Here is a 139,305-nt window from a genome sequence, read left to right as displayed (position 1 = left end):
TAAAGCTGTATATATATGACGTATTCCCAGTTCCGTTAGAAAAGCATTAAACTCATTAGATTTGAACTGTTTTCCATTATCGCTTACTATGGTCTCTGGAACGCCGAAACTGTGGAATATATGCTTTAATAGAAACTCTTGAATAACAGATGACGTCAATTTTTTTAAAGGCCAAAGCCAATGAAATTTACTGAAATGGTCCAATACTATTAATAGTCCTACATGTCCACTTTTGCTCCTGGGATATGGCCCTAATAAATCTATATACAGCCTCTGAAAAGGTCGATAAGTCGGACTTTGAGCTCCCATTGGAGGACGGAGAGTATAATTCGGGGCTTTGGATTGTTTGCATACCGAACAATTTTTAATATAATCGCGAACATCCTTTGCTAACCCAGGCCAAAAAAGATTTCTTCGCAATTTCTCGATTGTTTTTTGTATACCTGAATGTGCTGACGTCACACTATCATGGGCTTGCTTTAATACCTCGCCTTTAAGTGGCTCTGGCACCCATAGTTTCCACAAAAACTTATCTTGAACTTCATCTCCGGTCGAGTGTTCAGTCCGGATATAGATTTTATGATCCACAATTTTGAGATCGGGAAAACGTGAACTATTTTGCTCTAGATTAGATTTCAATTGATTGTAATCGTCAGACTGAAATGCGTCTGATTCTAAATTTATGATGGGACTCATGTCTAACGAAGCTATTTCATTGCAATCGTGCAATCGCGATAAAGCGTCGGGCACAATGTGATCTTTGCCCTTACGGTGCGACATAGTGAATTTATACTGTTGCAAACGAAAAATCCATCTAGCTAATCGTCCAGAAACGTTCTGTTGTCTCATCAGCCACAAGAGGCTGGAGTGGTCAGTAATGACTTCGAATTCTTGAAGCTCTAAATAGCAACGAAACTTTTCTATAGCTAGAATAACTGCAAGACATTCACGCTCTGTAACACTATAGTTACGCTGAGATCGACTGAGTTTTTTAGACATAAATGCTACGGGTTTTTCTTCATTATCTTCAGAAAGTTGTACTAACACTGCCCCAATTCCAAAATCACTAGCGTCACAATGCAAAAAGAATTTCTGATCAAACTTTGGATTTTGCAAAACTGGAGACGTAGTTAACACAGCTTTTAGTTTTTCCATAGCAGTTTGGGCTTCTGGAGTCCAGTTAAACTTCTTTTTAGAAGATAAGACTTCCGTTATGGGACAGGCTAGGTCTGAAAAGTTTTTTATAAAACGGCGATACCACCCACATACACCTAAAAAGCCTCTCACTTGCTTTAAGTTTTTCGGAGGTGGCCAGTTTTGTATGCAAGAGATTTTATCAGGGTCTGTGCATATGCCTGTCCTGTCAATTACGTACCCAAGATAGTTAACTTTTGTGACTGCAAAATGACTTTTCTCAATATTTAAGGTGACATTGGCTTTCCGGAATTGCTCTGCAATTCGTACTAGCACGGAGATGTGAGAATTGAAATCTTCAGATACAATGCATAAATCATCTAAATATCCAAAGACACAATTACGTAAATCAGGGGGAATGATTTCATCTATTAGCCTACACATCGTTGATGGCGCATTGCACAGACCAAACGGCATAACCTTGAATTGATATAGTGGTCTACCTGGTACTGTGAAAGCTGTCAGTGGCTTTGAGTCGTCCGTCAGTTCTATTTGCCAATAGGCGTCTTTTAAATCAAGTTTGGAGATAATGTTAGCTTTTGGTAATCTCGAAAAGATTCCATCTATACTAGGCAATGGATATGCGTCCTTTCTGGTCACCGCGTTAAGCTTTCGGGCATCTAAGCAAAGACGAACTTTGTTTGGTTTTACAACTAATCTCATAGGGGAACTCCATGCACTGGTTGAGGGCTCTATCACACCTAGGCTAATCATCCGATCGATTTCTTTATATAGCAACTGCTCGACTGCAGGACTAACAGGATAAAAACGTTGCTTTACTGGCATTGCTTCTCCCACGTCAATGTGATGTTTGATAAGTGAAGTGCGACCTAACTTTTCTGCAGCATTGGGAAACAACTGCTTAACTGCATTGAGCTGTTGTAACTGAAGGCTTGTTAGTGGATATTTACCTTCAACATCATCGCCAACAACATCGAGGTCTGCTTCTACAGCACTGATAATATCTGGAGCAAGGGCAAATGTTTTCCAAAAGTCATGGCCGAGAATTAAATTCTGTTTAATGTTTGGGATAACGTACAGTTTCATGGGCTTTGATATTGTTTTATATTGCATGACAACACTCAAAACTCCTATGACTGCTTGATTTTCACCACCTGCAGTTTTTACAAAAGATTTGAGCGACTTGAAACAAGGACTCTTTGAAAAGTCATTTTTCGCTAGAGTAGCGCCAATGCAACTGATATTTGCGCCAGTATCTAGTAAGCCTGATTCTTGAAAATTCAAAAAGATACTTTCGCATAACTGCGCATATCTTTTTGATTGCTAAATATGTTTGAGATTACTAATCTACGACTACTTTTTATTTCATTATAATAGTTTCTCAACCTTGCACTACGCTTACTCGTAACCGAATTTGGTTCATTAAAAATTCTTCTTCGTATTTCAAGATATTTAGATAGCTTGTCCTTGTATGGGAGAAAACGGAGATCAAGCACCCGTGCATCAATTTCATTTGAAGATTGTAATGATGACGCGAGATTGTTGCTGATTGGGTCTATTAATTCGGGGGCATCCGATTTTTGGGGGATGTCCCCTTCTGCTGGTTTTCCGCTAACCTACGGATACAAATTTTACATTGTGGCTTGTATACCTGTGGTGTGCCACAACCATAACAAAAGACTCTACGATCCCTCAGGCAATTTTCCCAGACATGTCCCTTTTCTTCACAGTTCCAGCATGTCAAGTTGGAATGGGCTTTTTGCATCGCTGCAATTTCTAACTCTGCTGAATCTGTCTCTTCTTCCACCTCAATTCCGAGACCAGTATTCTCGATTTCATTAATTTGACGACGAAACGCAACAGTTTTTGGTCGAGAGAAATTGTCGGATTGACTTATAAGGTCATTTGTTAAATTTTCGCTCATTTGCACTAACCTACGCAAATGGCCAACGGAACTGATAGATTGGTACAGTAACTTGTGCCGCATCTCAGGCAACAGGTTATTTTGCAGAATTTCTAATAATTCTTCTTCGCCTATTTTGAGGCCAAATTTATCAATTAATGCAGCCACCGAATCGTGAAAAGCGACAAAAGATTCACCGACCTTTTGCTTTCTAGCTCTCACTAACTCTTTACTCATAAATTCTGAGCGATAATCTTTATATTGCTGTCGAAGTGCTGCACAAAAATCATTCCATACAATTCTATCTACCTGTTTATGGTGCCTCCAGAACCAATCTCTAGCTTTCCCAGAGAAAAGAATGTGCAAATGTTTGCAAAGCCCCATAAAATCACTATCGAGAGTTTCGTCAGTAAGGACTCTCACACGATAAATAAATTCTTCCACTCCTAGTCCTTCAGATGACCCATCAAAATGGAGATTCCATTTCTGCATAATGTCAGCTGTTCTTCTGCTTTGGACAGACGAACCTCCTGGCGAGTATGCCATAGGAGTCGGAATAGACGGCAGCTGCTCGCTTGAGCTGGGCCGTGAATCAATACGGAGCGCCGACATCACACGAGTGACTGACTGCTCGATCATTTGCTGAATTATATTATAATCAACGCCTGCCGATTCTTGACGAGTATGGCCGGCTCGATTGGGTCGGCCTCGTCGGCGGGTACTAATGCCTCTTGGAGGAGGAACTACGTTTCGGTCAGAATTATGGCTTGCATCTAAACCGGATATAATTACCTCACTGCCTTCGAGCGATCGCTCTTGGGGATGCTCTAGAGACTCAGGCGGAACTTCACCTAATGCTTTGGCTAAATTACGCGTTACCATACGCGAACTACCTGGAATTGCTGATGTTGAAGCTGGTTTCGGGTCAGGTGAACAGTTACCAATAACCAGCTTAATTGACCTTGGGTCCAATGTGGACTGACATTCCGGACATTCTTGCTTATTTTCCAGCCACTGTTCTAGACATAACTTGTGAAAATTGTGCTTACAAGGGGTACAATAACATTGCTGGGTATTGCTCATCCCTTGGCTACAAAGACTACACAAACTAACAGTTTTCTCTACTGTGCGCATATCTTGAGGACTTCTTGAAATAGGCATTTTGTATCTAAATATTTTTAATTTGCTAATGAATGTAACAAGTTTGGGTTGATATAATGGGGAAGGTAGCTAGGTTTTGTGCTGTTGTGTGCTGTTCTTGCTATATTATACAATTAGGGGAAATAATGGATTTTGGGCTATTGCTACTAAAACTGGTTATAGAGTATTGCTATGCAAAAGTTAACTAAAGTGTGAGTGTTCGGCAAGGATACGCCAATGCAGCATATACACAAGTTCCAGACAACACTCTCAACATTTAGCAACTTCTGTCATAACAACATCTACTGGCCAGACGGGTATGAGTTTATATTGCACCCAGATTCATCTCATTTGGCCCTGCAACAACTACCAGAGAACAATCAGTATTGATATCCGAGCTGGGCCCAATATACAATATTCTGGAATCGTATCTGATAATTTTACAAAACACAATTAAAATAATATCTAAATGAAATAACAACTATACGAAGACAAACGAGCAAACATGGTGATACAGGTGTTATTATAAGTTGAATTTATCTTATTCGGGTTTCTCGGTCTGAGATTCAGCTCGAATCTTTCAGCTTCGTAGTCCCTATTAAGAATTGATTTGACTCATCTGTCACAGTTGCGATAGGCCGACCAAGCAAGTCCAATCTATTTCAGCACTCTGGACACTGAGTTTTCAACCATCACCAAAATGGGTGTTTCAAACAGCCAACTCTTTTTCTGCGATTAGAGAAAAGACCGTGTTGATTATTTGAACATTAAAAATGGGACTCTGAAAGCGTGATGCCTATAAAGCTGCATACTTTCATGCCCCACGTTGGGCGCCAAAAATTTATGTAAACAAAAGTGTTCATTCAGCAGAGAGACTCTCTCTACAAAGCACTGACTTGGCTTTGTTTTTCGGTCGCAAGACAGATAAGCGGGACCTTCTTGTGCCGTCGCTCGTCGGGAGTGTGGGGGGGTTCTTTTCTGCCTTGCGATCAGAGTTCATAAATTTTAATTTGTAAGATCCCTTAAACTCGAGGTGGAGCTATACTCCACGAAAAAAAAAAATTATACTGAGGAATTAGGGGAAGAACGGGCACAAATTTACATCAAGAACACCGACACAACTAAGCGTGGCCATAGATGGCATTCGGCACACGCGCTCTTTACCCACCCAACCATGGTTTTTCACAAACAATTTTACCAGAAAAACCCCAAAGAAGCTCCAACACTAACTAGCCTACCCCATTATTTCAACCCTTCTTCCAGATTAATGACTCATATTGTTCTTGGTTTCATTCCTATTATTCATAATATTCATTTCCATTCATTTAAATAATATCTAGACATTGGGATACTAAGATTACAATCGATTATTTTTCTTATACAAACAATGTTGTTATTATTCTACATTATTATTTTACATTATTATTAGTTTTTTTTTTTTTTTTTTTTTTTTTTTTTTTTTTTTTTTATGCTATTCTTTAAATTGTTCTATTTTCTATCGTAAATCTTTCTTGCTATTCAATCCTATTTATTTGTTATTTATTTATTTCATATTTATATTCTCATTTTTTTTTTCCTCATTTCATGCTAAGTTTGTTTTATTTATTTCATTAATTTATTTAATTGTTCATTTTATTTAATATGATTATTATTATTATTATTATTTTTTTTTTATATATTTATATATAGATATATATTTATATAGATTTAACTTATTAAATTTGGTTTATTTATCTACTTTATTTATTTATTTATTTATTTCTCTGTTTATTTTACCTCTTTTTTTTCATAATTTAGGTGAAATCATTTAGTTTAATTCACTTGGCAAACAAATAGATATAAATATAAAGAAAAATGGTCTTAATAATTTTATTTAAAAATGTGGTTGCAAAACAAATTATTTTAATTTAAAAAAAAAAATATGCTTTGCTTCATTCTTGCATGCAATTATTTCCAAACATTATATTATTACTTGTTTTTTTTTTTTTTTTTTTGTATATATTAATTCATGTAAAAAAATATATAATGGTTTGGGGTTGGGGGGAGTGGGAGTACAGGGTATCTTCCAGCACTTACATGATCTTTAGATTTTTTCACTCCAGCGATGAAAGGCCTTTCCTCGTGGTAGCTGTAGCGTGGCGTTGAGGTTACAAAAAGAATATAGGGGCGGACAAACACACAGTTTTTGTTGTTTTTTTTTTTTTTTTTTACCTTTACATTTTTATACTTCTTTTTATATTTATATCTATTCAAATTATTATTATTTTTTCTTTCTTACTTTTTCGATTTTTTATTTATTTATTTTTTTTTTTTTAAACAAAAATAATTTTTTCTTTTATTTATTTATTTTTTTTTTTTGTTCTACATTTATATATAATTTCTTTTATTATTTCTTTTACTTCATGTTTTTTTTTTTTTTTTTTTTTTTTTGATATTGTTCTACTTTTATATGTGCATATATGTATCTATATATATATATATATATGCATATATATGATAAAGTTTATTATTTCATTATTATGTTATTGATGTTTTTTTTTTTTTTTTTTTTTTTTTTTTTTACGTCATCGTATTATTTTTTCTATTTTCATGCTAGTTTTAAGTCGTGGGTTTTAATTTTACATTTTTCTTCTTTTAATTTGGTGAACTATTTTAGTTGCTAGTAGCAAAATTTTTACAGTGTACGTCACATATGTAATTGAAGTGTGGTTTTTGTTCTTTTTTTTTTTTTCGTTTAGTTGATTATGGTAGAACTAGAGTTTTTGTTCTTGACTGTGTGTAGTTTTTTTTTTTTCCACTTTTAGATTTTCGCGGCTTAGAGTTTTTGGGGTTAAAAGTTTTATAGGTTTAATTGTCACTATGCAATTTATGAGCCACGATTCACGTTTGTGTTTCCCCCGCCTGCTGTTGAAGTTCCTCCAGCCTTTCGATAAAGTTGCTGCGATCGATCTTGATGGGCCAAAAAAATTAAAACAGAGCCCGTGTCTAGGGCAGGCTTTTCTATATTGCCGTGCCCAAATTTGACACGGGCGTCAAGAAAAATTTGTTGCTGCGCTAGAGAAAAAAGTTGCTTTATTTAGCTAATATGCCACAATATGCCAATCTTCGTACCTTTATTAATTATTGCAGCGCACGAGTTCCTCACCATATATGTATATATATTATATACATATATATATATGGATTTAGTGTAAAGTCGCAACGTGGAGTTCTAGAAAAAGGGCTCAATTTTGCACTTTTTCGGCTTATATAGCTTTGGGTAGATAAAAGCTTACAGGTTTTATTGCCCCTAAAGTTGGCTGCACTAATATTTGTCGCTGCAGAATTCGCACAGCGCGACAAGATCAGCTGTTGCGCGTGCGCGACAACTTTTCGGCACCCACCGAAAGCTCTCAATGCAGCGCTGCAAGCACTGAAAAAGGTTCGCTGTACCTTTTCAAAGCTTTTGCAAGCGCGCGTACTTTTTGAACTATTTCTTTCGTTATTTTTATTTACCCTTATTTTTTTTGTTTGGCTTGCGACCATTACAGTCTCTCTCTGTCTCCCTCTGTCCCTCTCTATCTCCCTCCAGCTACACTGTTTGCCAAAAATTTAATTTGCGCTGAGAGAGTTTCGGAAATGCTGTTGGCATCTGCCAAAAAGTAAACTCGCAAATGCTGTCAATCGACGAAAAATAATTTTATTAGGCTTTCAGTCCTTTCCAAGTAACTCAGTCAATCGAGCAAGTGCATCAGGCGTAACTGGCTTCGTATGGCAGATTGCGAATACCTTAAAGGGATTTTCTGCAAAGTTTAGTTCAATGTTTTATATTTCATGCAGACTCGTATTGAATGAATTGAATTGATGTCAAGAAGAGAATAATTTACTTAACTTACAATAAATATGTAATAAATTTAATATTTTTTAATATATATTTTGATAAGAAATATTTCTCCTATTTTATTTCTTTTGTATTGTCTCTCATTATTAATCTTATTCCTCTATTTATTTGCTTTGCAAATATTAGCCTACAATTTTAGCTGGTTTTAATTTTCTCATTGAAGCAAAATGAATTTGTTTGACATTATTTGCATGCAAAACTTTAATTTAAATATTTGCAAATGCATAAATATATTGAAATTCAGTCAGGGTTTTATATCTCGCTGGGCAGAGCCGAGCAGAGCAGAGCTGAGCTGAGCTGAGCTGAGAGGGCAACGGCTGTTTGTTGTTCGAAAATTCAGTTTATTTGCACATATTAAAAATGCCCTTTGTGCAGATCAAATAGCACAACAAATACGGAAAATACGTTTATATGGAAATACTTGTTAAATAAATATTTTTGCAATAGAAAGAGTGAGAGAGAGAGGGAGAGAGTGAGGGAGAGTGCCTCGTTATTTGCCAATGCAATTGAAGCAGTTGCTCGATGCTCGTTGGCCAGTTATTCACGAGTGAGTATCTAGGCAACCGATGCAAGCGGTTCTAACTGAAGATACTTTTGTAGCTCGGTGATTTATATATTTATGTTTATTTTTGTCTTTTCTTTTTATTTGATATTTCTTCCTCTTTTTTTTGTGTCTCTGTTTGTCTCGTTGACTAGCAAACCGTAAATAAATCAATTTCCATTGAAAAGTATATTTTATTTGCATTTGCTCAAGTGCAAATATTGAATGTATGTATGCTATACAAAATATATACATATGTTTGTATATGTAGGACTTAGCTGTCACTGCACCTGATGCAACGTTTGAGCTTAGAGTTTGCAATTTTTCTCTGGGAATATTCTATTGAAAAGGCGCTTTGAGTTTTGGTTACTTTAATAAACATAAGCTGAGCATGGTTGGAACTAAGAAGTGCTCAATTTTGAATGGCAATAGTTTTATGGAATATAGCTAGAAACCTGAGCGTTGCTTGAGTATTTTTATACCAGTCATATTTCTTAATAGATTTTGAAAATTTTGGAAATAATATCTTGGTTTCCAATCTGTGCTTAAGAAGTATTGGCAATTTCAAATTTGCGCAGGCTGAATATATTCGCTCTTCGATTTTAGTTTTGATTTCCTTTTATTTTTTATTTTTATTTTATTTTTTTTTTTTTTTTCTCGTAGAAAAAATTTTATACACGGCTAGAACTAAATAAATTTAATTCAAATACTGACTGAGCCCGACTAAGATCCTCAATATTTGATTATCCCTCATTGTTTACTTTATAAACAAAACGAGTTTCAGATTTGAATGGTTTTTAATTTGTCTATGCATATATTTAGTATTTATCGGCAATTAAATTTTAGCTTTAATCAATTGATGCCCCAATTCCAATGGGGCCTGATTTTTGCTAATTCAATTTATATAACACGAAGAAATCACATTAATGCATCTATTGCCCCTGATGTAGTAGCCAGTAATTTACCACAAAACATAAAAACCGGCTTATAATTATTTTGAGAATTATTTAGAAGCCCCTAGATATGCATTGAGTAAAAAATCAACTGAAATATTGAGCACAGCCCAAAAACTTCAGCTTTATCTGTATCTAAGTCATCTCAATTGCCTTTAGCTTTATCTGTATTTACAGACAGCCCCCTTTTTGGGTTATCTTTGGGTACCGTTAAAACGGGCTAACGGGCCGTGTCTCAAGTGCTCTTTTATGGAGCTATCAGCACTTTAAGCCAGCTAAAAGCAACTGGCTAACCAGCTAACCTACAAATGCGCCGAGTGAATGCCTTCTGCTGTAGGGCGAAAAGTCGTTACCTGGCCGCATCTTGGCTTTCAGGCAAGCCTAAAATCTAATCAGCACACGCCTTGTAGCCCCACCTGTGCCCGCTGCTTGCCAGGCCACATATACATATTCACATCCATATGCGCCACATGCCCACATGCCACATGCATACATGCATGTATACATACATACCTATATATGTATGTGGAGAGATATGCTGTCTATATACAGGCAGCATTCACATATGAAAACAGTTTGCCCTGGCACATGCCAGAAAAGGAAAACTTTGCCTGCCACACACACACACACACACACATAGACACATATGGACGGGAAAAGTTGTAGTTATAGGGAAAGGGTGCCAAAAAGTGCCTCAAAATGTGGCCGCTGTGGCGAAACGTTGGAACTGTAACCTGCCTGTCAGGATGTTGCTGCAAAGGATCCATCGATCCATTAAAACCAAAAGTCTGCGCCAGAAAAACTGTACAAAGGCGGCCGAAGCCGAAAGCTGAAAGCCGAAGCCGTTACCAAAAAAAAAAACACACACACAAAAACGAAAAAATAAAATCTAAAGCGAAAAATGGCCGCAACATGTAGCAAGGACTCCGAAGGTGGCAGCTGCGGCCACCAGCGACTGACGTGGCAGCTGGCCCTGGCTAAGCTGGCGGGGCATGAGCACAGGTAGTCAAGGTTGCCATGGCAATATCTGGGAGAGCACGCTACGCACTCCTCTACATACACAAATTTAAATATATGTACATATCTGTGTGTGTGTGTGTGTGTGTATCGTATCTATTCGTATACATTGCTCATACGCCATGTTGTGCGCAGCTAAAAGCCAACGCCATTGAGCTTGTGGCCCGCCTATAAAAGCCGTTGCCAAGCATAGCTCGGCGCACAGATGCGTTGCCAGGTGGCAGCCACAAGGCCAACAGCTCCGCAGCTCCATAGCTCCATGGTTGCCTGTTAGCTCCCCATTGCCTGGCTGCGTATCTTGAGTGGCTCCTGGGCAGGATTTTGTTTGTCATGTTTGCTTGCAACCTGCACGACCAAAGTACGTGTAACTTGTTGTCCTACCAGGGGATGGTTATATGGGTGTATGTGTGTATTAGTGTGGGGTTTCCTTCTATGTGTGTTTGTGTGTATGGGGTAGCATCACTAATGCGGTTAGCAGTAATGACTGAATTTCCAATGCATAAAGGAACTGCAGCACTTAGCAATGGGGCAACTGGGTGCGGCTTGGTATATCTTGAAATTTTATTTTTTCATTGCTTGTAATGGGTATACCAAAATATTTATGTATTTTTATGTTCACTTGAAGTAAAGTAAAGAGAGATCTCTGAAGTGTTTGAAGAAAGTTGTAGTCATTATCTAAATATAGGGCTCTTGCAAGTTATACTTCCTATTTTATTTTAATTTACAGGGATCGTTAGATTATAATTTAAATAATTTAATTTAAATATAATTTAAAATTAAAAAATAAGATATTTTATATATAGTCTGTTGGTTTATATGAAGTAAATATCTTCTTTTTTTAAATTATTATATATTTAATTACAAAGCTCATTAATATTTTTATATCTTTTATGTGTATAAACCTAAATTGAATTATAGGTTTATTATTAATTTTAACTATGATTCATTCATGAAGGAAAAAATGTATATTCTAAAGGCCAGAAGTTTTTTATTAACCAAAAAAAATCTATAAATAAATAAAAATATTTTAGGAAAACGTTAAAAGTGATAGAAATATATGTTTTTCATATCATCGAATCTATTAATGAAGCCAAACTCATCTATCCATAAAAAATTAAGAAGCATAGTTAGAAACATTGAAGTTATAGATGCTTTTTTTTTTTTTTGATGCAGGACTTCTTGAATACCCACAGAAAAAATAATTTTTGATCTATTTTGTTTTACGCAAATTATCGAAAGGTCATTTGAAAATATTTGGAAAAGATACATATTTATTTTCTTAATTCACATATAAAAAATATATATTTTTGCATAGAACATTACTTTTTCTAGTATTTCTTAGTATTTCCTATTGAAAAAAAAAATATTAAATAGTTCAAATTGAAAGAGTTTTAAATAAAGTTTTAAGCTTTTATTCATATCACATGTTGCATTTTTAGCTATCTCTCCATACTTATCCTCATAAAATTTCGTTCAGTGTACGCTATGGCGCTTGCGCGTTGAAGCTCGCTGAAAAAAAACATGGCTGCGCTCACCGCCAGAACCCACTCACGCACACACACGCACACACACGCACCCACACATCCATACACACACACACACACACACACATATATATTTATATATAGTGACCGAGACAGACAAAGGCCATTTCCCCTCAACAAATGAGCAAGCACTGAGATACACGCACACATACACACACACATACACATGCTGTTGGTTGCTCACAGTTGTGCAAACGATTTTCAACACATTTACAATTATTGTAAATGTGTGCAAAATTTCAAACATTATGCGCGTGTGTGTGTGCGTGGGAGTCTATCTGACAAAGAGAGAGAATTCTCCGCGTGCGAGTGTGTGTGTGTGTGTGGGCCAAGTGAACATTCGATTTTACCGGTTGCTGCTTTTTGCCGGTCTTTTGCGACCAAGCATCAGAGGTGGGGGAAACGATGGCACGAACTCCTCTGAGTGCCGCTGTTTTGGATATTTTATGCATTGTGGATGGGTTGGAGATGGAGTCGATGGCGCTGCTGTTGCTGGAGACCGGAGCCTAGAGCCTGAACTGGCAACAGAAGCTCTTGCTCTCTCCCTCTTTCTCTCTTTCTCTGTCTCTCTCTCTCTCTCTCTCTCTCTCTCTCTCGCTTTCTCTCACTCTCTCTTTCTCTCTCTCTCTCTTTGTATATCCCTTGTGTGCGGCGCTGTTGAGTGCTGCCGCCATATTTGATGTTTGCCTGTTGGCCTGTTGTTATTTTCGATTTGTCGTTAAGCAACAGCAACAACAACAACAACAACACCAACAGCGGCAGCAGCAACAACAACAACGACAACATCATTGAAACTTGGCCAAATGCTGTTTGTTGTCTTGGCTACAGTTCAGAGCACGTTCTCCCAAGCGTACAACAACCATCTATCTATCTATCTATCTATCTATCTATCTATCTATCCACCTTTTGACCAGGTCTAGGCCAAAAACCCACTAAACACGTTTAGCTGCCTTCTCGACGTACGTGCGGTTGCGCGATCAGGTCATTGTAACTTTGACATGCGGTTTGATATGAACATAGGGAAAGAACTCCTGATGGCTGACTTTTGCCGCAACTTATTTAAATATAAAGTATCGTAATAGGTTCTTATATAGATAAAAATATATAATATAAAGTATAAAAATATGTTTATCTTCATGGCAACTTTAACATGAGGCTATTTGTTGCCGGTAAATGATCTTCCTACACAACTTCTTGCTTTATAGCTTGACATTTGTGTATTTCTTACTGAAAACTTGTCACGTAAACCCAGTTCATATAATGCATATTTATCTTCATGGCAAATTTAACGGCATGTTGGTGAAAATATTCGACATCAAAAGATACATTCGTCGTTTTTGGAAACATTTGCAAGATTTTAGACATTTAGAGGCAACGAATACAAAAGAATAACTTTTTATCAGCAATGTTAACCTAATGTTAGCTAACATGAAGGCATTGGATTAAAAGAAGTATAACTGTCTGACGGGTTTCCACATTTTTTTTTTTTTCTTACAAAGTAGTTTTCTGAATTTATATGGATATTTTAAATCTAATAATCGTGGCTTGAGCTTCCCACTCTAGAAATTTGACGCCAATCTCATTACGTCTTGATCAATTTCCTAGAAATTTCTTGTTTACTTGTGGCGAACCTATGCAATCAAAACTTTGGCTTTTTCTACAGTTTTTTGTTCTGTTCATCTATTTAGTAGTCCCTTTGTTATCTCTGGTAAAGAATAATTGGTACATCAAAGCTTAATCCGCGCTGTCAGCTCAGCTTATAGAGTATATTTAATAGCTACTTGATGCGAATGTTGTTTGTATCTTTTGCTTCTGCGACTTGTCTGTGTTGTTGTGGTTGTTATTGCAGTTGTTGTTGTTGCTGTGCTATACTAATGGCCAGCCAGACGCCATTGGAAAACGCGATGGCGGCCATTGCACGAAATGTTTTCGCGTTGGCGTAGCCAGGCAACAGTCACGCACACACACACACACACACAGAGGCAATCACACACACAGAAATACACACACGCACACGAGCCACAAATAGACAAAGACAAAATGAAAATTTCACAACAACAAGAAATGTTCGACTGGCTGCTAAATGAAATGAAATCAACATGGCTGCCCGGGATCCGCAGCTGAATCCGTGTCCATGTCTATGTCCGTGTTCATGTCCGTGTCCGTGTCCGTGTCCGGGTCCGGGTCCGGGTCTGGGTCCAGCTCTGAACTGCAACGTTGGCAATTTTTAGTCGGGCTACGCTTTCATTTGCTTTCGTTACGTTTCGTTTCGTCTCTCTATTATTGCTACGGCACGCCCTCCTCTTCGCCAGCCCCCAACTCCCACTTTTTATCGAGTGTAAAAACAAGAGCAGCTCCTGGCCAAAGGCGTTTGTAATGCGCTATCGGGCTCATTATGCCGAAATTTAATTGAGTCAATTTAAATTTCCTTTGTATTTTTAGCAAAATTCAAAAATCTGAAAACTAAAATGAAACAAATTTAAAATTACGTTAGTTTCACTTGTTTTTGTTTCGATTACATTTCAGTTATATTAAATAATTTTCACAATGTTTTTGCGTGTGTTTTCGAAAGCCAATTAATATAATTGAAATTTGTGTTGTATTTTGCTGTCAAACGCATTTACTATAAAGCAAAACATTAAAATATTTTTAAGCCCGTTTTTGTTTTGCTTGTTGTTTTTGCCTGTTGTGTTGGCCTTTTGTTAGTTTTCATTTTAGTTGTAATTTGTTGCAGTTGTTGTTGCTCCTGTTGTTGCTTTTGTTTCAGCTGCCAGGCTAAAAAAGTTTTGCAATGCAATTTTGCAATACTTCAGCTCGTCAAATTGATTGGAAAATATGCGCACAAATCGCAAATGGATGAAAGTTGTAAAAACAATAACAGCATAACTTGCTTATAACTTTTCAATTAATCTCTCAAGTGTAAACTTTGCTTAAATATAAATTGGGTTAGGATAACCATGTCTGTTTCGAATAATCGAGGTATACATATATTTTTATTAGACGAAAATCAATAGAAGCTGAATGAAGAGTATTCTTTTGTTGCTTAAAATCTTCTTCATTAAGAAAGATTTATAGCAAAAACCATTGCAAGATGTCAAGTAATAATAATAATTATAGCAAAATAAGAATAGCAAGACATCAACTGATATCTAGTAGGATTTTATAGCAAGATGTATGCCAAAAACTATAGCAAGAAGCATATCAAGTGTATTTTTAAAACAATATCAAATAGCACCTCATAAGCGAATATTGAAAATACTCAACTATGCATTAGCCGTTAAGCTAGTATTCCTAAAAAATAGCACAGCTAATGAATCTAAAATGTTTTGGGCAACATATGAAAAAAAAAAAATTATTTTAATTAAGTAATTAAAACAGGAAAATGTATAATAAAGCTCATAGCAAAAGACAGCTTACTCTATACATTTTATTTCATATATTCTTATTTACCCATAAAATGATCTTTTAAGGAACAAATATTTTGCAGCCCCAAGCACTTAAATTATATTCAATAAATCCCGAAATATATATTCCTGCTATTTAAGCCAACTGCAGTTTATAGCCACATAGTTTCACGCGCTCAACTTTAAGTCGCCGTAAAATGTTTTCTCTTATATTTCAAATCTATATATATTATATATATAATAAATTTTGTGCGAACTTTTGCCCACATGCCACACGTGGTATGGAGACGGCGACAACACTTTAATTTATGGCGCAGCGACGAATTTTCCATGCCCTTTTCATATTTTTTGTCGCCTTTTGGAGGCTGGGCTGGGCTGGGCTGGGCCGGGAAGGGCAGGTCTTGGCTGGTCTGGTCGGTTTGGTGGCGTTGGCAACGTTTTTCTAGCTGCGAGAAACCACTTTTCATGCACATCAGTTGCAGCTGTTGCGAACAGCGACCGACAGTCGGGGCAATTGCGAAAGCGAGCAAATCTCCGGCACCAACAAACCAAACGAAATTTTTTCCACCAACAACATTTGATAACATTCTCACTAGAGACTCCAAAGTTGAAGAAGAAGAAGACACAGAAAGAGGAAGCAGCTGCAGCTGTAGCAGCAGAGCTTGTTATCATTCGGTGTCCACATCTGTCACCTTCTATAAATCAGCAAATGCTCCTCGTAGACCCGCACATCTACTTACTTACAGTCTTGCTTATAAGTGTACGTACACTCGCTTCGTTTTGCTCTTTGTTGTTGTTTTGCCGCGTCTTCTTCCCCTTCAACTAATTCCCTTAATGGAAAATTGCACAAGCATGTTAAGAGAGAATGTGTAACAGTATTCAAGATGACGGCGAACCATAAGATATGTTAAACTAGCCCGTTACGTTGCCTAAGTGTCAGGGCACAATGCATTCGCGCGAGACTTAATCTGGCTAAAATTATTTGCAATGGAGTTTTGTGCACTTAGCGATCTCAATGCTGATGTTTTGTGGAGCTAAGAGAGTTGTAGATGTTATATGGGACGAGTATTTATTTGCGTAATATTTTTTCGAGTGCGTGCGTCTTCTAATTTAACTGCTCAGTATTTTTGAGAACAACGTTCGAGCATATATATGTATTGTATATCTCTCATTTAATACTATCTCCAACCCTACATATACATATACCGATATAACTATTGAAATCTATCCGAATAATAATATTATCTCTCATATATAAGAGCTAAGGTCTATCCCAATTGTAATATTGACTCCTATAAATAAGAACTATGTTAACTATAGATATTTAAGTTTTTTTTTATACTTTTTATTTTATACATATATATCTTATCTCCGCAACCCTGAACAGTCGCACTAGCTATTCAGCTAATTTCACATTCAATTGCATTCAGTTGTTGCATGCATATTTCATGTCTTTTCCGCTGCTTTCAACTTTTTTAATATTCACACACAACTCATTGTACGGCCCTCGCTGCTGTGTTGTCCTTACGCATAAAATATTAGTTGCCGCATTGCAATTGTTCTTGTTCCGTGTTGCGGGCGTTGCATTGTCTCAATTGTATGTACGTTTGTCCCTGCCCCCGCCTCTCTCTCGCTGTCCCTCTCTCACTCTCTTTCTGCTTCTTTCACTCTATCTGACTCTATATCGTTCTCTGTCAGCCTATATATATTTTTTTTTTTTGCCATTGTAATGCACCCGCCTTGGCATCTGTAGCCAGCAGTCCCCCTCCTCAGTTCTCTTCTGTCTGTTGTTCGTGCTGTCGCATTATTCTTCCGCATTTGCTGCCACTTTTCTTTATCACACACCAAACAGTGGCCTGGTTTGGCCTAACCCCGATACCGTGCCGCGTGCCCCGTGCTCCGTGCTCCGTGCCCCTCTGCCACGCGGTTCGTGGCTTGCTCGTGGCCCCATGGTCTCTGCTACATCCTCGAATTCAATATCTCGTGTTACATTTCATTGCATGCTCCGATTTATTATGCCGCAAGTGGAAAATGGGAAATGGCGCTAACAAAATTCGGTGGGATTTATGTTCGTGTTTATTCTTAATGCCATCCGAGTCTTTTTTGCTTTGCTCAGCATTTCAGCCAATCTTCGTCTTATCGCTTAAAAAGATTGCTCACGCACTTTCGCACAGATTTCCATTGAGTACATTAAATTGGGCAGCACTGAGAACTTTAATGTGGATGAGGATTAGATTAAAACAGAAGCGGAGATATCAGTGGATATATATGTATATAATTCTATCTGTATATCCTTATCTCAATTCATATGCGTTTCAAGCATAGAACTATTAATGTTCAAATATGAAACTAAATATTTTGAGCAACTGTATCATCATATTAACTTAAATTATCTTTGAGTGTGAGTAATAAAAAGATTATTTATTTATATATATTAATGTTTTTTTTTTTTTTTTTGCTTTTATTTCTTAACGTATTTTTAATTAACTTTGAGAGTAGATGTTTCTTTTTCCACAAACCAAAATAAAAAAAAAAAACTGTGACTAAATATAGCATTGATTTAAATTCTCTTCACTGTTCACTATTCTCCATCGTTTTCCGTCTCCTTCCCACTCCTCATGTTCATATTTGTTCTTTTTCAATCAAAAACAAACAAGCAAGGCAAGAACAAAAACTTTCAATTCCAACCACAAATTCATAATAATTAATTATTCTCGAGCTGCCTGGGGCATTCGGAATTTATATAAATATTTTGCTTCAAACTTAATGTAATTTCGTTGTATGTTATGGATAGTGCTTTCAGAATAGAATACTAATTGATTGACATGTTTGATTATGTTGCAGTGCATAATGAAAAATATTATTGTTTTTTGTTTTTTTTTTTAGATTGGCTGGTTTTCCATGCTCTGATGTCCTGCAATTGTCAGCAGCAACTCAAAATGCAATATCCTATTGCCAGTTGAATGCGTATGTGTGTATGTGTGATTATGTTTGTATAAGATTTATATAGTTTCAATTTCCGCTCTTATGAGGGCAATGCGAACATTTTCATGCATGAGCAAATCGAATGACCTCGCCAGAATAACGAGCGCATTCATAATGGCAATAGCTATATAAACGGCACCAGCTCTATGAATATAGCCATCTCTATATAACTGTGTACATATGTGTCTATATAACTGTGTATGTGTGTGTGTACACATATGCTTGGATGGGAGTCTGTTTGGGTTATATTTATCCACTACTGCTAAAGTATGTTGAAAGGCAGGCGAAACCACATGCAATTGCATTGAACTGCTTATGCAAATGGCAATCAAAATGTTGTTGCTGCCTGACAGTAACCACACCCACACTCACAAACACACACACACACACACACACATACATAAGTATACAAAGGATGTGGCAACCACAAGCACTTCAAAGCAAGAGGCAGAATGAGTGGAAGTTGAAATTGAAATTTGCATAAGGAAAAGGCAAACAATGTTGGCAAACGCAAGGCTCAACGCCTGCCCACAAGCTTTTACCCAGTAATCTGCATTGAGTTGTTATTAAGTTTTTGTGCTTATTGCTGCCAAAATACAAAGTGAGTCACCCTGTAGCACAATCTATATATGTGTATGTGTATGTGTATGTGTGTTTGCCTTGAGGCAAAAGAAGAAGAGAAATCTCCTCAAGCAGTAATTTTTATAGCTATGCAAAACGCCACGCATACGCTACAATGCTTCATGTATGTGCATATGTACACATATATACTTATGTGTGTGCGTGTGCATGCATATATGTATATATTTGCATGTATGTATACAAAAAGGTACGAGTCACTGTGTGTGCCCTGCCTGGGCAACTGCCTTCATTTTCATGCAAACAAATTTGCATGCCAAAGCAGTCCCAGCCTCGAGCGATATGAGAAGCGCGTAGAAAAGCGCAAAAAAAATATATAAAAAAATCCAAACGAAACGAAACAGAAGTGAACAAATTTCCATGGCTGTGCACACACTTGCATGCACACACACACACATGCACACACACATATGCATATAAGTATGTTCAGCTGCAATGATGTTTTGTTAGAGTTTGGCTAAACTAGAGCTGACGCCTGGATGCGCCCACACTTTGGGGCACGCCTCTGTTGGGCTCATGTGTCGCATCTAAATCCCAGCACTTCTCACTAAAATACATGCACATTATTTTTTGCACTTAACGATACCCTGGAGGCACCAGCTTTGGGTATGATGAGCAAGCTAGATGCTCATTAAATTGTTCATTATTTTAATTATTATTATCAAAAATTTGTTAAAGATGCTAATTGTTATTCATATTAGCAGAAATATAAAAATTAAACTTTATATGATTTTTTTCTAGTATTCTTAGTTAAGATTTCCTTGATTTCTTTTTCATCATATATAAGGTTATTTATGTTTATTTATTTACTTTGTTTTTATTTCAGTTTTTTTAGTTTAAAATTTTCATTTTTAGAATTCCCTTAAATATGTGTTAAATACAGGGTATCTTCTAGTATAAATTCCATATTTTTTATATCAATGTCAACCTCTGTTTTTCATGCTGCATATTTAGATGCATTTTGTTAGCTCGGAGATCTTTGAGATTTTGTGCATACATTCTGCCTCCGTCAGCCTTGTTCAAATATTTTAATATTAAATTCTCGGCGAATGCCTTCTCCTTCTCTCAACTCTCCAGTTCTCTTTTTTGCTTGCCTAACTGCACTCAAATGTCAAAAAAGCCGTTTATTGCAATTTTTCTAGAGTGCTGAGCCGCGCTGCCTTCATTTTCTTTTAAACGAGCATACAAAATTTGCCTTTGTCAACTTGTCTAGCTCTCTCCCTCTCTCACTATCTCTCTCTCCCTCCCTCACTCTATAAGGTGGCGCATTTCCGCTTCCGCTGGCCTCGCACACATCCTTATCCGCCATCTTATGTCCTCACCAGGCAGCTGCACTAAGCTCCAGCTAATGCATATTTGCGCAAAAGCTTTCCTTCTAGCTGACGTTAAATTAATTTCCGCTAAAAGAAATTATAATCTTCTTCTTTTTCCTCTCAGATCATAGCTTGTTAGAGCTTATTGGCATATTTCAGATACTTTATATATATATATATATATATATATATATATATATATATATATATACATTTTCTTTTCATTTTTTGTTTTACCTGATTTACTGCTTGGTAAATGGGATTTTTCAGTGAATTAGTTCCGTAACTTAATGCAAGCGACGGTGGAAAATGGGAGAAGAAAGTTTTAGATTCTTGACTATATCCTGCAGTCTGCAGTACAATCTGTTTGCATTATAAATTTTCAATTTATGTTTATTGATTTGTAGGTAAACGACTAAATTACAAATGTTTGCTGGCCTAGAGGACTCAAACTCCTTAAAAAAGTTAGAAAAGAGCGAATTTCTTTTGGTATTTTTACATAAACGATATTGTTTGTATCCATAGATGGACATCAATAACATCTGTAGAGACAGAATAATTTTATTGCATAGCTGTAGTTGTTGGTCAACATGGTATCTATATAAATTTATCTGAATATTTGCAGATGTGTATTTACAGCATCTACACACATCATCAAAATTAAGCCTAGTTGTTATTAATGTTTTTATTGTATCTACCAATATTTATCTATCTATTTTTCTGTTTATCGATTGTGGTAATCAGCTCTCGATTCAAAAATATAATCTTTTACATTTTCCCATCATGCATTTGTATATGTATTAATGGTTTCAATTTCATACTTCTCAATCTTATTTTTGGTTTGTTTCTCCGTCATCTATCTAAATCTCACTCTCTCTCCCTCTCTCCTCTCACTCTTTAGCTTTTTTTCTCTCTCTCTCTCTCTCTCTCTTTCTCTCTCTTTGTCTCTTTCTGTCTTTTTGTCTCTGACGCATAACTTCGATTATTTTCGTTTTTGGTGCCTTTAATTAACTATCGATTTCTGCTTTATATATATAAATTTTATTATCATTTCCATTTCTCCACCTTTATTACCTTATTGGATTATAAAAATATTTAAATAATATTTGTCATTTATTACATTTTTGCATATGAGTAATATATTTTGGGACCACAACTAAATATTCCTTATATTTTAGATAATCTATTATTCGATTGCCGATACACGCTTCTCATATTAAATAAATTATAAAATAAATCACAAGCACAAGATTTCGTTATTCCAAAATCAAAATTGTTACGCAATACCCATAGGAATTATTTCACTTTTTTTAGAGGTCGCTTGTTGGATTTTGTAGAGTTTCGTTCGCTCTTGGCATTCACCGCGTGCCTTATGGTCAAAATTCATAGAGGCCTACAGTGGATACCAGGAGAAAAACGTACCAAACGACGTCACTCACGGCGAGTCCCGCACGCTGAGCGCAGGGCAATTGTCGATTGACGCACAAACCGGAACTTGCGTAATGAGATGCAAAGCACAGCTGACGATCGGGAACGGGATCCGAGTCGGTACGCGCACACAAAACACGCAAAAGGCGTATGTCCTTCGCAATTAGAGAAAACCTTTTGGCCACTACGAGCCCAGCGGAGCCGTTGACCCAGGCCACAACCGGTTTGCGGCACTTGGAAACTTTTTCTTTTCTTTTCTTTTTTTTTTTTTTTTTTTTTTGGCACAATTGACGCACTTGGGAGCCGAACTGTGATCCTTGTTAGCTGCTCGCTGGGAGCTCTGATCCTTGCCAATGTCGCGATCGTACTGCTCGAGTTGTTGAACGCGCAGCGCTACAAAACTCTCGATCCGGGCAGAGCCTTAAGTAGTCGCGATCCCACCTTTTAAGGGTTGCTAACAGCGCACGGTAACAGGATCAGCAGCAGCAGCAACAACAACAACAACAAGAACAACAACAACCACAGCTCTCCCTCGCTCTGAGCGAAATCCGAAATCCGGTTTTTGGTACATTGGCTTTGGCTGTGGGTTATCCTGCCCGGCAGCTGCCTGACTGCCTGCCTGCCAATAAAGAAAAAAAAGAAGAGAAGAGAAGAGAATTTCATTCAAACGTGCATTAGCTTAGGACATACGCAACGAGAGCGCCCGCTGCTCCTTGTTATTGTTATCCTTGCTGATTTTATGATTGTGTGCATGTGTGTGTGTGTGTCCCTTTATTGTTGCTGGCGTTTACGGCGTTGCAAATGCATTTTTATATCCTGTTTATGCGCGCGCGTTTTTATCAATGGAACTCTGATTTATCCCTCGACACCCCCTTTTCGTCCTGCCCGACGAGCAGCAGCCGCAGCCGCAGCAGCTGAACTGCACTAACGGTAAGTCAACAACAAAGCATTAAAAGGTGCATGTCATCCGCAGGACTAAAGATCCTGATGGTTTCGTCAACTTTTGCAGTCATCATATATTTTATTCTGTTTTATATGGCTTTTCTGTTTCTTTTGTATAGCTATGGTGCAGGTAAGCATAATTGTTATATAAGGTTTCAAAAAAGGGCTAACCTTTGTTAGCACGTGGTTAATAAGTGTATTTCTTAATAATTTCGATATTTGCAAATAAAATATATATATCAGCAAAATATGTTAGTTATGTGCTTGACCTATATTGTGAGATTAATTATAAATAACATTAAAATATTTTTTAAATTTACAATAAAAATTTTAACAGGAATTTATAATATTCATTCCGGATGTTATTTTGATATCTTCTTTTAAAAGAACAAAAATTAAAAATAATTAATAATTCATATTTAAATTAAGGAGAAGTCAATTCTATCTAGTTGGATATATTTTTAATATTTCAATATTATTCTGAAAAATACATATTTGGGTATCTAAAATTTTGTTTAAATATTTTTAATAATAATAATGTTTTATAATAAAAATTATTATAAATTTATGAAAATATTCAGTATAATATTTTAATACTACAAATATAATAACAAATTAAAATAATATAAAATTTGTGAATTTTTTTCACAAAAATGTTTAAGTTGTATATTTGTTTGTATTTAAATAAATGTAAAATAATTTAGTAATTTAATCAACTGACAACAGAACTTAAGTTAAAGACGGCAACTGTTATATTTCGATCCATTCAAAACCTACACACACACACACACATCAAAATACACACAGCCGTCGCGACATTTGAAAATCAGAGCGCATCTGGAAAGCGCAGTGAAAAAGTCATATGTATGGGGAGACGAGTAGACAAAACAAAAGTGCATAATACCCATTGTTGTCAAAGGGCGACAGCAGCTGATCGAAGCAGCCAACAACTGCCAATTGTGAGTGCTGAGACCCCTAAAGGACGAGTGCAGCTTGGCTGCATGGCTGCATGGCCCGTGACACACATTTGCAGGCAGATTTTCCATTCTCCTAGAGCGAATTGGCGCCCGAAAAAGGCAAAATAACAATGGAAAAATGCCTGGCAGCGTTTCATGAAAATTGCATCGACTCGGCAGCTGTCGACTTGGTCTTGGCTCATGCCAAAGAGAAGGCAGAGCAAAAAAAAGAAAAACAGCTGAGGCTGTTCACATGACGCTCTTATTGATTTTAGCTGTTGCTATTTAAAATTCTCATGTCTGTCGTCGTTTTATCGATTGTCAAATGCCTGACGCTTCAATGAACATGCACACACACACACACATACACACAGACAGAGACATTCCATGAGTGATAAAAATAATATGCACCTCTCATATCTCTAGCTGAAAGTACTCTCGACTGGGCAAATGCGCGCCACATCATAAATATGCAAAAACCACAACCACAACTATGCACTGAGAGAAAGAACAGAGTAGCTTGAGCATGAATATAAGGAAAATCTTCTTTATAAGTAATATAATATTGTTATTAACTATATTCAGTTTTACAGCACATCATGCATGTTTTTTTCATGTTGTATTTCAATTTATTTATATATTTATTTGAAAATAAATTATATTTATTGGGTGTTTCTTGAACTTTGATTAATTTAATTAATTTGGATTCCATTATTATTTTATTTTTCTTTGATTAATAAATCAACGGATTTACAATTCTTTGAAATGATTGAAATGTGCATCTCAGAAAGTTTGTATTTATATTATTGAGTTAGCTCGATTGAAATCTGCTAAAAAGTAATACTTTATATCTCCAAAAAATTCTTAGTGATATGTATTCAACTTCTTATTTTGTATTTATGCCTCTTATAAGTTTTAGCCTATACCTATACAATATGAGCCTTGTTAGGCTCAGATACTACCTTGCTTATCGAGAGTAGAACAACTTTAATAACTAAATACGATAGATCAAGTTGTTCAAGGCTACATATATGCCACAGGAATTATATTTGTGGTAAAACTATATTTTGCTTTTATTCTTCGACAGACCCCCAAAAGTCAAAGTAATCTGCCTTTTATCTGAACTACTATAGCAGCTACTCTTAACATGTCTCTAGTTTTTTTTCAGTGCACTCATGTCACTCAAGCTTTTACGGTTTTGCTTTTGCTGACTGCATGCCTGCTCTCTTGTGGCACACACAAAGACACACAAACAAGCTTGCACAGACATGCAAATGGTGTCCTGTTCATAGTCTGGCTCTTGCACTCACATATCCCCCAATGCAAAACTGTCTCAATGGCTAGCAATTAGCTGTTGTTGTTGTTGTTGTTGTCCTTGTCGTTGTCGTTGTCGTTGTCCTCGTCGCTGTTGTTGCTCTGCAGTCGCATTGCTGTCATATGAGCACTTAAACATGATTTTAATGTCAATGGTTTCCACGCTTCGCCATATTGCCACAGCCTTAACTAGCGAGGAAGATGGCAATAAAGAAAGAGAGAAAGATACAGAGACAGAGCGAGAGAGAGATAGAATGAGAGAGATAGATAGCTAACCCAAGCAAGGGAAAGGACAACGAGCGACAGTTTGTTTGCACGCAAGGAAGATGAAAGTGTTAGAGGTCGTAACACCTCTTCTATTTCTTTCCTTTTTAAATAGATTTTCCCATTCACCCCAGCAGCTGAGTTGGCGTCTGCTGCTTGTTTAATATGCTGTTGAATATGCAGCGAGAAAAGTGTTCGTTAATTTTCTAGAGTCTTTAAAAATAAATACGGTAGTTTTATATTAAAAGTATATATACTGTATTTATACATAAAAATATTTAAGTAATATGAAAAAATACTCAATAAACTATTTGATAATAAGCTAGATTATAGCTCTAGTATATTATAGAAAACTTTGACTAACAGAGATCCAACAGAGCAACTTCGGGTATGATAAGCATGATACCCATACAAAGAAGACGAGGTTGTTTCTCAGTTATTATATATCGTACTAGCAAAAGAATATAATAATAAATATATGTATATACTGAATAGGTATGTAGTATAATTATATACTAAGTGGGATTTAAAAAATACTAATACAAAATAATCTTCATAATTTATAGAAGACTTTTTTAGTTCCATAATGGAAGATAGTTTAGTTATGTGCAGATCAAGCAAGGCTGAGGTTAAAAAATAGATAGTTAATAGAATGAAAAGCGCATCCTGCTGGACATTTAATTCGGAAACATCTTTTTTTTTTTTTTTCTTTTTGTTTTGCATTTCAATTTTCTCCTCTAAATAGTCATATTGACCTTTTCAAAAGAAGAATCTAAATATCATTTAAAATCTTATCTATATCATAAGCTACAATTTATTTACATGCGCACCTCATATTCAAAATTCTCCTGATAACTTTCATCCCAAGTAGCAAAATTCGAAAATGTAATTTACACCTGCCAAACTTTTCAGCTTTAAGAACCAAACTCAATTTAGCACTTGCGAGAAAACAAAAATTTGCTGACTTCAAAGCAAATGGCTTTATCACTTGTGAACAAGAATTAAGTCGACGTGAACAAAGTTCAAGTAGAAGAGCAAAAATACATAAAAGAAAAGTAAATAAAAAGCGCAGCCAACAAATTTTTAACGTCAGCCAAGCGTAACAGATAGAGATAGGAAAAAAAAAGGCGAGAGAGATGTAGAAAGACAAGCGGAAAAGAGAGAGTGTGAGCTTGCCTTTTATGCAAAGCACGTAGTTGAGTTTCATATTTTTCATGCAAAAAACTTGCACACCGTACAGTCAGGCTTGGGTGAGGACAAACGAGCAGCATAAAAATGTCATTTCCTCGCGCACACCTAACAACAACAACAACAACAACAACAATAATGGCAACAAGGACAACAGCAATGCCAACAACCTGCCATTAATGCTTGCATATGCACACACAAACACACACACGTGCAGAGCGTAAAGCTGCTTCCACAAATCATCTAACAGCATCCACGGAACACCTCATCAGAACCAGCCTCGGCGCGCACCCATAAAAGGGATGAGTAAAAACGAGGGAAAAGCAAAAGAAGAAGAATTTACGAGTATTTTTGGGTGCGGTCCTTGACATCGCGTACGACGCATGACGCTCTCCTTGCTCCTGCTCCAGGTCCAGCTCCTGCTGCTGCTCCTGCTCCTGCTCTAGCTCCTGCTGCTGCTGCTGCTGCTGCTGCTTTGTCTGTGCTTGAGATTCGCAGAGTTCGCAGCATTCGCTCGTTTCGAATTCACGATGAACTCGATTTTACGACAGCACCCGCCATCCAGCAATACACAGGCAAATGGACACAAACACGGACACGGACACGGACACGGCCGCAAATGCGATGCCAATGCTGTCCAGAGAGGCGCTCTGTGTGTACGTGTGTGTGGGTGTGACTTTGTAGTTGTAGTAGTCAGTCACACGCCCACACACACACACAAGCACACACACACACAAGCACACACACAAACATATATACGCACACACATATATAATTTTTGGCAGCTCCAGCAGGCCCAAAGGCAAATCTCTAACTCATTTATTAGTCGATATTGTTAGTGAAATTTTCACATTCCCTCGAGCGTTTTCCAAGGGCTTTTGCTTTATGTAGCACATCATCATCTTCATACCCTTATTTAATTAGCTTTCTTAATTGGTTTAATTTGAAAACTTTTTAATTGCTTTGCGAATTAACTGAAGTATTTTAGCCATAAATACTATATTGAAGGCGCAATGAAAATATGTTTATACAGAGGCTTTGCTTTTTTTTTACCATTTTATATAAATATGGCAGAACAACAACTTCAAAAGGAAAAGTATTTATTTTTGTTAACCATTTAATTTAACTTTTTTTGCAGTTTTTGAGCAGTCAACTTAATTTCATTTACAGTTTTTTTCTTTTCCTTTTTTTATTTTTTTGAGATCAATAGACCTCTGGACAAAGTTTAATTATTAGAAAAATGTGGAAGAATTAAATGTATAATAAATATTTATATAACATATTGAATGATATTATAAAGACATATAATAATTTAAAAAAGAAATTAAATAAATATAAGCTAATTATATATTCAATAGTTTTTTTTCCGTAGAATAAACACCATTTAATATTTCGGAAATATTAAAATATTGTAGTTAACAATAAAAAAATATAATAATAATTATAATTTTATAATATTATATGGTATATTACATTACATAAACTCCATTACTGAATATAATTTTTGTTAAGAGATATTTATATACATATTAACATATACATAATATATATGAAATATAATATATCAAGTAGCAAAAATTTGCTAAGCAAATGAGAAATAATAAAAAGTAAAATTTTCGTCTTCTTTGGATATTTTCTATAGTGTAATGTGTATCCTAATTTATTCAATAATATTAATGAATTATTAAGAACAATTTGTACTCACTTTCTAAGCTTGTCATTAATTAGTAAATTTATTTTTCTTTTCTTCTTAGTATTCATTTATTTATTTGTACATTTACAACAATAACAACAACAACAATGACAACACCAAATGACAAATTGGACAGACATACAGTAGTAGTAGACGTAGTATATTCCATTACAACATCAAGTACATACCCAATTGGCGTTACGACGCGCACGAAACGTTCGTTAAGTTTTTCTATATATATTTTCATTTCGGTTTTTATTTTGACAAAAATTAATTTCCGCTTCTTGCATTGGTTACAATCGCCTTAAGCTTTATTGAGTGATGGTGATGGGTTAACACTTTTTCATATTTATTTAAAATATTATTATTATTTAAAGCACAGTGTTTCACTTTTGGTGGATTAACAATGTTTTATCAATATTTTTCCAGCTTGCTGTTTTGCTAAAAATATTTATGTAGCAGTCGGTGTTAAATTTTGCTAATTAAAATTGTTTTATCGTACAAGAGTTAGTGTCTGTGGGTGTGTTCATGTGTGTGTGTGTACGTTTGTATTCTATGTGCTTTAGCAACTATTCTGTCTGAATGTTTGAAGTTTTCGCTTGGTCCAGTGTCGAGGGTCGCGTTGTCTCTGGCGTTGTTCTGATTTTGCTTTCTTTCATTTTTGCCTGCCTCTCTGAGTATGAGTGACTGTGTGTGAGTGTGTATGAGTGTGTCTGTATGTGAGTGTCTCTCAGTGTGTGTGTGTGTGTATGTGTGTTTGTGTAGCAGCAGCAGGAGAAACAGTTGATAGCCGTGGCAGACGTTGATCGCTGAGCGTGGTTACGTGTGTAAGCGCAGCACCAAGCGCACTAGTTGACGCCTAAACGTCTACTACGAATTGCGTTTGTTGTAGCGAACCCCAATTTCGAAAAATTCCAAATGGCGGCACACGCATACAGCTGCAAAAGCATCAGCAGCAGCAGCAGCCGCAGCAGCCGCAGCAGCCGCAGCAGCCGTAGCAGCAGCAGAGGCAGCATCATCAACAGCAGCAGCAGCAACAACAGCAGTCGTAGCAGCAGCAGCAGCGGCAGCAGCAGCAGCAGCTGCAAACGCGCAGCTCTCAGCTCTCAGTTAGCTGCTTGTGATTTATGTACAAAATGGCAAAAGCAACAACAATATTATACAAAATACACGCACACAGCTGTAGCTCTGTATATACATACACAAGTACAGCAGCCGATATACACGTATAGGAGACAGCGCTGCTCGCAGCATCGACTTAATCCCAGTTGTGTCCTGCTTCTGGGGGTGGCATTGCCAAGCTCCCGGTTGTGCCTGCTTTTATTACATAGTTGCTTATATATAAAGCAATTAGTGTATGAGTGTATATATGTATAATTGTGTGCATGTGTGTGTGTGAGTCTTTGAGTATACACACACCCGCACGCCAGGCAGACTGTTGCTGCCGGCTTACGATTTTGAGTTAAATCTCTCCATAAAAGCTTTTTTGAGTGAGTTTATTAGGGACTTGGATGTTTTTTTTTTTTTTTTTTGCCATTGAATTGAATGAATTGAGTGAATGAAATAAACCTTAAAAATAGCTTTAAATTTAATTGAAATTGTATTTGATTTCATTTTCTATAAACTCCTCAGCTTTATTTATTAAATATTTATTTTTAGTGGCTGTTAGACTTACTCTGTCTGTGTATCAAAAATGTGCTCTCTCTCTCTCTGTCTCTCTCTTCCTCTACACACTTTTACTGTCTTTATCGCTGTGCTCTGCTCACATAAAATACAGCTTTAAAATTTCGTTGACAATTTATGTGTCGTATTTTTCTTTAATTATTTAATCAAATTCAACTTTCTAAATAGCACCATCTCGCTCGCACACATACATACATATAAAGCTTTGCTACATCTTGGTCAAACTTCTGCTCAAAGCTCAAAGCGCTTTCAATGCTAACCGTTATGTACGCGCGCTGAGAGAAAGTTCTCAGCATCTCTGCCTTTGCCAACAGAGATATCAACAACAATGAGAAGAAGCAGCAGCAGCAGCAACAACAAGAGCAGCAGCAGCGGCAGCAGCAGCATAATAAAAATCCATTTTTATAGTCCCGGCAACATCGCAGTCGCAGTCGCCGTCGCCGTTACTGCACACATACACACAAGCTCAACCCACCCCACCGACAATACAACAAAAGGCAAAAAAGATTTACTGAAATAGGCAGAGGGGAGGTCAGGGGATGTTGCTGCCTCTGCTTACTCCTGGGGTGGTGCTGCCAAAATATATGAAATTTTACTGCCTGCCAACGTCAACAGAAACTTCAAACTTTTGCTGTTGCAGCTGGCAGCGCTGCCTCGGCTGCTGTGACTGCGGCTGCTATAGCTGGTGCTGCCTCTGCTGCTGCCGCTGCTTCTGCCTCTGCCTCTGCCGTTGCTGTTGAGTGAGCGCGTGGAATGTTGCCATATGCCGCCATATGTACATCTATACATATTAAATGCTGCTCTCTGCTCTCTCCAATGTATGCCTTTCTCGCTCTGCCGCTCTTCCTCTCTGTCTGTCTCGTTCTCTCTCTGGCACACAGCATACACAGAGCTGGGCTCTCGCTGAGTTGTTTGCGCTGTACAGGCTGGGTACAGTCGCTGCCACCAGCAGCAGCGACGGCGACGCTGGCAGCAGCAATAATGTCCGTCCCTTCAGCCAAATCGTCCAGACGTGCAGACTTTTGACTGTGTATGTGTGTGTGTGTGGGAGGGGGGCGACCACTTTTTCGTGCTTGACGATGTTGTTGCTGATGCTGCCTGCCGCCTGCTGCCCACTGCCTGCCCGCTGCCTGCTCATACTGCCTGCTTGTTGTTTTTGTTGCTGCTGTTTCTTTGATTGCCATAAACAGGGTGTCACAGTTGTTGCTGACAAGAAAGGGAAATCTGGATTGGAATGTGAGCATGGTCAAATGTGATATATTAAAGCAGAGCAAAATGAATTAACATTGCGTCAAATTGTTTTTGCCGACTGCCAGATAGACTGACTGATTAAATGATTGATGAGTTAGGCATATTTGGAAATGCAAAGGGTTTGACTTTTTTGACAGCTGTGAAAAGCTCATGCGAAAGCGAAAATTAGCTGTAGAAAGCGTGTAAGAATATTTAATAATATAAGGCCAATTTTTTAAGTATTAATGTTTATTATTTATGTTTATTTTTTAATGTTACATAATCTGAATAAAAATGGCTGCTCATGGAAATTTAGGTAACAACGGTAATCACCTTGTATACGTGTTAAATTTATGAAATAATTTTAAATTAATGCCAAAACTCAATAGCTATTTAGTTTAATAAAATAGCTTTAAACTTACTTTATGACTTGGTAAATATTTTTTACCACCTTGAACACCCTGTTTATGCAAAATTCAATATTCAACAATGTCTAATAGGCAGCAATTTTGATTTAATAAAGTCAAAATCCATGAACGACCTGCATAACAATGTACATACCACAAACACAAACAGAAGCACACACACAAGTGCATGCAGTAAAAAAAAAATAAAAAATGTGAGACACCCTGTATGCAAAGCATATTTAAGTTTAACAAGTACATAAGCACTTGGCTTCACAAGCACATAAATAGCAAAATGGAATTAAGTTTGCATAGCAAAGAACATAAACTGTAGCAATTACAATAACACCAAATTGAAACTAGTCTAAAGCGACAACAGCAACGACAACAACAACTACAAAGATAATAACACACACCCACCCACACACATACATGCAGAAACGAAACTATTTTTTGTTTCTTGTTTTCAGCCAATGGCACTGAAAATAATAAAAAAAAACAGTTAAAAAGAGAAAACAGAAACAAAAAATTGTAGCGAAAAAAGTAAAAAGGAAAATAACAGAGTATGAAATTTATAATATCCTTTGTGAGCGAGTGCTTTGTGCTGGTGAAAAGTGAAAATGAGTATGTGTAGCTCGATTTCGCTGTGTGTGTGTGTGTGAGTGAGTGAGAGTGTGTGCATGGGTGTCTGTGTGTGGCATTAAGTATTTGACATTTACAAACAGCAGCCACACACACACACACACACACACACACTTGCACACACATCGGCAGCGTCACCATTGCGTCAAAGAGGGCGATAAGATATCTTGGTGTCATGATAGACACAAGATTAACTTTCCGCGAGCACTTAGAATATGTGCATAAAAAGGCAGCTGATTCTTGTAGAGCTCTCTCGAGAATCATGCTTAACACGCGGGGACCTAAACAGCAACGACGTCTCCTCCTAATGAGCGTCATTAGGTCTGTCATCCTCTATGCTGCGCCAATATGGGCAAGAGCGATGGCAACGCCGAGCTACAGCCGAGGCATTTGCGCGATCTACAGGCTGAGCGCAATCAGAGTCAGCTGCGCTTTCAGGACTATCTCCGATGACGCGGCGCTCGTCATAGCCGGTATGGTGCCACTGGAGTATTTGGTCGCCGAAGCCGTGGAGCGGAATTCGCACGGGCCTACGCGACTCAACGCTGTCAGGGCGAACAGCATCGCACGATGGCAAAGAAGGTGGAATAGCTCAGCTAAAGGGCGGTGGACGCACAAGCTCATCCCGGAGCTTGAACCATGGGTTAACCGCAAACATGGCGAGGTTAACTTCTACCTTACGCAGATCCTCTCGGGTCATGGATGCTTTCGGAGCTATTTGAAGCGCTTTGGCCACGAGGAATCTGACGAGTGCCCCTGGTGCGAGCGAGGGCATGTGGAAGACGCCAACCACATTCTTTTCGAATGTGGACGGTTCCTGGAGGAGAGGCGTCGTCTGGAAGAGGCAGTGGGCCGCTCCATCAGAGCGGACAACTTAGTCAACGCCATGCTGGAATCGGAGGAAGCTTGGGAACTAACAAGCACCTTCGCGGCCACAGTGATGATGGAGCTCCGCAGAGTCGAGCGACTGAGAAGACGAGCTGTCCCAGGCTAAGGTAGCGCATAGTGCTTGCGAAGCAATGCTTTACGGCCGTCCCGCAAGCACCGCGCGCTATCCTAGCCACCACACAACTTGCAATTTTTTATTTTTTATTTTGTCAATAAATGAATATAAAAAAAAAAAAAAAAAAAAAAAAAAAAAAACACTTGCACACACACACACACACACACACACTCGCACACACTTACAGCTGCTGTCGTTTGTGCCGGGCAAATAGTTAAAACTAAAATAAATGTAGTTGTTGTGCACACACACACACACAGTCGCACACTCACTCACACACACGCATACGCACACACACTCAGGCGCACACAAGATAGCCGCCATTTTGGTGCGCGTCCTTCGTGCCTTGGCCGCGCTGATAAGTATGCAATGCTTGTGTTTGGCTGCCGCACAAAATCTCATTATATTTGTTTTATTTTATTTGCTGCCTCATCGTCGTTTTCTTTTTCTTTTGCTTCTTCAGCTGCTGCTGCTGCTTTTACTTCTCGTTTTCGTTTTATTTGACTTTTTTTTTGCAATGCCCTGTCATTTTTCATTAAATACAGTTGGCTGAACTTGTGAAACATTTTGGTTGCTTTTTTAGAGAGAGAAGCTTTTAATTAATACTTTTATACTTTATTTATATGTATGTATATCTTAAAACTCCCTCTTATATAGGTAAAAAAAATACATTGTTAATTGCTTTTAAATTAAAAATAAGTAGCTTTTTTCTGCATTTTGTTTTTTTAAATATCTTTCATTTAATTTTACAGTAACTTCTTGTAATTTTTGCTCAAATAATTATAAGAGCAGGTCCTATCCTAATGCGAGCTCTATTTTGTTCTCAAAATATGTTCCCTTGTGATGTATATTTTCATCTTACCTGCACTTACATTTTTTTTTTTTTTTTAACTTAAATTATTATGTTTTTTTCCTATTCCTGCGTTTTTATAGCATACTTTTATGGGCTCATTTTGAAATTCATGGGATACCAACTCATTTGACGCACGTTCTCGCTGTATCTATAATTTCTACCTTAAAGTACAAGCTAGCTAAACTTAATTTAAAATCCACTTGTAAGAACGTACATCAACTACAGAACATCTTCTAGTCCAACACTCGTTCGCAGCTAGAACATTATTTCTTGACTTTTTTCCACATTGCTTGCTTTCTGTTGCTGTCTATTGCTATGGTTTGACCAAAGTACTTTTATGTGTCTATATATATATATATATATATATATATATATATAGAAATATATAGCATATATATACTCAACTAACTTTGGCCAGTTGACCGTCTACTGCAGCGCTCCGCCCCCAGCCCCGCCCATGGCATTGTCATCTACTTACTTACTACTTACTGCCTGCTTAGTTATTGTTTTAGTGTGGCCTTTTGTTTGAGAATTATTAACAATGGAAGTTGCCAAGTGAAAGGTGCTCGGCCAGTGGACTAGACGAGGGGCAGAGCAACACTTTTAATAGCATTTAATGCACCTGCACTTACACACACTCACGCATCATGGACGTTAAGTAGCTTTTTGTTCTTAGCTGCAATGGCTGCAGCAGATGGACTTAATAGAGTGATATGGAAAGATATGTAGGGAGTGAATAGGTGAGAGAGAGAGAGAGAAAGAGCCATGCCTGCAATAACAGCAGCATTAACAGTATTATTATTAGTAGCACCATCATAATTATCATTCATGATTATTATGTACTTATAAGCGGCTTTCTAAATGCTTCACTTGCCGCGTGCTCGTTCATTATTTATTTATTTTTTGATTGTCGCTTCAATTTCACTCCCAGCCTGACCTGAATGGCCGTGTCTCTGCGTCGTGTTTAGCTCGTCATTTATAATTGCGAAATGATGCGCCCATTATCTAATTTCATAATTAAATAATGTGGCACAAAGCTATTTTAAATGATGTTAATTATACGACCATCAAGGCCAACAAATCATTTAAAGAGATGTGGAAACTGTTTTATTTAATCGATTTTCATGTGGCCTAACTAGCTGTTAAATACTTGACATGAGCTTAGCAGTGGAGTTGCCAGACTGCTAAAAATGTATATTATAAAAGTATATTTAATTTGAATTATGGTAAGAAATACTAACGATGGCATGCAGTTATTCCTGGAAAAAATACCATGAGCTTTAACACGATGTGTAAACTTTATTTTGTATTATAAAGCATGATAAATACATGACCCTTACCATTGCCTCCTATGCTAAGGAGATTTTCAACAAAATCGGGTATGCCTCACAGTTTGAGTATAATTATTTTAGGCCATACCAGCCTCATAAAGCAGGCATTTCGAATACACACATACGTAATGTTTATTTAGATTTTTCGATTTATTAAATAAAGAACGTTTTTAACAATCATTTCTAGGAGGTATCCACCCGGACTCCGTGCTCAACAGCAAACAGCTAAATTGATCGCCTCAATCAATGACCGGGCAGCAACTAGACATTGTATTTCGCTGTTAACGACTGTGAAGGCTGTGAAGGTGAGCGGTGATCATCGTCATAGAAGATGGCTACCAAGCCGGTGTCATCCGGCCGCGTGAACCTCGCGAATTTGGCTCTGGAGAATCGCATAGTCGGTGGCAAATATCGTTTGCTCAAGTCGATTGGCAGCGGTTCGTTTGGTGAGATCTATCAGGGCATTAATACGCAGGACGGCAAGGATGTGGCTGTCAAAATCGAGGCGATCGATGTCAAGTATCCATTGCTGCGCTACGAGGCAAAGGTCTATGAGCAGATCGGTCCGCATGCTGGACTGCCGGCACTCTTGCACTACGGCAGCGAGAAGCGCTTCAATGCGTTGGTCATGGAGCTGTTGGGCCCCTCGCTGGAGGATCTGTTCAACCTGTGCAAGCGCCACTTCACGCTGAAGACAGTCCTCATGCTGGCCGATCAGCTGCTGATGCGCCTCGAGTGCGTGCATCAGCATGGTTTTATACACCGCGACGTGAAGCCAGATAACTTTCTGATGGGCATCGGCAGGAATTGCAACAAATTGTATATGATTGACTTTGGCTTGGCCAAGCGCTATCAGGATCCGGAGCGCTCCCAGCATATACCGTATCGCGAGGATCGTAATCTAACCGGAACGGCACGATATGCCTCGATCAATGCACAGCGCGGCATCGAGCAATCACGTCGCGACGACTTGGAGTCTCTTAGCTATTGCATTATGTACTTCAATTTGGGCAAGCTGCCCTGGCAGGGCATTGTGGCGCCGAACAAGCAGCAGAAATACGAGAAGATATTGGAGTTGAAGCGCAGCATGTGCATCGATGAGATCTGCAAGTCGTGGCCCGTCGAGTTCGCCCTGTTCATGAAATACGCGCGCAACTTGCGCTTCCAGGACGAGCCCGACTACGTCTATTTGCGTCAATTGTTTCGCCTGCTCTTTCGCACCCTCAATCACCATTTCGATCATGTCTACGACTGGACCCACTTGCACCAGCAGCACAAGGAGCGCGAGCGTGACCGCGACCGCGATCGGGATCGGGATCGGGATCGCAGTCGACGCGATCCCCAGCAGCTCGTCGAATTGGAGGTGAAGCGTCTGCGGCGCACCCGAGTCGAACAGACGCGCCTGAGCAGTCGCTTGGAGATCGGCGACGGGCACAAGCACAAGCATCACGATGACAAGCAGCTGAAGTGATTCGGCGGTGCTGCTGCATCGAATTTTGATTAATGAAAAGCAAGCAAAAAAGCAAGAACAAAAAATATGCTCTTCCAAATTATTTAAACGACAGACTTGCATGATTGTATGTTAAATTGTTAATGTTTAGCGTTTTATGACTGCGTTTTATTGAAAAACTTTTCCTAAACACCTGCTGCATATATGTTTTGAAAGCCTCGCCCAGAGGATCACGATTCTTAGATTCTTGGAAGTTGGCCTATAATGCTTTGTGCCGATATTTATGTAGCTCAGCCATTGCTTGTCGAAGTCGTTGATATTGAATTGCAGTTGAATTTGTGGAAATAACAATATCACAAAATTCGCACGAGCAATGAGGATCACAGCAATTTGAGCGCACTTCAAATCTCGGTTAACTACTCTTTGTAGCCTCATCTCTCTCAAATTCAATAGATGAAACAAACTTGGGCTCTAATAAATATAAATGCCTAATTTATGTAAATTTTAGTTTAGTTAAATAGTTGATCAAGTTACATTATAATAATTAATTTACTTTCAACCAAAAAGCATACAAATCAAACTAATATAATTTATTATATATTTTAATTTTAATTTTTTCATTACATATTTACTTATTTATTAAGCTATTTCTTAATTTCTTAATTTATCTTTATTTATTTATTTATTTATCTATTTATATAGCTTGTCATAATCACACCAGCATAATTACGTATAAGGTAGATCTGCTTGCGTAGCACAGGAGAAATATTTTATAGTTGATCAAGGTCGACTGTTTGTTTGTGTGGAAAAGTGAAATATTTTCATTTAGTATTATCGGAAAAGTATCTGTTGTGCTTAATATTTCATACGATGTTCTTTACTTACTTTGGCTAGCAACTTTTGCAAAGCTCATCAGAAGGGGAGCTGTCAAATTGTCATGTAAACGCGACCTGCTGCCAGCAGCAGTAGAGGCCATTGAAAACAGTATACCTAAGTTTTCACAGTTGAGTTGGGGTTTATTTTCGCATAGTTATTTATTGAGTGGCAGGCACACATAGAGTGGGAGAGAGAGGGAGATAGAGAGAAAGAGAAAGACACAACGCAGTACAGGTGAAATAAAAACACTTGCAAGTTATGCGAAAACAAAATAAATTTTATAGCAGCCCTGACCCCCAACTAGACCCCCGACTCGTCCCGCTCCATGTAGAGCTGCACAATACACTGGCAAATAGTTTAGCTCCAACCGCACAGCAGAGCGAAAATAAAGCGAAAAATAGAAAATGTTTTTCCTCTTTCTTTTTGCTTTTCATTTCTTTTTTTCACTCTGCTCGGCGCCCGGGAAAAGTAAGTGGAAAAGTTTTGCTAGCTTTGACTGCGCTGCTTAGTTCTGTTAAAGACGGGGTCGTTGCGTTGCACCTGCTGCCAAATTAAAAAGAAAGAAAAAAAGCAGAAAACAAAACAGAAAAGCGAGAGAATACCACAAATAAAAGCGAAATAAAGCTAAAGAATTGCAGAAACTAAAATACAATGGAGTGAAACAGAAACAGGCAACTATGGCTATGACAGACTGGCAATTTCAATAATTTATGATGCCCCGCTTTGAACAACGGGCGGAAATCATTTTGACATTTTCCAGCAATTTTTCTTGCACTTGGCCAAACTTCGTCCTCTGCGCCGCTGCACTGACAAAACATAATTAAGTGTCGTCTTGAGCGTCAACCTCGCCCACAGCAGCATCTTCTCCTTCTTCTTCTCCTACTCCTGCTTCTCCTCTTTCTCAACGCCCTTCACTCTGCCTGCTTGTCCTATTGTGCTCGGCTGCCAGTTGATGAACAGCAACAACGCCAAAACAACGCAAATCCTGCAGTCGAGTGGTACTGACTACTCAATACACTGTTCATTAGGCAACATCTGGGAAATGAGAGTACTTTTCTATTAATTTTGTTCTTCTGTTGAGCTCTACCCATACAGCTTTATAATATAGAAACTGTTCTGCAAACATTTTTAAGCATAACAAAACAAGCGAAGCCCATTTTCAAATTCTCGCTACTCATAAAAAATTGCAAGCATGTCGAGCTTAAATTTTTTTCTTTAATTTTTGTTTTGTTTTTTTTTTTTTTTTTTTTTGTACATAAAATTGAACTTTTGTTTGGTTGTTCCTAGCTGAACCAGTTAAGCTTATCCAGCTTATGCAAAGGATAGAGTGCACAATGTTTTTGACCATCAAAATAGATATATTTATATAAAAAATAAAAACAGAGTGATATATAATTTTTTTTTTTTAATTAATAAATATACAAAAATATATATAATATATGTTATCCAGCTTATGCAGCTTATGTTTTGACCATCAAAATAGATATATTTATATAAAAATAAAAAACAAAAATAGAGTGATATATATGTTTTTTTTTTTTTTTTTTTTTTTTTTTTGTTATTAATAAATATACAAAAATATATATAATATATGTTTTAAAGCAAAAATAAATTGTATAGTTTTTTAAATAAAGTATATTACTTTTTTTAAATATTTAATATTAAAAAATAACAGATAATCATTTAATTAACTTTTTACATATTAGATACATCATTTTATATGTCGTATGTCGTAAAGAATAAAAGAAAGAATAAAACCAAGTTCTTTATATTATACATGTATGTACTATTAGTGTATACATATACATATATACTTAAATATACATATTTAACTATAGTTATGAGTTGCTGATTATAGTTATGAAAGCTATATATCATTGTATATTCTTACAATAAAGCTTCGTTTAGCTTTCTGCTTTTTGGCTTCACATCGATACATATAAGGTAATATACATATATATGACAATACTCCAAATATATAACAAATGCTGCCAAAACTGATCAGAATCAAACGTGGCTCGAGCACAAGTCTTTAACTAAAAGTAAATACATCTGAAAGCATCATCTAGCTGCGAAATAAAACATTATTGTTTTTTGAAACTTTCAGCTTACTTCGGCAACAATCAAAAAGCCCTTGTATCACTTTCAGGGTACAGAGTATATAGAAAAACAAAAAGTTTGCAAGTGCCAGAGGATTGGAAACCGGGAGCTGGCAATACGAAGTAACACGGCCAAAAACTTGCAATGTGGCAAATAAAGCGGCATGACAAGTGACAAGTGGCAAGCCAACTGTAAGCCGTATTACAAAATGCCACATAATGCTGCAGCTGCTGCTGCTGCTGCTGCTGCCGATGCTGATGCTGTTCATTCTGCCCAGACTGCTGGCCTGAATAACTGACTGACTGTCAAGCATTGGCATCAGCATCAGCATCGGCATCAGCATCAGCATCGGCATCGGCATCGTCACCTGAAGCACTGACAGTTGCCATGTCAACATATATGATAAATTGTGCTGCGCGTCGCGTTGTCTGCTTGAAATGATGTGTTATGGAAATGCGACGTCCGCTGACTGCAAATGTCGGCTGCCAGTTGCTTTTGGTATGTCTGCGATGTTAGTGTAAACATCGCATGTAATGTAATTGCACATTTTGCTATCTGCATGCCAAATAGCTGTTTATTTAATTTGCTGAGCATGCCATTGCGAATTGGGCGTCCACGTAGCAGCCATTTAGCATTCACTGCCAGACTGATCTGATGCGACAATCTCGAGTAGTGCGGGAGGCACTTGATGCTCGAATGTTTGTGCGGTGGCGCATAGGAGAAGAACAAAATCAAAATTAACTGCCGCAGCTACTTTAAGTCCGCTTAAATAGAGGAAACATTTCAGTAAAATTGGAGAAAAGTGAAAATAATAAATGCATTGTACATTTAAGAAATATACCAAATTTATTGAAATCCTCTTTGGGTTCATTGCTATGAAGGCAAATAGAAATAAGCTTGAGTACTATAGGAATAGATGGGTAGAAATGTGTGATTAAGAAATGAATAATTCACTCTAATGCCAATGGGACCAAAACAAAACACATTAAAGCAAACTCAAATTTGACATGCATGTTATGGTGCCTTTTAAATTGATTAGCTTTTGTAAGATTATATGCCTGACTGAAATGACTGGAATGAAATAAAAATATATAAAATAAATATGTATAAAAAATTAATATAAATAAATAAAAAAAATTAATTAAATATATATATAAAATAAAATATACAAAAAATATATGGTATATAAAATAAATATGTATAAAATATATATATAAATTTAAAAAATGTATAAAATAAAAATATATATTATGTAAAATAAATATGTAAAAAATATTAATATATAAAATAATACAAAATAAAATCCATATAAGTTTCTACTTCAATGCTGAAATGAATGAAACCAAAGGGACTAACATAAATATAAGCTTCCATTCAATTGGTGTATTCAAGTATGTTAAAATTACCTTTAAAATGTAGTTATTCTAAGAAGAAGACCCAAATATAAGTAGCAAATCCGGTAGAAGGTAATTTAATTTATTTTTATATCAAATCCCAGTGCACAGGCATCTTTAGGAGCCTCGAGACATACATGTTATCAGTTGAAATACAAAGTAAAATTTACTTTTACAATAAAAAAGCTTGCAGTAATATTTTTTTGTAGCCACCAGCAAAAACTTCTACATAGTAATATGAAAACTAAGTAAGAAAGCTCTAGTCGATAGTACTCGACTACGAGATCCCCTGAACCCTTCGAGCAACTGATATTTCAATAATTATTCGCATATGCACACATACACGCACACACACAGACATACGTACGCACGCATAAACACGCATTGGCCGCAATGGTGGCTTACTATGGGAACTTAATTGCTTAATAACTTTTCTTGTGGATATGCTTTTTTCATTCAGATTATGAATATAAAATAGATATGCATGTATTTGCCAAAGCACAAGTCCCTAGTATTTGAGATACGTCTTTTACAAATGTGAGGGTGAGGGGTGAATTAGAGATGGGGGGTAAATCTTGACAAAACCCGAAATTGTATAAAATGCATATAAAATTTGGAAGCTCTAGCTCTAAAGATGTAGGAGATATAATTTTATAGCCGATTTTCGATAAGGTTTTTTATTGATAAAAAATAACGGGATGAGTTATCGATTTTTGGTATAAACTCGATATCCGCGCTTGATTTGAAGACGGACGGACGGACATCAGACAGACGGACGGGGCCAAATCGACTCAGCTCGTCGGCCTGATCAAGAATATATATAATTTGTGGGGCCTGTCACGCCTCCTTCTGCCTGTTACATACATTTCAACAAAACCCTTATACCCTGACTTCCCATTTTCAATGGGTTCAGGGTATAAAAAGAAAATAGAAACGCAGTCACTTAGCAGTGGCTGACTAATCTAGTTGGACAGGTGGAAGCCAGAGTGCTGGACGGTGCGTGGCAGCAGGTAGCCATTAGCAACAACACGAGAGATAAAAACTAAGCCAGTAAACTACAAAAAGAGCAGGGATTAAAAACTTTTGCAGCTTCTAGCAGCATTTATATGCGCCCAACTAATGGCAGCTGAAAACGTGAAAACGCAATGCAATGTAAGCCAAAGCCCAAATGCAACAGACCGGCAGAGCAGAGGGTCTTTGCTTTTTCCATGCCAGAAACTCTCAAAGTTTTCGTTCAAATAATTGCGTCTGCTCGCACTAATAGACATTCATATATATATATATATATATTAAAGCTTACCGCCCGATCGACCCACACGCAACGCTGGTAAAAATAAAAAAATGAGAATCCTTTCACAAGTTTACAACAAATAGTGACTGCAAATGATTTTGTTGCTGCAATGTCTTTTTGAATATCTTTGTATATAAAGCGCTGCCTAATCTAAATCACAGAGAATAACTTGGAATCGAGACATAAAATATGTTCAGCTGATAGGAACGTCAAAACCTTCCATATTTCATGTTGGCTCTGATCACTAAAAATCAATTTTTATAATTTGTAATATATATGGCTTTACGCAGTTTCGAGCCGTATGGCCTAGACGCGTGACGCCCTCATCTCCATTTTAGTAGCATATGCGCTTTGAATTATTTATTACAAGAGCAGAAGGCGTCGCAGCAACAGCAACAGCAACAGCAGAAGCGGAAGCAGAAGCAGAAGCAGTAGAAATAGCAGAGCAGCAGCAGGTTTCATTTTGGCAAAAGCAAGCAATTATGTGTAACGTGGCGTATGCGCAATCTTCAAAAGCAAGAAAATTAATTAGTTCGCCAGCTGCTGGCTGCTGGAGGGGCGCTGAGCTGGCCTTTGTGGTTAACAAGCGAGCTGATAATGAATCGATTTGTTTGAGCAGCAGGTGAGCCAACTTAAGCAGATTTCACTGTCTGTTGGCCAGCAGCCAGTGATTCCAACAAACGACCCGAACAAACATCAATGCCAAAATAACTTCTCAAGTTGTTGCTGCTACTCCAACTGCTGCTGTCTAAGCTTGGAATAACAGCATGCCTGTCGAGCTGCAGGATAAACACGAATCGAATGTCATTAAAATAAAGACAAGACAGCACAAGGCAGGGCTGGGCAGGGCAGGGCAGGGCTGGGCAGGGCAGGGCAGGGTAACGAGCGGGTGGCTGGGTGGTTGTTAGAGGCACAGGCGGTCGCTGCGGTTCGAGCAGCATCATGTTGAGAGCTCATTAAAACGAATACGAATTTAATGGTACTTAAAGCGGAAATTGCCTGGGAAGTTTCCGCCATGCCAAGCACACTACAGCAGGCGCTGTGCAACAGCAACAGCAACAACAACAGCAACAACAACAGCAACAACAATAACAGCAACATCTACAAATGCCATACAAAGCAAGTTGAAGCAAGTCAGCCCAAGATCGAAGCAAAGCTTTTACGAGCTGAAAACTATTAGTGGCACCCATTGCACACACCCACACAGCCACACACACACACTTACACACACACAACAGCTCATCTGTGCATTCACTACGTTTCTTTTTCGCTCTACGTTATTGTGTGCCAAATGAAGCCATCGCTACTGCACACCGACACAAAGCCGATGCATGCTGTGCAAACGAAAAAGGCAAAACGAACAACAACAACAAGAAAGTGGAAAATCTCATGCAGCTGGCAGTCCACTCGACTACAGTGTACACTGTTCTTTTTACGGATTTCTTTTCATCTGGCTATAGATTAAAGCGTGTATTGCTCATAGCATAGAGAGACAGAGAAGGAGCGAAAGGCAGAGATATAGAGAGCAGCAGAAAATGAGGGAGAGCGAAAGTGGAAGAGTTATTGTGATAGAAAGAAAAGCAGAGAATGACAGTGAGCAAGAGAGAGAGAGAAGGACAGATATAGCAAAATGAGATGATATGATGCTTAGAGTGAGAGTGCAAACGAAACAAATCAATAGAGGGAAGAGGAAAAGAAAGGAGCGGTCAGAGGAAGACAAGTATAGATCAAAACAAAGAACGAGAATCAGCAAGTTAGTTAGGAATTTTCACCTCTATTTAGAGAGAAACACATGCAGATGATAAGTTTTTAATTGAGGCTGTAAATCTTTTAGCTCTTAAAGAAAATTTTTAAATTGATCCAATTTACAGTTGTTAGCAAAGCAGTAAAATCTTTGATTTAAAATGCATTGTTGCTAAGCCTTGCTTACATTTTGTTTGTTTAAGATAATAACTGTTTTTATCTGAGTATTTTTAGCAAAAATGTACAGCCAAATGGACAGAGCAATTTTTAAACAGTTGAACCCGGAATCCCCCCAAAAATGGAAGCGAAACTGTGTTTTAAAGTTAAGGCTAGAACGCATTTTAAACAATCATTCATACTAAAGGGAGCTTTGTCTTTGTATCAACTGATAAACATGATATTTACAAATGTCTTACTTTTTGATGATATCTGTAAAATAAATTATTGAATTTTCATTATATTAAAAAATTAATTGGAAATCGCATAAATAAAATAAAAATACATTTATTCATATAAATATATAAAATGATATAAATACAATAAAAATACATATTTTTTTTTTAAATTTCACATTCATCTGAGAGTAAATATAAATTTAATATGGATGACTACATTTACAGTTTATTTCTACTTCATATGCGAAACTTTGTTACAAATGACTTTTTAAATGTGATATGCCCAATGCTGATCTAAGGGTACGGCAACAGAGCAGAGCAGCAAGAGGAGAACAACACCAAATGGAAATAAAACAAAAACCAGCGACAAATGTAACTCTGCTGACTGTGCGAAAATGCGCGACGCCATTATGAGCGAACGCACAAAAGTATGCTATAATTGAATGTTTGTTTGTGTCGCAGGTGTTTACGCTTATGTGTGCATATGTAGATGTATGTGCGTGCCACATGTATTCAAAGAACTGGAAAATTTGCTGCACATATGCATGTCAGCAGCGCCCATAATGGCAATACCATTGTATGTACTTTGAGTTTTCAATTTCAGCTTTGGGCAAAACAGAAAGAGACAGAGGCAGTGGCAGGGGGGAGACAGGGAGGGGATGGAGCGGTGTGTGGTGCAGAAGCGAGCGTGGGATTATGCGGCATATTGACTGAGGCATACATTCCATACTGGGTCTGCGCTTTGCCATCACGCCACAAACAAAAACAACCCAAGCTCAAAAAAGTCAATTCAAATGGTATTTGCTTGTTTCAGCTTATGGATTTTTCGCAAAAACTGCCAGCGGGGGTAAATAAAAACGGTCCACAACCTGCGACGACTGACGCAAATAACGCCTGTCAGCCAAAAAGCATAAGTAAAAATATCACCGAAATGAAAATTGATTGCGAATTTCGAAACAGATTTCAATGCCCAAAATGTGACGACAACTCTGCCAATTCTAACAAATGCAATAAATTTTCAATAACTTTGACAACTTAATTGGAATGTGCAAATACACAGAATGCCATGGGCTATATTTAAAAAAGAATTTCTGCATATATTCGACTATATTTTATAAAAGAAAAAATATGGAAAATTTTCTATATGTGTACATATTTATCTCTTTATAATATATACCAGGGAAGCTCGAAGAATCAAAGAATAATAATATTGGTATGAATATCATATGATTTAAAAAGATACCTATCGATATTTATCGATTATTCCATAATTGATTACTACGACTTTCTTATCCTCTTGCTAAGAGCCCTAACAACTCAATCTCTCAAGAAAATTAAAGTTTTTTCAATTTTTTTTAATTTCAGATTTTTTCTTTAAATGGTATTTTACAATAATTTAAGAGTTTAGTAGATCCCAAGCTTTCCATATTTCATAGTCCACTCATTCTCGTGATAGGGCATTTTCCACAGCTTTTGAAATTTATTATTATGTTTGTAAATATCACGCACAGCGTAGAATGGCCGAAAGACAATCCAAGTGAATCAGATGATTCGTTCACATAACAACCGACAGGCTCACACACGTGCACACCCACTCAGACAAGCAGACACACACCCACACACATGCACACACATACACAGTCAAAGCGTACTTTGAAGTGCACTTAGTTGCCAAAAAGTTAATAAAAATAAGTGCCTCTTAGCCGTTGCCAAGTGCCAAAGTCCGGCAAGCATATGAAGTGGCTGGAACTCGAATTTGGACATGAGCTTCCAGCATCCAGAACCAGAGCCAGAGCCAGAGCTGGAGCCAGCGACAGGACCAGCGGCAGCGAGGCAGCCCAGTTGGAGCCATACCGACATAAGTAATTTAGATTTGCTGCCGTATAGCTTGGCCGCACTTCAGCAATGCACAGCTGCAAAATGTTACCGTTGTTAACTTGAAGCTGGCCAAGAGGGAGCATAAGAAAAATACCACAGACTCGAAAGTATATAATAACAATAACCCAAGCCAAGGCAGCCATGCATAAATGTTGATCATAATTGCTCTTTGCGAAATAACTTTGGGATTCTCTATCTCTCTCCATCTCTCTCTCTCTCTCTCTCTCTCTCCATCTCTCTCTCTCTCTCTCTCTCTCTCTCTCTCTCCCTCACTCTCTTTATGCGTGCGTTATGCCTCTCGAAATCTCGACGAAATTCACAGTTAAATGGTCGAAAATTGTGAATTGCAATTATTTTCTAAGCTATTTCATTTAAATTGTGTATAGCATAATTTCAGAAGTGTGTGACCGAAAGATTTCAATTAAAATCTAAGTCAATTACGAACTTTTTGAAATTACACAAGTTGCTGTTAAATTTGATAGAGAGTTGAACATTTAGAATTTAATTTGTGCTTGACTAAGCTAAAGGGCAAAGTTTGAATGAAATGTTTAAAACATTTTTAACAAACTTTTTTGTCACCTGGAAATTTCTACACATAACAAAACTTTCATCATTTTATTTATTTATTTATTTATATGGGACACTTTATTTTTTTTTTTTTTAATCAATTTACTGTATACAAAGTGTTGTGTTTAACATTTTTTAAATTTAAGAGTACAGGACACATTGTCCTTTTCTACTTAAATATAATTCTATTTTTATAATATGGAAATTGATTCGTTAGAGTTTAACATACGTACGGGGGGAAAATTTTTAATAAAAACTCAAAAAAAAATATCAATATTTCGTCATTTTAATAGCTGTATGAGAAAACCTGTATTTAGGAACATGTACATACACATATATACATTAAAGTTTATAAAAAAAAAAAAAAAAAAAAAACTTTCTCCAGCTTCCAAAGCGCTGCCACTAGAGTCAACAACTCTTCAATTTATTTCACTAAATTAAAAATGAAAGAATCAATTTAAAAACTCTTTTTAGGGTTATATCATTCTAGCCAATAAAAACGAAAAAGTAAATTCGTTTCAGCTTGTTAAAAATGCTTATCTAGCTTATCATCAAAGCTCTATCACTAGAATGGACTATTCTACAATTTCGTTCACTCCATTTGAATTAAAAAAACGAATTTAGAAAATTGCTTTCGGCGAAAAGGCTTCGCCCCAATCTGAGGGGGGGGAAGAGTGGGAAAAAAGTGTTGTATTACGTGCGCCTGCTCAGTTCCATTAAACGTGAAATTGATGTGAGTGGGCGGGCATCTTTAAAACGGCTGTGACCCAGCAATTTAATTAAGCTACGCAAAAATGTGCCAACTACTTGAAGGAGAGCTACAAAGCCGCACGGACTAAGACCTCGTAATCGCAATTCTAATTAAGTGCGAATATCCAGGACAAACCCCGGCAACAAACCTAGAGGGAATATGCCCCGCAAAAATGTGTTGTCGCCTAGTTTATTTCATCTGGAGTGTATATATATATACATATATATATTTCTTCCTTTTTTTACCACGCCAGCTGAATTTAATTAAATTTCCACACTTCAAAGCGTGGGCAATGTGCAAAATTGTGACCCCGCAGCTAGTCAAAAGAACGAATAAAAAAAAAGTAAAAATAAAAATAAAATGCTGTATAAGGGCAAAAGAAAATCTTAATTTTATTTTTCCTCCAGCTGTGTGTGTTTGTTTTTTTATTTTTTTTTTTTTATTCTTTATTTTATTTCTCTGTTGGCTTCGTTATTTTCTTCAACTTTGTTTCCGTCAGGTTACAAATTGTTGGAATCTGCCATTTCCTTTGCCTTTACGTTTGCCATTGCCGTTGCTTAGCTTAGGTTTCTCTTTCTAGGGCTTTTGCTAATTAATTTCGATTCATTGAGCACTTTACAAGAAATTACACACCCACTCAACGCCCTGTGTGGACCCAAGTGTCCTTTTTTCTTGTCATTTCTATTCACATTTCTAGCACTCGGCTGCCATTCCGAACTGCGAGTGCGATTCCGATTTCGATTCCGATTCCCATTACGCTTTCAACTATTAGTTGCAAAGTTTATTTTCTGTTTCTGTTTTATTTCAACATTCTTCTAGCTGGGCTTTGCTGTCGCTTCACTTCGATCCAGCATCAAAGGCACGCCCCTGCCCCTGCCCCTGCCCCACAATGGAACGTATCCAGTTGATGGCAACAAATTCGCAGCCATTGAGCGACAGAGCGCGTCGTATAGCTGGCTAAGCAATGGAACTGAATGTGGTGCATCAATTTTTCGCAGCCACTGTACAGCACTGGCAACCAGCTCGCTGTGGCTGTGTTTCAGTGGCGCCTCGTTGCTCGCCCCGTCCTATCGATGTGTCAATTAGGAGGTCTTACTGTAATCCACGATGTTCGCATTAAGTAACAGTACATATCGTAGCTGTCAAATGGCTCGAAACAGCAAACCCAATTCTCATGTATTCCCCAGCTTATGTCTCCAACTCACTGTATGTCTACCTCTCTCTTCTTCCTTCTCTTTCTAGACAAGCGGATTGCACTTTTGTACACTCTATACGAGTTTCATATATATTTCATATACTAATTCTTTTATTGGTTTTACTTTCGTGAATCAAGACTCATTCGAAAATTAATTAAGTTGAAATTAAATATAGGTGAATATAGGTGACTCGAAGATACTCTGGAAATAGAGTCATATATATCGCAAATTGGAAAAAGCTTGTATGAAATGTTGTAAGTCAGCTATATTAAGAGCCATATATATTAATATAGGCTTAAAGGATCTATCAAAAATATATATTATCTAAATAAATCATTTAAAATAATGTTAAGATATTTAACATAATGATAATATGTTACAGACTAAGAGGTACAGACACAAACAAATACAATTATATTATATTTTATTATATTTGATTGGGCCTTTATTAATAAGTATATAGTTTATATGTATATGTATATGTATCTACCTTATATAACAGTTTCCTTCTGTACAGGGTATGCAAATATTATTGCTTACTATAAATGTGCATATGTATACACATTTATGATATGATATGAGAACAGAGTTTGCCAAGCGAAAACTAATTGAAAAGTTTATGAAACTTGAGTTTCCACATATTTATTTTGCTCCATAGGCCATGATGAAGCACCTTTTGCAGCATCAAAGGGTTGAATTTTTTTCATTATTAATTGCTTAGCAAATAGAAACAACTGTCAAAGCTAAGTATATATATACTTTATGATATAAAAAATGCAAAAAAATAAAAATAAATAAAACTGGCTGCGCGATGCTAAAGAGAATACATATGTAACCATATTCAGTTTCAAAGGGAAACATGAAAATAAAATAAAGTGAATATGAAATATGCTTTAAATAGCTGAGATGCCATTGGATAAACTTTCCATTAACTGAAGGCCCGCAAAAACCTCAGTAGCATAGCCACATGCGAAAGCGTTGAGTACGCGCTCACAATAAAACAGTGAAAATAAAAAATAAATACAATAAAAAAATGTAAAGCAAAATAAATGAGAGGACGCAAATGCAAGTGTAGCAAAAACAGCAACAGCAACAGCAGAAGCAGCAAAAACAAAGGCCCCGCCACATATACCAAAAATGTATTAAATTTTTAGCATGCTCATTAAAAAAATATTAAAATAAAATTTCTATGGTAACACATACATACATATACATACCTACACACATACACACTTATAATGCCCACATGTATTGTGAGCAATGAAAATAAAAATGTGAGACCCGTCTGCTAGCTGGCAATAATATATGCTCCCTACCCATTTTCCACAGTGTATACACGTGACTGTGTGGATGTATGTATGTGTGTGTGTAAAAGGGTGCATGGAGACCGCATGAAAATTGGCAGAATACACACACACACACGGATACACATATGCACACTCAGTTAAACAGTACGCCTGCACATTAAAACAACGCCATGTACTGCCGGCAAAGCACAGCTGCCACGCCCCTTTGCGAGACGAGACAGCCGGGCTGTGGCAAAGGGCGCTGAGGGCGAGGTCAGAGGCGGGGTGGAGAGCTGGAGACAACGATATGTGAATATCAAGATTTAATTTAAAGTTAACTAAGTAAGATTAAGCTTTAGCAAAGCACACACACATTAAAGAGATACACACACACACACACACACACACATACACAGAGAGAGAGAGAGAGAGAAAATTGACAGGGTGTGTGCGGCGAGGGGTCTGTGCTCGTATCAAGTAGAGCAGAAACTCTTAATAAAGCAATTGCCTCTGGCAGTCAAAAAGTAAACGTCGACGTCGTACAGCAACCTGATTACGGCAGGGACGGAGGCTGAGGGCGGTAAGCGCCACGGTCCAGGGCCACGACCTCACATATATATGTGTGTGCCTTGTGGGTGTACATGAGTGTGTGTGTGTGTGTGTGTGTGAGCTCTCAAACAAACGACCTTTTTTCTTTTTGAGAGCCATGACATAGAGGCAGTTAGTTCGGCCAGTTTATAGAGACTTCTAAGGTGGCTGGGTGGTTCGAGTGGTTCGGGTGGTTCGAGTGGTTCGGGTGGTGCTCGCAGCGGATGCTTTCAGCTGCAGATGAAAGTTGCAGGAACAACGGACCACAATATCATAGAATAATCATATATCGAAGCGCAACCAAAAGAAATTCGAAACGCCAAGCGAATCAGAGTCCACTATGAACAGAATTTAATTAGCATTTCACTGTGGATGTGCATGGCATAGTGGAACGAACGAAGTAAAAACATAAAGTGTACAGAAATACAAATATTATTATGAAATATGAAATATCATAAAGCAAAACACCAAATACAATATATATATAATTAATTATTTATATAATAGATGAATTAAATAACAACAGGATATTCACTCTAATGTTAATAAAAAGAAATTTAAGCAAAAAACCAAATCTTTCGACAGTACATATTAGATTTCCAAATTTACAATAGAAAAGACTTAAGGTTTATAAAATTTGTCTTAGATGGGTATTAAGTAAGATATCCTTCGAAGCCTGAGTTTATTAAATATCTTTAGAATCCCTGGCATAACCAAAGTCAAAAGTAAAGCACTGACGTAAAAATAAACCTACTTTAATATAATTTTTTCCATTTATTAACTAAATTTTAATAAATTTGTTACCCCATGTAAAAAAAAAATAAAGAAATTATCATTAAATAAATGCATAAAATACAGCATTTATTTAATGATAATTTCTTTATAATTTTTTTTTTTATAATTATAATATAGTATCTATATTTTCCATTTCTGATCCACTGTGCGCTGCAGCTAACAAATCTGTGCAGCCAAAGGCATATTATAACGCAGCAGCAGCGGCAGCATATTATTTGCAGCAGCTCGGACACATGAAATACAGCATCCACAGCAACAATGACAACAACAACAACAACAATGTTAGCCACAACAACAGCAACAACAACAATGCTTTTAAAGGCTATAAGGACTTGCCATAAGCCCAAACTACAAAAAATCTCTTCCACTCGCATTATTATCTACATGCATGAAGATATTCAAAGCGCTCTAGGGGGATAGAAAGAAAGAGAGCGACCGAGAGAGACAGGAGAGAGGACAATGCAAGCAAAAGAGATAGCTGGAAAATAAATTTAATGTAAACATAAAAGCAAGTTTTTTGGGCAAAGCTAGTTTTGCATTTTATAATCAGCGCAAAACGCGGGGGTTGGCCGCGTCCCTGGCTCGATTAAGGGTTGAGGCGCTTGGGCGGAAGGTTGAACGCTGAACGCTGAACGGTAAATGGTGAATACGTTGACTGATGATAAAGGGTATAGGGCAAAGGGTGTCCACTACTTGACTACTCGACTACTGTCTGCCCGGCATGTGCTGCATTTGATGATGCTTGGCTGCTCCCTCACAGAGCTCTCCGGCACAGCGTTCGGCCACGACGTCAGAGCCGGCCAGGGCAACGGCGGACAGACAGACGCACTTAGCCCAGAGCTTTAATAGTGCGGACGACGACGACCACGTCGACGACGATGGTTTCAGTATTGGGCTACAGGCTTTCGGGCTCCGCTCTTCATCTTTCTACGAGTTTCCAGCTGCCCTTTGTGCTTTGTCAAAGGGAAATTTTATATGATTTTTAATGCTTCGCGCTTCATAAAAATGTTGCCGTGGCTACAGAAACAGAATGCAAATAAATTGGCTTCACATGGCTTCACATCCCCAATGGCTGCCCCGAAGCCTTTAAGCCAATTTCTGTTATGTTCCTCGCTAGCTCTCTACCTCTCTCTCTCTCACTCTATTTATTTAATATACATACAGCTACATCTGTCTCTGTCTCACTGTCGTAACGTGGCTATGCTGTGTTTGATCAACACTCTCATTGCCAAGCGGCGCCACATGGCGAACGACATTTTTGAATATTCCCAAAAATTTACTTCACAAAATTGCTTCCGTTCAAGTTTGGACATGAATTTATGCAAAAAAAAAAAAAAAAAAAAAAAAAAGGAACACCCCCGCATTTGCATATTTTAGAAAATTTGTTGAGCGTAAACTTAGCATACTATAATAACAATATACGTAGATATACATAAACTTTTATTAGGTGTGCAAATAATTGAGTTCAAAATATATCAAGTTGAAGCGGATTGCCTTTTTATGATATGGATTTTGGAAACCTTTTCATTTAATTGAAAATTTTAGAACTTTTTGTGATGTCAAGTTTTTTTTACTTTGCATTTTTTAAATTTAGCTTGAAATTATTATTGTTTATTATTTTATACTTATCCCACATAAGATTTTAAGATTCTTTAAAATCTCTCAGCAAAAAATTCAAGTTTTAAATTAATAATTATTAATTTTTTACAACCTTGCATAAATCATACAAAGACTCCAATCAAAATACAATCCTTTTCATTTTTTGCAAAAATGATGTATATTTAATTAAAGCAAATGGTTAAAATGTTCATATTTAATGAAGCCACACTCCATTTGAAGCGAATGAGGCTGCTGAAACAAAACGGGCGCAAAATTACAGTGCATATAAAAAGTGTGCAACCGCATTGCGTTAATGGTTGCCTAGCAACGGGCTCGTTATGCAGCCATTCAGTAAAAAAAAAAAAAAAAAAAAAACCAATTAAATATAAAAATGCTGAACAAAACCCAAAAGAAAATAAAAAAGAATGACAAAAAATAAATGTAAATGATAATAATATTCACACATATACACACACGCGCACATACAAACACAAAAACCATGTACGCCCGGGAGCAATAAACGATTACGCAATTTAATTGCGCACAAAATGGCAGCCAAAAAACAAAACAAAATATATATAATAAAAATAAGAAGAGAAAAACTAAAAATAAAACAGCCCAAAGCTTATTTTAAAATAGCGGTATAATTAAATGAAATAAAGTGCGGGCGGTCGGAGCAGACGCAAAACTAATTTTCTCCATATGAATTGCCCAGATACAGATACAGATACAGATGCAGATGCAGATACAGATACAGATACAGATACAGATACAGATACAGATACAGATACAGATACAGATACAGATACAGATACAGATACAGATACAGATACAGATACAGATTACAAATGAAGAGAAGAGAAGCATTTTAACTTATTCCTGAATAATTTATCCTTATTCCATTATACAAATACTTAAGATGATTTTTTTTTCTCAGTTTACGGTATCCCATGAAGACCTTTTGCTATACATCCCGCAGTCTAATCCCAACGCATCCATTGAAACTCTTTTGAATATATTTATTTATACGATTACATCACAAGTCAGCTTCGGCATGTAAGATGGAAACGCCCTTAAAACATGCAAATTGAAAATTCAAATTGAGCTTCGCACACGTCAGATATATGTCAATGTATTTGCATAGAATTTGGGGTATATTCGAAGCGAGCGAGCATGATTATCAACTACCACCTGTCGACAGGAAAATATTTGAATGCTCTGACAATTTGCACAACTCGCATAATTCTGATAAATAAGCAAATATTTAATGATGCCTCGCACAGATGTCAATTAAGTAAATGTCAGGGCTATTTAGTGCATGGCAATCCGCTTTTATTAGGGGCATGCCACTAAGCCGCTAGGCATCTGAGTGCTTTCTGCTTATTAGGAAATATACGTATATATGCGTATATATATATATATATTTATATATATATATATATATATATATATTTTTTTTTTATTTGCGCCAAGCATGCAGCACATTTTGCCTGGCGGCATCGCGTTTCTCTGCATTTGCCTCATTTTCATATTGCTTTCGCTTCGGCTCTTCATAATATTGCGTCGCACCCTTGGCTCAGGCATCAGGATCAGCAGCAAAAACCGGGAGCAGGAGCACCCACAGGCCATTCTTCAGTGTCAAAGCCAGCACACACACACACGCACACCAAAACACACACTCGCACACACACACTTTTAATGCGTTTCGCTCACATTTTATGAGCTGTCGCAAAGTGCGAGAAGGCAAATGGCAAACAAAAAAGTAAAAGGAAGTGCGCGTTCACCCAGCTGTGACCAGCATCGCAAATAAATGAAAAAAGTTCACCGAAATCAAGAAAAAAGGCACTGGCAACGAAAGATCGAATTCCAAATGCCCTAAAATAGGTGATCAGATTATCATTTCCATGTATATATATGACAAGAATAAACGTTTTCTTCAAGTTTGCTAAAAAGTATTAATAGATATGAATAAGCAAACAAATAAGAATATATATAATATAAATAATTGATGCATAACATAATGAGCACATGACCCTTCATAGATATATACTATAATGTCTAGATCAAAAATAATTATGCAAGAAACCAAAAAGAAAATTTTCTACTAGCTGAGATTGATTAAATAAATAAATATGAGTATATATATATTTAAAAATGCGTATAGTTTTGAATTATATATTACGGAGAAGTCTCCGAAAAGTTATATAAAATTAATATATTTTTTTTAAAATTTATTCAGCAGATTTAATTAAAAAGAATAATTAACAGCATTTTTATGGTTTATTTTATTTATTATTATGAACTAATTCCTATGCTCTTTAGATATTAGAGAATATCTATTCGAATGCTTACAAATTTGATCAGTAATTTTTGTATTTTCCTTTTAATTTTTTCTTCTTTTCTTTCAATTAAAAAAATTCCTTTATATAATGGCAATTATATAATAATTGTAAAGATATTATATAATAAATATATATTTATTATCAACATAAAATTTACTAAAGGTTTGCTAAGCAAATAAACTCACATTCAACTCTGGCATTATCAGTCACTAAACCAATATACCCAAATCGAGCGCATGGTATATAAAATCAAGCAGAGAAGCAACAGCAATATTGCGACCATAGGTAGGAAGTTATTGGTCATGTTTGAGTCCCTTCTCTCTTGTTTGGCCTTTGCTTTCCTTTTTTGTTGGGTACTGGACTCTTATTTAATTAAATGTCAAACTCTGGCATTCATCTGTTTGATGTGACTGGCATTTGATTTGATTTTAAAAATATAACCGAATAAAAGCCAAACAATTGCGCAATTTGCTTTCAAACTTAAAAATTCATTTTGAAACTCGCATTTGTTGATACGCAATAAAATTGCATCAATGAGTTATGCACTTAAAGTCTGCAATGGCTGATATGCAAAAAACTAATAAATGTATCTTTTAATTCACGAATGCAGCGAATAAAAACTATATGTACGTATAAGGTAGTAAAAGTTTTCGAATTGGGGTTCCTGTCTATGAAAACGGATCTCTGAGCATGGCTATAATATTTGTTAATACAAAGATAATTACTATTCAGACAAGAATATACCAAATATATATAACGATGTAAACATGAATTTCATGTACTCAGCAGCTAACAGATATAAAAGGGCCACTTGAGGACTCCAAGAATAAGTAGATGAGCCTGAGATGAGCATAGACTAAGAATATAAGACTTATGTCTCTTATGACCATTAGAAACTCAGCGACAGCATAAGAATATCTTAAGCTTTACTCAGCAATAGATCCACCAGATTTAAGGGTTGAATTTATGCATGAGGCTGGTTATAAAAATCTGAGAAATATAAAACTGAACATCACGACAGTTACATGTCTCAATGGTGCAGTGTGCCTGAGTTAAGTGAATGAATACATAAAAACTTAGGACACATATCTATTCAAATGAAATGATTTACATGAGTGACATAAATGCATCTCCAGAGCTTAAGATCTTAAAGTTATGTTCTCAAAATTAACTCAGAGCCATGATTTTGGTCAAGCAGACAGACAGAGAAACAGATGGACAGATGGACAGACATATAGCTAAAATTTCTATAATCTTTATTATGTATATGTATTCTATTATATATATTTTATATTTACCTTGCCTTTACCTTCAGCTTTTCTTCTTACAGGGTACTGAAGGCACAACTATAACGATTTGCTGAAATAAGTTTTAAGCTTAAATACACTCAGTTAATGAAGAGAAAAATAAATGCAACGCTGAATTTGTATGCACAAATGAATTCCACGAAAACCTGCTTGACATGTAGTCTTTGCATATTTATACCCAGAATTATCTCCAAGCTCTCATCTGTCATATAAAACAAAAGTATTCTAAATAAAATGCATAGCTAGCTTTGAGGCTGTTAATTTAACTCTAAATAATACTTATACGCAGCGTATCTCATGCAGTTCTTTGGAATTGAGTTTTTGACAAGGCATTTAATTAAGAGAAATACAATTTACATGTGCATGCCAAAGCCTTTTAATTAGCTGTCAATGAGAGTTTAAGGAAATAAACATGTACACATACATACATACATATATGCATGCATTCCCTTTATGAAATTCACATTTTATGCACTTCACGCTTCGTAGCACATGTTGAAATCGTATTATAGTTTTAACAAATGCAAATGTTTCGTTAGAAAGTGCATGAAAAAATGATTTTCTTTCTCATTTACATTAGTCGAGCTGGATTTAATGGCAACAATTTGGGCAGCCAGTGCAGCGAATAATGATGTAATTGGTCACATTCCCTTGCACACACACACACACACATGCATACATTACAGGTGCATACGTGTGTGAGAGTAAATACCGCAAATGTTTGAAATGATTGTGCTAATATGTCATTACATTTAATTAACCACATTTACCGAAGCAGCTCCCCCTACCGCATGCTATCTGTCTAAAATACCACCAAGCTTCTTGCGGCAGGACATCAAAGGATCTCAGTGCGACATTCGTAATTAGAAGTAGCCGGAGCCTGGACCCCCACCGAATATTATCAACTATGCAGAGTGGTTCGGGCATTGCCTCTGATTAGCATTCAGGCATTCGGAGTTTTGGCTTTAATTAGCATCAAGTGCAGCACATAGACACAGACACTGACACACCCACACCCACACCCATACCCACATACACACATAGAGAGAGGGAGAGAGAGAGCGAAAGAAATTGAATTAAAGCAAATTGCTTAATTTCTATACAAATACAATTCTATTTGGACAAATTCTTTGTCGAAAAATGTTCATAATTGCATGGCCCAAAAAGTTTCTCAATTTCTGTTTGAGTTCCTAAACTTGATTTACCCTGAAAACGACAACTTGTTGTTCGTTTTGGTTTGCGGTGGACTAAACAATTTTCCAAACTAATGCGCCCCAAAAACCCAAAGGAGCAGGACCTGCACATGTGCAGACAAAAAGCCCCCAAAGAAAGTAAAAGAAAGCAAAACAACTTCAGTTGCTTGAAGGCAGCTATAAGCTACCCAGTACTTAAATCTAATGTAGTAGGTTTCAATTAACGGCATAATAGGACTTATTATACTTTAGATAATCCTTAGGCTAATATAAACCCAAGTAAATATTTATATTTGTAAATTGATTTGAAATTTGAAAAGCTTCTTATGAATGATCAAGCTCGAATATCTTTTTTTGTTATTTTGATATTTTATATATATTGATAATATATAAAATACAGGAATATTAATAATAAATTAATAAATGTATTTTAGTTATTTACTTTAATTAATTAAATAAAAAATTAAATAATTCTTTTGCCATAAAAATTTTCTTACATAATCTTTAGAGTCACTTATAATATCTCTGTACTACCCTAACTGTGATAACTTGTATAGGATATATCACATATAAAAAGTAAACGAAACTAAGCAAAACCCAAAATCCCAAAAATCCCTTGATTTATTTCTAATGCTAAGCAACACACGCACTCCCACATACACAAACACACACCCACACATTTACGTGGCATGGTAAATAGAGCAAGTGAACAACAACAACAACAACACCAACAACAGCAACAAGCAGACGAAGAACTTCAACACATCCCGCAGGAACTAAATTGTGCCAGCGGCGGTTTCTTTGCTTGCCCGCCCCCAACCACACCCACGCCCAGCCCCATCCACAGGCACTCCCATGCCCACGCATACGGTCCGCCTGCCATCATTCAGATATTGTTTAGATACTCTCGCATCCTGCTGCCGCTCAAGGCTCTCAAGGAAGTGCGCAAAAAGCACGAACATGCAAAGTGAAGCTAAACGAAAGTGCCTCAATTTAAGTTGTAAGCTGATTTGCTAGAGCATACGAGTAATATGCCCAACACACACACATACACACACACACACGCTCATACGCACATACACTCTGTCACATTTGTGCATGCGTTCGCTTTGCCGGCAGCTCACTGAAGTAGAAAAACTTTTGGCTCTAACTGTAAAAGCAAATGTTCAAAATTAAGGCAAAACTTTTGCTATTCGTCTGCAGCTCCTTTTATGAAGCTGTTGAGAGGATGTTATGTTTGTGCTAGAGTTTGCATAATGCCGATTTCACATATGTTATATACACATATATAACATATAGATGCGCAATATTTTTCCGCGATTTTCTGTAGCTTTTCAAATTTAATGAACAGTCTGCAGAAAAGTTTTATGTGTATTTCAATGGAGAGAGAGGGTGAGGATGGAAATGAAGTAATAGAAACAGAAATACCTATTTAGATCTGTAATATATCTATATATAAGAGAGATCAGAAATAATGAAGATAGAACATAATTTCTCTGGTTCCTTATAAACATTGATGGAATAATATTTTTAATTATGATATAATTTAAAGTCTGAAAATATTTTATTTGACTTATAGCAGAATGAAAACAGGACCTCAAATATAAGCTTCAAACTTGCGCATAAGAAACAAACAAGAAGCTCAGCAAATTTTCTGTATTATTTCTACTTTATCATATTTATGTAATGCTATGTAGGAACACCTTGATAACCATCATCAAAACATCCCGTAGAAGCCTTAAAATATCCTAGAGTAGCATGAATTCATCATCCTGAAAGCAGGCAATATTTCTCATGGGCCAAATGCTTCTTGTCTTTGCGTTGGCTTCCTTTTGCTCTGCTTTTTTTTTTTTATTTGATTTTTTTTTTTTTTTTTTTTTTTTTGAGGGGTTTTTTGGTCTGATTTTGACACAAATCCCTTTGGTGCTAAAGCAATTTATGCGGTTGTATCTGCCACAGAGGCGCAGGACGAAAAGGACTCAAGAAACACATCCATACACACATCCACATACACATCTATTCACATATCCTCACATGTGTGTGTGTGTGTGTGGTGTGTGTGTGTGTGTGTGTGTGTGTGAATGCATATATGCTTTTTGTATAGGACACATGCACTTGACTGGGTTTTTCGGTTATGGTTGTTTAGTTGTTTGGTTGTTTGTTCGGTCGCTTGGTTTTGGCTGCCTTGGCTGCTCTGCTGCATAAGTGCAATTTTATGTTTGGCCCAGGAGTTGATAAATGGCAGCCAGTGGGTGCCCAGAGGTATGCATTCAATATGCGAACACAAATCTCAAAGCCAAATCCCAGACTCTGGCTGCTCAACTAGTAAGCAACTACAACAACAACAACCACAACAACAGCGACGTATAAAAAATGTAAATTTCTGAGCATAAATCTACAAATTGTCAAACATATTGCGCTTTCATATACGAGTATAAACAATAAGCATATTTACATGGCTTTCTACGTGTGTGTGTGTGTGTGTATGTGTGCGTTTGTGTCTCATAACACGCACATGCCACGCCTAACGAGCCCAGCCCACGCCCACGCCTACCTTTAGCCAGAAACTTGGTCGCAGATAAAACGCCCCAAAAATAATGTTCAAACATTTCATGTCATAAATTCAACGATATAAGCGCGAAAAAACCTGCACAAAGCCAATGTTCCAAAAAAGAAAAAAATATACATAAAAGGCAAAAATGAAACCCGAAAAAGGAAGAACAAGCGAGCCCTGTAAAGCCGAACCTAAAATGCTCTAAGGTGTATTTAAGATTATTATGCTGCGCTAGACATCAATCAATAGATTGCAAGAAGCTCTAAAAAAGTTGATTGTTCATTTTTTTCGGTATTGATAGACGGAATTTTGATAGAAATATCAAAATAAATAAATGAAAGAAATATTTAAAAAAAAAAAGGAGAAAAATTCATGCATCTATAAATAATATAAGCAAAATATACATCAATATTTTTTTTATTGAAATGTTATATCCGTTTCATTCAAATTATTTGTATCTTAACCACTCCGATAAATGTATAGAAAAAATGATAATAATTATTTTAAGCACACAAAATGAAAATCAAAATTGAAATTGTAGCTGTTGCAATATGTTTTACCTATAGATATTTTCCGTCTTTCAGATCCCATTACATTCATAACAGATAGAAACCAATTTGCATCTCACTGTCTTGCTTACACACCTGTAACCTACCAACTAAGGTATTCACAGACATATATTACCTCCAAATACCCTAACCAAATAATATTGATTTACAATTTTTTGTTGTGCTTAGAACATTAATTTATTTGGGTATATCCCGGCCATTGATATGGGCTTTACGAAATGTGTATGCAACGTGGCCGAGCAATAAATTAATTTAAGTGCTACCACAAACAGGAAAAAATATGTATATATATATATATATATATATATATATATATATATATATATATATATATATATTTGATAACATAAAAAATCAAATAAGCTGATCCGCAAAAGGACTGAAAAGGAAATGAGCTGCATGTATTACTGCTTAAATGGCTTCATTTTGTTTGAGCCCAATTGCAATAGCCTCCCTATGTACATATATATGAGTATGTATATATATTTATATGCACAGCACTTTGCACATTTTATTTGTCTTGCGCTTGAAAATTTAATTAAAAAACTCGGTAGAAACATTTCAAGCGAAGTTTTTAAGAAAATGTTGCCTGGCATTAGCGTTGGGCCTGAAGCTGAAACTGAAGGCACAGGCGTAGAGGGAGGAGGGGGCAACGGACACGGCAGATGGTAAGCTAGGCGTGGTAACTTTAGCAAAGTTGGCGCATCGTTATCGGCGCCATCAACAACATCAGCAGATACAACAACCCGAGCAGCAGCAGCAGCAGCAGCAGCAGCAGCAACAACAACAACAACAACGAAGCGATTTATCTTCGATTCCTTCGTTAAGAATACTTTTTAGAATAAATTGTTGTGGATGCAGGGGCGGAGATGCTTTTTGGCAGCGGAAGCTGCGTTACGCTTCGTTTGATTTTCTGCCGTTGCTGCGGTTGTTGTTGTTGCTATTGTTGTTTTTGTTGTTGTTGTCATTGTCGTTGCTGTTGTTGTGGTCCTCGTCCTCGTCGCTGGGTCCTGGAAAATTAATTGCATGCAAATATTGGCGGAGCGACGCAAGTAAATATAATTTCGTTGTTTGCTCATAAATACGCATTATTATTTTGCAGAATGAAAATGGAAAACAAAACGGGAAAAAGAAAACACAGACCGCTGAACACTACAAAATCAAGCAGCTTTACGTGGAAGATTGCGGTAATTAAAGTTTGACGAACAAGTTACCCTGCAAACAGAATTTTCAATATACATTTTATGTGATGTGCGGAGAAAATGATTGAAAATTTGTTAGTGGAAATTGTGGTAAATTGCTACAAAAAATTTGTTTGATATTTGATATATATATTATGTAATACAAATTGGCTCTGTAGACTTTTTATATTAACGTGTAAAAAAGTTGATAAATATACAATTTCTCTTTACCCATAAAAAAGAAAAAATAAACAATAATTAACTTTTTCACAAGAAAAATTTATAATTAAACTCGTAGCTTTTAAATTGAAGATAACCTTTACAGCTATCCCAAATCTTTCGAGTTGCTAGTCAGATAATTCCCAGAATATGTCCAGTTTGATACTTGGCTGACAAATTTTATAAATATATTTAGAAACACATTATTATGCAATTAATTCCTTTGATGATATTAAAACAAAGGAATTATTTAAAGCTTGAAAAGAGGTATAATACAATAATTATATGAATGTTAATCATTAATGTTAATGTTAATGTTAATCATAATAATATTAATTTGTTTCATTTAAAAAAAAGTTTGGCTGAAAGTTTGATTATTTGAATACTTTACAATTCCTCCTTTCTCTCTCTCCCTCTATATTCTCTCTCCCTCCCTTTCTTCCTTCATCTCTCTCTCACCATCCTTCTCATTTTCCCTGTCACTCTCTCTCTCATTTTCCCTCTCAAACTGTCCCTCTCTCTCTCTCTCCTCTCTCTTTCTCTCTCTTCCTTTTGTAAATTAACGGCAATGGTCCAACAAGATTCAGGTAGACAGAAATTCACTTTAGTACTACACATTACCGTCAGCCTCATAGGCTACAGGGTATTTGGAATCTAGACAGGGACAGCATCTATTTCTATTTAAGAAATGACGCGGATTTGGCAAATTTCCCGCTTGCCGCTGCCGCTGCCTCTGCCCCTGCCTCTACATCAGCAGATTTCAAAATCATCTAATCGGTTTAAACAGTCTGCGAAAATGTTGTTGCTTAATTAGCATCATTATCTTTGATGGGGTCACGCACAGTCGAGCGAGCAGGAAAAGAGCAAATGAATGAGCAGCTGAAGAGACAACTGGGAGAGGCTGCTGATAAATGGGCTGCTCGACCCGGGAAGGTGGTAATTAATGGCCAAATGAAGTGAATCCATTTTCAAGCGATAGAGTGTTAGAATTAATGGAGAGCCCGAACGGTACTGAGTTGCCTAGCGATTGCCAGCAACAATTGGCCCGATATCAGCTAGTGTTACATTCTCTTTCGATAATAATTCATAATTGGCCTTATTGCAAGTATCTCCGTTTCAAGTGCTGCGCATAATCGTCTAGCACTTCTGTTTTTATTATCACAACACTTTGGCCCAATGATAAACTTTAGCCATAAATTATTTGGGAAAATTAGTCGCCCGAGCAGCTCAAAACTGTGGAACAATTTCAAATTGAAAAAAGACCCCAGCTTTAGATGAAATATGGCTGGCAAGCCGGGCTAAAAGTTAAATAATCACAGTCATGTCAGATAATAAATGATTAACGTGCCAGACGACTCCAAAATGTTTCTCTGGCAGGGACTCAAGTACTTTTATTTACGACTTGAACAAAAACCAAGGCAAAAGTAAACGAGGAAAATAGCTACTTTAAAGTTGATTGGTTATGTCAAAACCCTGTTTATATAGATGTGAACTGTACCGGATATTTATATACGTATATATAAGAAAGAGGAAAGATTCAAGTAAAAACAATTTAAATTCCAGGCGTATGAATATTATTAAAATATTGAAATTTTAAAAATAAAAATATATTTTTCCCGATTTTCAAAGAAATGTTATCTAGTAAATTATTGGAAAATATATAGACAATATTTTATATATGTACATATATAGAAAAATTTTATATACTAGTTCTATAGTACATGACAATATAAAAAGAAAAAGAAAAAATTTTGATATCCAAAATTAACTATAAATATGGTAGAAAAATATTTTCAATTTTTAATTATATAAAATATTAGGCAGTTGATCAGACAATAGCTGAACGGGAAATCGGACATGCAGATAGACGGACATAACTGAATAAACATGTTTATAACCCAAATACATTTACAGCAGCCTTCTACTCTACTTGGCTCAACAAAAGCTTCAATTTCTTCTTAGCATTGCGAACAGGGTATACAAATAATTATCATATAATAATACAGCGTAATGAAATACAGCAAATTTGCTATTTCAGCCAAATGATAATTTCTTTCCGTTTTAAATTAAAATAGATGAGCGCAGCCATAATTAGGCCAATGAACAAATCCTTTAATCAAACAAATCTCAAGCGACTTCAACTCTCTTCCCCCAAAATAAAATCAACTCAAAGACACAGTTATAGCCTCTTACAATTTTAATGTACGTCTGAGCAGAGCCGTCAGGCATCTGCAGCAGCTATTTTTCAATTTACTATTACACTCATACAAGCTCAAACAGCAAACAGTTTGGATATGAATTAGTATATCGCATACATAGACATATGCTAAACATGGAATTTAGAAACTCAATTGACAGAGAAGTGCCGTGCCACGTATGATCCAATGGGCAATGGGCGTCTTCGGATTGCAGTCCAATAGCATGGCGACCACAAAGTTGGTGCTGTGTCCCGTCGTCGAGAGAATACCACGACGCTCGGCCGTCTTATAGAGTGGACACAAATAGTTGTGGCGCTCGGGCAGATCGACACGCTTCAGGGGCCGCAGCCATATCAGGGGCATTGTGTCGAAGAGCATGCGCGGTCGCGACTCGGCCAGGTATTTGTTCTTGCGATCCCAGCAGGCGCCCTCCAGATAGATGCCATAGACGAAAACACCATCGGCCGGTGCACTGGTGTTGCCAATATCCGCCTCCTCCAGCGACAGCACCTCATAGTCGAAAGCCAACAGATCTATGGAAATTACGTATTTCCGGGCATAATTCTGCTGGGCGCCCGTGAGGAAAGCCTGCGTAAAGAAGAAGCCCGACAGCCAAAAGGTTGAAGGTGCGCCATGCTCGTACCAATGCTGCGAAGTATAAGAATATATGAGAATGATAATTGCCTACTTGAACAATTTGAAGATACCCTAGAAATAGTTTCAAAGTGAATTAAGATGCTTTTAAAAATATATATTATTATTATTTCAACAATTTCAAACAGGAATACTTAGATCAAAAGTATAGAAATATTTTGATTGAAATAATAATGTTTTTTTTGTTTAGTTTATATCATAAAACACATCTACGAAAAAATTAAAAATCTTTAAAAAAAAAATTAAAAAATTAAAAACCATTTTTTAAATATATCCACTCAAATCCACCCCCTATCTTCTAACTATTTCTTATAAGTATTTGCTCGAAGTATTTAAGTATTCTCACTAAGTATTTTCTTTCAATTTTTCCCCAAGTGTTTCCTTTTAAGTCTTTCCTCCGAGTATTTCCTCTAAGTATTTCCTCAATACCTTTCCTCTGTGTATTTCTTTCAGGTATTTCCTCCACGTATTTCCTCCAAGAATTTCCTCACTTGTTTCCTCGAAGTCTTTGATACACTGCACAACTGGCCCCCACCAAGCCTATGCGACTGACGAAATGCTGTAGCTGCTGCCCTTTATATAGGACGCCTTTCACTCAGACTGTTGACTCAACTCAATACTCAACTGTTGCGCAGGTAGGCGTCGTTGCAGTCGAACCTTAAGTGAATAATGGCGACACTCTCTACTGCTGCCAGCATTCTTGCTTCGTTGGGCCTAAATATAAATACCGAATGAATACTGCGGCATACATTAGCCTTAAATGATCTGTAATTCTTCTTCGACGGAGAGGCAGACGAAGCGACCGACAGACAGATATGCAGACAGACCCTCCGAACAGATTTATAGGCAAACAATGAAGAAGAAAGCTAAACCAGATAATTTGATTACGCTGCTCAAGAACATATCTGCTTGAATATGGCTAAATATTAATATGATAAATAGCTTAATTACGTTAATATTTATAATTATTAAACGGCACAGGCAGTAGTTTCTGCTGCTCTATAGTTCTCTTAAAGACTAAGTCGGCGAAGTCTGCCTCAATTTCTAGTTTTTTCATCCCATATGCATAAGCTAGATAGCTTTCGAATAGACTAGATCTAGCCTGAAATTAGCTAAACAGGCAACACTGATTGCAGCCTCATACTTATTCTTTAAATCTGTATGGAAACTCTACTCTAAAATACGCGCCAATATAAAGGAACCACTAAATTGGCTATTATTGGTATTACCTATTTCATAACCTTTTTCTACAATATTAATTTCCAAAAGTTGATTGACTCGCTAAAGGGGTCAGAGCTAGGACAAGTGGCCTAGTAAACACTTGTGCTGCCAGGGCAACAGCTGTGCCATTGCCGTTGCCATGCGATTGCTGTTAGCTCGATGTTTTTGGCATTGGTGCACACAACTCACCTGAAGGAATTCGAGGCGACGCAGAAAGTCGGCAACGTAGCTGCCAAGAGGCTTTAGACTGGGGTAGGACTTGCTGGCCCACATGGCTGGAATTTTGGCAATCAGCACAGACTTGTAGACCGCCTCCACGGCGGCGGACATGACCACGAGACCTGAAAAAAGACAACAATCAAATTTGAGAGAGAAATCGAGCAGGCAACGAAAACTTTGTCAAGTTGAGACAAGAAACGGGCCCAATCAGGAACTACAGGAAAATTCAATTAGTAAACTGCTAGCGGACGTGCTTAACACTTAAATGATTAAAACAACTTTTTTTTAGAAATACATAAAGTTTTAATTGGCTAGGTAAAAATAAAATAAATTCCGTAAAAAAAAGGAAAGAAAATATGCCAGGGCAGCAGCAGGACATCATGAATGTGCTGTTCGAGGCGCGTCGGATGCGGCGCACTAGCAACACCTCTATTTACTCAGCGCCCAAAATTGAGCAGGTCAAAAAAATGTCATCCAAGGAGCAGCTGCTCGTGGAGCCGCCGAAGCATGCCAAGCGTGTGACCTTTGACAAGAAGCGCGAGCACATCAAGCCACGCCATACCACAGTCAAGGAGAGCGAGATGCAAACGGGCCTCACCTCTTGCCTGATAACAAATCCGTCGTGCGATCCACGCGTCACAGGCGGTAAGTGTAATCGAATAATTGCATAATAAGTGTAATCGAATAATTAATTTCAATGCCAATTACGGGCCGTAGGTGCCAACAATCCGGCGGAGCGTAAAGTTGGCTGGTTGGCCCGCACGGACAGCGAATGCCAGTTCAAGGCACCGGGACTTGATTTTCTAACGGAACGAGAGACCGATGTGACCACATTCGAGGTGAAGATTCGCGAGTCGTTGCCGATCATCAAGGATTATACCAACAAATGCGATTTCTTTCCCAAATATGTGGACGAACGGCGCTATAAAGATCAAACCACACAAACCCTTTATAGGTAGGCAATTCTAATTGATATATCTCCCGGACATGCAAAACTCAATCCACATCCTTTACGCAGGGAGTCCTCGGCACAGACTGTGGCCTATTTGCCCGACATTATGGACAAGGAGGACGGCGAGACCCTAGAGGTTTTTAATTTGTCCAGACTGCTGCCCGGTGATAAGCCACCCGGTCTGTATGAGGTGGAGGTCCTGGAACGTGCCCGCAAACGCTGGGCCTTCAACAAAGCACTGAGGACGAACTTCAGGAAACAGTTGAATAACGAGCGCGAGAAAGCGATCAAGAGCAAATATCGTCCCATACTCGAGGCCTTCGAGTGGGAGCACTGGATGGAACGAGAGGAGTACATACAAGAGTGCCAGATGATGCGACTGGAGATAGTCATACGCATGTTCGACAAGCGCGAGAAGCAGATGCACGAGGCGTCCAAGTCGCGCATCGAGAAGGCCTGCGAGTATATTGAGGAGAAGCGTCAGCGAGGCCTCAACAAGAATGAGCTTGAGTATCAGCGAGCATTTCGCCGTCTACAGATTAAAAACGCAGGCATCTCGAGGCGCTGGGTCAAACAGAGTCCGATGTACGCTTTGGGTACGCCCTGCTCCGAGTTTTATGGTCCCCTCATCCGTCACGGCGTCGATCCAGCTCGCCGCCATTTCGTGGGCGATGGCCGCAAGGCATTCGATATGCGCATCGATGACCTGGAGAAGCGTGTCAATATGAATCAACTGCAATGCCGCTTTACCAAGCTGAAGGAGTGGTCCAAGCCCAAGGAGTATGTCAAGGAGTACGAACAGAACTTCTGCTCCGACAAGCATCTACAGAAGCTCTACGAATCGCTTAAGACCCTACGCTCGCAGGCAACCAAGCAGAAGACAACACCCAAGTGCCTCATTCGACGACCCAAGAGTCCCTCCAACGAATTTCGTCCCTCGTTCAACTATAAGGAAGTGGATCTTCGTGAATTCTTTGCCCCTCGCCGCGCCGATGAAGACGAATCAAAGGTTGAGCTCACGCAAGAACAGGTGCTGGCCATCCAGCAGCATTTGCAGACCGAGAAACGTATGCGTCGCCGTCCGGATCTGGCTAAAGAGATGCTTAAAGAGCGACGCAGTGAGGATCTGGAGCATTTGCTACAAATGTATGAGGGCAGCACCATCGGCTGGATAATGCAATTCCTATCCGAGGAAATGGAACGTCTCAAGGAGCAGCGCAAACTCCACTTCTTCTCCATATTAACTCAGAAGGAGCGCTGGCGCCGGGAGGCTGCCGAAGCGGGTCTACGCCAAAAGGAGAACAATATGCGTGCCATCTACGAGGACTTGTACCAGTCGACCAATGCGGCGCACAGTGAGGTGACCGATGACTATATTAATACGATTCTAACAACCGATGTGGCTCACATTGCCGAATGCGAAGCTGCCGAATCGGTGGTGAACATTGCCAAACAGATCGATAAGGATATTCAACGCTGGCTGGATAGCTTCAAGCTCATCCAAACGCCCTTGACCTATGTGCCACTGCGTGTGATGCTCGGCAAGATGGTCTTCCCGGAGATGAGTGAATTACTCGAGAAATATGAAAAGTCTCTGATAGCCAAGTACATTGTGGAGGATGTGATCTTCGCAGGCATTTGGGAAAAGCTAGAAAACTATGATATTGCCTTTACTATAGCTAGCGATTTGATTGATCGCCTAATTGATAATGATCTGTATTTGTTCTCAACCGAAAGCGAAAGCGAATCACCCAAACGAAATGAGGTAGAGGCCATCATACGGAAACTCATACGTCAGGCCGTTCCTGGTCGACGCTGGAAGACCGAAACCGAGCGTATTATCCATGAGAACTACGTCAGTCTATTGGACGATGTGTTTGATGCAATTATAGCTAAATATAATGCAGATCCTCCACCAATTGAGCCAATAGATTTGCGCAAGGATCGGTCAACAGATCACGTATTGCGCATTGATGACATACACAAATTCAACGTTCCATTTGTCGACTCTCGGGTGTCCGGTAATATGGACTCTCAAGTGTTGCTCACCACACAGACATTGACGTTAATTAAGAAAATGAAGGAGGATAAGATTACCAAAGAGCTAACCAGAGCCACCCCTGAAGTCAAAGAGGATCCCAATGAGGATCAACAGGAGGACCCACTGGATAAACTTATCAACACAGAGTTTTTCGAGCAGATGACGCAAGCGCACCGTCTAAGTGATGAGACACAGATGTACCAAATATTGAGCACCATGGACATTGTAAATGAGGAAGATTTTCGAGTGTTTCGTAAAATACCGTCAAGAGCACCCAGCGCCACAGTTGATAGCATGGAGACTCAGACGCAGCAAGTGGATCAATTGATTGGGGCACTTCAAGAATTTGTAGCTGGCTACGATGTTACCGTAGAGGAGGAAAATACCGAATATGAGGCAGATGACGAGGGCAGTTGGTGGAATGATGCCTCTGGAGAGGATGTTGTGGGGAGCGCAGGGGACATGGGGGGCACAGAGGACATGGAGGGCGAGCATAACGAGTTTATCACCTTCTCCAATGCCGATGGCATCGATTTCGAGAGTAGCAATGATTACGAAAAAAGCAAGGATGACGATAGTGTCAAGAATATCAAGATTCCTGGTGATATGCCAAGCAAAGTCTCTCTTGCAAGCATGCAAAATATGGGTGCCATAGATGATACAGATTACGAGGACGTAATTTCAGAGGCAAAAGACTCAGATATCAAGGATGCTGAAACGGTTTTGGTGAATCTACCAGCCATCCAAGCCCATGAGTCCTTCCTTACGACTCGCGAGGAGGCTGAATCAATTTTCCAAGGTAGGCTTGGCGCCGATAGGCAAACCGGTACGTATAGTAATTACGAATTGGATGTAGCTACTAGGCTCCCATCAGTGTCAAAGCCAGACACTCAAACCCACCGTTCCTCAATTCCGCAAGAAGAACGTGATTAGTTTGGTTCTACATATATATAATATATACGTATATTATATATGTGTATAAAAAATTTTTTGTCGCCCATTACATTGTTAAAGATAAATTGGTGGAAATTAAAAGTTAACAAGTGCAACATCGAACACTTACCCTTAATGCCCTTTCGCAATGTGATCAAACTGGTGCGTATTGTGTTTAGCAGCACATTGAATCGCACCATTTCCTGGACCAGCACCGTGTTCATGCTCTGATGGTATTGGGTCGGATATCGATGTAGCGCCGCCTCGCGATCAAATAGCGGGGGCAATTTTTCCAATATATCGGTGGCTACATTCGTAACCACCTCCTCGGGTGTCAGCGTCTTGGAGCCCTCACTGTCATCTGACGAGCTACTCGTATCCTTCAATGGCATTTGGTAGAGTGAAAGGTACGGCGGACATGTGGGACAGTTAGGTAGGTGTAGATTTTCAGGATAGCGTCGCGACAACACATCTACATAAACTCTCTGGCTTTGCTCCAGTTTCTAATGCGCAAGCGTGTTAACAAAATTACAGAAGAAAAGCTGTTGGAAAACGAAAAGCAAATACTACGCAGTAGACAACTTACACGTCTCTCATATAGATCCTGTGCGCGCAAGCAATGTGTTAAATAATATTTGGTTTAAGTTCTCAGAGTTTACAATTCACAAGAAAAACAAATTTAAACATTGTAACTTACCCAACGTTCCTTTTTAGCGGCAGTGAGTGATATAAATAAGCAAAAGTTAAGCAACAATTTAAGCGTTATAGAATCGTAAGTAGCACATTCTAATTAGTAGAGAACATTAAGTGAGGACCAAGGGTGCCCGGACGGGCAAGACTAAATTGATTGCAATGGGGGTATGTATATACATTAAAGATACTCAAGGAGAGGCGGTAAAGTCAAGAATAGACCCGATCAAAAGACAATGTCAGAGTAGTAGGTAGCAGACAGGATATTTTCTAAGAAGAGGCTAGGACAGAGAGGACTCTACCTCGATGGCAGATGGGGTATTTGGGGACCGTCAGAAATAGGCGCGATTCTACCATGACACACCTGAACAGAAAAGACTCTACCTTGATGAGATATGTTCAAGGACAGTCGAGGACAGACAAGACCCTATCTTGATTGCAGATGTGTTATTTATATGCCTTAGGGACCGTTAGGAACAGACAAGACCATACTTTGCTGTAAATGTATACTTTTTAGCAAGAGTAAAACTCTAACAGATATGAAGAGAGGGTACAAAAATCTAGTCGATGAGATAACCGAGGCAAGTTCGAAAAAAAAAACAGTTCTGCATTGATCAATTATATTGATCATAGCTAACGACAAGCGTCCAATTGTATAGCTTTTAAATCTAACTAATGAAAGCAAACATTAGCGAAATATGGAAAATGTATAAAATCATGAAGGCCAGACTAACTAGCTACACCGAACATACCTGTGTCAACAGCGTATGTGAGACCAACATATCCGTCTCCTGCTGATCCTTCATGATATCAGCGTTCGCATGGAAGCCAAAGATCGATGGCGGCGATATTTGTGGCAAGTCGCGTGTGAAATTGATATACAACTCAACGTCCTTGAATACGGGCACATAGTAATGGCCCGTCTCATCCAGATAGTAGGGCTTCTCCAGATCAATGACATTGGGACAGTAATACCGATCCAGTATGGTCTTCAGTGTGCGACGATCCCAATCGTCCGTGACACGACCACCATAATTACACTCGCCTGTCAGATAGCGTAGAGCATCATAGTTGACCGTCTCGTACTGGTTGAGGAACATGCGAAGCTGCATGAGCGAAATACGTAGATCTGTCTCATTGAATTCGTAGGGTATGTTCCAGCCGATGGGTCCGAAGTATCGCCGCTCCTGGATGACGGCATGGAAGAAGCACAGTGAATAGATCAGCTGCTTGAAGACGCGCGGCTGTGTGCAGGACTCGTACCACTCCAGATCGCTAATCGGATCGCTGAGCATCGAACGTGTTATGTTCGAACGCAGACCCTTGGGCGGTTCATTTGTCATCTTGATGCCGTTCTGCAGCACCACAACCGGAAAGTGCTCAGCTGGGTATGAGGTGAGCCAGAGACGAAAATCTGGATGCGTTGAGTCGGGCAACAGATTTTCGCAGACCTTCTCCAGCGACGGCATGAAGCTGGCTGCCAAATGGCAATTTTGCAGAACCACCCAATTGCCCAGCTTGACTCCCTCGTCGATCATCTTGATGGCAATGGGCCCTTGGCCCTGGCCCAGGGACAGGGAGAACAAACGATTTGTGCCGAAGCCCTGGTCCTCGGCAAATTTCAATAGAGTGGCTGTCGGATCCGAGCCAGGCGTCAAAATAAATATCAATGGCACACAGCAATGCGAGTCGCCAAAGGAGGCCATCAAATCGAACTGAGGCGGGTCCACAAATCGTGGTCCCAACTCGCCAGCCACAAAGTTCAGCACAGCTGGCACCAATTTATCCGGTCGAAAGACGCGCAGCAGCAGCAATTGCTGAAAGACACTTAAACGTTTCTGCCACTCCTTGGGTATGGATTGATTGTCTTGCGGTGTCTTCGCATCGAATAGCAATTTCCAGCTATCCGGATTGGCGCTGACATCTTCGCGCAGTCCCTTAAAGTTGGGCATGTTCGATAAACGGCAGCATTCATCCCAGTTTTGGACGCCCAGCCATGAGGTGGGATTCTTATACGGATTCTCTAGGCCAATTCCACCAGTTAGGAGGAACATCCATTCGGAATTGTCAATCAAGTTTTCGTGCTTCATCAGATTAATGTTCAATATGAGGGAGAACAAGAGCTTATCCTGTTACAAAAAAAAAAGAAACAAAAAATTCGTTTTTATTTCATTTTTTCATTTTCATCTTTCGAACACGCATTAAAATGACTTTTCAAATGGGGTTACATAAGCAATCAAAGTCATGGCTCACAGATACATTTTCACAAACTCCATTTCTTTTTTTGCAGTACAAATTACAGACCGAGTATCAAAGATGTCCATACAGAGCAAGGATGCTTTATAATTGACTGAAAACATCATCAAGCCAACAAAAGGGCGTGGTCGAATTTTCCCTTTTCCCCCTTTGCCTCAGCCCAATCATTCCAATAAGGTCCAAATCTTATAGCCCTCAACGACGGCGTACAGTGGAATGCAACTAAGATGTTTTTTATAGTTTTATACCTCAATATTATCGAAATGTTAATGTTAATTATTATTGCATATTTCAGAGTCTATATTCCATTGCAAATATTGTTTGATTAAAAGCAAAAGAATTGAGCATATTCAAATTTATGTATAAAAAAAAATCTGCTAGTTAAATATTGTTAGCAAAAAATAAAAATTGTAAATGATTGTTAATTACTTTAAGAAATTTTTTTAACTTTTGTATACATACGTTGAAGTATATAGAAGATTTTTCGGCTAAATATGATTGTCAACTTTTTTTATTACTAAAAATAAATAAATATATTCATTGGGTTAAATATTGTTATAACAATATACGAAATTCGTATTGAGGCCAAAAATGAAGTCTTTAATATAAGTATAAAGTATTAAAAAATATATAAAAATAAAAACTTGCTGTCAAACTCAATGTCAAGCTTGACCTACACATTATAAATTATTCTTTAGATATTGAAATGATAAAAAGGAATTCGAAACTTCTTGTTAAGCTGGCTGTCAACATTGTCAGCTGACTGTCAAACTGATTGTCAATAATGAAACTCGTAGTCAAAGTAATTGTTAACTTTGACAGACTTTTTAAAAGCTATGTTTCAATTTGGAGCTAAAAATTAATAAAAACTAAAAACAAATGTGAAATTGTTGTTAAAACAACATTGACAGGCACTTTCAGCTATTTCCTCTGTTAGATTCATTGTTATGCCCCACAGTGCGTAAGCCACGCACCTGGCACGCAGTACTGACAGAACGCTGTCAATTCAGTGAAGGCAGCAAGTCCTTAAAGCTGATGCTAAGGAATTATTAAAACGCACTCAAGCGCAACTATACGCAGCCACAAAGGAAATTCAAGCACCCAGTAATACGCTTAAAATATAACGCAATAGGATTATATCGCAATTACGCTACATACAAACACACACAGACAGAGAAAGAGTCGTCCTCTAGAGGGAATGGAAGCCACAGCAATGACCCCAGCTGAACTAACGTTTGATGATAATTGACATTGGAGGATGGAAGTACTTACACGCTCGAAGAGACTGCGACAGATGTTGACGTACAGGCTGTAGGTGAAATGATTGCGTAAGTCCAGCAGACGCGCCTCAATATCATCCACCTTCTCCGTATTGTCAATGGAGGCCATGTACAGGTTGACAAACCAAACCAAACTGTATTGGTACATGGGATCAATGTTAGCCAGATTAACTGTGAGGTAACAGAAATGGAAAATGTGAAGTTAACTGCGCTGTTAAGTAACAGTGTGATAACAGTTTACCTATGGTAAAGAAGAGAATTGTCGAGTGCTCTGCTATGGGCACGTAGCTGAGGCGAGCCAAATCGATTTGCTTCTCGGTGGCCTCTGTAATAATCTGCTTCTCGCTGATGTCATTGGCCAGAGCCTTGGCAGAGCTCAGTATCTGCACCGCCGTCTCATCCTCCAATATGTTCTCGGCCGAGGAGAGCACCTCCAATATCTGATCTTCAGTTTCCTTCAACATGCGCTTATTCTCAGCGCCTTGTACAATGAGATTATTCTTCTCGGCCTCCAGATCGGGCCGTTCTCTGGCCACCGTAATGCCCAGCAATTGATCCTGTAGGCCCTGTGTGGTAATCATGAAATTCAACAGGGTTACCTTTACCGCCACCTCGGGCAGATAATGGGGATTTCTCAGTTTCGTTGTCATATAGAATCTGTTGAGTAAAGTGAAGTTTCATGTATTTTATTTTAATATATACAAAGATATCTTACCTGAATGCATTATTGTATTCAATAACCGTGTCGCCCAGCTTAATGCACATCGTACCGCCTTGTTTGAACAGCTGCTTCAGCAATATAGACTCCAGTATGGGATCCAACTCCTCCCCAATATTCTCGAGCAGCACGGGCAAACCGAACTGTATGGCATTCTCCAGCACGCGCGTATAATCCGCCTGATTCAAACGTATGACGCACAGCTTGTTGTTCTTCTCATAGTTCTTAATCCATTTATTGGCCTGCCCCTGTGGATCAATCATCAACGGCCAACGACGCGCATTCCTATAAACCGATTACACAGATGAAATAAAATGGGAAAATTCAGTTTGCAAGCGAAAATTGGAAAAGCAAATTGCAGCTGCAGCATGGCTCTGAAATGTTGTAAACATCCCTTGATGATAATATTATTAAAAATTTATTTGAAAAGCAAAATTAATGAAACATTTTCGATGAAATTTTCTGAAAGGCAGAGTATTTAATTAAATGGCCTTCAAGTAACTTTGACTATATTGAGTTTTATTAAATCCATGTACTAAATTCTGTGTCAGCAGTTCTTAATGTCTCTCAGTTCGAATATTCTTCCAAATAAAATTGTCTATATCGAAAAACTCTATAAATTTGCATTAGATTTTCAATAAGCATTTATTTGCGTAATACAAATTATAAATATGATATCAAACATGCAAATGAATTGATGCAAAAAGCCAGGGAGAAATTACGACAAACACATGCAAATATTTGCTTGTGTAAATGTGTATGGATGTGCGTGTTTATATGACTGTGCGATAACTCACAGATGTACAGTTTAAAGATACAATAGGCAAATATAACAGCAGCAACAGCAGCAACAACAACAACAATACAGAGCAGAGCACATGACAAATTCACACCGAATACAAATTTGTTCATGCGAATGAATGAACATTTTTGTAAATTGAAAACTTGATGAATGAAAAATATTTGATGCAAAAACAAAAGAGCCAATTTTAACCTCTCTCTGCAGAGAGAAAGATACAGAGAGAGAGAGAGACAGAGACAGAGAGAGAGAGAGAGAGAGAGAAAGAGCAGGGTACATAAAAAATGTCAACGTATAGATGCACATACAACACACCGAACGAGCTATATGTATGTATATATATATATATACCTCTGTATGGATTTATACTTGTATATATGCATATATACCTATATGCATATGTATATCAATGCACATATATCTGTTTCGCGTTTCACGTAGCAATTGTAGTCTCGATTGGATAGGAGAGCGACTCGCGAATGGCTCGACTAATAAATACGTTTTAAGCTGGAAAATTTTATTGAAAAAGATTTTCTATATTGAAAAATAAAATAGTTAGCTATAGAGAAAATTAAAAAAAAAAATAATGAATTTAATATTTCAAACAATTCGTAAACTTTTTAGAAAACAAAGCTTTCTTAAACAAAATTGCTCTTATCAAAAAATATGATTTAGTAGTCTTATAGACCAATGAAATGAATCCATGGTAAATATTGCAAAAAATTATTCCTTATAAAAGTTTCATTAATCAAATAAACTTTTTATCTAGTCAGAGGAAACTATAAGTAATATTTATATATTCTCAGAAGTTTTCAAAAAGTAATAAATTTAGTAGTAAATATAAGAGACCCAAACTTAGTTCGATATATAAATTCCTAATCAAAGATTCGAAGCATAAATTATAATATATAAATTTAATATAATATTTGTTCCAGCTACTTTCTCGAATACTCGTATCTTGGCCACTACAAAAATACACCTCGAGTCCATTTTAAATTTATAGGGTATCATAACCTTTGCTATCCTCGCTTCCGCTAGACGCTTGAAAATTGTTAAAAAATATATCGAGCATTCAAAAAAAGGAGCCCGCGCAGGAGAGTACATTCCGAGTACGTTGACTGTGCAAACGCCAAGGAAAGCAACAACAAAAATGTTAACAATGTAAATGCAATAAAGGAAATCAAAATTGACAACAAAAGAAGAAAACGTTTGTGAATCACAAAAGCTTCCACTTGGTTTGGTACAATAGACAATAAAACTGAGGAATGACTTAAAGCTGGCGCACAAAAGTGTTTCGATCGAAGTTCTTAAAGCGAGTGCTTCGAGTTCAATTCTCCAAGCGCAATGCTGCATGGATTGGCCCTTATCCAAATTAACATTATTTAATCAAACATTTATGCAAAGAGACACGACCCAAAGCAGACCCACAATGAACGACTCCACACCTGCTGCCCCACATTAGCAATTTACGAAGCAGTTGCCATGGGGCAGCTGGTGAGCGACGTGTCGGCCGCCCCAATAAAACAGGAAGAGCTAAGGAAACAATAAGGAGAGTTGCGACTAATCAGAGTGATCAGCTAAAAAGTACCCTGGAAATGGAAAAAGTTAAGAGAAAGAACTAAGAGCTAATGAAATAAAACAGGATAGGCCAACGGAATAATATGGAGCGTTACGACAAATGAGTGATCGGCTAGAAAATACCCTTTAGGAAGGAAAAAGAGCTAAGATATATTAAAAAGAGTAGAAAGGTCAGCTAGGTAATTCCCATTGAAAGCAAATGATTGAATAGAGAAAGTTACTCTTTAGAGAGTAATACCCTGTAAGGAGTAAAGGCAGCTAGAAGAATAACGAACCAAGAGAGACAGAGCTAAGATATATTAAACACATCAAATTGGCAACATTGAAGAACGAATGATATTTGAGTTGAATGGAATTAATTATAAAATACTCTGAAAGGAATTTGTAAGTCTAATTTGAAGTTGAGAATAGGTTTTCGAAAATGTAGTCAAAAAATCTTCAAAATGTGAGGAATACCAAAATACTTCAACGCAAAAGCAATTTAAAAAAAAAAATATTAACAAATAAAAAATATATATAAAAAAAAACTTAAGATCTTCTTTTTTATACTCTGAACATTACATTTGTCTGAGATCAAGAATACTGCTGTTCAATATTGGATCAATATCTTCCATTATCTAACATATCAAACACAGTATTAACATGCCCTTTGCCAACATCGCCTAATACAGGGTATTTAAGGACAAAAGACAAAAACAAAATACAAATAGAAATTCATTCGTCTTGTGTTCGGCAGTCAGAGAAGTTGCAGATAGTATAACTAGCGGCGCCTGAACAAATCCCTACATCATTCATTTGCCATGTCTATGGGTAAAAATTAAACGTAATGCGCCCGGAGCGCACATTAATCAATTGCTTATCCTTTGTGCAGCAGGACTAGCAACAACAACAGCAGCAGCAGCAGCAGCAGTAGCAGAAAGAGTAGCAGGAGTAGCAGGAGTATCATCAGAGGTGGCTCACACCTCAGGTATTTTGGGCATGCTCCAAATTACTTTGAACACTCGTGGCGTGGCAGCAGCCAGGAATTTCCTTTATTAAATCGAAATGGAGAGACATGGGAAGAGTGGCATGAGGCATGTGGCAACGCGACGTAACGCAACACAACACCTCGCCCCTTATATTTTGGTGGAAACTCACCAGATGCGTAATACTCTCTCTCAAATGCACGCATCAAACATGAAAATTCTTTACTGGGCCCCGGACCACCTCCTCGTACCGTGGACCGTGGACCAGCCCTTAGCTGTGTGCGTACCTTGAGCTAAAGCAACCACCGGTGCTTGGGCAACATGCGGGTGCCTCTCACACACGCTCGCGCACGCACAGAGCCGAACACCCCCTCCGACCCAGCCCCGTGCAGCATCCGGCACAGTTCTCACACTCAACGCACCGAGGCTAAGCGGCATATCTTTAATTTTCTTAATATGCGTGAATTCTGACGTTTTATGTTTTGTAATTAGAAACAAAAACCGAAGCGAAACGGGGTATGAAGAAAATTTTAATACCCTAACAGAATCATTAATCAAATAAATTCCGCACGTGCCAGCAAAAAAAAAATATATATATTATAAAAAATACACACTATCTATAAAAAAAAAAAACTCTATTTGATCTTAGTGAAGATTTAGTTGAATATAAGAAGATTAAATAGGAGGTCTCATGGGAACAAAATTAGGCGGCAAATTCTCTATATAAACCTTTGAAATCCTATACGTTCAGACCTTAATAAAATTATGGGCGTTGTAAAAATAAAAACAAAAATAAATACATTTTTTTAAATGTATATATAATGAAATCTTCTGATATCAAAAAATCTATAGTGGAATATAAACAGGTTTAACTTCTGTCTTATTGTTTTTTAGCGATCCTTTACAATCATATTTGAGCAATGATGCTCTTAACGTGAAGCTTATCGAATTTATATAATACTATTTAAAGAAGCCCTATAAACACTATAATTAAAACTACAGGAGATTATGGGCCAGCAATGCAATTAATTGATTATTAATTAATTAAACTTAGGACTGATTTTTATAAATCTGTTAGAATTGATGTTGAGCAAAAATTTCTTTGACTAGAAGGTTATAAAATGAACACCATAATATATGTATCTATGTATTCCATAAGTACACTTAACTTTACATTAATGTTTTCATTACAAGATATATATACAAATATAACAGATAAGCAACCCCCCCAGGAATCCTATAAGTTCAACTCTAAGAGTACTTTCTGTTTAAGAGTTCCTTAACATCCTCTCCATTAGGGTATATGAATACTGTGAATCTTCTGTATCTGACAAGCTCTCAGCCATAATTAGCGTGTCAGGTTATTTAATTGAAAGTAAGTATATACAAGTATATATGTATATATGTGTATATATAGGTACATACGTATATATATATAAATATTTATAGTGAGTTGGTTGGCTGAGCCACAGCTGTTGTAGCTGAGATGAAATTAATGAAATTCCTGACGCAAAGCTTTTTGCATCGATTTGTAAGCTAATGACTTTTTGTGGCTTTAACGAAGCGTACTCTCCCATCAAACTTTGCCTGTTGAGCATTAATGTAAGCAAAGCACTTTAGTATAAGCGGGCTTTAAGCGGAAGATTTACGCTAGAATATTCAGCTAACTAAACTTTCTTTGCAAAATCGATGGAATAAATAATTATTGTTGCACTTACTTCATCATGATGGCGCTCTCAACGGAAAACGCATCCGTTGGCAAACCGCAAATATTCCAGAAGCGAATTTCCACCGGCTCACCCAGCACCACAGCCAACTGGAAGTCCGCCGAGCAGGTCACTCCGTAGTCCAGGCACTTTGCTACCCATTTGCGTATTTGCGTGACACGGAAGTCGATGGTGAATGGGCCCAAATAGGCCACAACTCCAGACGATATGAGCACATCACCCGTCACGCTCTTAAAGCTCGCCTGAAGCACCCGAGCTGTCTCCGACCAACGCGTACGCTCGCCGCCCAAGCCAGAAATGAGCTCCTGGGCGCGCTGCAACTTCTTTGTACAAGCTTCATGCTCTGCCAATAAGACACTAAGTAGGAAAAACAAGGGTTAAAAGTAAAGAGTAACAAGTGGTCTAATTGAGACTGATCGACTGCGAGATTCCCTGAACCCTTCGAAGTGAACTGTTATTTAAGTGATTCTTCTCTAGCTCTTAAGATGTACGAAATAAAATTTTATAAAAACTTGTCGATAACACTAAAAAGGGTAAAGATATAAATTTAAAAAAAAAAAAAAAAAAACTTGATTACCGCGTGCGGTTCTACTAAAAAATTGCAAACCTCTAGCTCTTTTAGGCTCTGAAATCGACGCGTTCACATATACGGACGAGTGGGTAGATTCATAATTGATCAGATCATTGTTCTAATCAAGAATATATATGCTTTAAAAGGTCTGCCACGTATTCCTGTGCCTGTTACATACATTTAAACAAAATCCCACTATACAGAGACATTCTGCTCACCCATATTGTCTTAGCTGCTCATCGAGGATCTTCTGAATAGCGGCCAAGTTGGCCTCGACCCTGGCCAATTGGGCCAGCTTTTCGTTTAGCAACTTCATGGCCGCATTGTAGTCGGCCTCGGCGGCAGCTAAGGCGATCTTCTTGGGCGCCACAATTTTGGCCACCACATCGTATTTGGAGAGTGCAATGACCCAGCGACAGAGACCTTCGCACGCCGTGGATGCCGTCTTAATCTTCTCCGGATCGAAGGCTTCGTTGTTGAGAATACGCTGTTGCAGTTTCTTCATCACATCCGGCGATATGTTGTCCTTGTCGAAGTTGAGCAAACTGTCCAGGAATTTCATATCACTGAGCACACGCTTCGATGGACCCCAATAGTCCTCGACGGTGCCCACGCCACTGGGATTGGGCACCTTATCGGGCTTCATTTCCTTCAGAATGCAAACAGCCTCCATAACGATGCGCACACCGATGGGCGGACTCTTCATGGTCTTCACCACGGCGATATCAGCCGTGGTTAGAGTGTTCAACGCGGAGAGGGCAGCCTCCAGAATGGGCAGCGCTTCACCCAACTTGGCATCGCACTCGTCTTTGATCTCCTGAGCAATGGCTGCCTGCTGCTTGGCTGCCTGCTCATCCTCCTTGACCAGCTCTCGCTGCTCGGCGGCCAATTTACTGTCCGCCGTCACCTTGGCCACCTGCTCGGCCACGATCTCGGAGGCCTCCTTCAGCTTCGGCTCCAGCGCCTGCAGCTGCTCCTGCATGACGGCCACCTGCTGGGCGGCAATATCCAGCTGCGAAATGCCCGTCAAATAACGATTTCGATTCATGGTGATGTTGCTGCGAGCGAAAACCGGAGGTCATTTATATTAGACCAATAAGGAAAATTGTACTGTCATAATGACTCACTTTCTCTTTTGGCTAAGTAACGCCTTGAATGTCTGTATCAGCTCCAAATAGGACGTGGGCGTCACATAGTTGTAGCGATGCAACATCTTAAAGAACTTGGCCGACAAATCCTGTGTGGACGTATGGAACTCCATGCACATATCAATGGCCGTTTTGCGCTCAAGCGCAGTCAGCTCCTCGGCAGCCAGGAAGCGGGTGGACACGGCAAGTAGAGCATCCTCGGGCCAGGGCTGGAACCAATCGATCGTACAGCAGTTGACAATCGAGGGAAATTTGCGTATGCGATTACGCAACGCATCGCCAATCGGCGACATGGCCAACACAATGTGCAGCTGATCCTTACAGGTCTACAGGGATAGATCAAGAAATTATAAGAATTATCTGAGGAGAAGAAATATTTTGTAGCTGAAATTTGATCTCCCACCGTAACGAAAAAGTTAAATAGGGCAACGGGACTGCCATCGGTTTGTACGGCCTTGTCGCGCTGCTTGTCGATTTGCGCCATCTTTTCAACCACCTCGATCTTCTCCTCATTGGTGAACAGATTGGGCACCTCGCCGGAATTCAACAGATTGTTAATATCCTCCAGAAAAGATTCGTCTTTGATCTAAAAGTCTTTCAAAGATTAGCAAACTGCCCTAGATACGGAAAGTGCAATTGGTCCAAAATGTTGGTATGCTTAGCCCACCTGAACGTCCGTAAAGAGAAATACGCCGTGCATTTCAGAGGCACCAATTTTACGCAAGATCGATTTGATATCCTCGTGATACTCATACGGACCATACAATCGAGTTATTTCCACTTGAAACAGCTCATAGTCGCATATATGCGAAGCCAATCGAGTCAAGCTCTGGCGCCCGGAGCCGCCGACCCCGATGAGCAGAGCATGACTACGTGGCTGCTTTATGATGCGACATATGCGCGATAAATGTTCGATGGCAAAGCGGAAAAGCACCAGATTCATTGGTTTCTTCGACATGTTATTATATTCAACTAGATACGCCTCCACAACCGTACGCAACTCTTCCACGTCCTGCACCTCGACATAGTTTTTCATATCCGCTTTCGGATTGGTGAAATCGCAGTAGATCAATTGCCGAAAGTCGTTCTCTTCCAGCTTTTTACCCTGTGGCACTAAGCGTGAAAACAGACGCGATGGCTCGATATTGAAGTTATCCTGCACCACCGAGCACAATTTCCCAAATAACCAACTACGATCGGAGTCCTCGACCAAACGATCGCCATAGACGCGCAACACCTCATGCACCCAGAGACGCCGCATTGAATTCATGTCCTCTGTAGCCTCCGGCACCGACAGCAGGACACCCTGTATGACGCGTGAAAAGTCACGCAAATTGAACAGATAATGCGACTTGGCCGGGGTGGGCAACAGATTCAACTTGGCATCATTGTACACAGACAACGTTGCACCCACAATCTCATCGATGCAAGGATCGAACTCCTTCGAGAAGCCACTAATATATTGATTGAGAAAATTCTGAATTAAATATACTCATTCCACTATACACCCCACTTACCGTGCATCCAAGTGCCAGAGCACGATCTTGCCGAAAATCGTACTCATAATGTCATCGTTGAAATCATCAATCGAGATCACATTGAAGAAGCGCTGGAAACGCGGTGTAACCGTATTGCCCGTCGAGGGAGGACCCATCGCCACAATCATCTGCAGATCGATCAGCTTCATGGGCACAATATTCTTGCGATCATACCACATCATATGATCGAGCATCATGCGCAGCAGCTCGATGGGCGGCTGTGCTCCGTAGTTCTCCTTCAGTGGCATCGAGACATCATCCACGAAGATCACAAAGCGACTATTCAGGGGCGGTCCAAAGACGCCTTTTCGTCTCTTGTCCAGCTTGGACATGATAATGTCCTGTGTCTGATTGGCCGACGTCTGGGCCGAGAAGCTGATGAACAGCGGCTTGTAGACAAGCAAATCCATTTTCTTTAACATGTAGTCAATGACATAGACGCTCTTGCCCGTGCCGGTGGGTCCGACCAGCATTAGGGGAAATCCATGTCGCACCAACAGATCCAATACGGCTGCAATACGCACGCTCTCATTGGTCTGGATGAGAATCTGGTTGACGGGTATATCGCGTGGCAGAGGCGGTGCTGAGTTAACATCATCCTGCCAGGGCTTCCATTTGCCCTTGCCCTCCTTTATGTAGCGATAGTCAAACACCGAACCTTGCTTGGGTATGGGAAAGATGAAGGGCTTCGACAATGGCTCCACATACAAATCTTCCGTAACGTCGTACATATCGTACAGGCTTTGTGGAAAAGTCTTCTCCATGAGCGCACGAAAGACTATGTTGAATTTCTCCCGGCTCTCGGACGTCAACGAGCCACCGATCGACCAAATTGCCGAGAATAGGAAAATGCCCTCGGTTTGCGCACGAAAATCCAAATCCGAAATATTCGCCACGTACTTCTCATCGCGGAAATCATCGATGAAGCACTCAAAGAAATTCATCAAACTAACCATCAAATTGGTGTCCGAAGTGGGCGCAATCTCGCGCAGACCCTTCCGCACGATGAAGAGGAGCAGCGGACAGAAGCGAGAGATCAGCGCTGAGATGAGCTGTTTGCTCACCGTGTGGAAGGCAGCGGGCAGGGTGTTCTTCCACGAGGTGACCAGCGGCTCCCAGCCCAGCGAACTGGGCTCCAGATAGATCATGCCACACCGCGAAACCGTGGCAGGCGAGGCCACTTCCAGATCCATTGGCTCAAATATCAAATTGGTAGTGTTCGACAACTGGATAATCTCGCCGGACATTAGGCAGAGTTTCTTATTATCATCCAGTACGGTGTTCATGTTCTCAATCCAGATGGCATCCACAGGTCCATCGAAGATGAGCCACTTTCGGTCCGGTGAATCGGATACAGCAAAAATCCGATAATTTACAGCCAAGATCCCATCACTCCACTCATGCGACACGGCGTCGAACTGTCCATACAGCTGGCCCATGGTTATGGCCTTTGGATTGATGATCGTATATATAGCTTTGTTTTCAGAGCCATCCTTTTTCTCCATGCACTCGAGCGCCTCGGCCAGGACCCGATATGTAGTGGTCTTGCCGCCAAATGGATAACCCACCAACATGAGACCGTGTCGCACCACGATCATCTCATAGAGCTGCCATGAAAGCGAAATATAATAAATACTATCCTCTTATTATATTCATCCTTTCTATGCTGACTCACCTGCTGCACCTTCTCGAGCACAAACGGCGTACATTGCTTGTTCTGTTTCTCGCATGCCAACATTGTGCACGCATTGAACACCACGTAGTCCGCCTCGGGTAGAGTGACACCCGGGAACAGATCCGACGTAATGCCCTGGAACAGTGGTATATCCTGGTTCAAGAACTTGGGCAAATTCACATCCTTGATAGAGCGCAGCACAAGAATGTCTTCGCTCTCATCTCGATAGCGCAGCTTCAAGGCACCAGCTGCCTTCAGCACCGACTTGACAGCTCGCATACCATAATCGTAATGGCACTGGGTACTCAGCTGCTCCGAGCACAGACGATAGGTGGCCACAATCTTCACCGAGAGTGGCTTGGCCCTCAGGAAACCATAGGAGTACAATTCAATCTCGGAAATCAATGCATAATCCGGCACCATCATAGCCACGGAGCGGAACAGAGCCTAAACAGGGAAGAAAGGAAGAAGGTTAGAAATTCTTGGAGCTTTATACTTTATTATTTATCGAATGTGTCTTACCTTCAGATTATCAGGCAACTCGGATCGTCCTGCATAGCCGGGATTCATGGTAATAAACACCGCACAAGTGGGATCTAGCGTCAAGGTCGTACCCTCAAAGACCAAAGTGGGGGAGCCCGAGTTGATGCCACGCTGTATGGTGAGAATCTGTTGGGCGACCACAGACAACACCTCCAGATCGATACGATTGAACTCATCGAAGCACGACCAGGCGCCGCAAGAAGCTAAGCCCTTAAAGAACTTGCCCAGAGCCAGATAATCTAAGCCATCGGAGCAATTGAAGACGACGCACTGTTTGGCCACGGCCTTGGCCAAATCCTTGGTGGTCTCCGTTTTGCCCGTGCCGGCCGGACCCTCCGGAGCGCCACCCAAATGCAGATTCAAGGCGGCAAATAGGGTGCGATAACAACGATCTGTCAAGGGAGTTACCACCAATCGGGGAGTATTGCCCAAGTACTCATAACCATAGGGCAGGGAACAATTGATCATGCGTGTATCCAAATTGTTTTCCTCCCAGTAGTAGCGCAATTGGCAAAGCCACTGGAAGTCCTGCAGGTCGTCAACCTCTTTCTCAACGATTTCCGCCAGGACGTCGCGTGCATGGACATCGAGCACTACCAGTGCGCCTAGGGTAATACGATTCTGTGTGTTCAGATCTCCTCTCACCAGATCCACAATCTTCATAATTTGATTCATGCACTTCTGCAGATACTTTGCCAAGCTCTCCTTGGGTGTTTCGCTTAGGAAGCACTCGGTGATCTCTAGGGTCCAATAGGTCAACGAAATCGACTGCACGCACTGGCCCGGCCAGCTAAGCACCCAAATGTTGCGCTGCATCTTAACGTAACTGTAAAAGGCCTCCGATATCTTCTGATGCAAACTCTTCTTCATATCGATCTCAAGCTCCAGCAGCCACTTCTCCACCTGTCCACGTGCCTTGGCTGTCGAGATGACATCGGCCAGCACGACTACTTCTCGCTCCGACGAACGCATCGCTGTGACCTCCAATTCCTCGGTGAACGTGAGCGAGCCAATACCCTCGAAACACTTCTTGAGATGCGGCTGTACGCGCGTGGGATCCTTGGTTTCGGACAGAATCTCGAGCAGCTCGTCGTTGGACAGAAAGAAGAAACGCGGGAAGTACAAACGCTTCTTCTCCAAGTAAGCGTTGAGACCCTTCTGAATGATCTCCAGCAGATTATACGCCCTCTTCAGCTTATCATTCATCTTGTCGATTTGAACAACGGTCATCACGCGTGAGTCCAGTGAAACCTGCTTCATCAGTTCCTTCCAGATCTGTGACAAGTGCAAAGGATTATATCAGAGTTTAACTTGAACTCTTTAGGTAATGTGGTGTAATCGACTGGTAGTGACTTCTAAATACCCTGTCTGAGAGTACTCAAGCATATTCAAAAGATAGTGATATATTCACAAGGTCTACTATGCATTTTTTTTAGACCTAGGTACAGGTATAGCTATAGGGTATCTAGCGAAGCAACCGACCTTATCCACAGCACTGAAGCGTCGTCCCTCCTCGGGCATTTGTTGCTGAATATCTGGACTGCTGAAAATGGGCTCCAGATACATCCAAGTGGCCTGCACGCGCAGCCATTCGTCCAAAATTTCCTGCAGCAGCATCAGCTTCGCCTCCCACTTGCTGCAAGCGCACAAAACGAGCATTAGTAAAGAGTGTGAGGCGTGATTGGGTGTGTCTGTGGGAGTGTGTGTGGGTGTGTTTATGTAAGAGTGCGATTGACATTGACAAGTGCTGAACAAACAGGCTTAGAGTGCACTTACAGTATTTCCGCCTCGAATGGCTTGATGTAGGGTGAGCTCTTCATTGTCTGCGTCTTGATGATTTGATCGTCCAACAAAATTTGTATGTCATCCACGGCGGACAGCTTAAAGGTACCAGAATCCCTGTGGGAGACATTTCAATTAGACTAGACACACATGCACACAAAATGACAGACGGTGTCCATTTACATATATGCATTTGGAAACATTCAACTTTACCTGTAGGGCGATATACCAAATTCAACGCCCTCCCATTCGTTGGCCATTCTGGCCATGGCCTTTTCAAGGTTATTCTCCTTGGTGGCACTCTCCGAGATGGCCTCGAACTTAGGCACATACTCGTCCAGCTGGTAGTCAATAATCTTCTCGAGCGTCAGCTCCGGCGACACTTTGATGGGGAAGCCAATAATTTCAGAGACTTGCTCCCAATGGCGCGCCTTCATGCCGGGATTGCCCAGGGTATTGATGATGGGCATATGTCCGCGGAAGAGTTCCATTTGCTCCTTGACATCCATGATGAGCTGCATGGTAATGGGATGATCGCCCATGAGCTTTTCCAGCTTTTGTACAATACGATAAAAGTTCGACACATCCTGATCGATCTCATCCGGATCGAAGGAGCCCACTTGCGAGTACATCCACAGCTCCCACTTGTCAATGAAGTCCTGACCGGCATCGAAGAGATTCTTATAGGGCTTTAGCTGATCGTGCGCCTTCTTGCGCACCGGATACTGGGACAGATCCCAGCCATAAGAAGTCTCCTCCTCGTTTATCTGATCGATGGTGTCCATGGCATTGACCAGTCGCTGGTCCAGCAGTCCGGCGCGCTTCTTATACTTCGACAACTGCTTGATGTCGCCCCACGTATCGTACAGCTGCACCTGGTCGTAATAATTCTGCAGCTCGCGACGGAACATTTCGATGCGTTTCTTGAGCAGTTCCTGGTACTCGATCACCTTCTCGGCAATGATTACGCGATGCTGATCAAAGATTGAAGCCAATTTCAAGTACCATTGGAAGGAATTACTGTTGTTCTTGATCTCCAGGGGGGAGTACAGCGTGTGATCCATCAGCCAAAGGATCTCGGTCATGTTCACCTTCAGGCGTGCCTCCATCTCGGGCACCAGATTTTCCTCGGCATGCACCACATAGGCTTTCAGTTCCATTAGCTCGGCCGTATCCTTGGGCACAGTCAGCGCCTTCTTCGCTATCATATCGTACTCCCTGCCGAGTCGCGAGATTCGCGCCTGCTGATCGGCCACCATGCGAGCGAGCAGATCTGTCTGGATCTGTCGTGCCAGCTGCTCGACATGTATGATAAAATTATCCCGATGGAACTCATAGAGGCCCATGCGTATGATGCCCCACACCTCTCGCGCAATGCGATCCTCTTTCTCTCGATACTCGTAAACCAATTCCGTGTACTGCTGAAAGGTGGCATCGCCGTCCATGAAGCGTCCAACACGTTCCGAGTCCATGCCGTTAATCAGATCAATGAACGCATCAAAGTCCTGCAATCGTAGCTCGGGGCCAATGCGCTGCTCCTCAAGCATCATGCACACCTTATTCTTCGTATCGGCCACAATGCTATCCGGCACCGTGGGCGTCAGGAAGAGCTTCTTCGAAATCTTTAGATCCGTATAAAGTTTGCCCTCAATGCGTGGCATTATCTGCACCGCATGCACGATCGAATCAATTAATCGCATGAGTTCACTTTGTATCTTCGAGAAGCTCGGATTGAATGTTATCGTATCCTCCTCCGCCAATATACAGGAGATTTCAAAACCAGGATTAGACCTCTGTGCGGTAAAAAAACGAAGAGGATTTGCATTAAATCTTTTTCTTTAATTACTAATACTACTAAGCAGGGATTAGCCTCTGAGCCCATTATACTAATATAGATTGTCCTAGATTAGATTTTATTTGGTTGAGGAAATGTTGCGCTAGGTAGAGTGAGGTTAAGTTTAAATGAAATTAAAGAATAGAGATAAGTGAATACTTTAGGAATGGCTTTTAAGCTCTGAGATATCATATTCATTCATTTTCGTCTATGTGTAGAAATTAATCTATGGAATTCTATTATATTTTCCATTCTTGGGTCCCTTAATTGCTTCTTAAAATGCACTTTAGATTAGATGAGTTTTTATAGAAGGTAAAGTCCGAAAGTAGAGTATGCTTATCTTATTTTTCCTTCCTAGTGGCCCATGATTACTAACTACATTGGAGTCTGTGTAGAAGGGTAGAAGGTATAGAGCCCTATCTGTATTCTCCTTATACATCTACGGAAATAAATAGAAGTCGGACTAGAAAAAAATTCCTCGCAAGACCCTTGAAGAGTTGCTTTATTAAAATCAGTTCGTGAGACCATTTGGAGCTAGTTTTCGGCCAAAGCTCCACTGAGACTTAGCAAGCTCAGTGATTACTTATTGAAGATTTTTGGACTATTCTAGTCACTCAGATACTTACGCCAAAATCGCAAACGTAATCGGCAAAGGCTTTAAGGCTGCGTATGCAAATGTCCTCGAGCTGCTGGGTCATCAGAGCGGCTACACAGTTGAAGAATCGTTTGACCAATGTCATGCGTCGTATATCCGGCAACTGGCCACGTTTGCTGGCCCTTAACAAGGTTGTGTGTATCTCCCCATACCAGACATCCTCCAGCATGGCTTTGCCACTCTCGATGTGAATGCCGCATAAATACTGTGTGCACGAATGCACACAGAGGAACTCAATTAAGGTATGCTCAACAAATTGAATTTTCTGTACTACTGCAACTCACGATAAAATTGAATAATGTGAAGGGCTCTTCGACCTTGCTCAGTTCTTCAATATTGACCAAGGTTTTGTTGCTGTACTTCAAGCTCCACACTTCCAAAATGCTGGCCACACTGCGATGTATGGAAAACAATGTAGTTTTCAGGCGATTGCGATTCTCATCATAGCTGCAAATAAATTGTATTGGAAAATTCATTAAATTACCATTGAGATGGTTAAAAAGGTTATAAAATTAAAATTTCTAGAGAATTTTATATTCATCCAGGTGCTAGTGCTTGTACTAATGCTAATGATAATGATAATACTAATGCTAATACTAATACTAATACCAATGCTAATAGTGTAATAAGTCTAACGCGAATGCAATGGTAATAAGAGAAGTAATAATAATGAAATATGATTACGACAATGATAATTATAATTATAATGCCAATGATAATGCCCATAATAATGCTAATGGTAATGCGAATAGTAATGACAGTTAAAAAATCAATCTATTATAATAATAGCTAATAATAATGCTAATAATTCTAACAATGCTAATGCAACATCTTCTGCTTGAGCCTATCAAGTTGCTTAAAGTTTTTCATTGAACCATTTCTTTTCATGCAAATCTTGAGAGCTCGCAAAAACTTTTCTGTTGAGCTGCTTTTCACACGGCCCATTAGGCAGCGCATTGGTCCAAGGCGAAAACGCCTACGCCCAACTTGCCCTACATTTTAATGAAGCCAAATGTTCTTGGCTATAAATTAGAAAAGCTCCAACAACTCCTCCCACCTCCCCCGCACAGCAGAACTTTTGCCCTTTGACCGCGCCACACCTTGCCCTGACCGGGTGCTCCCCTCCCCGCATACAGCACACTTTCAACGGCAAGTTCAATTCATTTTTAAGCATATTCTTTTACAATTTATGTCTGCCACGCCCACAGGCAACCACCGTCCCACTAGAAGCAACTCCTGGCAGAAGCTTTACTGTTGCTCATCAAATGTCAAACCAATACACAGGAGAACTTAACTTTTTCTTAGCATGCCTCTTCCTCTTCACTTTGTGCTTCTTTTTGGCTGATGCGGCTGCCACGCCTGCTCTACAAAGCAATAGCTACTCCCTAGCAGTCACGCCCCCACCCCTTTGGGGGTACCCGCTGGTTTTCCATTTCCGCAGAAGCAGCCATTGTAGTGCGGTTAAAAAGTTTTTTGGCACGACGCAAAGCGATTTCTCGCGTTTCCCATGGCTGGCAGCTCTTAATAAAGTCGCGACAACTTTTCCAACCAGCTACTATATATATTATATATATGCTATATATAAATGTACATATATACATATATATGAGACTTATTGTCAAGTTATTTTATCAAATTTAGCGCCAGAACAATTCGTTTTGAATGAAGTTTGCGTTTTTCAATGGGGAGAGAGAAAGAGAGAGTGTGTATCTGCATATATGTGTGTATATGTCTGCGTGTGTGTAATTGCATGTCACTTGCATGGCATTATAAACTCCCTTTCAATTTGGAAAACTTTTTAACGACTTTAAAGGATCTCACAATTGCCAAGCAAACGATTTGCGTTTCGAACGTTAAAAACAAATTAACCCAGAAAAAATGGTTTATACATAAGTTGATGTTATATAAGAAGCCGAAATATCATGAGCAATTGATTAAACTTATTTTTCTAACGTTTTTTTTTTTTTTTATGAATATAAAAAAAAAGAAACATATATTGTATAAAAAAAATTTTAATAAAATAAAGTAAAAAAAAAAAAAGAAAAACAACAAAGAGTGAAATAAATTGAAATTGAAAAAAATAATATTAACTTGAATAATAATCATTGAATCGTAATGAGAATCACAGAATTAAATTCTTGTCAATTCTGACAAGAAAATGGAAAAATGGAAACTTCTCAAAAAATGCGCAAGACAAAAATAAAATCAAATTTTAATTTTTAAGTTGATATAGATGGCAAAAAATTAAATATAAAAAGCAAATTAGTTAAAAAAAAAAAAGTTTTCATTTTCAGCAAAAACAAACAGCCCCCGCAAAATTAACTTTTCAAGAAAATAAAGTCTAAGCTTACCGATATCGAAAATGGTTCATTAGTTTTTCAATTTCACGTCTCTCGGCCGTATCGAACTTAGGTGGGGCGCCCTCCTGAGTCAAGCGGTCTAAAACCGAATGACGCAAAACGAAATCGACAACAGCTTTCTTCATGGCAAACACATAGTCGGAGCGCACCTCGGCAATATTCTCGACGAAAGCTGAATCCCATTTCTTCAAGAGGACCGGCACCAAATTATCAATTCTGCAAAGCATACATTGAGTATATATATTATAAGTAGACTTCGAAAAGGAGGAACTTGCCTCTTCAGAGTCTTCTTGCTGATGGTGGAGACGTGAATAGTGTCGATGCCATGTTTGATGAAGTAGTAATAGCGTAAGAGTTCGCGCTCGGATTGATCGGGAAAGGAGTCTTGCTTTTCATTGCCCTCCTGATCATCGTCCATGTGCAAGATCAGCTCCACGAGCTTTGTGCGGAAATGCTCGCGCTCCTGCCGCATCACCATATAATTTGAAGCAGCTTTACTTTTGAGATCGCTATCATCGGGTTTTTCGGATTGTTTGCGACGCGATCGGGACTTCGCACAGGTCAAACTCTCGGGCATGTCGGATAACATTTGGCCATCGAACAGGTGGCTGGTACATTCGGGCATATTCAGCTCGTACCACAAGCGACGTGACTTGTAATCCGCATTCGCCTTGGACTGTAGAATGCTTTGAAGTACATCTGGCTTAGGGCGGGTGTATAGCATTTTCGATTTGCTGCAGATGCGGTGCACGCCGCAAACAGACGTAAAGCTGGGTATATTCTTGTTTGGGTTTGGTTTTTCCATCTTGCTTAAGTTCTGTTTTCAAAGTTGGCGCGCAACAACAGCGACTAGGTGGCAGCTCTGGTCAAAAATATTTTTTTTTATCGAGTATAAATATTTTCAGTGATGCTTTCGATTCATCGAAAGCAGCACATATGTCTAAAATGTCAAATCGATAGGTATGTCGATAGGTACTAGAAACATACAAATAAAAAAGATTTTAAAGTCAATTGATGGAAACTAAGTATTGCACAAGCATATATGTAATTCGACTTACTTTCAGTTAGTTAATTGTAAAAGCAGCGCTATCCTTGAGCTATCAAATCGATAGCAAGGCAAAAAGCCGGTGACCGCAAAACACACTAAAAAACGCCGAAAAAATTATAATTAAATACGGGAAACAAAGTATTGCACAAGCAAATCAACATGCAAAGCATTCAACTTACTGGCAATTAGTTTATTAAAATAAGCAATTGTAATATTTACAATTGTTATCAATTTCTTTGCACTGTTCTAAAGAGCCACAACCGGTGTGCGCCAACGTACCAACGTACCAACGTATTGAAAAGAAATGCAAATTACATTGAAATTCAAAAATTGATTAAACAAATTTTGTTTTATAGAAAAACAAAGCAACAAAAATCTCCGTCGTCCCTGGCAGCAGGCCAAGCGCAACAAGTAACGCCATTTCCTATTCCGAATCAAATAAACCACAACTGGTCAAAAGTTACAAATTCACAGGAAAAAAAAAAACTACAAAAAAAAGTCAAAATGTTGCTACAAAAAGCTTTGGCACATGCTTTTCATACCACGCGCCAGTTGTGCAGCGCAGGAGCTGGATTGGAGAAAAGCGCCCTCTCCACGCTGCGCAAAAAGACAGGGTACACGTTTGCCAACTGCAAGAAGGCGCTTGCATTGCATAACAACGATGTCACACAGGTGGGAACACACCGTTACATATATACAACTTAATAGTTACTTAATATCTCTTTATTCAGGCAGAGAAATGGCTGCACGAACAGGCACAGTCGCTGGGCTGGTCCAAGGCCACAAAATTATCGGATCGTGTCACCACACAGGGTCTAGTCGGCATTCTTGTCAGCGGCAATCGCGGTGCCATGGTCGAACTCAACTGTGAGACGGACTTTGTGGCACGCAACGATACCTTCAAACGCTTTGTGGATCATGTATCACGCATTGTCTTGCACTACACTGATCTCACAGAGTTCGACGGCGATCTGTGGAAGGTAATGAAGATGGGCGGCTATAGAAGAGGCACTTAGCATTTTATCAAATCTAACGCCAAGCACATTAACAGATTATATTCATAAATTCTGTTATATATATTCTATATTTTAATTCAGATTACATTCATATTCATAAATTTCATTTACAGCTTGGTTTCGACGCGGATGCACTGAAGAACTTGGAGACGCCTCAGGGCGGATCGCTGGCCGATCATCTGGCTTTGCTGATTGGAGCGATGGGAGAGAATGCTAGCATTAGACGTGCTCTTTGCTTCAAGGTGAACAACGATTTGAGGCTAGCGGGCTATGCACATCCGGCGCCAACGAATGTCAGCACCACACAGAATATCACACAGGTGGGCAAATACGGAGCGATTGTTGCCTTCCGCTCGCAGCAGGATGTCGACGATCATGAGATCCAGAAGGGCATATGCCAGCAAATTGTGGGCATGAAACCGCTTAAGGTGGGCGAGTATGGCAAGGACCTACCTGCCGAGAATAAGGACGATGAGACATGCCTCATACATCAGGAGTATCTATTGGATGCGGACAAAACCGTTGGCGAAGTGCTCAAAGAGAATGCCATCGAGATTGTCGACTACCATCGCTTCGAGTGCGGCGAACAGACGCAGCGTGACATCAAAGAGATCATTCGTGCCCAGCAACAAAATAGCAACTGAAAACCGATCCTGAATCTGACGTAGTATTCAAATTTTTTTTTTTTTTTTGTACACTTGTTAAAACTTTTCAAATATGTAAATTCTGGCTAGCAAATACCGAGATTAGGAAAACAACGAAAGAAGAATACTGAAATAGAAAGAACAACTAATAGGTGCCTTTTGAATTGTATGCGTCATGCTACCGCGGGGGTTGCACGAATACGGGAAGTACGCTTCAGTGCCTCCTACTGGCCGCCGTTCTCTGCCTCTGCCTCTGCCGTTTTCCACTGTCAGTGCTTCGGCCTCTGCCTCTACCGCTGGCCACTGTCACTAGCTCTGCTTTGGACTCCTCTCTTCTGCTGCTTCCTCTGCCACTGTTTCTCTCTACGTTTATTACTACAGGCGCCTCTACTACTCTCTCTTTGCCTTTGCTGCGCTCTCTGCCTCTGTCGCAGTCTCTGCCCTCCATGCCGTTGGCATATACTGGTCTGTTTATGAATCGAGTTTTGTTCTGCTTGTGATAATTACCCGCACGTCACATTTGGACCCTAAAATAAGATATGCGGAAACACAGGTGGCTAGCGTAACCGAACCTTCTCTCTGCCGTTCTCTCTACGTCTCTCCTTCACTCACACGCTGAACTTTGCAATGACCCTTCCGATTGGAGTTCCAATTTAAGAAGGAAGTAAATACGATTGTTATTGAAAAGCTGGCATTTTTTGCGAACCATCCAAGTAGAAACTACGTGCAAATAACAAAATATATATATTAAAAAAATTTTAAATATAACATTATTAAGTCTTTTATCCATTCCATTTAAATTCAAAATCTGTATTACAGTAGGTGCTAATTGGTGGAGAGAACCGAGATATAAGATCAAATATTCTAGTTTAGTAAACCTTTTTTATTACGACTGGGCTGTCATCTGTCTAATGTAAACCTAAAGCCAAAATCTCGAAAAATAGCAAGCCATGCCACAAGCACATATCAAAGCTATTTGAGAAATACAAATCGTACAATTTGATGAAAAATGGATTATTTGGATCTAGACTCTTTTCGTTCCAGATATAGCGATATAACGGTCACAGCTGTGCCCGCCAAGCCACAAGCTGTGGAGGAACAAGAAACTCTACCAGATTGTTGCGATGTAGCTGGAGGAGGCGGAGCGGAAATGATGCCGGCTGACCGCGTGGAAATCTTTCCAATAAGCATGTCAAGTGCGCCAGGCAATTCGATGGTGATGCAACAGCAGCACCCCCATCAACTGGAGGAGCAGCAGTTAAAGTTAAACCAGGAGGCTGCGGCCTATTCAAATGAATATCAACAGGTGTTGGCCAAGCTGGAGTACACGAAGTATGTGCAGGCGCAGCTGCAGCTGATGTCCAACAACAATGGATTTGGAGAGCTGTTCTATGGCCTGCCAGGCAATCAAATCCAAGTGCCCAGCAACGAAGCCGACAACTCTGGGAACAGCGGCAATATTGTGGACACCTATGACAATCTGTTGAGAGTCATTGCGGAAATGCATAGGAATCTGGGTCCGACGGCAATTGGTTTGCGTGCTCCAAAGGAGCGTTTGTTGCGTGACATCGCACATGCACGCGTCCTAGTCAGGGAATGCATTCTAATGCTAATGCGCGACCATCGACATCAGCAGCCGCTCCAGCTACCGAACGACGAGTGACGTCACAATACGATGTGTTAATTGCCTGACTTTGTTTTCACAGTGTGTGACATAATAAAAGAACAAAACAGCAACAACATGCGGGAAGTTCCCAGAACTATAACACACACATACACACGCGATATTCACACTTGGCAGTCACAAACACACTCTAACTCTAAATATTCACACTACGCTCACTCACACATTCATGTGCAATGGTCACACTCCAACAACCAAAATAAAAAGTTCGTCCAAAGGGGTAACAAAAAATCCACGTCGGCGTCACTGTTTTGGAGCTCTCTCACAGCGGTAAGGGTCACGAAATATCGACTTTCGTCGTCGACAGCGCTGCTTGCAGCCGCGCTTCAATTGCAGCTCTCTCACATACTCACACACTGGTCACACTCTAGCTCTGCCCAAAAGGCTCACAATACTGAAGCGCCGACGTTGCCGTCGCCGTCGCTGCTTTGACATGCGACGAAGCCGCGCTTCAATTGAAGTTCGTGCGCTGTGTACGCGCTCAGTCATAAGCCGACCTTACGCAGGTTAAGCCATCGCTCTGACGCTCACGCATTAACAATTACTGCTCAAATTTTGTGTGATTGGTGGGGCTCTAGCTTCCGTTTACGATTCGGGTTAATTTGTTTGGAAAGTAAACACAGGCGTGCTTTTATTTCCGCTGCACAATTTTCGCAGAAGAAAATATAAATTACGCAAAAAAGAAACAAAATAATAAACAAACAGTAACAGCAGCTCAAACTTTAATTGCATACATTGTGTACTAACACACTGAAGCGCACGCGCGCAATACAATATCCCTCTCTCTTTCTTTCGGCTTCGCACGCTGTCGTGTGCGTGTGTGTGCGCGCGCGCAACGGTAAATTTGCGAAAAACGAACTAGAAAAGCGGAGCGGCGACAATAAGCAGCGGCATTTGTGTTAGTTGGTGACAGACCGCAAACGGAGTGCGAAAAAGATTAAAATTGTTTAATTCGTTGCTGATGATTGCTGTTTGGCTGTAATTGAGGAGCGATTTTAAGTCATTTTATGCTGGCGAGACATACGCAATAAGCATAATAACTACAGCAATAAAAACAAACAGCTGCATTTGTCGCTTGCAGCGTTTTTTGTTTGCGCTCTTCATTTTGCTTTGCGGTTTGTAGTTTTGCATGACTGCAACAAAACAACAATAACAAAAGCAATAATTGCAACAAATTAGTGCACAAAATGCCGCCGTTTAATTTCATTAAGCAGGTGAGTGTGAAAATTAAAATAACGAGTTTATTTATTGCATCTGTTAAAACAATCCAATTAAATTAAAGTCTGTATGCAAATGCATATGTATATACGTATGTTAGTCTATGCCAAAAAGTAATTGTAAATCAACCACTCTGGCATCACTGAATTCTAATTGGATCAGCAAATACTTATACACCAATAGGACTTCGACTAGCGCATAAAATATCCGATTCGAAGGGCCGTTGAATTCTAGTTAGAATTATACTCGCATTTTTAAATGAAATATTTACATTAATATGCCTATATAAAATCAGTATTTTATAAAAATAGTTTTTTATGGCTTATTATTATTTTTCATTTTATATGTTGTCTATATTACTTACACTTCTTCACTTTAAAGTCAACAATTGTTGCTTGTTCTATAGAAAACTTTAACTTTTAACATCTTGAACAAACGGAAGGTTTTATTGTTTTCCAGTTAGGGACAGAAAAAAGGGTCACGACTAAGCACTCCGAAAAATGAAAAACAGAAAACAAAAACATGCAGACAAACATTTTACAATGCGTGTGTAGAAATTGTGTTTTCTAGATCACGACTTTTCGTTTACATTTGATATTCCATTAAGCAATTTCTACACCTCAAAACGGAAGGTTTTTACGTCGACAAGGAGGAGGAGGAGACAGCAATATATATATATATATATATATATATATATATATATATATATATATATATATGTGTGTATATCAGTATTTAATGTTATTTATAAAACGATATTATTTTTACTTGAAGCTGATTAACCATTTAAAACATTTAGTTTCAATAGATCTTCAATAGAAAATTATGTATATTCTCATTATGTATAACTCATTTTACAAACTGTGAATCATCTATACACACTAGTCATCCCAGAGCCTTATCTTTTAGATAACAATATCAATAACTACTTCATCGACATTATGCTTCACAGTTAATTAATTTGAATATCAGCCGCCACGCTAGCTACTATTCCAGTGACTTATTGGCAATGATAGAGAGCGAGTGAGGTAGAGCATAGATGGAACTCTAGAACTGATCTAAATGTCGGTAGTCATATGTAACAACAGAGCAACAAACGTGTCTAATTGGCACTACTAAAAAGCAGCAGACGACAGACAAAACGAGAAATGGAAATGGAATCAAACACTACGAAACGAATTTGAATACGATTACAGCTCATATATATTGGAGCACTACGAAAATAGATTTATCTGAAATCAACAACAACATAAAATAAAACCAAAAAAATGCACAGCTGGAAACGGAGACGCGGCTTTTGTAATTAAGCGTGTCTGCTTCAGCTTCTGCTTCTGCGTTTGCTTCAGCTTCACTTGCTTAGAGATGCTCCGGGAGATAGCTTCCGGTGATTAAACATTCAAAACAACAGAAAGATGAAAAGAGGCTGACTTGATTAGTAGAGTGCTATACTGAAGTATACCCTGCAATGAGTTCCAAAATTCTTGTTCTCTCTCTTAGTCAATATTAACTATTCAGTAGTAGGCAAATCGACAAAAATAATAATAATAATTTTTGTTGGGAAGGTTCTCTTATTATACAATAAATTATAAATTTCCCTTTAAATAAATAATTGGCAAATTATCTATGTATGTCAGATTTGATTTGTTATATATTTGAATAAGAACTTTTGATTAATGATCTATCATTAGTTTTTGTAACATTTCTACTCCTTACATATACTCGATATAATATAAATATGTCAACCAACCTATGTAACGCCCACTACATATTCACTCCCAAGAGTTCATCATGCTCGACTTAAAAAATATGTCCAGGGTATCAGAAAACGCAAAAAGATATAAATGGAAAGAGAATAGAACATTATAAAGGTGGGAATAATTTCTACGGATGGTCTAGCCACAGCTGGCTTCGTTGAGCTTTCTACAACTTTGATGTTTGGACAGCAGATCTTTGTCTTAAGACATGAAATGCAAATGGATTGTGTTTTAGGAGGTTAGTCCGGGGATGCGATCATATTTGGTCGGAGTTGGGCTGGGCCTAATGAATTTCCAAGACCATTAAAGCAGCATTTTGCTTTAATTTCAAAGGCTTTTCTTATTTTCTTCTTTCTCCCATTTTACATTTCTTTTCTTCTACTACTACTACTATTTTTGGTTTTTTCTGGGCCGTGTGATAATTAAGATGAATGACCCAAGTCCGAGAGAGTTCGAGTCCAAGCTGTGGAGTCTTTGGGAGGTTTGGCTAGAAAGTTATTGCACCATAAAATTTAGACAGCCAGATAGGCTATGGAGTTCAGGTTGGCCCGATCCATATATTTGCATTTTTCCTCTCTTTTTTAAGTAACTATGGCCAGGTTAATTGCATGTTAAATAACTGTTAAATAACGGTTAGCGTACATCTGTGCAGCTGACTGTCTCTCGGCCCGTCTGTCTGCCTCACTCTCTTTGTCTGTCGGCTGTTATGGTTCAACTCAAGCAATTGTTGTTCAACTTCTTGTGCAATTGCCAGCCAGCCTGCTTGCTTGCCTAGCCTGCCTGCCTGACTTTCTTTTATTTCGCTCTTTGTGAGCACCCACTGTAATAACTCTGAAATTATTTTGAACTCTATCTCGCTATGTCTTCGCACCCACAACCAAAATGCTGCTTTTTTCAGCGTGGGAAGTCAGCAGCCAACAGATCTTTTATTTCGTAAGGGCTTGACTAGCGGTAGCCATCGAGTGCAATGCGGCAAAATCAATACGAGTCCGTCTCCAAATTAAGTATTTCTTTCGACTCTCGACTTTCAAATTATTATTATTGATTAATGTTGGCCCTTATTTATTATTTTGTATAACAATTAACAATTATAAAGGCTGAACATTCATGCATTATGTTTTTTGGAGCAATGCCTTTTATAGCTGTTTGATTTCATAATTATTTTTAACAAAATAGTTTTTACAGAGCGAACTCGAACTACGCTGCATTTTGAATGAATTTAATTTATTGATACACTTCAATCAATGAAAACCAATTATTAACAAAATTAATTGAAATATTTAAATTTACATTTTGATTTTATTAGGGTTATTAAAGATACAGAGATCATTTTTTATAAATATAATAAAATCAAGCAGAGATTTAACTAAATGTGTTGAATGTCTAAATTTACAATTTCATCATTGTATATATCTAAAATAAATTTTTTAAATACAATTTTTACTGCTATAAAATTAAAATTATAAATTGATAAATTAAAATTAAAAAAAAGTATGCAATTTTGATAAATTAATTTTATATAAATTTATTTGCTATTATTTTTAATTTGATTTAGCAAATAAATTAAATTCTTAATTTTTTTATTATTTTGGTCTCAAATATTTAATATAATTTTTTGTAACTTTTTTATCCTAAGATTCAATATTATCTTATGCATAAACTGAGTCACAATTCAATATTTATAGAGAAATACGAGTCTATCTATCTACTTTAGAGGCTTCTCTTCTAATCTTAGTTGATTCCAAGTCAGCTGACATAAGCCGTATGCTCCATCTTCTTATTTATCTTGAAGAGCTGAAGAACATTTTAGCCATTTGTGATGGAAACAGCTGGATAGCTGGTTATTTAGTCTAGTCTGGTCTGGTCCGGACGAGTCGAGTCTTTGGTCCGATGAAAAACGCTGGCAATTAACGTGCGGTCGCCAAAGAGAACGCTTTGTGAAATGTCTTGATATTGGAATCGGATTCAAAGACTGGGAGCGTGTGCAGCATGTTTGCCATATTTGAAGCCATCTATAGCCTGGCCGTGGCTGCGCTAATGAAAAGGCCACAGCAGAGCACACAGATCGCAATACGAAAAAAACAGAATTGAAGCAGCTGAAGATGAAGCAAATCGGGGCCAAAGCAGATGGAATACTACAAATCAAAGCGGTATCTCGCACGCCCCTCCCGCACGTTTCCGACTGAGCCAACAGTACCGTCTGCTTGCAACTGTATAAAATACATTTAATGCGCTCCTCTGGCATTGTTTAAACTTTACGTAAATGTCGTTAATCGTTGTTTGTCTGCAGCTGGGAGCGCATATTGGCCAAACAACAGCAAAAAGAAGTTTAACTAATGCAAACAATCAAATTGTTGCACTTATTTGTTGTCTGCCTTTTGTGTTTTTGTTTTGTGAAAAGGAAAAGTCAATTGTTTGCATTTTGGCTTGACGTGTGTAATTACCATAAATTGTAAATTGCATTTTTCATCATTTTTCCGTTTTTGTTTGTTGTCTTTGTTGCTGTTAGTGTTGTTTAACTGTATGCTAAAAGTCGCACATTTCCAAATACCAACAAATACTTTGCATTTACAATTTGCTTTCATTTTTTTTCGGTTCACGCCTCAACCTCAATGGTTGATTGAACTTGAATTGCAGTTGGCGGAGATTTGTGTTTGTGCTGTAGGCCAATTCAAGATACCCGTTCAAAATTAGTAGTTCAGAGTATAGTAGATGATATATTCAGCTGTTTTAAAAAACTACTGGAGAAGTCTAAGACTCCTCACAAGTTCTCATATATCTAAATATAATTTTAAACGATTTGGTAACATTCTGCCAAGTCGATAATTATCGATCATATTATTTATTAATTATCTTTTGTGGAACATTTGACTTGTTATATATTTTATTTTAATTTAAAATTCGTTTCATTTATATTGACATATTATTTTCTGAACATACCGCTATACATTAGAGGGTATCTTTTAGTCATTCCCACTCAACTGGAGTGCTCTTGTTTATGATCTTTGTGTTTTTTTGAAAGGCAACACATTGTTGCAATCGATAGTAAGTTCCAGATACTTAGATACTGAGACACTTGGTTCAAGCCGAAGGCGCTTTATATAGGCCCCCATTAGCCTCTTAAGGTAAACTTCATAACTCATTAAAGTGCCACAGCGTACATATTGACTTAATTGCACCTTTAAACAACCATATTAAATTGTTAAACAAAAATCATGAACTAAAGTTCGCTAACATTTCGAGTGCTTAACCAAAGCTGCAAGAAATATTGAGAAATAGGTATTTTGAAGTCTTTGGCAATCGGTTCCCGTTAATGATTAAGGCAAATGTTTGTCACAACTCTTTATGCATACATAAATCATAAAAGTAAATGTGCCCAGCGAGGCGCAGACAATTGACAGACCATCGGGGGAAACCTGATAGATGCCAGTTACTCTAACTAATATGCATCATACGTTTACCTCTCTCTCTATGCATGATTGCATGTAGAAAATGTCAGCGGCACAGCAAGTGGCTAATACTAATGCCAAACAAGAGTTGAAGACGTTAAGACGACTGGTTGAAGTACCCTAAAGATGTTAGTTAAGCATACGCAAATTACTAATGAGCAAACGTTGCTTTCCAATTGTTTTTAAAGTTCGTGTTAACTTTGAAATCAAAAATTTAAATCAACCGACTTTTCGATATACAAATATAATATTAAAGCTACTTGACAGCACATTACATTTCATTGATTATAAAACAATAAAACGTGGCTTTCAATTAAAAAAAAAAAAAAAAAAAAATGGAATGTACATTTAAGTTAATTAGAAAATAAATAGTACTCCGGATTATTTATAAATATTTTTTTACTGATTCTATAAAATATTCCAATTGTAAAGGATATTTGAACGAAGGAATTTCAAATGGAATTCCCAGCAAACTGGCATTTAAAACACATAAAAATTGTTGCCCAACTGCCAAGCATAGTGGCCATACCCTCATGGGCATAACAATTGCAACGACTTATAGGGTAATGACAGAATGACAACAACAACAGCAGAAATAATAATAACAACAATAACAGCAACTAACAACAACTATCCCTTTTCTAGCTTTGCTATATCGACTCGCATAAGCGAATGCGAATGGGAATACAAATGCGCGGGGCTTGAAGTGCCGTTGCCTTTTGCTAACCGCAAGCAAATGCAGCGCTGAGCTGACGCTGACAGTGGCGCTGCGCTTTCTGCTTTTTCTCACTTTTCTCTCAGCAACGACATATGACTGATAATTTCATTCATATTCCACACGAAGTCGAAGTTGAAGTCGCCAGCGAAGACGCACACGAAGGCACACGAAGTCATCGTCACAGTTGTAGTCGCAATCGGAGTCAAAGTCGGAGTCGCAAATTGAAGACGAAGTCTTTCTCTGAGTCAGAGACGCAGCAGCGCTCTGCTGGCTGGCCATAAACTTGATGGCACCGCATTTGCTGTGACCAGTCTGCATTTGTCTTTCTGGCAGCGACGACGCACGCGGCCTGCTAAGTCGCGAACCTCACTCACACTGCCCTCTCTTGGTCTCCAGCAGTAACAACAACACACGCAAGCACAAGTTGTTAACGGTTCATACGCGACTGTGAGAGTGAGAAAGGCAAACAGCGAGTTGCCTGAATTCGTTTTGCACAATCTGTGAGGCCTTTGCCTCCTAATCAACTTTACTTCACTTTTACTTGAGTTTTACTTTTCTACAAAATTTCCGTAGTCAACAGATTACCCAGATTACAGTACTAAATTTTTAAGTTATTTTACAAAAATATATAAAAAATCACAAAAAAAAGGCAAAACAAACAAAAGAAACCTGTGCAAATAAAATTGATGTGCGCGATTTTCAAATATCTATCACATATGTCTGTCGTGTATGGGGACAAGGATTTCACTTTTGAGTGCCAAATCGCCGGCAATTGAAAACTAGTTCAAGGCTGCCTACCTGCTGCTGCTCTACACCAATCTTTTTCCGCCACAAGCTGTGACAGACCCAGATTGACAGAAGGAGCGAGAGATCGGGACAGGGGAGGCAGGCAGAGAAAGATACTGTCAACATGGAGCTAACGAAAGAAACGGTATTTACAATTTACAGGCTTTTTCATTATGCATACTTAGCGCTCGCATCGGGCGTATCTCTTTCATTCGATTATACACTGGACATATCTCTCTTCAATGTCAATAGCAACAACAACTTGATTTGCTTGTTTCTAGCGCTAATCAAGAGATGACATTTACTATATTTTTTATCGGTGTTATTAATGTTATTGTTTTTATATTAGGATGATCTTACTAATTGTTCAAATGCCTAAACCGCATTTAGCATGGACTCTGCAGAATACTTTGCGGTTTTAGAGCTTGAAAAGAAAATTGCAAATTTCTATTTCGGAAGAATATTTTGGTGAACTTTTTTTTAGAATGGTCCATAGTAAATTATTAAATTATATGATCTAAAAATTTAGGTATAACCGAATAGTGATATTTTTCGCATACTTGATATAATTTTTTCGAATATATTTTACAATTCAAAACTTTTACGTTGCTAGAATAAATATTCACTTCTCGTATACATTTACCCTGTGTTTTATCTCCTTCTTTATTATCATTTCGCATTTATTCGAGCAATCAGTTTAGTTCTCTTTTGTATTTAATTTAATTAATGTTTTCATGTTTGTTTTAACTAATTACCCTTAAGTACATATGCACAAATATATACGCAATATATATGTTTGTGAAAAAATCGCGTGAGTCTCGTGACGCTCGCTCATTAAAAACAGTCAAAGTACATTGTATCATTTCTATAAAGCTACTCTATCAAGTGTGACAGAACTCAATTTAACAAGTTCTAAGCATGTGGTATGACTTTAGGCTACTTGCTTTGGTCGTAAAACATATTTTGCATGACTTATGCCATCTCAGCATTTAAATGGATAATTTCTATAGAGAAAAACTTAATTGAATTAATAAAGCAAAGTGGTATACAAAAATTATATTCTTTAAGGCTATATTATTCATTTGAAACATGCCAAACATAAATCTTGGCTATAATATATTTCATCACTCAACAAATTTTATTTCATAATCAGGTAAAATTAATTAAATTGTAAATTTCTTTTTATTTTTATAATTCTGAATATTTAAAAAAATTTGTAAAAAGGTATTTCAACAATACATAAATTATATTTAAAATTAATAATCACTAGTTTTTTATATATAAATTAGAATTTCTTTCTATTTTCTTATATTATTAGATTCTTATATGCAACATAGAATTATTTATTTATTTATATGGGACACTTTATTTTTGATCAATTTACTCTATACAAAGTGTTTAAAATTTTTAAAATTAAAGAGTACAGGACACACTGTCCGTTTCTACTTAAATATAATTTTATTTTTATAATATGGAAATTGATTCGTTGGAGTTTTACATATGTACGTACGGGGGAAAAATTTATATAAAAACCCCAGCAACATAGAATTTCTTCCTATTTTCTATTCTACTTTCAGTTAGTTATAAACATTTATTTTATAGTTTCCCACTAATTGTTAAATATTTTAAAGTCTATTCAGAACAATTTGCGCATCATTTTCATCTTGAGTTTCTTACCAACTTTTAACTGTACCAAAAGTGTTTTTTTTTTTTTTTTTTTGTGTTTGTTAAGAACATTTCTTTTAGGTCAGATAATTTGTCACTAATTGCTGCCGAGCGAAAACAAAAGCTGTGAAAGTTTTCTACAAGTTGTCAAAGTGTCAAAAAGTAACTCAAAGATGTATCTTTCTCTATATATATATGTGTGCATATATATTTAACTTAGTTATGTATTTCTCTCTCTATCTGTGTTTCTCTGATGTGCCAGTTAGTTGGACAGACTCTACCTTGTCTGATGATAAATGCAGTTGAAGCTGTCAACAGTTGCGCTCCTTCATCAATCGTTGTCAGCAGCAAAAGTTACTCTTCTTCTTCTTGCTTTTTATCAGATGCCATGGACATACTCCCAATATAATTAAAATGTTTAACATTTAATTTGACGAATTGTAATTACTATGTTTGCTGTTGTTTTTTGTTGTTGTTTTTTGTCCGCTCTATGAGTAATTAACAATTTCAATTATAATTGCTATTTGTGTGCTGTGATTTCTGTGTGGCAAAATGTCATCCGAGGTTTATGGTCGATGGCGTCATATCAGTGAGACATGCCACGCCCACACGCACGCCCAACATAGCAGTCAGGCATAGCCTGAACTCGTTTTTGTTCGCTGCACACTAAACACACGCACATACACACACACACACACGAAAAAAAAAGGTTTTTCATTTGGTTAAATATTTATACATAAATATAGCTATTATGCAGTCAGAGTCAAAGACACGAACTCAATAAGGTCATTAAGCTAATGCACTATATATATATATATATTTATTATATATACTGATAAATTAATTGAGCTGAGTGAGGAGCCGCCCAATCGTCAATATAACGGCAACCACTTTCCACACGTTCCGTAAATATATAAGAAAATTAATGTTCAATAAAAAAAATACTAAAAAAAAACTTCACTAAAAAAAGAAAAAAAAACAAGAAAAAATGTTAAAGTCGGGCGTAGCCGACTGAAAAATACTTCTTTAGTGTTTTGGAGGTAGTTTTATATATTTGATTGGTTAAACTCAAAGGAGATTGTGGGAGAGGGAAGTTGGAAGAAATTGCATGTACAGGTATACATAGAATATATAATCTCTAAAGAGAAGCTCAATATAAACTTAGTCATTGAATGTTGTGCTTGACTGAGGAAGAGTTTAATGGGTAAATCGAATACGCCCCCAGAAGGCATAGATATACGTCTATACCATATGCATATGTAATAAATAATAGGATATCTTGTACACTAGAGATTGTAGTCATTTCCGTTTCAGCAAACCAATACACCCTCTTCACACTCTGGAGCGAGTATCAAAACTTGCTGCCCGTCACTCTGGTACAGTTTTCACTATCATTTGACGAGCTCTGGCCGAGGCGTGCAAAGCGCAAACACAATCGGGAAAAGCCAAAATGCAGAGCGTGCTCGCTCAGCAAGTTTTTCATTAGTTTTTCATTTTTATTTCCAATTTTTCTTTGAATTTTTTTTTGTGCATCCTTTCCTATGGCTTTGACTTTGGCTTTGGCTGTGGTGAAGCCTGCGAGCTATGTGAAAAGTGTCTCATGTTTGGGAAACAATTGTGAAACATTTGAAAGGTGTTTTCGTTCGGCTGGCTTTTAATAGGCTGACAAGCGTCTTTAATTACTGCATTTAAGTGTTGAAAAACACTAACAGAAAATGTGGCTTTGAAAGTTGATTAGGCCATTAAATATACATGTATGCGGGTTGAACAATAAAACTGAAATAATTAGCTCTATAATATTATTTTTGTGGAGTAGTTAGAACAGTGAGAAAAAAGTTGTTTTCTTGACTATCGCCTGATCGTTAGCAAACTATCATTTCATTAATTAAACTTCAATTCAATTCTAAAACCCTCATCTTTGATTGTCTTTTTAGGAGGTGCGTCCGGACTCGATTCCGGACCTCAAAGTGGATGCCACATTTCGTAAGGTGCCCAAGAATGCGATCAGCTTTGCGATCTGGAAAATCGACGAGGATCGACTTGAGGCAGTGGCTCGACCACAGTACGGCACCTTCTACGACAATTGTGCGTACATCATCTATGCCGCGAATCTAGTGGGTCACTATGCCAGTCAAGAAACGATCGTAAATATTTCTGTCAATTATTTAAAAACCCTATAGACTTAACCCGCTTCATTGATCCCTTGTAGACGCGTGAACAGAAGCTGAATGTGCCGCTGGAGCGCTATATACACTATTGGCTGGGCAATCAGGTCTCCGAGCAGAATCGTTCCAATGTGGTGCACAAAATCCAAGAGCTGGACACGTATTTGGGCAATGTGGCATCGATCTATAGAGAGTCGCAGCATCATGAGAGTGCACGCTTTCTCTCCTACTTCAAGAATGGCTATGAGTGAGTTGGTTATTTATTGTCCTTTGTTCGAAATATTGATGTATAATATACTATTTCGTTTTTTCAGTGTTCTATCCGGCAGTTTGTTGAATGCACCGAAGCATACGCGTCTCTTTCAGCTCTACGGCCGCAAATGGTTGCGTGCCATTGAGCTGGCGACCGTTGATTGGACGCACTTCAATTCGGATTACATAATGGTGCTGCTAATGGACACCATGACATTCGTCTGGATTGGACGCTCCAGTGCCGGTATCGAGCGACGCAGCGCTCTGGCCTGGGTGCAGCGACAGCAGCGCAAGGATGTGCCGCTTTGTGTCGTCGACGATGGCTACGAGCAGTCGATGAGTGTCGAGCAGAAGGAGCTCTGGAACAAGGTGTTGCCACTGCAGCATCGCATGGTCTATCAGGCACGTCAGTCGGGCGGCGATTACGACTCCAGCAACTGCTGCGGCAACGGCATCAATGGCATCAATGGTCTCAATGGCCTCAACGGCAGCAGCAAGAGCGATGCCAATGCCAACAAGTTTCGCATTTACAAGTGCAATCAGCGCGGTCGACTGCATCTGGATCAGCTAGACGTGGGCATGCCCAGCAAGGACGATCTAAGCGATGCGAACGGTGTCTATTTGCTCGACAATTTCGGGCAGAGCATTTGGCTGTGGGTGGGCGCACAGGCGACCCAAGCGGATGCGCTCACTGCCATGGGCAATGGCCGCGCCTTTGTTAAGAAGAAGAAGTACCCGAACACCACTCTGGTGGTGCGTGTGCTGGAGGGCCGTGAGCCCGTGGAGTTTAAGCGTCTCTTTGGCAACTGGCTCAGCGTTTGGCAGGATAATACACGCGGCCACAAGCCCGTCTCCACCAAGTTTGGCAAACTGGATGCCGTTCTGCTCGGGGAGCGACCCAAGATGGCTGCCGATACGCAGCTGGTCGACGATGGACGCGGCGAGCGCATCATCTATCGCATCTGCGGAGACGAAATGGAGCAGCTGCCACCGGCCAAAGCTACGGTGTTCACCACCAACGCCTCCTATGTGGTCAACTACACGGTGCAGGTGAGTGCGCAAACAGTGTTGGCGGTCGAATTAGTGCTGTTCGCTGAGTCTTTGGGCTCTGCGTTCAGCTGGAGTGGAAAGAAGTTGTGGGTGGGTGCGAATCGGCTTGGTGGTTTATTGTTGGAAATTATAATCATGTGGAGCAGGTCATAATTTTGACTCTAGCTTATTCAAGTCTATGAGTAGGTATACTAAGAGTGTCAAAAACTATATGACACTATATAATGATCCATTGATCAATTGATCTATTTGTTATATATTCCTCTTTCACTCAACTTCAATTATTCTTTTCTTTTTTTTTTTCAAACGCAGAGATCTTGGTATACGGAATATGAAAATATAATTATCGTATTATGCAAATTATTTATGGATGACCATATATCCTCTCTCATTCTTTTCCTGCAATTTCATATGTGTATATACAATACTTTTCTAACTCTCATGAACTCCCACTTTCACGCACTCATAATCTCTCGAAATAATTCCTTTTCATTCCTCCTCTTACAAACTAGCTATAAAGAAAACTCGCCTTTCTCTGCAATTTTCATTAATCTCCCGCAAAGGTCAACAGCTTTGTAGCTCTGTTTAGCAATGTTTTCATAGTTTATGTGGGTGAACTGTTGCATCGGCGTGTTTTATTAGCGCGATATGCAAATGTTTGTTTGGACAATTCAAGAGGTGAATGTAGGAGGGAATCTCCCCAGTCGAGTTCGCTTCGGTTTGCCATTGTATTTTAATAGACAATGTTGCAAACGCACAATAGTGAGAAAATATCGTTGCATATTATTAACCGAAATATTACGAAAATATTTCAGTGCGCCACCGTTGTGCCCGCTGATCTGGCCTCAGTGGGCATTAAGAGCATCATCTATCAGTGGAACGGCTCCGAGGCGTCAGCCGAGACAATAGCCAAGGCCGACAGCTATGCCATGGCCAGCTTCGAGTCTCTGAAAGTGCCCGGCATGTTCGTGCAACTTTACGAGTTCGATGAGACGCCACACTTCTTGCAAATGTTCGAGGGCAAATTGATAATCATGCGCGGCCAGCGCAGCGAGCTGCTGCACTCCAATAACAACCTGAACTGGGACTTTAAGACGAACATAATGCTGGAAACGTTTCTGCTGAAGATCTATGGCGATGCTAGCTACAATGCAAAGGCTGTTGAGGAGCATCCGCTCTCCTCGATTAGCTCCAAGGATTGCTATGCCATCAAGACGAACCATGTGTGGGTCTGGTGCGGCCAGAGCAGCACGGGCGATGCTCGTGAAATGGCCAAGGCTGTGGGCGCCCTGCTCGGTGAGAGCTCCCTGGTGCTGGAGGGTAAGGAGAGCAAGGAGTTCTGGCAATCGGTGGCCATGTACTTCAACCAGTCGCTGGTCATCAACGGCCAGTCGTGCTCGAGCAGCACCACCAGCAGCAGCAGCAGCGGCGCCGGCAGCATGTGCAACGGCAGCAACAATAGCAACGGCAATGGCACTGGCAACATCTCCCCGACACTGAGCAACAATTGCTATTTGAATACAACGATGCCCAGCAAACCGCGTCCGCCGGTGCAGCTCTTCCTGGTGTGGTGGGAGCAAAGACACTTGCGTTGCGAGGAGATACTCGGCTTCGAGCAGCGGGATCTCAGCGGCGACTGCACATACATACTCGACACGGGCACCCTGGCCTATGTGTGGCTGGGCGAGCATGCGGTCAGCCAGGAGCGCGAACGCTACACAACCGTGGCGCAGAGCTATGTGCAGAATGCGCCATTTGGCAGGCGCGCGGCCACGGCGCTGGCTGTGGTGCGTCAGCATGCGGAGCCGAATGTATTCAAGGGTTTCTTCGAGACCTGGGACAATGAGCTGGGCAAGGTAGAGATTGCTTAACCAAATATGCATATCTATTTATATAGATCCGACTTAATTTATGCTTGTCTTTCCCTACAGGGTTTTGTGACCTACGAGCAAATGCGCCAGAAACTGGCCACCACAGCGCCCAGCAATGGCCTCAAAGAAGGCTCCGCTTTAATCCTAAACAACAACCAAAAGGATTTCGATGGTCACAAGAAGTATCCGTTGCCAGTGCTGGTGCAGGAAATGGATATGCTACCGCCCGAAATCAATCCGCTGAGACGCGAAGTTAGTCGCACTGAAAAATAATAATAAAAGCAATTATATAATCACTCATATTTTTTCTCATCCCCTTAGGTTCACCTCACGCATGACGATTTCGTCTCCGTCTTTAAAATGTCCTTTTATGAGTTTGATGAGTTGCCCAAATGGAAGAAGCAGGAACTAAAAAAACTCTATAAATTATTTTAAGCAATCAATTTTAAATTGTTTTTAGCACACACTCACACTTTTACACATACCCTGTAAATAGTACGTTTTAAATGGCTTTCTTTACTTATCTGGAATAGTAATAAAGCAATTTTAGGTATATTTTATCCTTCGTAGATTATATATTTAAGCACCGTGTTTTATGAATATTAATACGAAATTATATCATGCAAAATATAAAACAACGTGTTTTGCTATATCTTATATATACGTATTTATATACATATATAGCCAGATATGTGAATATTATTAAGTCGTAGTTTCCACCTCCGACGAATCTGGTGCATCGTCATCATCATCAGAGCCTAAGGAAAGTCTGCTGGTATTAATCGATATTTAGAGACAGCTCAACTTACTGGGAAATATTAGACCCATGATGAAATCAAATATGCCGCCCAATAGATCCCAAAACATATTCTACTCGTCAGACTAAACGTGCTGTAACTAAGCCACAGCGATTTTTCATTTGAAATATTTCGTTTGTGTGCGACAGAGCTCATTTAATGAGCCGTAAAGTTAGCCCTAATCAATCACGATTATATCGCAATTATATTTACCGATGCACACGAACTATTAGGTCAATGGCATGCTGATTCAATTCCTTCGAAAAATGAAATTATATTACAATTGCTGTTCAAAACAAATTTATTAATAGATTGCGTAGATGTCGGACATTTTTAGTTGTAATAATAATCATCATAGTATTCTCCAAAGTATTCCTCATCAGCTAATGCATGGAGAGAGAGAAAGAAGGAGTTTCTAGATTATATATAGAGAATCCATATATATACATATACAAACAGATCTATATAGATCATCTTGACTTACTGATATCCGAGAAAAACAGATCGTTAAGAAAGGCCACAAATATCTCCACAATGGCGCAGCAATCCATTTTGATAAAGTTTTAAAGTACTTCCATGATTTTCACCAGGCTTTTTATAGCTTGAATTATACTATTTGTTTTTTTTTTTTTTTTTTTTTTACTTTTTACTCTTTTTTAGCAATTTAATTAATGTTTATTTTTATTGTTCCGTCATCGTTGGGCTACTTGAACACCTTTTTAATTGTAATCGTCGCTGTCATCCGCTGGCCAAAGATAGTTTTATATTATTATAAAATATATATTATTTTCAATAATTGTTCTTACAGCCAAACAATATATCGCCTATGAATTCAAATATAATGCCGATAATTTCACAATCCTCCATGTTTTGCACGCTGAGAAAAACTTGACCCAACTTAAAACCCAAAGCGATTTGGCTTCATATAAATCCAAAAAATTTTATTTTTTTTTGCATTCAACCTTGAAAAATATCCATAAAAGTTGATGTGCAAAATTAATTTAATTAAAAACAATTATAGAAACAAATTGGTTGTTTAATAATCCATTGCAATAATTGCCCTTGGCGTAGTCTTAAAACTTAATTTTATTGAACTTTTTTGAGCTTTAATAAAAAAATAAAGCGAAACTAATATACATCGTAGCCATACAACGGCGCCTCCATGAACGCCTTTTGCTGATCCATCGAATTACGCCGTATTCTACGTCCGATGGGCTCCAGATCCGCATAGCACTTAGGAAAGACACGCTCGACGGCAGCTACGGCCTGCTCATGGGTTACATTTCTCACAGCCAGCACTGAGGCCAAGGCTTTGGATTTGACACAGTTCTGGAAGATTTCATTTGATAAGGTTTAGCAAATGTGTATAATATTTAAAGAAATATAACAGTTGTTTTTTACAAACAAACAAAAAAATAATAATAATAATAAGCAAATAAAACGTACTAGTTTTATAGGTTCTAAAATCGAGACTTATACAGATCTAACACCCATATTTACAAATTCCATATATTCTCAATTCTCATTTGATATACCTGATGAGCTTCCTTGACATTAAAGGGCGACGCATCGCCCTGCATCATGGCACTCAGGAAGGAACAGTGAGCCAGATTTGCGGCACGTATTTCCGTACATGCCAGATGATCCACATTGCGGAAATCCAAATCGTTATTGCAGTAGTCGAACATATGAATCATTTCGTGGGTGAGCACACCATGCACCATGCTCTTGTTTTTCGCCATATTTTGGCAGACAACAATTTGATTGAGCACAGGATCGTAGCCACCGGTTACACTGGGATCGCACACCTCGCAGGAAATGTGACGCCGCAGATCCATGGGACAGCCAGAGCTGCGAAGTGCCCCCATCATCAGCTTCACCAGTGGGCCATTCTTCACACACCAGTAGACATTCTGTTCACACTTGTAGCGATCGATGTTCTCCTGACCCTCCATACCGAACAGTATGCGCGACCATTTAGGCTTGAAGGTTTCGCCGCGACGTTCCGGATAGAGATCATAACCCCATTCTTTACGCTCCGTTTTGGGTTGCTCAGCGTCTGGCTTTGTGTCCGGCACGGGCTTTTCATCTGGCACTGCGGCATCTGCTGGAGCCGGATCTGTTGCCGCAGCCGCTTTGGCCCAAACTTGTGTCAGGAAACCCATATTTACTGTTATTCAAGATATATGCTACCAAACTAAGACTGGACTAAGTTAAATAACAAACCGGCAGCTGATTGTCAGAGTTGCCAGTGCGCGCAAATTAATGTGTCCACACACGCTACAATATGGATATCAGCATAAGTTGCCATCTGATCTACACACATGCAACTAGTGTAAGCAAACAAGTAGCTACAACTACTTAAAAATGTGCTGACACATGTTTGGCATACTACAAGTGACTGCAGTATATTTATTTAGTATTTCTTAGTCATCTCTATTGTATCCCATCTACAAGTTCTAGACGAAGTGTCGAAATCCACATTCTGACGTGTGTGACCCACATTGAATAACTGCTGTGTTGCGCTGTAAGTCAGATTTGGTATTTTTGCAGCAACAGCTTGCGGCACACTTAATTGCAGACCGGCATTTACGAGTGTAAAATTTCCACGTAATTCTTTAGCAAGTGCGCGGACTCTGTTTTTAATATGCAGCAAAAATGTTTACAATTACTGTTACTAGCTTTATTTGTATATGCATTAACCGGTGTTCAAGGCATTGATGTACCACGGCCTCGCGGCGTTTCTTTAGTGAAGGCTCCGCTCTACCAACCGCAACCGGATGGAAAATGGAATTGCATCGATGGAAGCAAAACAATACCATTTACGCAGATAAATGATGATTACTGTGATTGCGCCGATGGCAGCGACGAGCCCGGCACCGCGGCCTGCTCCAAAGGACAATTCCATTGCCTCAATACCGGCCATCAGTCCGTTGACATTCCTAGCTCTCAGGTGCAGGATGGAATCTGCGACTGTTGCGATGGCAGCGACGAACTGGAGGAGTCGCAATGTGAAAACACTTGCCTTGCCTTAGGTGCCGCCGCCGCCATTCAGCGTCGCAACGAAGCTGAGCTGCATATGAAAGGGGCCGAGAAGCGGCAGGAGATGATCAACCGGGGCAAGCAACTGAAAGCGGATCGATCAGCACGTCGTTCCGAACTGAATGCGCGCATCAAGGAGCAGGAATTACTCAAAACTGAAAAGGAGCACCTTAAGGCCACTGCCGAAGCGCTAGAAAGTGAGGCCGTGGAAGCTTTCAAGGAGCAACAACGGGAACTAGATGCGGTCACGGCGCAGGCGGAGCAGGAGCCACAGCAAATGCGACAAGAGGCGTCGCTCACTTTTGTGCGCTACGATACCAACAAAGATGGCTTCGTGGAGATCACCGAACTGATGGTGGACATGAATCTCGATCGGGATCGCAATGGAGTTGTCACTGTGGAGGAGGCCAAGTATTTCTTGGACGAACGCGATCGCATGGACCTGGATGCCTTCATCACCCTGGCCTGGCCACGTATCAAGCCACTAAAAATGTTAGCTGATGGACTGTTCCAGCCACCAGTCCCCACGCCAGCGGAGGAGCGAGCGCCTCAGCAGGACAACACAAAAGAAGCCGAGCAACTGGATCCGGAGCCAACTGGAGGTGAGCAAAAAAGAGATTTGAGTAAATTGATTTTACTTAATCTTTAACTTGCAGAACATGCGGACATGGATGTGCCCGATGAGGAAGACGGCGAGGATGAGGAACAGTACGATGATGAGGAGCCCGATGTGGGCGTTGGCGAAGCTACGCCAGATGTAGAGACAACCACAGCGGCGCCCATCTACGATCCGGAAACCCAGCGTCTGATCGAACAGGCGAACGAGGCGCGCAATGCGTACGAGGAGGTGGCACGACAAATACGTGAAATCGAGCACGAAATCAAAGAACTGGATGAACAGGAGGGCAAAGACTATGGACCCAATGAGGAGTGGTCAGTGCTGGATGGCGAGTGCTACACCTTTGAGGATCGTGAATATGTGTACACACTATGCCCCTTCGACCGGGTGTCGCAGAAGCCGCGTAACGGCGGTGCCGAAACTACTTTGGGTCGCTGGGATCAATGGGTAGGAGAGGGCGCCAATAAATATAGCAAACAAAAGTATGCACAAGGCGCCGCCTGCTGGAATGGACCGCAGCGCTCGGCCATTATCAATATCAAGTGTGCATTGGAGCCGCGCATCACGTCGGTTAGCGAGCCGAATCGCTGTGAATACTATTATGAATTTGAGACGCCCGCCGCTTGCGATCGCGATGCCTACACAGCCTCTGCACAGAGCCAGCACGACGAGCTTTAAGTGAAACAATCTAGCTAAAACGTTGATTTGGAGCAAACAATCTTTGGAATGTATTCTAGTTTTAAAACAAACAACAAAGTGAGAAGAGAAATAGGAAGAACGATAGGGAAGTTAATTGAAATGTAAAGTGATTTGCTGATCATTCCCCATAGGTGGCGCTCATCATTGTGCGAATCAGTCGTAGACAAATATTATTCAGCGTATGCATTTAAGCCAAGTAAAAAGTTTCATTTTTTAAATATACACATATACTACTACATTCGTAATTGTACAAAAGCGTTTTCATGGCTCTATTACGGCCAGTTTGATTTCCTCCAAGTAGTCATCCACTTGGTGCTCCAGCGCCAGAATGTGTCCCGTGTTGCAGTCCTCGGCGCCAACGAATGTCAAAATCAATGGCAATTTGTTCATTTGCACCACCTGTCGGAGAAGAGTTGAAACTTGATATGCTTATAACTGTTTGTATGCATGGCCTAAATTAGAGTACTTTGTACACGACAATCTTACAATTCTAATTCACTCACTCACAAATCCCCCACCCACCTGATAATTGGAGTACATGGAAATAATTGTTTTATTGCGCCCCAGGCCCAGTTTGCTGGCCTGATCACAGGCTGTGGTAAATGTGGGTATAAACGACGGCATCAATGCGAAATCCACATTCTTCTCCTGGCTGTTGCTGACCCGTAGGAGTGGCACTCCATCTCGGTCCGCTATCTGTATGACGTAGAGACCGCTGACCCTGCAACCAAAATGCAATTTTTAATCAGCAAGCGAGCAATTGTTGCTAAATAGAAAACTTACTTCTGCAGCAAATCATTGAAGTACTTCTTGATGTCATCGGACATTGCACACTTAACAATAAAAAATATATATTAGAATTTTATCTTCTCCGCGAAACAAAACAAAAATAATAAAATTGCCTAAATCTAGTTTTTTCTTCAAAATACCAAACTCTAGTCAAAATACTCAAGCTGTTATTTGAAGATCCCTGAGATAACAGAACTTTACAGTAAACAAAAAAGGTAATTAAGATATAAATAATTATTTTATGTTGTTTTTATTTTTTTAATTTTAATTTTAAAACATACGAACATAAAAATATATCAAAACAATCAAAGGGCGTAAATTTGCCCCACAAATAAAATACCAATTCCGTACAGAACCAAAACAAACAAAAATTGTCTAAATTAGACATAACGGCTATATAAATACTAATCCCAAGGCAAGACAATGTACGTGTATTGTTTTATTTGTTAATGTTTAACTAGCTGATTTAATAATATAAATTGTTTATTAAACACTCTGTTAGGGTATCCGATACGATGGCTGGTAGTACAACTAATGCCAGAAATGATAAATCCAGTTTGGATAGTGATGACGACTACACATCTGCCATGTCACATCTGACCATTAGTCTGCAAATACAGGAGCTCTCGAAACGTCTGCAGAACACCACCGAGGAACTGCATCAGCAGGTGCGTGACAAGCATAGCGCATTGCTGCAGCAGGCAACACACGCCGGACGCTTCGATGCAGCACTCAACTCGCTGGCCGAGGACGTGCAAAGGGTTCGAGCCACAGGACATCGTCTAAAGAGCCAAGTTGATGGTCAATATCAGTTAGTGGAGAATCAGACCCAAGTGCTGGGTCGACTGCATGACGTATCACACCTGCTGCGCTCTGCTGGCACCTTGCTCACGCTGACGGCAAAGCTAAAGAACACGAAAGATGTGTTAAGACAAGCGGAGCTGCATTTCGAGCTGGGACAGTTGATAGAAGACAAGGATCTGAAGGATATTGAGTTTATACAAGAGGAACGTGCCTATGTGCTAAGCTCTAGACAAAAGATACGCAACCTCACCCAGATGCAGCTGGTCACCGGCCTGCAGGAGCGCAACCAGACGCAAGTGGTGAATGCTTTAAAGGTAATCTTATTGCTAAAGTCTGTCCAATATTCGAAATCCCTTTAAAATTCTTATGCAGATATTTATGAACTTCAACACGCTGGAGAAATCTCTTGAAAATCTGCTTGCCACATTCATCGCCGACATGGAGCAATCGCTGAAGGAGTGCTTCGCAGGCACTGATATATCCGTGCTCAATAAAGCGGATGCTGTGCGCTCGCCCACCCATGGTAGCAGTAGCTCAAGCAAGTCTCAGGCTAGTCGAGGGCCTGGCAAGGCGCCACAGTTAACTACAACGCAAAATTTTCGCGCCAAGTTTTGGAAATCGCTGCACTGGCTGTTATACGATGAGCTCTACGAAAGCTGCACCCAGATTAAGCTTCTGAAAATGTCGCTGGAGCAAATTAATCAATTTGGCTACACCAATGAATCATCAGACCAATGCATTCCACAACGCTTCTGGCAGCGCGTGCAGCAGCTGTTGCGCAAATCCTTTGACGAGTGTACCCAACATGTTAACCAGACCCTGCAGGAGGGCTTGTCCAAGCTGCTCACTTCGGCACGCGGACTTGAACAGCGACTGAACAATGAATTCCAATTTGATAACGAACTCTTTGCGCCGCTAGAGGTGGGCTACGTGAGTAAGTGTGCCGCCAATCTTAAAGCCTGCTTGGCTGGCGTAGATTTGCCGGGCAATGAGACCGTGGATAACTTCATAAGAGTCGCCTCCTCGGAGCTGAGCGCTGCATTGATCGATAGCCGGCTTAGCGTCGCGATAGCGAATGTGTTCGTTGCCTGCGGCAAGGAGTTATGTACCAAACTCGAGGCACAGATCAAGCTAGGCGCCGATTCCAAGCAAATTGTGGACTTGCCCAACTTGCAGCAACAGCAGAATACGCAGCTGGCGAATGTACTGTACTACTATAAGGACTCAGTGCGCCGCATGTTGAGTGATCTCCAACTGCAGTTCGAGCGGACGCCAGGTGCTGCACGTACGATCATCGCTCGCTCACTGGATCAGGCGGATTTGTTGATTGGCACCATATTGCAGCAGATTATGGAGTCGATTATCACAGCCATTAGCATCATTATCCTAAGCATGCATCGGGAGCCGGGACTCAATACGGATCGATTATCGACAACGGGGCCATCCATGTACATGAAGGAGCTGCAGGTAAGCAGAATGTGTGAATAATTGAATACATCTCAAACGTTTGTTCCCATTTTGCAGGAGTTTGTCACCCGGTCGTGGTCGCACCACATTGAACTCTTCGATGATAAAGAAATGACTGGCAAATGTGGCCAGGAGCTGGCTAAGCGTTGCATCGAGCTCTTCATCCACAACCTGTGCATACTGCGGCCATTGAGCGCGGCGGGCCGGCAGCGTCTGAAGCACGATTGTCAGCACATGGAACAGGCATTGAAACCTCTTTGTCCCAATCTCGCGGAGCTGGGCAAACCCTCGCGTTTACTCCGCGCAATGTCATTGCTGATTGTGCAAAGCCCTCAGGAGCTGGTGAAGCAGTCAGTGGGAGCGGATTCGCTGGTACCAAGCTATGTGGTACTCCTTCTCATGTTTGGCCATGCCGGAGCCGAACTCCAGTCACCGCACACAACTGCAAATTGGTCGAATGAACGCCTGATTGAATGGCTGGATGGGCATACGGCTGAGCGCGAGAAGTTGGAGTTGATATCGGGTGCACTGCAAAGATATCGAGATAATGCCAGGCGCAAGAATATTCAACAATATGATGAGATATATCCCATGATGCTGGATTACTTTGAGCAGGCCTTGAAGGCAATCAGTGTATAATCTATTCATTGCAAGTTTGAAATATGTATGTATCTAATAAAGTATTTTACTTGACTACCTAACTGTTATCTATTTTAGATATATTTTATATTACAATCGCGAAATTATTAATTAAATAACGCAGCAATTTCAGAATACGTTGACATATTTTCAATAGCGGCGATTTCTCATTCAAGCAGTGTTTAATATTTAAACTGCACACTCAAATATTTATCGAAGTTCTTGGCTATTCGTTACTCGATATTTTTGACGATAGCTTGCTCGAACTATCGACATTGCTCATTACATTAAGTGACATCACTGGCTAGATACACCATTTTGTTTGAGAGGAAAAAATCGTGTAAAACGGTTTTGCTGTGTTAAATCGGACTGTTAAAGTAATTATTAGTAATAATATAATTGTTAGGCAATAACAATGGACAACATTGAACGACTTTATAAATGTTACGAAATATTATCCGAGGCGGGTGATAAAATAACTGAGGTAAGCGCCATTAAAAAAACGCGTCAAAATGAACGGCAGTTGCCAATGTGCGCGTATAAATGTGTGTGTGTACACATTTGCCAACCGCGCCGGCGCTAGTTGAGTATAATGCAAACGATTCTATTTGGATTTTTTCATATTTTCAGCATGTTGCGGAATATAAAGAGATACTACAGGCCGTAAAAGGCACATCAAAGGAGAAACGTTTGGCATCCCAATTCATTGGCAACTTTTTCAAACATTTTCCTGAACTTTCGGACACAGCAATTGATGCACAATTCGATCTATGTGAAGATGATGATACACAGGTGGGTTTACCTAACATTTGCACTCAAATACTACAATCAATTGTTGCTATGGGAGCTTTGTATATAATATATTTAACAAATATTACTGTTATGTCCTCTTTCAGATACGGCGGCAAGCTATCAAAGATTTGCCAAAGCTATGTCAGGGCAACCCAGAGGCCACCATACGCGTGGGCGACACTTTAGCCCAGCTGCTTATTTTGGACGATGCAACTGAACTGCAGCAAGTGAACAATTCTCTGCTCAGCATCATTAAATTGGATACGAAAAATGCTATAACTGGTTTATTTCAACAAATCACAACGGGCGACGAGACAACGCGTGAGCGTTGCTTTAAATTTATTGCTACCAAGCTGTTGACAATGGGCCCGAATGTCATTACTAAAGAGATTGAGGATTATATTGTGGAGGAAGTGAAGAAGGCATTGCAGGATGTGACAGCAGATGAATTTCATCTATGCATGACCATTTTGGGTGCCACCAAGCTAGGCAGCACAATAACCGGACACGCCGAGCTGGTCAGACTAGCCACAGAACAGGCTGAACTAAACACTGTCGATGCGGACACCCTAGCAGTAGATGATGAAGTCGTAGAGCGTTTTATACAATGCGCCACAGCAGCTGCACCTTACTTTTCGGTATGAAAATGGAAACTATAGCTGATAGTTGCAATTGATAAAATGATATTTAATCTTTATTTTATTTATTTATAGAAAACCATTAAATCAACACAATTTGTGGCCTATGTTTGTGACAAACTGTTGCCAATTAATACATGGAACTTGATTGCCACTGCAGTGGCACAGGATCAAATACAATTGCGTTTGCTTAAAGTATTCGCCGAGATGATAACCTACACGGACAAGCTGGATAATGCCAACGAGCGCATTAATGCCGTCTACAATGTATTATTGGTAAATATATTTATCACAGATTAACGAAAGATTTACTAATGTTTCTTTTCTGTGCTTAATAGGAATATATGCCTTTGCCAAAACTAAGCGATGAGGATACGACCGATGTGCCGCCCTCATTTCAATTCTCGCATGCTGAATGTTTGCTTTATGCATTGCACACGCTGGGCAAAAAGCATCCAGGCAATTTAACATTTATTGAGGATGCTGAAAAGTTGAAAGACTTTCGAGCTAGATTGCAGTATCTAGCGCGTGGTACACAGGGGTAACTATCTATATATAGGAAACTCACAAAAATTGTGACTTAACTTGTTTCATCTTACAGTTACATTAAGAAACTGGAGGAGGCGCTGAAAGGCAAATCAGCGGAGGAGCTAAAAACTGAGGAAAATCAATTGAAACAAACAGCTTTGAAGACCACATCCAATATAAACGTTTTAATACGCGATTTATTTCACTCACCGCCCATTTTCAAGCACGATATTGTTCTCTCTTGGGTTGTACCCAAAACTGTATGCATTGCCTCTAAACTGTCTTCAATATCAGATTTAAACATAAGTTTATTCGTAGAACAAGCTGGGAAAACGCCATGTACCCATCACATTTGGCGACAAGGGCACCGCAAATGGGAATCAGGAACAGGAGCAACAGGATAAGAAAGCGCGGCCATCCAATGAACAGAAATTCTATTCACCACCATCGGGCAAATACTCTGGCAAAGTGAATTCCAACTATGGAAACAACAATCGCACGCGTCAACGAGGTGGAGGCGGTGGAGGTGGCGGAGGCAACTTTAGGAATCGACGATACAATAGATATTAGATGTACCAGATATAGCCAACAATCCACTTTTACATCCTAGTCGTTAAACAACAAAAAACTGAAGAAACTACATAAAACAAACAAGAACTTAAGGAGATATTATGATTAGAGATTTGCTCTAACAGCGTTCCGCGTTTAATAAACAACTATAAAAAATTACACAACAACAAGGCTATAGATGAAACTTCCTTCAGCTGGTGGCGGCAGCTGCTCCAGCGATCCTGGCTTTCTATTTCAGGTGAGTATCGACTATGCTTTCCATGTAACTGTCCACTTTTGATGTATTTCAGAGCCTTCAACAGATCAACAAATATAAATGCAGTACGGTTAATAATTCTCTTATTATTTATTTGCAAATTATTTTCAAACAAAAACTCAATCACTCACAGACACACAAAAAAAAAAGGACTACAAAGATGTTTGCAAGTTTTTTTGGCGTTGATATTTTAAAACAATGTCTCACACGTAATTTTATTTCAATGAGTGGGAATGGCTGTGTGCACGTTGTTTTAACATATCAAGCTGTTTCCTTTACTCTGATCTGTCCAAAATGCTAGATGTAATAATATATAAAAATAGTTTGTAAACAACTTGCAATATCTCCTCTTAACCATATTCAAATAATCAAGTGAAATTAATGAAAAATAAGAAGTCCTCTTTCGCTATTTATATATATATTAAAGACATATGCAAGCACTCGTATTAACATTTTTGCAGAACAAGGTTTACAGACATAAACGAAAGAGTTTGTCAAATCCAAATCAATATCACAAGCATAATTATCATTTTTCTGTTTTTTTTTTGTTTGTTCATACGTATTATGCTCCACTATTGTACAACGTAGCCACAGCAAAAAAAATAATAAATTTACAGATTTTAAATTTTAATAAATCGGAAAAATAAAGTTTCTAAAGGAACAAAATATATGAAGCAATATTTTTTTATTTGTGCAGTAAATTAAATGGAAATCAAAGTAAGTATTTCTACATATTATATAAATTAATTTTGTAATGTCATGTACAAACATATATAAAGTACCGTATATGAGTTCAGGTAAGCTAAACCTGTATTCCTCAACGATTGGCCTGACTAAAATATGCCCTGTTCTCTGGATATGTGTAGCTGTTATTCGAATTATACTACGCTTTCTATTTATAACATGCACGCTATGAATTTCGGTTTACTATGGGAAATTAATTATTGAATAACTTCACTCCGATCAAGAATACATATAATCTTATCTGTCTGCTCCTGCCATTTACAATGGGCTCAGGGTAAGAATTCAGGGAAATCCCTGTGCTATTCATGCGCAAATCAAATCTAGCAGAAATATGATGTCTATTTATTATTTCTATGCCAAAGTATCACACGTTTTACTATATATCATCTACATTTACATAAATATAGACATATACATATGTACATGGTTTGGCCTTATCAAATCAAATAAATTCTGTTGAAACTCCACTTCTGCTACTTTGTGTAATATTACAAAGCCGCAAAATAAGCTTCAATATATATGCGTTTTATTTGTGTTTATTATCAATTATAAATATATATTATATATATCATCTGTCTGTGTGTGTACACATATGCGTGTGTTTCTCTATTAAACTTTTAACACAATTGATTTCAGCTTAAGCCATAATAAATGTATGATGCGCTCTTTCGCTTAACACTAAGTGGATGCACACATCTAGATGCTGGGTGGCGGCTGGTTGCCCGGCTGCTGGCTGCCAGGTGGGCCGCCAGCATTAGCGCCTCTTGTCTGATCCCGTTGCTGTTGGGCCTCAGCCACCTGAGTGGCCAGACTCTGGAACAGTTGCAGCATATCGTTAGGCATTGGCGGCACCTGGCCAGGCGCCCCGCCAGCAGAATTGGCTTGCCCAGCACCTGGTCCGCCCAAGTTGAAGAGTTGCCCGATTGTATTCATAATCATAGGATTCTGTGTCATCGACTGCAAATGCTCCAGATCGATCTCAGCGCTGCCGAACAGATTGCGCAAAGTCGGATTCGACAGCATCGCATTGAGTCCGTCGCTCAGCTGCGACAACTGGGGCGGCTGATTGCGTGCATTGCGCACCACCTCCAGATTGTTCCGGTAGTCCGCATTGTCCGGTTCCAGTTCAATAGCCTTGGCATAGGCGTGTTCGGCCTCATTGAATTTGCCCAGGTTCGAATAGGCAACGCCCAGGCGACAATACGCCTTGCTATAATTGACATTGTAGAGCAGAGCGGACTTGCAATCGGTTACGGCCCGTTCGTTGTCTCCGAGGCGAATGTGAGCGGCGGCCCGGTTACAATAGAAGATTGGGTTCTTGGGGTCGAAAGCGATGGCGCGATTGTATTGCAAGAGCGCCTCATTGTATTTGCCATCTTTCATTAGGCGATTGCCTTCATTCTTAATGGACTCGGCCAGAGCCAACGATTCGGGATTACGTTCAATGTAAAGCGATTGGAAGAGCTCAAACATATCAATGTTCTTTGGATTGACAGCCAGCTGGTTGGCACTGCTCGATGGATTGGCATCGCCAGGTGTGGTGCCACTAGCTACGGCAGCTTCTGTTTCGCTCTGGGACACCTGTTCTGCCTCGTCCTCTCCAAGATCGAAAGCCGCTTGCAGGCATTGGATGGCCACTTCAATACTTTCGCTCTGATCCGGCGACATCACATCCACTTGCTTCTTCAGATAGTCAATGAAAGAGCGCACAAAGCTCTGCTGCACTGCGTCCGGCATTTTTGCTTTTACTTTATATTGTTTATATTACTACAAATTAAAATTACTTATGTGGCTCTCTGAACATGCGACTGGATTTATAGAGGCGAACCAAATGTCTAGGGCTGCTGTATTCCTTAAAAGTGCCTGTAGGTGTTGCCAGACTGTCAGGGTTAGCAAATGACAAGCAGATTTCGGCTTATCGTTATCGAGCGCGAGAAAAACTCGTTTTTGTTGTTAACGTTGTTGTTGTTGCTTTCAAAAGTTTTCAGAACAGTAAGCTTTAAAGCTTTTTGGGTAGCATGCAGCAAAAGACTTTTCAGTTAGACGCTATCTGGCCCTGCTGGCGTTGGCGTATTTAGGCTCTGTGCGCGTTTTACCAACTTGTTGTTATTGTTATTGTTGTTGTCGTGGCGGAATTATTGTTGCTGTGTGTTTATAGAATAGCAAAACGCAGTGATTATTCAAAATTACTTTTGAACATATGTTGAGGCATTGCCAAAATTAGAAGTCTGCTGCCTCAGAGTGTGATTTACTTCATCAGTGTGTATGAGTGTGTGTGTGTGTTATTTTTTTGGGAGCTTGTTTCAGTGACGTCAGGCTTCCTTTTTGTATAATCCTTTGGCTGCGAGTTAGCTTGACTCATTCTGTGGCGCCGCCATGGTGCGTTGGAGTGCACGTTCGCGTCGAGCGCGACAGGACCAGGTGGAGTTGCTTGCGAGCAACAACAGAATTGGCGAGGATGATAACTCCGATAACGGTAAGCACGCGAAAAATAACAGTATTTTAAACTGTAAGTTGCTTTAGGCAATAACAAAAGACATTAATATTCCCTGTATGCATGTCGTGCTTATATTGTACATATAAGTTAATTTTTTATTCGCTCTTCTCCTGCAAATTATTGCGGATATATAATATGCTGTTTACATGACCTGCCTTCTTTTCCACCTTTAGCTGCCTTTCGCAATTCAACTGATCTTACGCACACTGATGATATATTTCTAAAGGGCCTATTGCTGAGCAATCCAACAACGCCTCACAAGGAGCTTATGGTATGTATGTATGTACGAATGAGCGTGTACATAGTATGTAAATTAAATCGAGTGTGCACACACGCTCACCCCTTGTTCTTTGGCGCATGACCCAGTTGTAGAATCATTTGTAGTCAAACCATCTGCCAATAAAAAAAGAAGAAACTGATGTACCGTATTTTATTTTCCACATTATCGAACATGCATACTGGCACGCAGTGCCAGACAAGAAAAATCTTTGTTTACGCCATTGATACGTGCGTGCATACACTCAGAGAAAAACTGTAACTATAAAAAATTGTCGACTAGAAGATAATTGATAGTAAAACAAAAGTTTAATTACTATGAGCATATTTAGTAAATTATAGTTTTATTCATTTTATATTAACTACTGAACTATATATATATTTACATTTTGTTGTATGTTGTCTTTTGTTTTCTTTACTTGGGTTTCTTAATTTTTTTTTTTTTTTATTGTAATGATGTAATTTACCTTCTACTTTACGCTCGATTACATACTGTGCTCGAAAGTAAAAGGGTCAGGGATGAGAATTTGCCATGCTTTTACTCGAAACAATAACGGTACATCGCTATGCTGAGCTACAAAGCCGGGCATATACTTGGTCTCTCTTTTGTTCTGCTTTATTAAGTGCGAAGCACTTGATGCCACTTGTGTTTATTGTGAGCGGAGACTTTTACGATAATCATTATGGCATAGCTATTAACACAATTCCCCTCTCTCTTTCTCTGGCACTCGCTCGTTTGTTAATACATTAAACTTGACCCCAAATTTTATGCGAATAAAATTATGAAAATAATTGAATAATAAGCTGGACAGAATTAAAATGATTTGCTTAAGTAATATAAGTATTAATAACTTCTAGTGTGTAAGAAATTTGCAGTAATATACTAATAAGAAATGTTCACAAAATTGTAGATTAATCATTTATGGCCTTTTGCTTTGTTATTTTTGGCAAACCTGTTAAAAAAAATCACAACAGTCAATAAGCACACGAAATAAAATAATCAAAAGCGACATCGCGTGTCGTAAATAATTAGAATAAGCATTTTGGCATGGATGGGAGGGGATCTATGCCTCAATGGTTGTAACACTGCTGACCTGCTATTGGGAAAAGTAGTGAAAGTAATTAGAAATTACAAGTCACGAGACTTGCTGATAAGCGAAATACCACATATGAAATGTCACTCTAAAATTCCAGTTGCCTATTAAAGCGTCGCATATAAAAAGCACGCAACAGACGACGACAGCGACGTCAACAGCAACGCCCTAAGATAAAAAAGTGGAATCGAAGCTTTACAAACCGGTTTTAAAAATTGCTTTTCAAGTAAATGCGCATGCATGTGTTAATTATGAAAAACTTTATGCTACCTGGCCGCAATAACAGCAGCAACAACGTCAACAAATGCAACAGCAACAGAGTGGTTGGCCTACTAATGCAGCAGCAACAGAAATAACAGCAGCCCAATAACAAAAGCTCAGAGAGTGGCTTCAGCTGAGTCACTGTTAACTAACAGTGCTCTTAACAGCGGCGTACAGTTGTAACGTAAATACTCAGAAACACAAAAACAAGTGTGCACCAATACAAATGCGCCCTGCTAAGAGCGCCAACTAAGCTCACGTACGACTGGAGACTTAGCCCTAGAGCGCGCTCTCACTCTCATGGCGTGCACACCCAACTCTGCTCAGCTGAACTTGGTTTTGCTGTGAGTCAGTCAGTTAGTTACTTACGAGCTGTGCTAAGGTGAGGTTCTGTTTTTTCGTGCGCCGTGTGGTGCGTTTGTCTGTTTACTCACTGTGTACGTGTGAACGTGTGTGTATGTGTGTGCGCTTTGCTTATTTGAGCATGGCTTAAACGGGAGGCAGCGACTCAACAAACATGCAACAGTTCGTTCGCTCTCTCGCTTGCTCTCACTTACTCGCGCTTCCGACTTCGCCGCGTTTACTTCATTTTTAAAAGACGGAGACGCTTTTAGTGTGAAGTCAAAGTTTTTCTTTAGATAAAACTGTAAATGTGATTGTTTTTGTATATGTGTGCCATTCAAATAAATGGAGCACAATTGGAACAAGTGTTTTGCCCATGTGCTACCTTGGTTACTCAGTCAATAACAAACCCAAACCCCCCATCAAATTCAGTTTTAGCCTGGCTAACTGGCTAACTGGTAAACGACTTCTTGCTTGATGACGTAGTCGAGCCCGCTCTCGGGTCTCTGGGGTATTGTGTAACGTCTTAACTGTGTTTTGGCATTTCCAAAATCTTGAGTGCTCACACACAGACACGCTCACACCTCAGCACACATATAGTGAAGCTTGCTCTCCGGCTTACTCACACAGATACACACATGCACACACCTTTTGGACCGCTCTTGCTCGTTCGCTCGCGCCATTTGGGAGTGGCTCAAAAAAAAAGTGAAAAATAGAAGTAACAAAAAAATAAACGAAAAGTGCTTGGTAAAATACTATAAAAACTAAATATAAACATTTGCCAAATGCTATTAAATGACGCTCAAACAAGACTTGAATTGTTTACTTAATAAAAGTCACATTTTTAGGTTACATTTCTCAAAGAAACGTCATACGTTTAGACTTCGCACGCTTAATTTTTTTTATTACACATATATGTGTATGCGTGTGTGTGTACGTGCAATTAACAGTTTTCTCTAATTAGACATTACCTGTTGTCATTTTTGCGCAATTTGTTGTGACAACAAACGCACAAAACTCTAAGGTGAAAGCCCTTTTATGTTAGCAACCAGCAAGAAGAAGCAGAGCAAACCAACAACAACAAAGCTTCGGGTCAATAACAGTTGTCATTTGTATGTGTGTGCGTAACTGTTAAGGCGAGCATAGGAAGCTCCATACTACGTGGGGCTTCTTTTCACACGGAAGAACTGAAATTCGATATGCAGCAGAAAAACTATGTGTAAATAAATAAATAATAATCGCTGCTTAGCGATAACACTTAGGTTCTGTCTGCAGAGGAAAAACATATAAAGATTGAAAGACTTAAGGCGATTGCTTGTTGGGCTTAAAAGACTAAGAAGTACAAATATTGGAAGAATTGTTTTTAAAGCAAATAACTCCCTTTGGTGAGAATCGAATTTAAATGAGTAGATGGATTTAATATTCCTATAAGAACTGCATTATTTACTTCGTGCTATGTGCTTGATTCATTTACATACAGTGAAAGCTCCACCTAGCGTATATTTTTGGCTCTACACTATTTGGAAGTTAGTAACTAAATTATTATTTAAAATAATTATGTTAACATATGTCTAACATTTTCTTTACTTTTCTAGAAATTGCGCTTGTATAAATAGTTTTTCCTCTATAAAAACCCTTTATGCATGACGAGTCGGCGTAGCTTTCGTTCTCTATAGACCAAATATATATAATTTTCTGCATTGCGTTTGTCAAGTAGAGAGTGAACTTTTGCTGGCTTATAAATATTGCATGTGAGTGAGTCGCTGTAGCGTGGGCGGAAACTGTGGCACCGACTCATAATACTAATAATAATAATAAATACAGAAATAACAAAGACACAGGCGTAGACAGACGACTGAGAGGGCAGATTCACTGCTGACGATGAAAGTAAATAAATTTCGCAAGGCAAATGGGCCGGAAGACGAGAATTTAATGCAATTATAGCAGAAAGAGAAATCAAGTGTGTCGAGCAAGGGTTCGGTTCTATTCTAAACACGACCCATATTTGACGCACAAACGACCCAATTTTTGACCTAAGACTTGAAAGCAAAGAGAAATAAATATGGAACAGAGCAAAGTTCACTGGGGTTAAATGTGGGTAGACCATAAAACAGTCCGGCCAGAGAGTCAGAACTGCCAAAATAATATGAAGAAGAAAAGTCACCAATTAACGGATGCGAGCGTCAATTAAGCCGAAGTAAAGTTGACTTGACCTAGGGCAGTGCGAGACGATGAGAGATGTCTGTTTCCAACGCCCCACTCATAGCTTAATGCGACAAATTTAATTATGTGCATATGCCTACGTCTGTCTCACTCTTTTCTCCTCTCTCTGTCTATCAATCTCTAACTTACTTGACATCCATTATTTTCCAGCTAAATCCAACCGAGCCGCAGCCCGTGCCCGCCTTTTTGCCAGCTCATCTGAACAACAAGCCGATCTGTGACGATATCATACGCAAATTCTCGCCCTCGAGACGTTTAGAGTCACGCGAACTAGCCAAGCTCTTGGCTCAACCACATTTTCGTGTAAGTTTTTTAGTTGAGTTTTTACAGAGTTTTAGCTGGTTCTGCCTAGATTATCAGGTTTAGGCTCTGCACTACTCATTAAATCAATCAATCTGTCAGCATGAATAGGTTATGGTAGAGTAAACGGTAGGCACTGTACATTGTTCATCAGTCAGTTTGTTAACCAATCAAGCTGGACGCAAATTCAGCTTGCAAGTTTTTAAGCTTTGATCAGTCAGTCAATCAATTAGGGTCTAAGTGATTAAACTGATTGATTTCTCCTTCCCTCCCTTTTTTCATCCGTCGATCACGAGAGAATTATGAAATCAACTGTAGTTCGTCAATTAATCCAGTCAACTTTCCCAGCTTTACCCTTAGTTAAACATATACTCACGCTCTCCCTCTCTTTTTTTCTCTCCCCGTCATTTTAGGCCTTGCTGCGTGCTCACGATGAGATAGGATATTTGTACGAGCAACGTTTTAAAAGTGCCGGCGGATCTATAACCAAACTCGAGGCGGCAAGTCAACGCCCCCCTGGCAACTATCTTTATACCGAAGACATACTGAACAGCAAGATGCCTGTGGAGACGATCAAAATGGTGGGACTGCGACGCGATCCCAAGCAGCCGCTGGGACTGACTGTCGAGCTGGATGAGTTCAAGCAGCTGGTGGTGGCGCGCATCCTGGCCGGCGGCGTCATCGATAAACAGGGCATGCTCCATGTGGGCGATGTCATACTGGAGGTGAATGGCACTCCGGTGCGCACGCCCGACGAGCTCCAACTGGAGGTCTCACGGGCCAAGGAGAATCTCACGCTGAAAATCGGACCGAATGTTGATGAGGAGATCAGAAGCGGTCGCTATACGGTCAGTGGGGGTCAGGTAAAACAGAATGGCATCACAAATCTAGAATCGGGCAAGAAACTAACGGTAAGTGTTAAATGTTTGTGTGCTTTTTGTTGAAGCTTTTTGTTAGCTCTTAGCAAATACTAAGCAGAGTTTGATACTTTTTTGCATGGATTCTAAATTGATAGAAACTTAAGAGATTTTTGACTAGCTGCGTTTGTTTTTATTGCTAACTACTACAGTGATCACTCGAGAACAGGTGCAAAGTGTGGGAATGCTGCAAGTTTTATAATCTAACTTATTAATGCCTAATAGGATTCCAATATATTCATAATAAAGGTGTTTTTTTATATAGATTTATATTCTCACAATAAGCCCATAAATAAATAAAATAAAAATGTATATTATATAATCACAATCCGTAAGATATGGGCCCAAAGTTACTTAAATTTTAAATTTAGACTCGCTTTCAAATTTTAATTCCGAGCGATCACTGTAACTCAATATAATAGTAGATTTACTTGTATTAGATATATATACATACATATATGCTTATATGATATTGATATATATACTTGAATGCATCTGATAATTATTACATATTACAATATGATAAAGTTTTTATTAGGCCAAGAAGCTAGCAAAATTCTAAAAGACCTGCATTAAAGTAAGTAAAACTTAGCTGAAGACGCCAATAAATAGAAGTTCTTATGATAAATGTAAAATATGTCGTAATAAATATATTTTGAATATCAAATTTCAATCTCTAGTGCTATATGCGCGCGCTTTTCTCATATAATCCCTCGGAGGATTCGTTGTTGCCCTGCAGGGATCTTGGTTTGCCCTTCAAGTCAGGCGATATATTGCAGGTATGCTGAAAATGATGGTATTTAGGGATAGAGAAAAATATATAATTATATTTTCGTCCTATAGATCATCAATGTCAAGGATCCCAATTGGTGGCAAGCAAAGAATATAACTGCCGAGTCGGATAAAATTGGGCTGGTGCCCTCTCAGGAGCTCGAGGAGCGGCGCAAGGCATTCGTGGCACCCGAGGCCGACTACGTGCACAAAATTGGCATCTGTGGCACAAGGGTAGGTTGATGTGGATCTAAAATTTCCAATTACATTTCTTTATATGTACATATATGGACTTTGCACAGATTTCGAAGCGTAAGCGTAAGACTATGTACCGTTCCGTGGCGAACTGTGAGTTCGACAAGGCTGAGCTGCTGCTCTATGAGGAGGTGACACGCATGCCTCCGTTTCGCAGGAAAACTCTGGTGCTAATTGGCGTCTCCGGCGTGGGCAGACGCACGCTCAAGAATCGGCTGATCAACAGCGATGTGGACAAATTCGGAGCTGTCATTCCACGTGAGAGCTGACGTCTCCCTATTAATCCAATTAAAACTATAAATATTTATTGTAAAACAGACACGAGTCGTCCGAAGCGCGCATTGGAGGAGAATGGCGTTAGCTATTGGTTCATGGACCGAGAGCAAATGGAGGAGGCAATCAAACAGAATGAGTTTCTCGAATATGGCGAACACAATGGCAATCTCTATGGCACGCATTTGCAATCGATCAGAGATGTGATCAATAGCGGCCGCATGTGCATATTGGACTGTGCGCCAAATGCATTGAAGGTATTGCACAACAGCCAGGAACTGATGCCATTCGTAATATTCATCGCCGCGCCTGGCATGGAGCAGCTGAAAACAATCTATGCGGATCGTCGTGCCACCGGCTCCAATAGAAATCTATCTGTATGGTTATATAAATATATAGATGTTTCCGTATATCTTTGCTAGTTGTAGCTATAGTGATAATTGCTTTTCTTGTAAACCTATTCCAGTTCGATCGTCAGAGCTCCATACGCTTCAGCTCGAGGCGCGCACGTACCCTCGAATCCCTTGCATCGCTCTATGAGGTAAATAGAAAGCGAGCCTACTAAGTGGAACACTCTAATCTTTGAGTCATGTCCATAAACCCTGTGCACTCACTAGGCCACCCTTGTAGCGCTCTTAGATCTCTGCTTGAATACACAAACATTGCTTAACTCATATTCCCATTATTGTCAACAGGACGACGATCTGATTTCCACTGTGGAGGAGAGCAGCTTTGTCCAGCGCAAGTATGGCAAATACTTTGACATGGTCATTGTTAATGAGGACTTCGATGAGACCTTCCGTCAGGTGGTCGAGACCCTGGAACAGATGAGTCACGAAGAGCAATGGGTGCCCGTCAACTGGATCTACTAGAGCGCAGTGCAAATCCAGGACGAACACTTCTAATTCTATATAGTGTCTATCGAATTCCAACATATATATATAACATAACTCTATGTGTATGCAATATTGTATAATTTTAAAATGCCCTCCGCTTCTTTTAATATTGTTTTCCTTAAGCTTAAGTCTAATGTTATTGTATGAAACGAATTCGTCCATTTGCAAAGCTGTTTATAATTTCAATTATGTTTTTCACTGCATTTCATAAGGCATAAACGAAAGCTCCTTTGCTATTTAGCTATATATAAATTTTTTTGTATGCATATCATTTACACATACGGACTATATATAATTTAATGAATCTCTCGAGTACAACCGATTCGTATATATATACATATATATAATTTAAAGAACCAAACTGCCAATATATATTTTTCATTTATAGTTTTTAGTTGAAGTTTGTGCGATTATTAGCAAAATGTTGATGACAAATAAAATGCGCATTTGGCTCAAAAGAAAATTTCGACACTTTTCGACAGTTTTACTATGTTTTTCAAAGAGAGATTTGTTTAATTGTGTAAATTGGTATGTAAAGTTTTTTCATCTGTTTATTTAAAGATAAATGCCCAAAGACTTCTCCACGACGGCGTGCGGCTGGCGCAGATTCTCATTGTATTCAGGGAGACCTAAGAAGTCTTGAAACGTGATTTCATCACAGCGCCCAGTCAAAACATCGTCCATTAAGTTACTACAATATAAAATAAATATGTATTTATTAATGTAGCCAGTTAAAAATCAAATTTGACTTACCTGGACTGCAAGAAAGGCAAACGTCCAATTCGCTTTGCAGCAAATCTATCCATGCCCATTTTCAAGGGGGCACCCAGGCCTTCGCGATTACGCAGCATTTGCATATCTATATTGTATCTGTGATCGGCATAATTCAATTCCGAATCCCTCAGACGATGGACGTGTGCCAGTTGACTTAAGCAATTTGGCTCTGTGGGCAGCGTCGCCTTGCCGGATGCGTTCAGCACAGTTACGTCTGTGGGGCGCACTTTGAGCGATTGCTGGTTCTTTAGAAATAAAAGATACATCAGTTACTATATTTCTGCGACACATTTCAGCTAAATACTAACCATTTTAAATACAAAATTTGTGTTATTCCTGGAGTTTTACTTTACAATGACAAAACAGAATTCAGTTTGACGTGAAGTTAGCTGTGTGTTATATTTTAGTACATCTTAAACAAAGCTAGGTGGCAACATGAAGCAGCGATAACGATAAAATTGTTAATGTCAGTCATTTAGAGTAGAGTGTGGTAGCAAACAGCTTTTGTATTTTCAAAATGCGCGCCCTTTTTCAAAAGAGGTAAATTTTAATTTTAACTAAACTTAGGAGTTTGATGCGCATAGATGAATGGAATTGCCTTTAATGCTAGTGATGCGTTTGTTTCACTGTTTGCTTTTATTAATTTTGAAATTTCGGTTTTTGGAATTTTGGAATTTTTGTTGTCAAGGCCTATATGTAGAATATTGTAATTAATTTTACACTTAATCAACTGTCCAAAATCTCGTGCCTTATACACTCGCCGCTAACTCTAATCAATTCAATAAACAAATTCTGTTGTTTTTGACGTCTTATGCTTTTTGCTTTGAATTTTGTTGTATTTGTGAAATCGCCCACACCTTTTAGCGGCTTTTACGATCTACTGCTCCACAGAGCAGCAACAAGTGAAAAAAAAAAATCGATTTCAGTCTTTGAGTGACAAAAATAAAAACAATATACACAGAGTTTAATTAGTGCATGCTTACTAATAAAACTCGTTGCTTAATTTCCATAAACACAAATACAAATTGTGTTAATCAAACTCCCGCATCAAAGATCGGCACTGTCTGTTGCTGCTGCTGCTGCTCACCTCCAATCTGAACTTGAAACCGGATAGACCAATGGGACATGGACAGATAACCCGAAAGCCAGATAGGCCACACTTGTGTGAAGCTGCAAATATGTACCTAGACATAAATTAATTATCTCGATCATGCTTGAGATAAGGCTAAGACTCGCCAGTTGCATACAAGACGGGGCGATACGGGCCAAAAAAAAAAATATATATATATATATATATATATATTATTGTAAATATTTTTTGCATTCAGCTACAAATCTTTTTCACGCTTTAGCTTTATACTGTGTGTTCGCGTCATGTGATTGAGGTGTGGGTGTTTATTTTAATTAACTATAATTAGATAAATTATAATTGTTAATATGCTAAGCGAGCATCCATAGAGCTAGTGCTCACTGTTCTTTCGGCTTTCAAATTGAATTCCTATTACTCAATTTAAATTTGAATTTTTTGATGAATCAGAATATAACATTGATTTTGAATAATTTTGATAATTTGTAATGTTATGTATGTTTAATGTTTATGTAACTTAAAAATAAAATCTCCAAGATTTCAACTAATTACATTTGTATATATATCAAACAAATACCTATATATCAAATTCGATTCGATCTCGAAGTAAAATATAAACAAACTTTAATCTAAAACTTTGGTATTTGTTCCCGATCTTCTTTAATTTTACCAAATATATTTTATATTTATTTTTACTAAATTAGACATGAAATGAATTCAAATAATTGATATAATTTTAATCATATATTATAAACTAATCTATCTACAATTATAAAAAATGTTCCATTTATTTTCATTTATTTTTATTTATTTATAACTGATCAAAGAAAGGTTTCTTGTTTATTATGTTTTCTTGACTCTTTGAATTAACGCATATTTTAGATATCTTGTCCAAGTAAGAATATCGTAAATCACCAAATTAGTATTGGTTTTTGTATTAAACCTACTCCAGAGTCTTAGCTTAATATTAAGTTGATATATCAAAACCTATTGAGGGTATTATCTGTAGGGTATATATAGCAGTGCTCAACCGACTGGCAACAAAAATATCAAAAGGAAATCATGCCAAAGAACCTCAAGTACCGCAACACAAATGGAAAAAAAAAACAGCTCAGCGAAGCTCGCGAGCCAGTTGATTTATAATGCAGGAGATTAACAAAATCGGAAATGTCCAGACCATGAATATTTACAACCTGTTTAGATTTGATACGAATCGAAGCGAATCGATTGCTAAAAATGTTTAACACATACATATATACATACATAGTACAAATATCTCCAGTGGACCCAAAATATTTTGACTTTTATGTGTGCGCAATGCAATGCAAAAAAGAAGAAGAGAGGGAGAGAAGCAACATAAGTTACCAAACAAGCTGCACGCCGAGCGACCGATAAAGGAAGTGTGTGCTGCATTTTCACACCTACATGCTAAAAAAAAATATATATACATATATATTGGGAAAAAAGAGAACGGTATTCGGACAAATGGACATTGCGATTGCGGCTGTGCAGGCGCTCGCCGTCATGTTTGCATTTGTGCCAGCCAAATATTCGATATCGAAATTCGAAACACTCAACTCTTTTGGCCATGCGTAACGCTATACAAAAATTTGTTTGACTTTTGCCGACAATTTTCGGGTTAGCTACCGCATTACACATATGCAAGATGCAGTTGCAGTTGCAGTTGCAATTACTGGGAATTCACAACTTTTGTATGTGCGCATGTATGCATGTGCAATGCACGCCATTTTGTGAGAACTTTGACATGCATTGAATAAAAAGCGAGCAAATGCCAAGTGATTTATACCCTCGTTTCTTCTGAATAGTATAAGAGTTGCAGTTGCCAGCTCGGACTGTCTGTCTGTCTGTCCGTCCGGCTGACTGACTGTCCAGCTGCCATAAAATGTACGAATGATCGTTTTAAGATCGCTCACGAACGAGGAAAAAAGTTTTATGATATGGCGGCTGACGGCTGGTGCTGTTGCTGTTGCTGTTGCTGTTGCTGTCTTAATTGGCACCCATAGGATTGTCAGAATCGACCCCTAGAGCTACTCATACACTCCAGCATTATCCAATCAACGTAACTTCTGCTTACAGCTGCGCCATTGTCGTCGTCGTCGTCTTCTTCTTCTTCTTCGGTGCCCATAAAAGTTTATGGCAGCCCAAAAAGTAACGTTCGGTCGAAATTTGAAGTTTTTCGTTCACTTGGAAGACTCTCCGGTCAAGCTGTTTCGGTATGTCTCTATTAGCGATGACAATGGCTGAGCATGCAACATCCATCCATCCGTCCAGCATCCATCCGCAATGCAAAAGATTATAAATTTGATGCCATATCGGCCATATGAATGTATATATATTTGACGTTTATGCATTTATTGCTGTGAAAAAATGTTAATTCCTTCTACACACTTTTTATGTCTATTCGACTTTTACATTTATTTTTTCCAGTCCATTTTGTTTTTGTTGCCTTCTCGCCCTGCGACATAGTTGACTCTTTTGATGCGATATTTTGCCTTGGCATTGACTGGTTGCTCGTAACGAAGACTATGTATTAATTGGCAGCCATCAATAAATCGAAAAGTGAACATCGTAAATCAATCGAAGCGAGAAAGCGAGATT

General features: G+C 39.1%; 15 protein-coding genes and 2 long non-coding RNA genes across 23 annotated transcripts; 10 read left to right on the top strand and 7 right to left on the bottom strand.

The window, feature by feature from the left end:
• Positions 1-6,821: 6,821 nt before the first annotated feature.
• LOC122757255 lies at positions 6,822-7,722 on the bottom strand. Its single transcript, XR_006357219.1, has 2 exons — positions 7,310-7,722; positions 6,822-7,252 (listed from the first exon to the last, which is right to left on the bottom strand). It is a non-coding gene; the product is annotated as an uncharacterized LOC122757255 (long non-coding RNA).
• A 27,725-nt stretch (positions 7,723-35,447) lies between these two features.
• Positions 35,448-37,357, top strand: LOC6577502 (casein kinase I). Its single transcript, XM_002003433.4, has 2 exons — positions 35,448-35,530; positions 35,593-37,357. Exon 2 carries the CDS (start codon positions 35,737-35,739, stop codon positions 36,874-36,876), a length of 1,140 nt encoding a protein of 379 aa, XP_002003469.1. The 5' UTR covers positions 35,448-35,530; positions 35,593-35,736; the 3' UTR covers positions 36,877-37,357.
• A 5,361-nt stretch (positions 37,358-42,718) lies between these two features.
• Positions 42,719-44,738, top strand: LOC122757240. The gene is made up of 2 exons (XR_006357191.1): positions 42,719-43,138; positions 44,494-44,738. It is a non-coding gene; the product is annotated as an uncharacterized LOC122757240 (long non-coding RNA).
• Positions 44,739-64,858: 20,120 nt separating this feature from the next.
• On the bottom strand, positions 64,859-93,959 carry LOC6577500 (dynein axonemal heavy chain 7). Its single transcript, XM_044008676.1, has 22 exons — positions 93,292-93,959; positions 93,008-93,232; positions 90,941-91,103; positions 90,628-90,861; positions 88,381-89,960; positions 88,162-88,284; positions 87,868-88,021; positions 86,365-87,660; positions 85,843-86,289; positions 84,147-85,774; positions 83,297-84,083; positions 83,033-83,215; positions 82,609-82,955; positions 81,700-82,539; positions 80,902-81,267; positions 75,839-76,126; positions 75,365-75,780; positions 75,116-75,294; positions 72,340-73,716; positions 71,028-71,277; positions 66,942-67,093; positions 64,859-65,525 (listed from the first exon to the last, which is right to left on the bottom strand). The coding sequence occupies exons 1-22, from the start codon at positions 93,819-93,821 to the stop codon at positions 65,019-65,021; spliced, it is 12,072 nt and encodes a 4,023-aa protein (XP_043864611.1). The 5' UTR covers positions 93,822-93,959; the 3' UTR covers positions 64,859-65,018.
• LOC6577501 (cilia- and flagella-associated protein 91) lies at positions 67,190-74,232 on the top strand. Of its 3 annotated transcripts, none has more exons than XM_044008678.1 (4): positions 67,190-67,616; positions 67,689-67,926; positions 67,990-70,763; positions 73,878-74,232. In XM_044008678.1, the coding sequence occupies exons 1-4, from the start codon at positions 67,328-67,330 to the stop codon at positions 73,931-73,933; spliced, it is 3,357 nt and encodes a 1,118-aa protein (XP_043864613.1). In that variant the 5' UTR covers positions 67,190-67,327; the 3' UTR covers positions 73,934-74,232. The 3 variants fall into 3 exon arrangements, with proteins under 3 accessions (XP_043864613.1, XP_043864612.1, XP_002003468.2); XM_044008677.1 differs by having other exon boundaries at positions 67,990-70,790; XM_002003432.4 differs by lacking the exon at positions 73,878-74,232 and having other exon boundaries at positions 67,990-71,020.
• A 197-nt stretch (positions 93,960-94,156) lies between the features above and the next one.
• LOC6577499 (elongation factor Ts, mitochondrial) lies at positions 94,157-95,873 on the top strand. Of its 3 annotated transcripts, none has more exons than XM_032728481.2 (4): positions 94,157-94,347; positions 94,421-94,736; positions 94,796-95,044; positions 95,194-95,873. In XM_032728481.2, exons 2-4 carry the CDS (start codon positions 94,569-94,571, stop codon positions 95,722-95,724), a joined length of 948 nt encoding a protein of 315 aa, XP_032584372.1. In that variant the 5' UTR covers positions 94,157-94,347; positions 94,421-94,568; the 3' UTR covers positions 95,725-95,873. The 3 variants fall into 3 exon arrangements, with proteins under 3 accessions (XP_032584372.1, XP_015021188.1, XP_043864615.1); XM_015165702.3 differs by having other exon boundaries at positions 94,157-94,355; XM_044008680.1 differs by having other exon boundaries at positions 94,157-94,736.
• A 98-nt stretch (positions 95,874-95,971) lies between these two features.
• LOC6577498 lies at positions 95,972-97,464 on the top strand. Its single transcript, XM_002003429.4, has one exon. The coding sequence runs from the start codon at positions 96,734-96,736 to the stop codon at positions 97,385-97,387; it is 654 nt and encodes a 217-aa protein (XP_002003465.2). The 5' UTR covers positions 95,972-96,733; the 3' UTR covers positions 97,388-97,464.
• A 425-nt stretch (positions 97,465-97,889) lies between these two features.
• On the top strand, positions 97,890-112,896 carry LOC6577497 (villin-like protein quail). 2 transcript variants are annotated; one of them, XM_002003428.4, is made up of 7 exons: positions 97,890-98,622; positions 108,933-109,142; positions 109,208-109,410; positions 109,478-110,465; positions 111,281-112,321; positions 112,397-112,588; positions 112,658-112,896. In XM_002003428.4, the coding sequence occupies exons 1-7, from the start codon at positions 98,596-98,598 to the stop codon at positions 112,769-112,771; spliced, it is 2,775 nt and encodes a 924-aa protein (XP_002003464.2). In that variant the 5' UTR covers positions 97,890-98,595; the 3' UTR covers positions 112,772-112,896. The 2 variants fall into 2 exon arrangements, with proteins under 2 accessions (XP_002003464.2, XP_015021187.1); XM_015165701.3 differs by lacking the exon at positions 97,890-98,622 and adding an exon at positions 105,040-105,478.
• Positions 112,897-113,416: 520 nt separating this feature from the next.
• Positions 113,417-114,032, bottom strand: LOC116803982. The gene is made up of 3 exons (XM_032729387.2): positions 113,940-114,032; positions 113,618-113,878; positions 113,417-113,548 (listed from the first exon to the last, which is right to left on the bottom strand). The coding sequence occupies exons 1-2, from the start codon at positions 113,998-114,000 to the stop codon at positions 113,853-113,855; spliced, it is 87 nt and encodes a 28-aa protein (XP_032585278.1). The 5' UTR covers positions 114,001-114,032; the 3' UTR covers positions 113,417-113,548; positions 113,618-113,852.
• An 84-nt stretch (positions 114,033-114,116) lies between these two features.
• Positions 114,117-115,394, bottom strand: LOC6577496 (mitochondrial inner membrane protease ATP23 homolog). Its single transcript, XM_002003427.4, has 2 exons — positions 114,669-115,394; positions 114,117-114,462 (listed from the first exon to the last, which is right to left on the bottom strand). Exons 1-2 carry the CDS (start codon positions 115,296-115,298, stop codon positions 114,262-114,264), a joined length of 831 nt encoding a protein of 276 aa, XP_002003463.1. The 5' UTR covers positions 115,299-115,394; the 3' UTR covers positions 114,117-114,261.
• A 299-nt stretch (positions 115,395-115,693) lies between these two features.
• Positions 115,694-117,738, top strand: LOC6577495 (glucosidase 2 subunit beta). Its single transcript, XM_002003426.4, has 2 exons — positions 115,694-116,777; positions 116,832-117,738. The coding sequence occupies exons 1-2, from the start codon at positions 115,781-115,783 to the stop codon at positions 117,470-117,472; spliced, it is 1,638 nt and encodes a 545-aa protein (XP_002003462.1). The 5' UTR covers positions 115,694-115,780; the 3' UTR covers positions 117,473-117,738.
• Positions 117,662-118,398, bottom strand: LOC6577494 (ragulator complex protein LAMTOR3 homolog). Its single transcript, XM_002003425.4, has 3 exons — positions 118,277-118,398; positions 118,016-118,214; positions 117,662-117,892 (listed from the first exon to the last, which is right to left on the bottom strand). Exons 1-3 carry the CDS (start codon positions 118,318-118,320, stop codon positions 117,755-117,757), a joined length of 381 nt encoding a protein of 126 aa, XP_002003461.1. The 5' UTR covers positions 118,321-118,398; the 3' UTR covers positions 117,662-117,754.
• Positions 118,399-118,603: 205 nt separating this feature from the next.
• LOC6577493 (conserved oligomeric Golgi complex subunit 5) lies at positions 118,604-121,254 on the top strand. The gene is made up of 4 exons (XM_002003424.4): positions 118,604-118,707; positions 118,785-119,400; positions 119,459-120,553; positions 120,611-121,254. Coding segments are annotated over exons 1-4 (2,295 nt in total). The 5' UTR covers positions 118,604-118,705; the 3' UTR covers positions 121,193-121,254.
• A 231-nt stretch (positions 121,255-121,485) lies between these two features.
• Positions 121,486-124,416, top strand: LOC6577492 (apoptosis inhibitor 5 homolog). Its single transcript, XM_002003423.4, has 7 exons — positions 121,486-121,676; positions 121,823-121,984; positions 122,089-122,622; positions 122,698-122,898; positions 122,961-123,163; positions 123,224-123,410; positions 123,469-124,416. The coding sequence occupies exons 1-7, from the start codon at positions 121,608-121,610 to the stop codon at positions 123,718-123,720; spliced, it is 1,608 nt and encodes a 535-aa protein (XP_002003459.1). The 5' UTR covers positions 121,486-121,607; the 3' UTR covers positions 123,721-124,416.
• An 824-nt stretch (positions 124,417-125,240) lies between these two features.
• Positions 125,241-126,569, bottom strand: LOC6577491 (small glutamine-rich tetratricopeptide repeat-containing protein beta). Its single transcript, XM_002003422.4, has one exon. It carries the CDS (start codon positions 126,455-126,457, stop codon positions 125,417-125,419), a length of 1,041 nt encoding a protein of 346 aa, XP_002003458.1. The 5' UTR covers positions 126,458-126,569; the 3' UTR covers positions 125,241-125,416.
• Positions 126,570-126,760: 191 nt separating this feature from the next.
• On the top strand, positions 126,761-135,011 carry LOC6577490 (protein PALS2). Of its 2 annotated transcripts, none has more exons than XM_044008679.1 (10): positions 126,761-127,196; positions 127,391-127,488; positions 131,564-131,716; positions 132,127-132,561; positions 133,311-133,409; positions 133,474-133,635; positions 133,704-133,914; positions 133,975-134,306; positions 134,396-134,470; positions 134,625-135,011. In XM_044008679.1, the coding sequence occupies exons 1-10, from the start codon at positions 127,097-127,099 to the stop codon at positions 134,799-134,801; spliced, it is 1,842 nt and encodes a 613-aa protein (XP_043864614.1). In that variant the 5' UTR covers positions 126,761-127,096; the 3' UTR covers positions 134,802-135,011. The 2 variants fall into 2 exon arrangements, with proteins under 2 accessions (XP_043864614.1, XP_002003457.1); XM_002003421.4 differs by having other exon boundaries at positions 132,127-132,624.
• A 296-nt stretch (positions 135,012-135,307) lies between these two features.
• On the bottom strand, positions 135,308-136,016 carry LOC6577489 (proteasome maturation protein). The gene is made up of 3 exons (XM_002003420.4): positions 135,908-136,016; positions 135,579-135,844; positions 135,308-135,516 (listed from the first exon to the last, which is right to left on the bottom strand). Exons 1-3 carry the CDS (start codon positions 135,908-135,910, stop codon positions 135,381-135,383), a joined length of 405 nt encoding a protein of 134 aa, XP_002003456.2. The 5' UTR covers positions 135,911-136,016; the 3' UTR covers positions 135,308-135,380.
• Between the last annotated feature and the right edge of the window lie 3,289 nt (positions 136,017-139,305).

Source organism: Drosophila mojavensis, unplaced genomic scaffold (genome assembly GCF_018153725.1).
Source record: "Drosophila mojavensis isolate 15081-1352.22 unplaced genomic scaffold, ASM1815372v1 contig_36, whole genome shotgun sequence".
NCBI classification, from domain to species: domain Eukaryota; kingdom Metazoa; phylum Arthropoda; class Insecta; order Diptera; family Drosophilidae; genus Drosophila; species Drosophila mojavensis.
Note: the sequence above shows the minus strand (reverse complement) of the source record. Positions and strands in the feature narration are given on the sequence as shown.

Excerpts from the sequence above, each read along its gene's own strand:
- LOC6577490 (XM_002003421.4), top strand. The coding sequence starts at position 127,097 with ATGGTGCGTTGGAGTGCACGTTCGCGTCGAGCGCGACAGGACCAGGTG. Across the intron at positions 127,197-127,390 it reads GGATGATAACTCCGATAACG|CTGCCTTTCGCAATTCAACT; the intron begins GTAAGCACGCGA and ends TTCCACCTTTAG. Across the intron at positions 131,717-132,126 it reads TGGCTCAACCACATTTTCGT|GCCTTGCTGCGTGCTCACGA; the intron begins GTAAGTTTTTTA and ends CCGTCATTTTAG.
- LOC116803982 (XM_032729387.2), bottom strand. The coding sequence starts at position 114,000 with ATGGAGGATTGTGAAATTATCGGCATTATATTTGAATTCATAGGCGAT. Across the intron at positions 113,879-113,939 it reads AGGCGATATATTGTTTGGCT|CGGATGACAGCGACGATTAC; the intron begins GTAAGAACAATT and ends ATCTTTGGCCAG.
- LOC6577499 (XM_032728481.2), top strand. The coding sequence starts at position 94,569 with ATGTTGCTACAAAAAGCTTTGGCACATGCTTTTCATACCACGCGCCAG. Across the intron at positions 94,737-94,795 it reads ATAACAACGATGTCACACAG|GCAGAGAAATGGCTGCACGA; the intron begins GTGGGAACACAC and ends CTCTTTATTCAG. Across the intron at positions 95,045-95,193 it reads TCGACGGCGATCTGTGGAAG|CTTGGTTTCGACGCGGATGC; the intron begins GTAATGAAGATG and ends TTTCATTTACAG.
- LOC6577494 (XM_002003425.4), bottom strand. The coding sequence starts at position 118,320 with ATGTCCGATGACATCAAGAAGTACTTCAATGATTTGCTGCAGAA. Across the intron at positions 118,215-118,276 it reads TTCAATGATTTGCTGCAGAA|GGTCAGCGGTCTCTACGTCA; the intron begins GTAAGTTTTCTA and ends TTTTGGTTGCAG. Across the intron at positions 117,893-118,015 it reads CCATGTACTCCAATTATCAG|GTGGTGCAAATGAACAAATT; the intron begins GTGGGTGGGGGA and ends CTTCTCCGACAG.
- LOC6577497 (XM_002003428.4), top strand. The coding sequence starts at position 98,596 with ATGCCGCCGTTTAATTTCATTAAGCAG. Across the intron at positions 109,143-109,207 it reads ATGCCAGTCAAGAAACGATC|ACGCGTGAACAGAAGCTGAA; the intron begins GTAAATATTTCT and ends GATCCCTTGTAG. Across the intron at positions 112,322-112,396 it reads GGGACAATGAGCTGGGCAAG|GGTTTTGTGACCTACGAGCA; the intron begins GTAGAGATTGCT and ends CTTTCCCTACAG.
- LOC6577491 (XM_002003422.4), bottom strand. The coding sequence starts at position 126,457 with ATGCCGGACGCAGTGCAGCAGAGCTTTGTGCGCTCTTTCATTGACTAT.
- LOC6577498 (XM_002003429.4), top strand. The coding sequence starts at position 96,734 with ATGGATTATTTGGATCTAGACTCTTTTCGTTCCAGATATAGCGATATA.
- LOC6577492 (XM_002003423.4), top strand. The coding sequence starts at position 121,608 with ATGGACAACATTGAACGACTTTATAAATGTTACGAAATATTATCCGAG. Across the intron at positions 121,677-121,822 it reads CGGGTGATAAAATAACTGAG|CATGTTGCGGAATATAAAGA; the intron begins GTAAGCGCCATT and ends TCATATTTTCAG. Across the intron at positions 121,985-122,088 it reads GTGAAGATGATGATACACAG|ATACGGCGGCAAGCTATCAA; the intron begins GTGGGTTTACCT and ends GTCCTCTTTCAG.
- LOC6577501 (XM_002003432.4), top strand. The coding sequence starts at position 67,328 with ATGCCAGGGCAGCAGCAGGACATCATGAATGTGCTGTTCGAGGCGCGT. Across the intron at positions 67,617-67,688 it reads CGATCCACGCGTCACAGGCG|GTGCCAACAATCCGGCGGAG; the intron begins GTAAGTGTAATC and ends TACGGGCCGTAG. Across the intron at positions 67,927-67,989 it reads ACCACACAAACCCTTTATAG|GGAGTCCTCGGCACAGACTG; the intron begins GTAGGCAATTCT and ends TCCTTTACGCAG.
- LOC6577500 (XM_044008676.1), bottom strand. The coding sequence starts at position 93,821 with ATGGAAAAACCAAACCCAAACAAGAATATACCCAGCTTTACGTCTGTT. Across the intron at positions 90,862-90,940 it reads TCACATTATTCAATTTTATC|TATTTATGCGGCATTCACAT; the intron begins GTGAGTTGCAGT and ends TCGTGCACACAG. Across the intron at positions 76,127-80,901 it reads GAGAGCGCCATCATGATGAA|GAATGCGCGTCGTTGGCCGT; the intron begins GTAAGTGCAACA and ends ATCGGTTTATAG.
- LOC6577496 (XM_002003427.4), bottom strand. The coding sequence starts at position 115,298 with ATGGGTTTCCTGACACAAGTTTGGGCCAAAGCGGCTGCGGCAACAGAT. Across the intron at positions 114,463-114,668 it reads ATGTCAAGGAAGCTCATCAG|AACTGTGTCAAATCCAAAGC; the intron begins GTATATCAAATG and ends GAAATCTTCCAG.
- LOC6577489 (XM_002003420.4), bottom strand. Across the intron at positions 135,517-135,578 it reads TTGCCTTTCTTGCAGTCCAG|TAACTTAATGGACGATGTTT; the intron begins GTAAGTCAAATT and ends TTTATATTGTAG.
- LOC6577493 (XM_002003424.4), top strand. Across the intron at positions 119,401-119,458 it reads AAGTGGTGAATGCTTTAAAG|ATATTTATGAACTTCAACAC; the intron begins GTAATCTTATTG and ends ATTCTTATGCAG. Across the intron at positions 120,554-120,610 it reads TGTACATGAAGGAGCTGCAG|GAGTTTGTCACCCGGTCGTG; the intron begins GTAAGCAGAATG and ends CCCATTTTGCAG.
- LOC6577502 (XM_002003433.4), top strand. The coding sequence starts at position 35,737 with ATGGCTACCAAGCCGGTGTCATCCGGCCGCGTGAACCTCGCGAATTTG.
- LOC6577495 (XM_002003426.4), top strand. The coding sequence starts at position 115,781 with ATGCAGCAAAAATGTTTACAATTACTGTTACTAGCTTTATTTGTATAT. Across the intron at positions 116,778-116,831 it reads GGATCCGGAGCCAACTGGAG|AACATGCGGACATGGATGTG; the intron begins GTGAGCAAAAAA and ends TTTAACTTGCAG.